The sequence below is a fragment of the Arabidopsis lyrata genome (genome assembly GCF_000004255.2).
Source record: "Arabidopsis lyrata subsp. lyrata unplaced genomic scaffold ARALYscaffold_1, whole genome shotgun sequence".
Classification (NCBI taxonomy): Eukaryota; Viridiplantae; Streptophyta; class Magnoliopsida; order Brassicales; family Brassicaceae; genus Arabidopsis; species Arabidopsis lyrata.
In genome coordinates this window covers 10,684,329-10,821,025 of record NW_003302555.1, presented here as the reverse complement: position 1 = coordinate 10,821,025, position 136,697 = coordinate 10,684,329, and the positions used below count along the sequence as shown (strand labels likewise).

At 35.3% G+C, this 136,697-nt stretch overlaps 22 protein-coding genes, 2 long non-coding RNA genes and 1 pseudogene across 34 annotated transcripts; 16 read left to right on the top strand and 9 right to left on the bottom strand.

The window, feature by feature from the left end:
- Positions 1-2,360: 2,360 nt before the first annotated feature.
- Positions 2,361-5,240, bottom strand: LOC9329409 (TORTIFOLIA1-like protein 4). Its single transcript, XM_002890568.2, has 5 exons — positions 4,155-5,240; positions 3,965-4,064; positions 3,347-3,882; positions 2,855-3,231; positions 2,361-2,757 (listed from the first exon to the last, which is right to left on the bottom strand). The coding sequence occupies exons 1-5, from the start codon at positions 5,013-5,015 to the stop codon at positions 2,745-2,747; spliced, it is 1,887 nt and encodes a 628-aa protein (XP_002890614.1). The 5' UTR covers positions 5,016-5,240; the 3' UTR covers positions 2,361-2,744.
- A 24,754-nt stretch (positions 5,241-29,994) lies between these two features.
- On the top strand, positions 29,995-31,834 carry LOC9326676 (paired amphipathic helix protein Sin3-like 3). 2 transcript variants are annotated; one of them, XM_002893298.2, is made up of 4 exons: positions 29,995-30,853; positions 30,937-31,207; positions 31,275-31,376; positions 31,515-31,834. In XM_002893298.2, the coding sequence occupies exons 1-4, from the start codon at positions 30,714-30,716 to the stop codon at positions 31,584-31,586; spliced, it is 585 nt and encodes a 194-aa protein (XP_002893344.1). In that variant the 5' UTR covers positions 29,995-30,713; the 3' UTR covers positions 31,587-31,834. The 2 variants fall into 2 exon arrangements, with proteins under 2 accessions (XP_002893344.1, XP_020870409.1); XM_021014750.1 differs by having other exon boundaries at positions 31,275-31,834.
- Positions 31,835-32,552: 718 nt separating this feature from the next.
- LOC110225269 (glucan endo-1,3-beta-glucosidase 7-like) lies at positions 32,553-33,489 on the bottom strand. Its single transcript, XM_021014574.1, has 3 exons — positions 33,476-33,489; positions 32,807-33,098; positions 32,553-32,657 (listed from the first exon to the last, which is right to left on the bottom strand). Exons 1-3 carry the CDS (start codon positions 33,487-33,489, stop codon positions 32,553-32,555), a joined length of 411 nt encoding a protein of 136 aa, XP_020870233.1.
- A 911-nt stretch (positions 33,490-34,400) lies between these two features.
- On the top strand, positions 34,401-35,154 carry LOC9329404 (paired amphipathic helix protein Sin3-like 3). Of its 2 annotated transcripts, XM_021010739.1 has the most exons (3): positions 34,401-34,437; positions 34,540-34,765; positions 34,895-35,154. In XM_021010739.1, the coding sequence occupies exons 2-3, from the start codon at positions 34,605-34,607 to the stop codon at positions 35,031-35,033; spliced, it is 300 nt and encodes a 99-aa protein (XP_020866398.1). In that variant the 5' UTR covers positions 34,401-34,437; positions 34,540-34,604; the 3' UTR covers positions 35,034-35,154. The 2 variants fall into 2 exon arrangements, with proteins under 2 accessions (XP_020866398.1, XP_020866399.1); XM_021010740.1 differs by having other exon boundaries at positions 34,414-34,765.
- Positions 35,155-42,100: 6,946 nt separating this feature from the next.
- LOC9326675 lies at positions 42,101-42,914 on the top strand. Its single transcript, XR_002329544.1, has 3 exons — positions 42,101-42,140; positions 42,279-42,373; positions 42,488-42,914. It is a non-coding gene; the product is annotated as an uncharacterized LOC9326675 (long non-coding RNA).
- Positions 42,915-43,732: 818 nt separating this feature from the next.
- On the bottom strand, positions 43,733-45,582 carry LOC9329403 (adagio protein 2). The gene is made up of 4 exons (XM_002890566.2): positions 45,193-45,582; positions 44,871-45,112; positions 43,907-44,022; positions 43,733-43,794 (listed from the first exon to the last, which is right to left on the bottom strand). The coding sequence occupies exons 2-4, from the start codon at positions 45,101-45,103 to the stop codon at positions 43,733-43,735; spliced, it is 411 nt and encodes a 136-aa protein (XP_002890612.2). The 5' UTR covers positions 45,104-45,112; positions 45,193-45,582.
- Positions 45,583-45,621: 39 nt separating this feature from the next.
- LOC9329402 (F-box/kelch-repeat protein At5g38670) lies at positions 45,622-47,473 on the top strand. The gene is made up of 2 exons (XM_002893295.2): positions 45,622-45,684; positions 45,907-47,473. Exon 2 carries the CDS (start codon positions 45,946-45,948, stop codon positions 47,185-47,187), a length of 1,242 nt encoding a protein of 413 aa, XP_002893341.1. The 5' UTR covers positions 45,622-45,684; positions 45,907-45,945; the 3' UTR covers positions 47,188-47,473.
- Positions 47,474-51,723: 4,250 nt separating this feature from the next.
- On the top strand, positions 51,724-59,660 carry LOC9329401 (DNA topoisomerase 2). Its single transcript, XM_021014558.1, has 15 exons — positions 51,724-52,491; positions 54,257-54,415; positions 55,555-56,037; positions 56,117-56,406; positions 56,500-56,566; positions 56,665-56,932; positions 57,046-57,215; positions 57,278-57,487; positions 57,577-57,693; positions 57,778-57,891; positions 58,111-58,272; positions 58,346-58,672; positions 58,748-58,884; positions 58,984-59,311; positions 59,430-59,660. The coding sequence occupies exons 1-15, from the start codon at positions 51,724-51,726 to the stop codon at positions 59,658-59,660; spliced, it is 3,831 nt and encodes a 1,276-aa protein (XP_020870217.1).
- An 8,672-nt stretch (positions 59,661-68,332) lies between these two features.
- LOC9329400 lies at positions 68,333-69,328 on the top strand (annotated as a pseudogene).
- Positions 69,329-71,904: 2,576 nt separating this feature from the next.
- On the top strand, positions 71,905-72,961 carry LOC9329398 (paired amphipathic helix protein Sin3-like 3). Its single transcript, XM_002893291.2, has 5 exons — positions 71,905-72,047; positions 72,134-72,412; positions 72,498-72,615; positions 72,701-72,802; positions 72,886-72,961. Exons 1-5 carry the CDS (start codon positions 71,905-71,907, stop codon positions 72,952-72,954), a joined length of 711 nt encoding a protein of 236 aa, XP_002893337.1. The 3' UTR covers positions 72,955-72,961.
- A 1,101-nt stretch (positions 72,962-74,062) lies between these two features.
- On the top strand, positions 74,063-75,796 carry LOC110225150 (paired amphipathic helix protein Sin3-like 6). Its single transcript, XM_021014091.1, has 6 exons — positions 74,063-74,543; positions 74,614-74,712; positions 74,776-74,898; positions 74,975-75,164; positions 75,267-75,368; positions 75,460-75,796. Exons 1-6 carry the CDS (start codon positions 74,401-74,403, stop codon positions 75,562-75,564), a joined length of 762 nt encoding a protein of 253 aa, XP_020869750.1. The 5' UTR covers positions 74,063-74,400; the 3' UTR covers positions 75,565-75,796.
- A 512-nt stretch (positions 75,797-76,308) lies between these two features.
- Positions 76,309-80,581, top strand: LOC9329397. Its single transcript, XM_021014550.1, is given in 15 exon segments — positions 76,309-76,425; positions 76,791-76,957; positions 77,067-77,256; positions 77,355-77,698; positions 77,810-78,157; positions 78,159-78,282; positions 78,364-78,421; positions 78,424-78,450; positions 78,933-78,956; positions 78,959-79,002; positions 79,397-79,653; positions 79,769-79,880; positions 79,985-80,083; positions 80,163-80,267; positions 80,348-80,581. Coding segments are annotated over 14 exon segments (1,962 nt in total). The 5' UTR covers positions 76,309-76,425; positions 76,791-76,817; the 3' UTR covers positions 80,438-80,581.
- Positions 80,582-81,411: 830 nt separating this feature from the next.
- On the top strand, positions 81,412-82,592 carry LOC9329396. Its single transcript, XR_002329559.1, has 3 exons — positions 81,412-81,580; positions 81,918-82,088; positions 82,189-82,592. It is a non-coding gene; the product is annotated as an uncharacterized LOC9329396 (long non-coding RNA).
- Positions 82,593-88,708: 6,116 nt separating this feature from the next.
- Positions 88,709-89,967, bottom strand: LOC9329395 (paired amphipathic helix protein Sin3-like 3). The gene is made up of 5 exons (XM_002890565.2): positions 89,822-89,967; positions 89,517-89,579; positions 89,270-89,364; positions 89,084-89,185; positions 88,709-88,968 (listed from the first exon to the last, which is right to left on the bottom strand). The coding sequence occupies exons 2-5, from the start codon at positions 89,554-89,556 to the stop codon at positions 88,879-88,881; spliced, it is 327 nt and encodes a 108-aa protein (XP_002890611.1). The 5' UTR covers positions 89,557-89,579; positions 89,822-89,967; the 3' UTR covers positions 88,709-88,878.
- A 1,172-nt stretch (positions 89,968-91,139) lies between these two features.
- LOC9329394 (paired amphipathic helix protein Sin3-like 1) lies at positions 91,140-92,748 on the top strand. Its single transcript, XM_021014089.1, has 5 exons — positions 91,140-91,285; positions 91,753-91,916; positions 91,998-92,157; positions 92,240-92,341; positions 92,433-92,748. Exons 2-5 carry the CDS (start codon positions 91,777-91,779, stop codon positions 92,532-92,534), a joined length of 504 nt encoding a protein of 167 aa, XP_020869748.1. The 5' UTR covers positions 91,140-91,285; positions 91,753-91,776; the 3' UTR covers positions 92,535-92,748.
- Positions 92,749-93,159: 411 nt separating this feature from the next.
- Positions 93,160-95,706, top strand: LOC9329393 (paired amphipathic helix protein Sin3-like 3). 2 transcript variants are annotated; one of them, XM_021013994.1, is made up of 6 exons: positions 93,160-93,346; positions 94,065-94,223; positions 94,316-94,502; positions 94,589-94,690; positions 94,772-94,836; positions 95,345-95,706. In XM_021013994.1, exons 2-6 carry the CDS (start codon positions 94,084-94,086, stop codon positions 95,439-95,441), a joined length of 591 nt encoding a protein of 196 aa, XP_020869653.1. In that variant the 5' UTR covers positions 93,160-93,346; positions 94,065-94,083; the 3' UTR covers positions 95,442-95,706. The 2 variants fall into 2 exon arrangements, 1 of the variants encoding a protein (XP_020869653.1); XR_002329523.1 differs by having other exon boundaries at positions 93,164-93,346; positions 94,772-94,944; positions 95,020-95,706.
- Positions 95,707-95,968: 262 nt separating this feature from the next.
- LOC9329392 (paired amphipathic helix protein Sin3-like 3) lies at positions 95,969-103,071 on the top strand. 4 transcript variants are annotated; one of them, XM_021011663.1, is made up of 22 exons: positions 95,969-96,169; positions 96,602-96,762; positions 96,851-97,037; positions 97,123-97,221; positions 97,289-97,423; positions 97,515-97,815; positions 97,916-98,046; positions 98,125-98,200; positions 98,290-98,319; positions 98,512-98,726; positions 98,827-98,981; positions 99,155-99,282; positions 99,393-99,647; positions 99,728-100,372; positions 100,464-100,549; positions 100,793-101,404; positions 101,507-101,607; positions 101,693-101,831; positions 101,920-102,072; positions 102,165-102,331; positions 102,425-102,527; positions 102,628-103,070. In XM_021011663.1, the coding sequence occupies exons 2-22, from the start codon at positions 96,623-96,625 to the stop codon at positions 102,754-102,756; spliced, it is 3,987 nt and encodes a 1,328-aa protein (XP_020867322.1). In that variant the 5' UTR covers positions 95,969-96,169; positions 96,602-96,622; the 3' UTR covers positions 102,757-103,070. The 4 variants fall into 4 exon arrangements, with proteins under 4 accessions (XP_020867322.1, XP_020867323.1, XP_020867324.1 ...); XM_021011664.1 differs by having other exon boundaries at positions 95,996-96,169; positions 97,515-97,803; positions 102,628-103,068; XM_021011665.1 differs by lacking the exon at positions 95,969-96,169 and having other exon boundaries at positions 96,596-96,762; positions 102,628-102,725; positions 102,842-103,071.
- Positions 103,072-103,113: 42 nt separating this feature from the next.
- On the top strand, positions 103,114-105,803 carry LOC9329391 (pyruvate dehydrogenase E1 component subunit alpha-2, mitochondrial). The gene is made up of 8 exons (XM_002893284.2): positions 103,114-103,930; positions 104,017-104,096; positions 104,468-104,545; positions 104,857-104,952; positions 105,049-105,120; positions 105,233-105,286; positions 105,371-105,436; positions 105,555-105,803. Exons 1-8 carry the CDS (start codon positions 103,240-103,242, stop codon positions 105,597-105,599), a joined length of 1,182 nt encoding a protein of 393 aa, XP_002893330.1. The 5' UTR covers positions 103,114-103,239; the 3' UTR covers positions 105,600-105,803.
- A 1,803-nt stretch (positions 105,804-107,606) lies between these two features.
- LOC9329390 (probable galacturonosyltransferase-like 8) lies at positions 107,607-109,191 on the top strand. Its single transcript, XM_002893283.2, has one exon. The coding sequence runs from the start codon at positions 107,775-107,777 to the stop codon at positions 108,942-108,944; it is 1,170 nt and encodes a 389-aa protein (XP_002893329.1). The 5' UTR covers positions 107,607-107,774; the 3' UTR covers positions 108,945-109,191.
- Positions 109,192-109,647: 456 nt separating this feature from the next.
- LOC9326673 (protein WVD2-like 7) lies at positions 109,648-113,003 on the top strand. 2 transcript variants are annotated; one of them, XM_021011667.1, is made up of 8 exons: positions 109,648-110,247; positions 110,551-110,611; positions 110,710-111,510; positions 111,608-112,042; positions 112,120-112,178; positions 112,283-112,388; positions 112,475-112,531; positions 112,605-113,003. In XM_021011667.1, exons 2-8 carry the CDS (start codon positions 110,570-110,572, stop codon positions 112,722-112,724), a joined length of 1,620 nt encoding a protein of 539 aa, XP_020867326.1. In that variant the 5' UTR covers positions 109,648-110,247; positions 110,551-110,569; the 3' UTR covers positions 112,725-113,003. The 2 variants fall into 2 exon arrangements, with proteins under 2 accessions (XP_020867326.1, XP_020867325.1); XM_021011666.1 differs by having other exon boundaries at positions 109,868-110,247; positions 112,280-112,388.
- Positions 113,001-113,735, bottom strand: LOC110225253 (L-type lectin-domain containing receptor kinase V.9). Its single transcript, XM_021014512.1, is given in 5 exon segments — positions 113,001-113,089; positions 113,092-113,293; positions 113,482-113,508; positions 113,510-113,555; positions 113,716-113,735. Coding segments are annotated over 5 exon segments (384 nt in total).
- Positions 113,736-114,196: 461 nt separating this feature from the next.
- LOC9326672 (formin-like protein 4) lies at positions 114,197-117,102 on the bottom strand. The gene is made up of 2 exons (XM_002890564.2): positions 115,776-117,102; positions 114,197-115,670 (listed from the first exon to the last, which is right to left on the bottom strand). The coding sequence occupies exons 1-2, from the start codon at positions 116,786-116,788 to the stop codon at positions 114,398-114,400; spliced, it is 2,286 nt and encodes a 761-aa protein (XP_002890610.1). The 5' UTR covers positions 116,789-117,102; the 3' UTR covers positions 114,197-114,397.
- Positions 117,103-122,505: 5,403 nt separating this feature from the next.
- LOC9326671 lies at positions 122,506-123,938 on the bottom strand. Of its 3 annotated transcripts, none has more exons than XM_002890563.2 (2): positions 123,568-123,938; positions 122,506-123,069 (listed from the first exon to the last, which is right to left on the bottom strand). In XM_002890563.2, exons 1-2 carry the CDS (start codon positions 123,674-123,676, stop codon positions 122,750-122,752), a joined length of 429 nt encoding a protein of 142 aa, XP_002890609.1. In that variant the 5' UTR covers positions 123,677-123,938; the 3' UTR covers positions 122,506-122,749. The 3 variants fall into 3 exon arrangements, with proteins under 3 accessions (XP_002890609.1, XP_020870926.1, XP_020870925.1); XM_021015267.1 differs by having other exon boundaries at positions 122,506-123,055; positions 123,568-123,934; XM_021015266.1 differs by having other exon boundaries at positions 122,506-123,039; positions 123,568-123,929.
- A 1,564-nt stretch (positions 123,939-125,502) lies between these two features.
- On the bottom strand, positions 125,503-126,503 carry LOC9326670. Its single transcript, XM_002890562.2, has 3 exons — positions 126,443-126,503; positions 125,678-125,978; positions 125,503-125,641 (listed from the first exon to the last, which is right to left on the bottom strand). The coding sequence occupies exons 1-2, from the start codon at positions 126,501-126,503 to the stop codon at positions 125,704-125,706; spliced, it is 336 nt and encodes a 111-aa protein (XP_002890608.1). The 3' UTR covers positions 125,503-125,641; positions 125,678-125,703.
- A 5,982-nt stretch (positions 126,504-132,485) lies between these two features.
- LOC9329389 lies at positions 132,486-133,643 on the bottom strand. Of its 2 annotated transcripts, XM_021015099.1 has the most exons (3): positions 133,365-133,640; positions 133,124-133,148; positions 132,486-132,994 (listed from the first exon to the last, which is right to left on the bottom strand). In XM_021015099.1, exons 1-3 carry the CDS (start codon positions 133,473-133,475, stop codon positions 132,708-132,710), a joined length of 423 nt encoding a protein of 140 aa, XP_020870758.1. In that variant the 5' UTR covers positions 133,476-133,640; the 3' UTR covers positions 132,486-132,707. The 2 variants fall into 2 exon arrangements, 1 of the variants encoding a protein (XP_020870758.1); XR_002329758.1 differs by lacking the exon at positions 133,124-133,148 and having other exon boundaries at positions 133,373-133,643.
- Positions 133,644-136,697: the final 3,054 nt, after the last annotated feature.

The following is a 136,697-nucleotide window of genomic DNA, read 5'->3' as shown; positions in this document are numbered from 1 at the left end:
ATGTTTTCGGTGGCTAGGACACAGAAAGCAGCGACGGAGTAATCGCCATCGGAGAGGAAGAAGTCGCCGTCACCATCGGTGAAGAAGACAAAGAACACACAAAAATTGAAAAAAAAATATCAAAAAACTAAATTTGGAGACTCGAATCCGGGTCCTATGGTTTACTTATCCCATGCGTTGCCACTAGACGAGGACAATATAACAGAAATGTCCTACAAAAGGATAGTATATAACAGTATAAAAACATAAAGTTATAATTTAACACCGTTAAATGATTTCGTAACGTCCGTTAATAAGTCGTGAGTTGGAGTCTACCAACAATTAAAAGATGATGTATTTTCTTAGCAACTATAAATATTTAAGGTATTTTCATTCCAAATAAATAAATCGAGGTATTAAACGGCCAAATAAAAAATAGATAAGGGTTTTTTCGGGTTTTTTCGGGTTTTTTCCCATTGTTTTAATGTTGTGGCCAAAGAATTTTTTTATAAAATATATTAATAAAGGATAAAACAGAAAATTTAATGTTTTTCTTAATTTGTGTGAAAAAACTTTAAACGACAACTAAAACGAAACGGAGAGAGTATTAATTAATAGATAAACATTTATGACAATAGCATTCTCTTGTAAATAAGTTTAAACTCTACGATTTATTTCATATTTGTACTTCAAAAATGTATATATAGATTTATGCATATAGTGAAAAAATACAATCAACTTTTGTGCTTTTTAAATAAAAATACCACTTGCTAGTTGCAACATACAAATCGACCAAATTACTTTCATAATTAGTTGAAAATTGAGAAAAAAATGAAATGCACAAATGGAACTTGAAGCTCCAAAAACTTAATCGCGCAAATTAAGAAAGCAAAGGAGAATGGGCTATTAAGAAGATGCAATCCACTAACTATAAAGAACTCATAATCGTAAACATTTGGAAAATGAACTTCTGATTTAAAACGATATGAAATCATCGGCAAAGGAGTTTCAATTTTTTTCTGTACCACATTGGCAAAACCCGATAAATGATTCTGGAATTCAAACGTCACAAAATTCAACAACGATTGGGTCACAGGTACAACCCAAGTCAATCTTCAACCTTGGGCCCAATGGGGCGGCCTAAAAAGTATCTACCGAGAGACAATCAAACCACGTGCGCAAACCACGATAGGATATTTTGCATACAAACCAAAAGAAATCCAGCTGACTCCTTAGTTTGTTGACTTATGCGGTTATGTACCCTTACGACGAATATACCAATAAATAGTGAAAAACTAAACTAATCAAACCGAGTGTAAAAGAAATAGAATTGAACCAAGTATTTTATTCAAGAACACTTTTAGTCTGATGTGGTCTACTTCACTTTCATATCCTAAGCACAAGCAAAGATGTAATATCAATACCAAGTTCATGAGCACTAGAAGGATACTAATTTTGCTTATTTGGGTCTCTGGTCCAAGGAGAATACTAGCCAAAAGTCCTTAATATGGGATGAATGTTCTTGTACATGATAATTATTCAAAACTAGTATTACGACCCGTGCTATAACACGGCATAGTTTTGTATTATCAAAACTATTTTTACTAAATTAAATTGTTACTTTTTTATTAAATTCTAATATGGACCTAACAAAAAATCCCAATATAATTTCTAAATATGTAAAACAATCAATCATTATATTATCATAAATTTGAGAAAAATCCAAAAAACTATTTATAAAAAAAAGGAAACAACAAAATCAAAGGAAGGTTAATGGACCTGATCGGTTTAGAGAGAAATAGTGAGGAAGTTAAAGAAGGATCATGGAAAGATTTTTCTTCATGATCGTGGGGGAGTTAAATTAGGAATCTTTTTTCTGTTTAAGGATTTATGGAATTACGTAGCTAATGTTAATTGGTAGTTACTTTTGTTAAAACATTCAATTCGATTTTTTTGTTCTCTTTTCCTTTTTTTTTAATCCTTTTAGCATTGAACATTAAAAAAATAAATTAATTAACCTATATTTGTGATGATATGTCACATTTTTATTGGTCAGGTGACTTGTGATTTATAATATAAAGGATTTGCGGCCACCGGATTTGCCAAGTGATTAAATGATCCCTTGAATGTTCTCTTGTATTTTGGTCTCTATTTTTTTGAAATTAGGTTCGTCCATTGAAACGCGGGCCCTAAACCTGAAACCAATGCAGGACTTTTGTGGTAGTCATGTTTTTTACCTACCTTATCTTATCACTATTTATTACTATGAAATTCGTTTTTTGTATCAGACCGTCATAAGGAATAGGACTATAGGAGTGGTAGGCAATAATTTCTGACACTGACTTATGGAGTCTAATGTAGTCGTATCTGTATTGTCCTCATTCTTCTTATATAGCAGCAACCAATAATTCTTTTCTTCCCAAAAGATTTACAATACAGATCAGAGTAACACAAAACAGTCATACAAATCTTTACATCATGGTTTTGTCATAACTCTCTAATGCTCACATTACCATAATTATCAGATCTATTCACATGCATTTTTATCTTTTGAAACTCTATTGGTTCACTCAGCTGATTAAATTATTGAAGCTTAACTTAAACATGTGCGAGAGATTTGAAAACTCAAACAAGCGGTGTGAAGCAAAACATCGAATCTGAGATTTTTCGCTTTTCATTTTCAGCTTCTTGAGTTAGTGTCTGGTCAGCTTCTATTTGTGCTTCAATCTTCTCAAAAATTTGAATCACTCTTTTCCTCTTTCGCTTCAAGTAGATAATCTGAAAAGTGAAAACGCAAAGCTAACCTATAGAACCATGTTTTATAAGCTAAAGGAAACAAAGATTGTTTTTTTTCTTTACTAAAAGATGGTTTTACCTGGTTGTTGGTTTCTGTAGTGTTGTGTGCATAGAGTCTTGGAACTGGTCTCTTGGTGATCTCTTTTGAAAAACTGAACCTCCTCTTTGACCATTGTTTGCATCTGTTGATTCTCGCATTCCCTGGTCGTACGCAGCCATTTCACTTGCTGTGTTTCTAATCCGTGGTCTCTCCTCGGTTTTCCTCCAGAACTTGGGACTTAAGAACTCTGTACCAGGTAGTTTGGAACAACTGTCTCCTGCACAGCTACTACTATTCCTAGGAACTCTCCCGTTTGAAACCCCCAGATCGCTTGATATTTCATCTAACGCCATCTCTAGACCGCTTACACGAGACTCCAGAGACTGGATGCCACTCTGTGAGGTTCCCATGAATTTCTACATCCAAAATAAAGAAATATCATTAAGGATTGAGCCATCTACAACATTCATAACCAAACAATTCATCTACTTTAAAAGACACTATGCTTATGAAGACCAACTGTATGTATACCTGTAGTAAGTCTAAGAGACTGGACTGTTGGTTCTCAATCAGAGCAAGCTGTTCCCGTATTAAAGACAGTTCCTCACTATCTTTCTTGCTCTCTTCAACATCATCTTTACAGTTCTTGACTACAGAATCACAAGAATCACCATCATCATTACAAGGTGCAACCCTTGAGCCAGACCTCAAACCACCAAAGCTCGATACTTTACTATCTTCCCGGCTTTTCTCAGAGATAGTATGTTTGATTATATCTGGTCCCCCTGAGTTATCCTTCTCTTCCGATTCTTCCGAAGATTTCTTTACCGGCGTAAATTGTGGTCCCTTGTTATCCACACTAGAGGCTTCTGCTAACATGGTCATATTCCCTTGATTTCTTTTTGGAAGATTTTCTTTTTGTCTAGTTGCTGCATATGATCTATTCACAGGCAAAGATGGGGACCTCTTCATTATAGGCGTTACTTTCTTTGGTCTAGCGGATTTTAAACCAACGTCAATGGTGGAACTTCTCGTGACTGAAGAGAAGCATCCAATGCTACCATCATCTAAAACCACATTTGTAGAATTCAAGATATCAAATTCAAGTTCAAATTGTATTGAGACTACAAAGTAATGACTACTACTTACCTGTTGAAGATCTTGATGGAGATAAAGAAGCTTCTTCATCATTTGAAACTTCCTTCCATAGATTCAATGCTCGATTCATAGTTTCTCTAACACTTTTCACCTACATTGTGAATCCACCAAATGTCAAAATCTGATTTAAGATTCTCATTGAACAACAAAAACAAAACTTTAGTCTCTCTTTTTTTGTTACCTTATCAAATCTTCTACTCTCAAGAGCCGTCGTGCAAGTCTTCTTATACTGTGACGCCAAATCTTCCGCCGTCGCAACTTTACTCAACGCCTCCGCCGCAGACTTCCTCGCCGCCCAATCCTCACTACTCAAAAACTCAATCAAAACCGGAACTAACCAATCCAAAACCGGTTTAGTTCCCGCACCACCGGCGTTAATAATACTCCCGACGGCGCTCAACAACGCAGCTTTAGCCTTGAAACCATCACTCTTAAGCAATTTCCCAATCTTAGGCAACGATTTCCTCAACTGCTCCGATTCCGGATCCGTCGCCGCATCAACAGACGCAGCTAAACACAACGCCGCTCCGATCTGCAAATTCGAATCACCTTCCTGAATCAACGTCTCAATCAACGGCTTCGCGACGGAAGCAAACGGCTGCCTCGTAACATGAGCCGACATATCCGCCGTCGCGACGGCGCAAGCAGAGCGAACTGAGGAATCCGGATCTCGGAGACGGCGGATTACAGTTGAAACCATCTTAGCAAGGTGAGGCGTGAGAGAATCGCCGTGGTAACGAGAAAGAACCGATAAGAGAGCAACGCACTGTTTCCTCACCGGAGATTTAACGGAAGAGTCAGTGTTATGGATACAGTTAAGAAACGAAGAGAAGGAATCGTGAGTTAGGTTTCTAGCGATTGAGTCAAGCTCGGCGGAAGCGAGAGCTAAAGTGTCACGATCAGCGAGCTTGTTGAGACAAGCGATGACTCGTTGCTTTAGATCAGGTGGTGTTGACGGAGACTGCGACGACGGAGATGTGGAAGAAGACGACGGAGATAATGAAATCGGTGGACTCGCCGGAAATCGTCCATGAACCGACATTTTTTTTTCCGATTAGAGATTTTTTTTTTTTTTGGTGTTAGTGATAAAACGTGTTCACATTAAATGTGTGAAAGAAACTGCTTTGAATATGGCGGCAGAGAGATTTCTCCGATTATATGTGTAGACGGTTGGGTTATTGAATTTTTAAATGCTTACAAAGAAGAGGGACTTGTGTTATAAAATTAAAATAATGTTACTATTTTCATAATCTTTCTTTTTGTTAATCTATAATAACAATATTTGAGAAGTGTTTTTGCTGACGTGTCGGCATGTGGTTAAAAGTTGGAATGATTTGTCCTAAACACCCTTAATGAATTGTTCTTCTCGAAATTTCATCTTTTTCGTAATTAGGGGTATATAAGTCTAATCGTGTGTTGATCTCTATACTAATGTCCTAAACACCCTCGATTTCGAAATTTTTTGTTCTTAATTGTTAGGGGTATATAAGTCTAATCGTGTTTTGAGATGATTAGTCTTAATCACCCTTAAATTTTTTTTTTTATATAGTGTAATCGTTGGGGATACGAATGTCATAATGTCTCGACTTTAAGGATTATGGAATCTTAGCTTTAATTTATTTGTTATTTTTTGGATAATTTCTATATCTTAGTAGTTAATATTCGTTTTTGTTAGTTTTCTGATTTAGTTTCTAATTAAAAAAGTTAAATTTCTTAAGATAATATCGGAGGTTTGCCCTAAGTTTGAGGCTATAAATACAGAGTTTCTGCCCCACAGTTACGAACCAGCTTTTTATGTTCAATAAATAGTTTTGCTATTAGGGTTTTTTATATTGCTTATCGAATTTCTTATCATGCGATTATGCTTTTTGTTATATGAATTTGTTGGTTGTTCTACGAATTATTTATTTATTTTTACTGATTTTGTATCTTTTGATTTCTGTTTTAGGTATACCGATCGTGAAGTTTCGATAAAAACGAGTTTAGACAAACGAGTTGCTGAAATAAAAAAGAAAGTATGATAAGGTATTATTAGTGTTTGTTTTAATTTCAGTGCGTTTGTATTTTTATTTTTTGGTTTGATCGATTATTGATGATCATTGTGAATTAATCTCTATTTCATGTATATACATGGTAGAGTTTACTAATATTTTTTTATTATATAAAATTTATATCATTAGTGTTATGGTCATGGATCTTAATTTATTCGATGTTCTGGAGTTTTTCTTGTATCTGTCGTATTCAACAATAGAACAACATAAGCACTTAGCCGTACTCAACATGTCAGGGTTGAGTATAAACGCTTCAAAATCCTCCATATTCACTGCGGGTAAAGATAAGCACTTAGCCGTAATGGCCGCGTCTGAGCATGGCATTGGTAGCAGCTCCCTTCCCATTCGGTATCTTGGTCTGCCCTTGACAACTAAATCCATGATGCGTCTTGATTATGCGCCTTTCATTGAAAAAATAAGAGGTCGTTTACTGTCCTGGACAAGTAAGTCTCTCTCTTATGCGGGTTGAGTTCAATTGATAAAATCAATGATTATGAGTATCTCCAATTTCTGGCTCTCGGTTTTCCGGCTCCCACAAAGATGTCTTGATAAAATAGAGAGCTTGTGTTGTGCTTTCTATGGTCTGGTTCCCCAAACATTCATAGCAAAGCAAAGGTTTCTTGGAAAGAAGTTTGTTTACCGGTGGAGGAAGGGGGTTTAGGCATCCGCCGACTTCTAGACGTGTCACAGGTTTTTTCTCTAAGTCTGATATGGAGATTATTAACCAGTTCTGGTTCACTGTGGGTCGCATGCACAAGAGAGTATCTCCTGAAGCAACGTCATTTTTGGGAAGATAAAAACAGTACAAAGGGCTCTTGGATTTTGCGAAAGCTTTTAAAGCTCAGAACTGTGGCGGATGATTTCTTCAAATGGGAGGTTCGAGATGGTAGAAGTACAAGCTTTTGGAGGGATAAATGGTTAGAATCAGGCCGTTTAATTTCCATCACAGGAGCTGCAGGGCCGGTTTCCCTTGGTGTGCTTAAGTGTAGCTCGGTTGCAGAAGCGGCAACTACCACTCATTGGACTGTTCGCATATGTCGCAACCAAGTCTTACGGAACATAGTCTCCACGCTGCAGTTAACACCAATCCCACACCCGGACAAGGGACTAGACATCCCGCTTTGTAGACATGATGCCACTGAATACAGGCCAAACTTCTCAACGCGTCAAACTTGGAATCAGATACGTCAATCAAGAAATAAGGTACTGTGGCACCAAACAGTTTGGTTCCCTCAGAGAGTTCCACGCTTCTCCTTCATCGTCTGGCTCGCAATAAAGGACAGGCTCTCTACAGGAGTACGCATGCGAGCTTGGGGAGTATTAAGACCGTGCGGGTTCTGTGGCGAAAGAGACGAGTCAAGAGACCACCTCTTTTTCCTTGCCCGTACACCTTCACCATATGGTCTGAACTCACCAATCGTTTACTACGGCGAAAGCTTAATCCAGACTGGTCTAGGACACTAGCTTCACTCCGTCCAACTCAGTTCAACCTCACAGACAAGACTTTGCTCATAATGCTCTTCCAAACAACTCTCTATATGATTTGGAGGGAGAGGAATAATAGGAGTCACAACCAAGGTTTCAACACATCAAGTGTTTTCTAAAAGTTCTTTCTCTCTGTTTTCAAATCGGGATTTCGCGGTCCTACATCAAGTGCGTTGATCAAACTGATTGATAAAGCCATTGGAGATCGGATAACATCATTGCGATTGCCGCCTACCTCGAAGATTTGCGACCTGCAGCTTCGTTGGGAGGAGCTACGAAGATGTTAGAGTGGCTCTGTTTTTATTTGATACTCACGTAGTTTACTCTGTTTTCTGGTGCTTTCTTAAACAACTCCCACGTTATGTATAGTCATTTTTCACATATATAAATTTCACATTTAAGCAAAAAAAAGAACAATAGAACAACATAAAAATATTTGATGATTTTGTTCGCCGTCTATTCCTCTGATTCATATCCTTTCCACAAATATAAAATCCAATTTTCTTCCACATATCGATATGTGTTTGTCTCTATCATCCTCAAATCTCTTATGTTATACAAACTGAAAAATAGCCTAGAAGATCTCATACATCATGCAACAAGTAAGTGTCTTCTTCTACGTAATCGGTGAATCTCTCTGTTTTTATTTTTAAGATCTATTATTTTCTATTTCATGTCACTTATGTTTCAGCATTGATGTGAGTCTTATAGGAAGGCAGCTGGGTTTAGAGAATGAAGGCAAATAAAAGCTAAAATCCTTTTTGGGTTATGTTTGCTTGCAAATTCAATCGGTAAAATCAATTGATCTTGCACAAGTTTAATTATTAATTGTTCTATTGGTTATTTCTTCCCTCAAACGTTTGTAAATGTGTTTTTCTATAGTTTGCTCAATTGATATTAAAACAAACAAGACATTATTGATGCAGACACATAGCTTATTTGGTGCAATGTTTTTTTTTGAGGTAGTTTTTTTTTTTTGTATGCTTCTGGTTTCACCTTCATCTTGACAGTTACGTTGGAACTTCGATCAACTTTATATGAAAAATAATCTTGAACTTGATCGAAAGCCAAGTTTGGTTCACGGTTTATCATTTTACTGTCCCATTCTATTTCTATTTGTTTTCTTTTTGAGAATGATGTATGCATTGTTCTTAACTATATATACCAATTAAATAGTTTTTGATTTATTCTCATCAGTTATGCTGTTTTAATTGGTGTAAGGACGAGACTCGAGAGTTGGAAAGATATTCGAAGTAGGATACACGAAAAAAGAAAAGCAGAACCACAAAAAACACGAAGCTTCAAGATAAAGCAATTGATGAAGACAATAGTGTAGACACAAGATGTAATATATTGAAAAGTAAAATTCACTATTACAGTCACTTGATTTTTTCAAATGAATATTTTGATATATTTAATCGTGTGTTCTATTGTTTTCAGTAAATCTTCGTCTATAACAATGAAAAAAAGAGAAACACAAGGAATAAGGTAATCTTTCACGTTCATTGTTTCTGAAATTCTATTAGTTTATCGATTTTACAGTTATTTGAAGAGACTCGGCCACGCCATTATCAATCGGATTGGTTAGCCTAAATAGATAGTTTTGATATAGTGATTTTTTTTTCTTTCTATTTCTTCGTTTTTTTTTATGAATCAAACTTTTTTATTATGTGTTATGCTTTCTTTCTTTTTTCTGTCGAGTTTGTATTTTTTCTTGTGATATAATTTTGCGTAAACTCTTATTATCTTATATGAATCAATATTAATATTGGTTAACTTATTTTGTATCTTTTAATTTGATTTATGTTTTGTGTTAGAGATCATGTGAGCTTTAATCCAAAACCATTGATGTTCGTGAATGAGATTGAATCTACTTATCGATGGATAGAACTACAAAAATCGAGATTGTATGAGGGGAGAATTGTCCAGAATGCCATTTTTGGGCCAAAACTTACACCCATGCCATTTTCCGTTTGGGCTTTTGCATTTGCCATTTTTAGTGTTGCGAAAAGTCTGCTTTGCCCTTAGGGCGACGAGCGGGATGTTTGTGATTTCAAATTTTTTTTCTTTCTTCAGCAACGATGGCTCTGTTCACGGAGGTGACCGATGGCACTGTAGACATGTCATTTGTGTGGCTGAGATTTCGTAGGGTTTTGCTTTTCTATGGATGTAGTGAAGAGGACTTAAGTACCAGGATATTATATAGTAGTTGCCCTCTTGTGGACATTGTTAACAAAATTTGGTGCCGTCGTTCTCCCGAGATCTATCGAAGGCCACTGTAAGAATAAAGACTACATCAGAGTTATGGATCCGCAGGTAATAGTTCTTGATTCATAGTTTAATTTCCGCTTACTTGTTAGTAGTCAGGTCCTGGTGTAAGTGTTTGAATGATATTTTAAGAATGATTCCCAAGTTTATGTGGAATTAGAAGATGAATTGTAAGTTATTAATTTAATCAAAATTAGATTTGTTATAGTTTAATTTGGGTAGTATGCTAAAAACTTAATTTTATAATAAATTTACGTCTATAATGTCGACTACATGGTGGATATTGTTGTAAATTTTTGAGAGAACGGATTAAACAATGTGATAATATCACCATATTTATCATGAGATTCACTAGAATAGAAGTCACTCGAGGTATTCGAATATTGTTGTTTTTCATGTATATATAATTTCTGAATATTTATTAGTCGATCACGTTTCTATGATATTGTTTCTTATGGTTTTGGCTACTATTGTTTGCAATGGCACCCGAATGATGCTAAAAAATATGTGTGCTGAAAGTTGCAGGAATGCAGAGTTGTTTTGTGCTAAGGATCACATAAATTTTTATTAGTTACTAAGCTTATCTATTTTTTTTGTTTCCATTTTTCCGAATTATTTTTTTCCTAAACATGTAAATATGATCTACAATGAAGTTTGAGGCTTTACAAAAGATAAATAATTACACAAAAGCAACCTTGGCAAAAAAAGAGATAAAAACAAGACTACAGTAGAGTAAAGAAAGATTTGGAAATAGATAACGAATCCAAATAAGCATAAGCTTTGTTCATCTCGAAGTGATGATGTTTCGTAGCTCCACTCCACCATCTTGAAAATGATTTGAGCAGCAAGCCGCAAGGAGTTATGGAGAATGTTATTACGCTGTCGCCAGAACTTATAAACCACCACTTGAGATGCTACTTTTCTAAGCAAAGAAGGCACATGACTGGAAGAGCGTCAGGTCCAAGAAAATAGCTCAATCCAAGAGCAAAACAACCTTTGTTGTGGAAAAATCCTAGAGAAGGAGCAGAAGGTGATCATGAGACTTCGTTACAAAAATGCAAAGACGACACTCATCAGATTGAATTTGTCCTCAAGAAGCCAGTCTTTGACGAGTGGGCAATTATTTAAGTGACTCTGGAGAGGAAGAGCGTTAGGACAAAGAAAGTAATCTGGAGAGGAAGAGCGTTAGGACAAAGAAAGTAACTCAGCCTAAGAGCAAAACAACTTTTGTCGAGAACAAAGCCTAGAGAAAACTAAATTCCACACCTGGGAAGAGCTCACAGAGGAGCATGAGGTGATACCGAGACTCTGTTGCAAAAGTGTAAAGACAACACTCATCAAATTGAATTTGTTCCCAAGAAGCCAGTCTTTGATGAGTGGGCAATTCTTTAAAAGTGTAAGGAGAGGAAGAGCGTTGGGTCCAATAAAGTAGCTCAGCCCAAGAGTATAACAACCTTTGTTGAGGATAAGGCCTAGAGAAAATCAAATTTCCCACCTCAGAAAAGCTCATAGAGGAGCAGGATGTGATCCTGAGACTCTGTAGCAAAAGTGCATAGACAACACTCATCGGATTGAATTTTTCCCTAGGAAACCAGTCTTTAACGACTGGAGAGGATGATTGGAGATTTATTTAAGTGTCTCAATAGAAGAAGAGCGTCAGGTGCCAGAAAGTAGCTCAACCCAAGAGCAAAACAACCTTTGTGGAGGATAAATCCTAGAGAAAACCAAATTCCACACCTTGAAAAAGCTCACAGAGGAACACGAGGTGATCCCGAGACTCCGTTGCAAAAGTGCAAATACAACACTTGCCCCCAAGAAGCCAGTCTTTGATGAGTGGACAATTATTTAAGTGACTCTCGACGGTTCAAGAAAGTAGCTCAAGCCAAGAGCAAAACAACCTTTGTCGAGGACGAAGCCTAGAGAAAACTAAATTACACACCTGGGAAGAGCTCACAGAGGAGCAAGAGGTGATCTCGAGACTCTGTTGCAAAAGTACAAAGACAACACTCATCGGATTGAATTTATCTCCAAGAAGCCAGTCTTTTACGAGTCGGCAATTATTTAAAAGTGTAAGGAGAGGAAGAGCGTTGGGTCCAATAAAGTAGCTCATCCCAAGATTAAAACAACCTTTGTTAAGGATAAGGCCTAGAGAAAATCAAATTTCCCACCTCGAAAGAGCTCACAGAGGAGCATGAGGTGATCCTGAGACTCCGTTGCAAAAGTGCGTAGACAACACTCCTCGAATTGAATTTGTCCCCAGGAAACCAGTCTTTAACGACTGAAGAGGACGATTGGAGCGAGATTTATTTAAGTGTCTCAACAGAAAAAGAGCGTCAGGTGCCAAAAAAGTAGCTCAACCCAAGAGCAAAACAACCTTTGTGGAGGATAAATCCTAGAGAAAACCAAATTCCACACCTTGAAAAATCTCACAGAAGAACACGAGGTGATCCCGAGACTCTGTTGCAAAAGTGAAAATACAGCACTTGGCCCCAAGAAGCCAGTCTTTGATGAGTGGACAATTATTTAAGTGACTCTCGACGGTCCATGAAAGTAGCTCAGGCCAAGAGCAAAACAACCTTTGTCGAGGAAAAAACCTATAGAAAACTAAATTTCACACCTGGGAAGAGCTCACAGAGGAGCAAGAGGTGATCTCGGGACTCCGTTACAAAAGTACAAAGACAACACTCATCGGATTAAATTTGTCCCCAAGAAGCCAGTCTTTTACGAGTCGGCAATTATTTAAGTGACTCTAGAGAGAAAGAGTGCCGGATCCAAGAAAGTAGCTTAGTCCAGGAGCACAACAACCTTTGTCGAGGATAAAGCCTAGCGAAATCTAAATTCCACACCTAGGAAGAGCTCACAGAGGAGCATGAGGTGATCCCGAGACTCCGCTGAAAAAGTGCATATACAACACTCATTTGATTGAATTTGCTCCCAAGAACCCAATCTTTGACGAGTTGACAATTATTTAAGTATCCCATGGGTAGAAGAGTGTCGGTCCAAGAAGTATCTCAGTCCAAAATCAAAACAATCTTTGTCGAGGATAAATCCTAGAGAAAACCAAATTCCATACCTCGAAAGATCTCACAGAGGAGCAGGAGGTGATCCCATACTCTGTTACAAAAGTACAAAAACAACACTCATCAGATTGAATTTGCTCCCAAGAAGCCAGTCATTGACGAGTGGGCAATTATTTAAAATAGTCTGGAGAGGAAGAGCATGATATCAAAATTAACGTAAGAGTTTTGACATCAATATCTTTAGGATAATGGAAGGAGTTTCCAAATGAACATAATCTTTAAACTTCAATGTCTTGTAAAAATTGAAGGATTTTGTAAGTTAACATAATATTGTCGATGTCACATTATTGTCATTGTCACATTATTAAATTCGAAGTCAAGAACTATTGGTACCTTCGAAATTTCTGTTGTTTGTAGTTGTGAGCGTCTCCGGTATCGACTACCGTGGTTTTATGTCAATAAATTTTTCGCTGAGTGGAGGCAATGTATTGATGACATTACCATATGTATATTCAGATTTACAAGAACTGAAATGAGTGAAAGTATTTTGTTTTGGTTTTGTTATTTAACATGTATTGTTGGGGTTTGAGACATTGATAACTATATTCCTTTGATATTCCTTCATACAAGTGTTCGCAGATTCTATTCAATCATTCTTGTCATGATGTAACGAGGATGCGAGATATCTTTTCCAACAAGAAGAAAGGACAAATGTCACACATCCAATTTTGATCTTTTGATTATCTTTGGTTGTTGATGAGCAAACCAAGACTACTAAATTTATACTTTCTGGTTCTAATGATTTTAGTTTTCCGTTTTGCATTTTACTATATTCAGAGGATAATAATCACTATTTTCTCGCAATAATATATCAAACGTTATGGCGTTTTACCATAATTCTATATTAATGTCGTTATAAAAATTATACTCTTGACAAAATTAAATCAATAATTGTCTAAAACTTATAACCCTAAATGACTAAATCTGGTTTTAATCAACATACAACCCCGCGCCGGGCGCGGGGACCTCCCCTAGTGTCTTTTATATAGACAACAAATAATAAATAAATAATTCACTACTTGACGAAATAAAAAAAAAATAATTTTCATGATAGTTCATTTGTGTCTACTTTGGGAAAAAAGAAAAGAAATCCTTTGTCGAAAGTATTCATATTTTTGGTCTTAAAGAGAACATTATTGCAATAGTTTCTTCAACAATCAAAGTAGATAAACTCTAACTAGTTTGTTCAATTATACTCTTTCGTTATTTACTCTATTTGTTTTATACCAAAATAATTCGAAATCTGTAAATTCCATTTAAGCGAGTTTTTTTTTTTTTTTGCATATTTTTCTAAGTTGCTGAATTAAATGTATGTTTGTGACTACATTTCTTTGTGTTTATTATTCGTCCCATTGCAAATTTAATTTTGTTAGATGAAAGAATTCTCTTTCAGCCAAAAAAGTTATATTTGTTTTTGATAAACCAAAAAAAATTAGCTATTTCGATGAGGATAACAAAAATCTTTATAAGAATCTAAATTGGATTTAGAGAAATAGTCATAGTCATTGGTGAGTTTTTCTTACAGATAATATAGTGTAGGTCAGAAAGATTCGGTCCTTTTTTGATGTCGTGTTAAATCTCACTGAACAAAAGCTATAATATATGATTTGAAAATTCAAATAAAATTAAAAACTGACAGGCAATGGAATATATCCCAACTGGCGAACCTTAGAACAGTTCCAAAAGTTACAGTTATATAATAATAAAGTGATTAAGACAAAAAAAAATGAAATAATATGTTGTGTTTTTGGTAATGATGCTGTATAATCTCTTTGACATTTGACTTGTTCAGAGTATCAATGATGCTTATCAGATTTAATCGTTTTTTCTCTCTTAAATATATTAATTTATGTGGGCAAAATGATTTGACTTAAGTTTACATGATGTAAGAAATGACAACAACCATATTTAATTTCGTATTATATAGTGGATGGAGATAGTATTTTTGTTAATTGATGAATATATGATATGATCTGAGTATTTACGTGATTATATGATTTTGAATAATCAAATTCGAGAGAAAATAATCATGGTAAAAAAAATAGAGTGGCATAGAAGTAAATATGAAGGAGAGACATTAAGTGAAAATGTGAAATAATGTGAAAGAACGTGAAGAGGGAATGGATTGAAGAGAGCAGGCAAATTGGGCAGACTAGCACGTGACTTGATTAACTCCCCTCCTTCTGCTAAATTTAATTCGTTAACTCTTTTTTGAAGTTTTCTTTTTTACATGCATTTGACATTCGAAAAAAGCTTCATATTTTATAAGAACTTTTTTTTTACAGATTTAATTAGTAATGAATAAAATAATATAAAAAGAATTGCAATAATGTTGTTGGTATATGAGTTGTAGAGGACATAAAACAACCTACAAGTTTCCTAAAAACATTGATCGTGTTACATTGACCTATTATTTCGCAAAATATGTTACATATTTGCATACATAAATCAAAAATATCTTTTGAACACAATCTCGTATTCAATTTTTTTTTTTGAGTAAAAATGATAAATCTTTTCTAAATATATGTTCTTTACATGATTTTTTACATTGATGAAAGAAGGTGAAAAATACGATGGACGGAACAGTTCAATATTACTATAGCCTAGAAAGTCTTACGTGCTCTCTCCTCTATCTAAGTAAGAGAAAGAGGAAGGTACAATCATGCTACTTTAGTTATATGCTTAAATCTTATCAATATTATTATATGAATCTGAACCGAATACTTTAACCTAATAAAATTCTTTTTGGTTTAAAGATTCTTTCTGAACGAACCGAAAATCGAAATCTTCAATTTGTAAGTCACCAATATAAAAAGTAGAGTATAATGTTACTATTCAAAGTCTAAAATTACTAAACAATATAATGACTAGTTTCACCTATAACAGTATGGCAGTATAACGTATAAGATATAATATTGTTCGGTTAGAGATTAAAAAAAAAAATTAATTCACGACTCATCCTTTTATCTCTAAACTTAAAATCTATCTGAATTAATAGAAAAAACTTTCTTAATCATGGGTAATAATTTAGGAGTTATGAAAAGAGAAATTGGCAAATATAACCTACAAAAATTTAATAATTAAGTAACTAACCAAAAAAAAAAATGCATGTGATATTCTCTGTATATTCTGTAATTTGGACCATTTTACCCTTTTATGTAAACAACCACATACAGTTCATCTCTCTCTTCTTTGTTTTCTACAACCTCTCTGTCACTTTCTTCTTTCTATCTCAGGATTTCTTTAGATTTCTTCTAACAAGGCCACCATCTATTCTCCTTGGCCAAACCCAAACTTTAATCCCGATTCTATATCTGATTCAGAGAGATCGACGGACCTAAACGATTTCAGCTCTTTATCACATCGCTCCCTTTACTACCCAACGATTCTCCACCAATTTACAATCGAAGAAATCGTCAATGGAGAAAAAAAAGTTCATCCTTCTCTCTCTCCCTCTCTCTGACTCACTGATTTTCAGCGGTGGAGATATCTCGAAGGACTTCACATCAACCACACGCCATTGTTCTCAATCTCGACGCCGACGAGAAATTGATTTACCAGTGAGACTTAAACACAAGGATTAGACATTTAGCTTTTGAAATTGCTCATGAAATGATTAACAAAATTCACAAAATTCTATGGGAGATTCTGGATTAGTTGAAATGGGAGATTTGTGAGAGATAGTTTTTTTTTATTATACTTGTAATTGTATACTATTCCATTTGATGCCATACTATTTACGTTTATGAGGTATAGAAGCATTCGTTTTGATTAAGTATTAATTATGATTGAAAGATTTAATGAAGAAAAATACTTGGGTTCACCCATGGGGTGAACCTTTATATTCACCCATTTTATTTCATCCAATCAGAATCTGCCACCTAATAATAATAATAAAAAATTTATTTAATTATAAAATCTAAAACATGTATCGGTTTGGGTTTATTAGAAAAAATTAGGGTTTAGATTTTATGATTAAACGAAGTTAAATATCGGTTTGGGTTTATAAACGGATTTAGATTTTACAATTAAACGAGGTTAAATATCGGTTTGGGTTTAGAAAATCCGATTAGGGTTTAGATTTTATAATTAAATGAGGTTAAATATCGGTTTGGGTTTATAAACGTATTTAGATTTTACAATTAAACGAGGTTAAATGTCGGTTTGGGTTTAGAAAGTACGATTAGGGTTTAGATTTTTTACGATTAAACGAGTTTAACTGGCGGATTGGGTCTACAAAGGAGAGTTAGGGTTTAGATTTTTTTATTAAACGAGATTATATATTGGTTTGGGTTAGAGTTGTTAGGGATTAGATTTAATAATTAAATGAGTTTAATTTTTTTTATTGGTTAAAATACAAGAGGGTGAATATTTTGGAAATGTTTAAATGTTAATTTTAGAAGTTCGTGCGTATATTTTGTGAATTCTATATTGTTTACACACTTTCATATAGTATAGTCAAACTCTAATTTTGAAATCAACTCAGACATTAATAAGCATCTGATTCTAGTTATGCCACGTCACACCCATTGCTTCAATTAGGCGTCTCAAACTCCGGAGGATAGCTTTGTCTTTTCACTGATCAATATGGTTACTTACTACATTATAAATATTATGGTGTTACTTTCTTAATATTTTATTGAAAAGGTGATATTCTTGCAATTGACCCTTTAAAAAATTCAAAACATATTACATTGAGAATTTTTTTTATGTTTCTTTAAATATAATCTGGAGTTTGAATCAATTTGTTTTATGAAATTACAGCAAAACAAAACTGAAGGAAAGTAAGTAAATAATTTATCCAATAAAATAGAAGAAACACCCTACGTGGCTCATAGTCTCTCTCCTGGCAGTTTTCACACCAAATGAGGGCATTTTCGTCCTAACCGAAACGAAATGGTTACTTATTTTGTTTCTCACTTCTTTTTTTTTTTTTTTTTTTTTTTTTTTTTTTTAAACCCAAACCGGGAATAAGAAAGTGGTTTACAGAAATTGAGATCAGATAAAACCCGGTTTGACCGGTACAACCTACACAACAAAGAAGAATCTAACCCTAACGAATGTGCTATATTCTTAATTTCTTTTGTCATTTTGGTTATACAGCTAATTCACCCTTATGAAAACTCGTTGAAAAAATAAAAGATTAGACTGTGTTATGTTTGAAAGCAAAGATCACTTTCATGAACATTATTGTTAAGACGGCGACGTTTGTAGCATGTTGGGAAATACCCTCCATGTGACTTTTGTTCGTCCGACCATTCTTTTATGGTTTCATTCTTTCTGGCATTTTCCCGCCCTCGTCTTGTTCTTTTCGTTTATAGTTTGATTGGTACTCCCCAGTGACTTAAACCGAACCGGTACAAGATCATCAAACCGGTTCTTGCGACAATAAGTTCGCTGGTGTTATAATATTAAACATCAAGATCATGTAAATAGTTCAACAATGAAGGCCCAGCTAATTAAGGTGGCATGGATTATATTAAACACTTTTGTTTCTATTACGACATATAATTAACTTCAAATCAATTGCCTCCATCAATGCTAGAATGTCTTTTTTCTTCTTCTTGGATTCTTGGATTCTTCTTCTTGGATTCTTAATGGAGATGCCGACCGTTCTAGCTAGCCTATTTACTTAGAAATAAATCAAACATTATTATATTACTTAAGAAAATTGAGCTATACTAATCATTACTTCGTTAGGACACCGCCTATTTGGTGGGATACATCATACATGCATACCAAAGTTCTCTTGGTGTCGTTTCTGAAAGAAATGAAGGAAACCATGGTTTTGTTGTAATATTACAACGCTTCATACATTTCCAAACACACAAAATTATAAAGCCATAATCCTCTATCCTCAAGAGGAATTAATCATGCAAGATAGATTAGATGCAAGAACTGAAAAATGAGCATAGGGGCAAAAGGGGAAACATTTGGATCGAGGACCAAATGGTGGATGTTGATGTTAGTAATGTTGTTTGACTAAGTGGCAAAGACGCAAAGCTAAACTACAAATATTAATACAAGTTGTGGAAAGATAAGAGAAGAACTTTCACATGGACATACTTCAAATAGTGACAACAAACTCCCACATTTTTTAGTTATTTCTCATATTTTTGCATCTATGTTTTTTTCCTTGCAAGGGAACACTTGCACATGTTCTTCTCTTGTTGTTGTTTTAATAGAATAAAATAAGTGTATTTATCTTTTTTTGGATGAGATAAGAGATGCATCTACCAATGGAATTGTATTGTGGCCTGTGGGCTATATATGTTAATAGAGTTAGGTTCATGTACAAGGAATCGTCCATGCATGTGTCCCATATTATGACCCCAAGACCAAATCTATATAGCTTGAATTCGCCCAAATAAACTTCATTTTTAATTGATATATAGATAGTGTGAGGTAACTACGTAAGAGGAATTACATATTATCGAAATTTCAATTTCTTTACTGTTTTTCATCAAATTTTCAACGTTTGATTGGAACTGGCCTCTAATAGAACCATTTTAGATTATTCAGAAGTAGTCGTAGAGAGACCAAGTAAATTTAGATATATTAGTATTATGAAGTAATAATGTAACCCTCATCCATTTCTTAATATGTAGAGAGATATAAAAAATTTAAGGGTAGGCGACACATTCAATTACTTTGTTTTGTGGTGGCTAAACCAATAATAAGGAGACTGACCACATATTACATTTGTTTAAAAATGACATGTTCGACTGTGTTCATATTTTATATTCTCAGGATTATTATTACCGTCAGATCACATGTTCAATCATTCCTTTGTGCAACATTCCAATTATTTGTTTTTCCACAACTTAAAATCTAATTATGTACGGTATACATTTCCTTTATTTATATCTTTTGGTGAAACAAAAACGGTGTCTTCTAACATCCTAGGCCCTAGCTAGGGAAAACTTAGAAGGCACCGTTCTAAGTCCTTTGTTGTATATACCATGCATAAACTTATAATCCATGTCGTTAAAAAAAAAACTTATAATTTGAAATATTGAAACCGCAATAGCATGATTTTTTTTTGTTTTTTTGGTCTAAAATTATATCAAACAAAAAAATCTCTACAAGAATTTCCTTAAGTTACCACCAAAGTGAACCATACTTAGGTTTACCGCTGGGGTGAACCTTTAAATTCACTCAACAGATTGTAGCCAATCGTTTTGCAATGTCATTACTAATACTAGAGAATTAAAACCAAAACACAATTAAAAAAAAGGAAATCAGAAAATAGATTTAGGGTTTAGGGTTTAGAGTTTAGGGTTTAGGGTTTAGATTTTACAATTAAAACGAAATTAGATGTCGGTTTGGGTTGCCAAATGAGTGGTTAGGGTTTAGATTTTATAATTAAAACGAAATTATAAACCCTAAACCTTAAACTCTAAACCCTAAACCTTAAACCCTAAATCTATTTTGTGATTTTTTTTTTAATTGTGTTTTTTTTTTTAATTCTCTAGTATTAATAATGACATGGCAAAACGATTGACTATAATCTGTTGGGTGAATTTAAAGGTTCACCCCAGGGGTAAACCTAAGTATGATTCCACCAAAGTGTTATGTTATTGACAAATTTGTTGGTTATAGAGAGTATTAAATTGGTAGAAATTGTAATGTGTGTGGTTTTGCAAATCACAAAGGACTGGGTCCAAGCGTTGCTTGGATTTTTGTTATTATCATTTGCAAACATTAGCACAAGAACCAATCATAAGCATTTTCCACATGGAAGCTGCTTCTCAATCATGGCTGATTTTTGGATTTATATGTACATATATACATTTGTTTTAATTACATGAAAATTCATTGATTTAACATCAGTGAAGTATATGAACACATCATATTTACGTAAACGCACATGCACAACTTTATTTCGTTAGTGCAGTTTTTGAAGTCTATTTTTGTCATGGCATTTTACTTATACCCAATATAATACATTGTATCAAACGGATGAATGGATTTTAGTACATTTCTTGATAAGGATCAGGTAAATTTACATAGACGTACGACATTCCCATGGTTAATTTGGTTGAAGATTATACATTAGAAATTCTGGCACTCAACTAAACATAGGATTAATTATGTATATATATTTGTATAAAATTTTACAACTTTTCCTTTCAATTCTTGTATTACTTTTTCAATTATTCTAACCCCATCAATAAAACATCTATCGTATTAATCATTGAATCATTAATTGATCATAATCATTACTAATCATAACATTGGGTTCAAAGAAAAGGAAAAAAAAGTTGGTAATGTAAAGAGAGGGCAATTAGGTAGGTCTTTATTGCAGACAATAACCAAGCTCACCAACTCAAGCTTCAAAAAAGGAAAAAGGAAGAGAAAAAGAGGATTGAGTTTGAATATTAATTCCCAAATGTTTTGGGTCAGAGATAATTAAAATCCCATTTGTATTTCAAATCTATTAAATTATTGGATTAAGCATCATCATATGAATGACTTGCTAAAGATTTCTAGGTCAGAGGCTTGCTCACATGATTGACACATTAACACTAATGGTTCGACCCTCCTCACATGTTAGCTAAAGTGGTCACAAATAGAAATAAATGTCACGAGGTTGATTTGTATAATATATACTTCTGAAGATGGGCTTGGGTACGTACACAAACTGTGTCACGACGATTTGCGTGGGTTCGTTGTGGGAAGAAAATAAATTTGGGCTGAGTCCAAAAACGTCAAACGACACCGGATCAGTCCTAGTATGTCTAGCTAGTAATGTGCATGTCTCAGGGCTTGACTGGTTTAAACGCAGCGGTTGCGGTTGCGGTTGCGGGAGTTTGCGGAAGCGGGCGGTTGCGGCTTCAAGCGTTACCAAACGTTTTGAACGACTGGTTTAGCGTTTGAAAATGGGTGCATTTGCGGGAGTTTTATGACTGGTAAACCAGCGGATGCGGTAGCAGTTAAATAAAAAATGACCAAAATAAATAAAAAATATTACCAAAAAAAGAAATAAAAACACCAATATATTATTATGATAATATTAGAAAATTTGAACATGCTTAATAATTAAAACTATAAATAAAGTACTAAATAATTATTCAAAAATAAAGAAATTTTGTAACAAGATAGTACTTTATGCATCTGGTTTAACATCAAAAATTGCATCAAGTAATGGGACAAACTGTAAATAACGTTGAATTCAATTAAAAAGCAAGTGAGTTTCTATTCGAGAAAACAAATCGAAACATATATTCAATCAAAAAGCAAAGCAATACGTAATGAAAAGAAAAAAACGATGCCATAAAAAATATTCAAAAAGTTACACATGAGGTGATAAATGAATAAAAGGATATATTATACTTACGTTTGGTTCTTGATTTTCATCAGTTTGGGTGGAAGACATTAAAGAGAATAGGGTTTCAGAATATTATTAGGGTTTCTGATGAAAACATGATAAAAAAATGAAAGATATATATAAGATTAACATATATTATAATAATTATAAGTAAACTTTTTTTTTTTTTTTTTATCCAACCGCTACCGCCCGCAACCGCAAACGCTTGCGGGAAGGAGCTTTTGAAATTCAGCGATTTCGAGCGCTTCGAAGCGGTATGGAGCGGTTTCTATGATTGGTACCAACCGCTAACAACCGCAACCGACCGCTAGCAACCGCTAACAACCGCAACCGACCGCTAGCAACCACTAGGAGGGTGCTAGCGGAAGAACCAATCAAGCCCTCAGTCGAGGTACGTGTATTAGTGTTCTAAACGATTAATACATGTACGTGCACAGTAATTGGTTTCATGAAATGTGAAATCATGTATGAATGAACAATAAAAGGCGGAAAAAATGACAGTGGTACCGCTGATTTATTAACAAATGCAGACTATCGACCAATAGTTGTTAATTATAAGATTTGACAGATACTTATTAAACTTTAAATCTAAATTGCTTTTACTAAATATACATAAAAATCTGTCAATTAATTTTCTCTTGGTTTTATTTATAGTGCGAAATTTTATTAACATTTAAAACTGATAGACATACGTCTTTAATTCATTAAATATTATTATACTTTATATCTCATTGCAACAAAAATGTTAAATTGAAAATGGAGTGATTTTGCCAATGTTTATATATATAAAGACACCCATACCTACGTACAACTCAAAGGCATTCGTGTAGGTGTTAAGCTTGTACTCGTAGTCCTAGCAAAAATTTCTGGTTCGTTACTTTAAACTCTTTTCACAATTTTGTCAATGTAAGGTTGACAAACATTGATTGTCAACACTAAAAGCCAAAGTAAAGTTGATTAGTATCATGTTCTCGTGCTCTGCATGGTTCAATGCATGCACGTTTTTTAAATTCTAGTAACTGGTTATTAAGATCCTTGATGCAAAATTATGTTTTTTTTAAAAAGAATTTAAGTTAATTTTAAAGAAAAGTTGTATAGTATTTGAGATAATTGAAATGTTGAGAAAATCCAAATCGTAATTATATTTTGAGATGCTATATTAAAACCAAAAAAAAAAAAAAAAATGAAAAATCAATAACTCATTTGCTTTAATGCAAAAAATAAGAAATATTCACACTTTAATTTTTTTTTGGAAAATGAAGGTTCAAATAACTTCAAACCATGGCTGGAGAAGGTAGTAAACCGAAGGCAACCATAGATGACGCATATGCATACCTTAGGACTGTTAAGAGTACATTTCATAATGATCGTGATAAATATGAAGACTTTATCGTGATCATGAACAATTTTAAAGCTCGGAAGTATGTATATGTATTGTTTTTGCAAGATAAAAAATATGTTTTTTTTTCTTAGTTTAATTCATATTACATACTCTAATTTTTTTTAGAACTAATTAGTTTTGATATATATTTTCATTGTAGACTTGATAGGAATGTTAATCAAGAAGGTGTTTAATACTAACTAAATCAATAGTTAGATATTAAACACAAGTTACTTATATTGAGAAACCGCCGGTCTGAGACACCCGCCTGGCTAGGCAAAGAGATCCAAACTGGCAGGGACAAGTATAAACCCGCCTGTCTGGGACACCCGCCTGGCTAAGACCGGCCAGTCGACTCTATGTCATTTTAACCTAATCTCTTTTATATATAAAGGTTGTAGCCACAATTGTAAAGTTCTTAACACTTGTTCTCTATCTATACAATTCTCTCTTTCTCTCTAAAACATGGATTACTCAATCTTTCCTTCCTAAATCTCTAATCTTTACATGGTATCAGAGCAGATTCTTAAATCTTCAATCTTCTTCTTCTAAATCTTTAGCCTTTCTCTCGGTTTGTGTTTCTTTTTCTCGCAACGTTACTCTTTATTTCTGGTTTGTTCTCGAAAGTCGAAAAGCTTGCAACTTTGAAGGTTCTTGTTCGGATTCTTTCTTGGAAAACATCATCACGGTGATACTCTTGGGTTTTTAGTGGTGTTCTGACGAAGGTTCTGAGGCATCTTTGGAGAGGTTTTGAAGGCGGTTCAGCTCAGTTTGGTCAGTTTATCGCTTAAAGCTTCGATCTTTATTCTTGTGGTGCATTGGTTTTGGATTCTAAACGGCAAAAGGTTACAAATTTCGTTTAAACTCTGAAAGCTTAGAAGGATACAATGTCAGTCACGGTCTATGATGGCACGATGAATGATACCTTCAAAGACTTGAAGTTTTCGGTAACTCTGAATGGGAATAACTTCCTATTGTGGAAGCGGACCACTCTAAATGTGTTAGGAGGAAGGAAACTCACAAAACACATCGAGTCCACCTATGAAGAGCTAAAGGCTACTGATGAGAGCTTGGTTGAAGAGACTTGGAAACAATATGATCTCAATGTGCTCAACGCTCTTCATTGCTCACTAGATGCCTCGATTCTCGAAGGTTACTCATATTGTGAGACGACTAAAGAGCTTTGGGACACTCTCACGAGTGTATTTGGCAATGAAACTAACTTGACTCGAGTCTATGGAATTAAGAAGGCTCTCGGAGGTCTGAACCAAGAAGAGAGTGACTTTAATACACACTTTGGGAAGTATAGGTCTCTCGTGGCTGAGTTAGAGATGCTAAGGCCGTTTACCACCGATGCTAAGGTGTTAAGGGAACGAAGAGAACAAGATCGCGTCTTTGGTCTATTGCTTTCACTCAACTCGAGCTACACGGATGTGATCCAACACATCCTAAGAGACGAGAAGACACCTACCTTAGAGCAAGTGTGTGCCAAGATTCAAAAGGAGTACAGCTCCCAAATGCTATTCGGTGCTAAAGGTGTAAGTCTACCTACGGCTAACAAAGTGGGAGTGGTTAGACAAGAGGATAAGAAGACATGGTTTTGTGACCATTGTAAGAAGAAGGGCCACCTAAAAGACAAATGCTGGTTGCTACATCCTCATCTAAAACCAGAGAAGTTCAAGAACTACAAGCCAAAGGCAAACGTGGCTAATGGAGGCGATGGCGGGTCAGAAAATGAAGAAAGGGCAATTTTGCAATATGAACAGCAAGAGAAGGCAATGCAAGCAGTCACACACAACCAGGGTGGTGCCTCCACTTCTCAAGCGCAAGAGACCATTGTCATGAACAAATCTGACCTCGAGAGCCTCCTTCAATCCATTGCATCCAAGTTACATCCCGGCGGTATCTCTCTCTTAACCTCTAACTCTCATGATTCAAATTCATTAGTGTTAGACTCAGGAGCTTCTCACCATATGATTAGCAATCCTAAGTTGTTAGAGAACATTAAACCGGCACTAGGGAATGTTAAGGTTGCAAATGGTCACAATGTTTCAATAGAAGGTATAGGATGCATTAATCTGTTTAACAAGAGATCTAGTGCTTTCTATATGCCTAAGTTTACCTCGAATTTACTCTCGGTTAAGAAAACGACTAAGGACTTAAATTGCTTAGCTATATTCAGTCCTAATGACGTTAAGCTGCAAGGTATTGAGAGTGGTAAGGTGTTCGGTCAAGGGAGCACCAAGGATGACTTATATGTGCTTGAACACTTATCTTTAAATTCTGTCTTGAATAATAATGTTTCCTCTTCTATCTTTGCAAACTCTGTTAAAACATCGGTTGTATTATGGCATGAGAGACTTGGCCATCCACATTCTCGGGCTTTGAATCTGTTATTACCTGGATTTTCATATGACTGTTCAAACTGTGAAGCATGCATTTTAGGTAAACATTGCAAAGTAGTTTTTCCCAAATCCAATACCATTTATGAAAAATGCTTTGACCTTGTGCATTCTGATGTTTGGACTTCACCTTGTGAATATAGAGATAATCATAAGTATTTTGTCACATTTATAGATGAGAAGTCTAAGTATACTTGGATAACTTTGCTTCCATCTAAGGATAGGGTTTATGATGTATTCTTAAACTTTCAAAATTATGTGACTAATCATTTTGATGCCAAGATTAAAATCCTAAGAACAGATAATGGAGGGGAATATACAAGCACCAAGTTCAAAGAACATTTAGAGAAATGTGGAATCCTACATCAAACAAGCTGCCCATACAACCCTCAACAAAATGGAGTTGCGGAGAGAAAGAATAGACATCTAATGGAGGTGTCAAGAGCTATGTTGTTCCAGAAGCATATGCCAAAACGGTTTTGGGGAGATGCGGTTATGACGGCGTGTTATCTCATCAACCGGACACCAACCCGTATCCTTAATGATCAATCTCCTTTTCAAATTTTGAATAGACAGAATCCTAACATTGATCATTTAAGGGTATTTGGAAGTCTTTGCTTTGTGTTTGTCCCAGGTGACTTGAGAAACAAGCTGGAACCCAAGAGCACTAAGTGTGTATTCATCGGATACTCAACAACTCAGAAAGGTTATAAGTGCTTTGATCCAGTCAACAATCGGTATCACGTGTCTAGGGACGTCAAATTCATGGAAGACAAGGCTTACTTTGGAGAAAAGAGTTGGGAAAGTGTGAAAGACTTGCCGAATTCAACTTCAGATCGAGCTAAGAGTCTCCGACATATTCTAGAACATTTGGGTAATGTTAGTCCCTCACAAGAAGATGCAGAAGCTACACCAAATGTGGATACCAATGAAGCTCAAGCTCAAGAAAGTGGTGGGAATGCAACACAAGAGCCGTTGGATATTGAACAAAAAAGTGGTAGAGACGCACTTTCGGGTAGAGAAGAAGGATCAAGTGAAGAAGTGGTAGAGAAAGATCCATCTAGTGAAGGTGAAATTGTTGAATCATCAAGCGAAGATGAGACTTATCAAGCTCCACAAGTCACACAAGATCCAATCTACACTCGGGAGAATCCAAGAAGGGGTACAAGAGAAAGGAAATCGAAGAAGTGCCTCTACAATTGTCAAGGTGTGGCTCATCCTATTCAAGCTACATGTTCGATTGACCTTCTTCCCGAAGAACATAAGGCGTTTCTTAGCAAGCTAGATGTGGAGTTTATCCCACAAAACTATGAGGAAGCCAAGGAAAGAAAGGAGTAGACGAATGCGGTAGATGATGAAGTACAAGCTATGATAAGGAACCATACATGGGATGAAGAAGAGCTACCAACAGGAAAGAAGTATGTTAGCTCAAAATGGGTATTCACCATTAAGTACAAGAGTGATGGTGAAATTGAAATATATAAGGCTAGGCTGGTTGCAAGAGGGTTCACACAAACCTATGGTGATGATTATAGGGAAACGTTTGCTCCGGTAGCTAAGCAACACACGGTGAAGGTTGTTCTATCTTTGGCGGTTAATTTGGATTGGAAGTTGTGGCAAATGGATGTCAAGAATGCTTTCCTTCAGGGGGAGTTGGAAGAAGAAGTCTACATGTCTCCTCCTCCGGGTTTAGAAGACATAGTGGCTCCGGGAAAGGTCTTAAGGCTTCGGAAAGCAATCTATGGTCTCAAACAGTCTCCAAGAGCTTGGTATCACAAGCTAAGCTCCACTCTATTGGCTAATGGCTTCAAGAAGTCACATTCGGATCATACTTTGTTTACTAAGCAAGATAATCAAGGCATAATAGTGGTATTGGTCTATGTTGATGACTTGATTATCTCGGGAAGTAACAAAGAAGGGATCCAAGCTATTAAGTCTTCTTTACACTCAGCCTTTGATATTAAAGATTTGGGTGTGTTGAAGTATTTCTTAGGGATTGAGGTGTGTAGATCCAAGGAGGGACTGTTTCTCTCACAAAGGAAATACGCCCTCGATCTACTAAAACTTACAGGGAAACTTGGAGCTAAACCGGTGGATACACCACTAGAGCAAGGATACAAGGTCAATCGAAAGGGGGAGAAGGATGATACTCCATATCATTGCCCGGAACAGTATAGAAGACTTGTAGGTAAGCTCATATATTTGACATATACTTGGCCTGATCTCTCTTTTGCCGTGAATCAGGTGGCTCAACATATGCAAGCCCCTACGGTGTACCATTGGAGTTTGGTGGAGAGGATTCTGAGATATCAAAGGGAGTCCCGGCAAAGGCATTTAGATGGGAAGAAACTCAAGCACGGAGATTGTTGGATATTGTGATGCGGATTATAATGGAGATCGCAATACAAGACAATCAACAACTGGATTTTGCACATTCATTGGTGGGAATCTCGTGACTTGGAAGACAAAGAAACAGAAGGTGGTGTCCTGTTCGAGTGCTGAAGCGGAGTATAGGGCTATGAAGAAGCTCACTAATGAGTTAACATGGCTAAAGGCTCTACTAAAAGACTTTGGGATCGAGCAAAAGACGCCAATCACTTTCAATTGTGACAATCAAGCAGCCATCCATATTGCTACTAACCCCATGTTCCACGAGAGGACCAAGCATATAGAGACGGACTGCCACAAGACAAGAGAGAAGATCGAAGACGGTACAATTCTCTCTTGTTACACTAAGAGTTTGGACCAACTGGCCGACATCTTTACCAAGGCAGCAAGCAACCAAGTTTGCCAATTCATTCATGGAAAACTTGGTCTTGTAGACCTCACAGATCCTTGAGATACCTCTCCACTTATGTCAGTAATACTCTTTTTCCCTAATATCGGTTTTGTCCCACGTGGTTTTCCGATCTTAGGTTTTTAATTAATGAGGTTACTAGCATAAGTGTCAAGTTTATACCAATGAATATTGTAGTATAAACTTGAGGGGGAGTGTTAATCAAGAAGGTGTTTAATACTAACTAAATCAATAGTTAGATATTAAACACAAGTTACTTATATTGAGAAACCGCCGGTCTGAGACACCCGCCTGGCTAGGCAAAGAGATCCAAACTGGCAGGGACAAGTATAAACCCGCCTGTCTGGGACACCCGCCTGGCTAAGACCGGCCAGTCGACTCTATGTCATTTTAACCTAATCTCTTTTATATATAAAGGTTGTAGCCACCATTGTAAAGTTCTTAACACTTGTTCTCTATCTATACAATTCTCTCTTTCTCTCTAAAACATGGATTACTCAATCTTTCCTTCCTAAATCTCTAATCTTTACAAGGAATGCTTGCATAGAAGAGGTAAAGGATCTGCTTAAAGGACATCGAGACTTGATCTCTGGTTTCAATGCATTTTTGCCAAAGTGTTTGGAGATCGCGGATTGGTACAACTTAGAGGGTAGGTGATGTCTCGTTCATCATACTCTTCTTAGTCAAATCTGCGTGTGATTTTGTTATTTTTCTTCATTTAGGAATCGTGTGTTGGATTTAGCCATTATAGGCTTATGAATATGGTTCTAAGATATTTGTTGTTTCTAACTTTTTTTTATATATAATATATCTACCTCCTCTCAACTCGTTACTCGTCTAATTCAACAAAGTTATCATAGCTACTACTCAAACAACAGCGTTTCCAACAAAAAGAAAATTAAGATAATAAACTACAACGAAGTATGAAATATATTGTTCAAAGGAGAAGAGAGTAGTGTATAGTTTCTATTTGTATAGGTTTGAGTTCTTTTCGATTCTTATGACATGCTCTGATGCACATATGCTTTCGTTCTGCTATTAGGTTCAATGATTAAAAATCGATGAACAGTATTACCCATGTTTTGATAGTTAAAAACCGTTTAAACGAACTTAAATTAGATAATTAGTTTTGTTTTGGGCTAAACCTGATGACCCATATGGTTACCATTTTCAGAAAATGTATACGGAAAACGTTAGAAAACTAACAAATAAAAAAATACAGAAATTAAGAAAAATACAGTGTGCATTAATCTTCTCAATTGGATTGGACTAAATATTAATCATAAAATATATTTTTCATTAAATAAATTATTATCCTCGTCATTTTTTTTAGTATACAAAAGCTTTTAAATTTTAGTTTTCCACACATTACCAAAACATTTTATGTTTGATACCCATAATAATAATATACACGTACGTGATCTTCGACGCGGGAAAATCTAAACTAAGAAAGATATGGATTGATACAAATATCAAATAATATCAACTACTATACTATATATAACAAACCCTTCGTCGCACGTTATAGTTTTATCTCTTGCTTCGTTATCGTGAGGTGCTAGGGAGACGATTGTTCAGGAAGCCTTCTTCTTCTTCTCCAAAATTTGGTAACTGTACGCATCTGATCTTCATTTTTCTTTTAGTTGAGAATGAGACTAAGACCTCTAATCTAGTGTTTACATTGGTTTGCTCTGTTTGAATTGAATGCTTCACATGTGTAGTTTATGTGCCATGTCATGTGGTCCTTTGGAAGAGCAAATTAATATGGCTTATGGATTTTTCAAGGATCCAAAATGTTGAGAAAATCCAAATCGTAATTATATTTTGAGATGCTATAAAACTTGAGGAATGAGATTTGTATCTAAAGTCATTTAAAAAGGAAAAGTAGTAATCAACAAAAATTCTCTTTCTTTAGATACCAAAGGGGTTTAGTCAATTTCAAACCATGGTTGAAAGAAGAGTTCAAGTGGAGCCAAGTCTTAGTGATGCGCATTCATATATCACTGCTGTGAAGGAAGCCTTTCATGATGAACCTACAAAATATGAAGAGTTTATTAAACTCATGATTGATATTCGTGATCATACGTAAGAATTGTTTTCTCCCTTCCATGTACACAACAAAACACACATTGTGAATTTGTTTTCTGATGTTATTATTCTCATTGTAGTGTTGATAAAGCTACTGGCCTTTCAAATATGACTGAACTCATTAAAGGGCACCCGAGGCTGCTTCGTGGTTTAAGTTTCTTCTTTCCACAGGTTAAGAGATCCATCTCTCCCAAGGCTAACAATACCATCCATCATGAGGCTAATAGAACCATCATTCTCAAGGCTGAGGCAACCAACCCTCCCGAGGCTGAGCATCGTGGTGCTAAGTCTAAATATACCATAAGAAAACGTATTGAGCATGATTGGGAAAATTTTATGAACATGCTTAAGGTATAGAATGCTAAAATGGTTAACTAATCCTAAAATAACTACCATTTTAATATATCCTCTTTTGCAGACAAGGTTTCGGAGCCTTGATACTCATGTAGTTGAGTCATTTCTCAAGATAATGATAATGCATAACGAAGGAAAAAAATCGGAAAAGGAGGTGCAAGAGGAGGTAGATTCTTTGTGGGCTATTTTGCGTTGTCCTTTCACTTGTTTTTTTTTGTTGGTCCAAGCAAGCGTAATAAGGGGAGAGGGAAATAGGGACATAATTTTCTCAATTCCAATCGACTGGTTATAATATATCTTGCAGGTCGTTGATCTTCTCTATTATCATGAAGATTTGATCGACAAGTTTTTCAGATACTTTAACATGAGAAAATAATCTTCTAGCATCAAGATCTCTAACACTTTTATAAGGAGAAGAAAATGTAAACAGAGCTACGAGGGTTGATCCAAAGGTGGTTTAGCTCAAGACCTACTCATTAGAAGCTTCCGCTCTGTTTTTTATTCCAATATTTGCTCACTTTCTTTGTTGGCTACTTGGCTTTAACCGTTCATTTTGTTGTAAATAACCCTTTTCTCATCAATTAATTTCACATTTCACCAAAAAAAAAGTATATGAACTTTCTTTAAATAGACGTTTGAGTGCATGCAGTTCGATTCTTTTGGCATGTACATATCACATATGTTTTTTAATTATATGTTTCCTTTTTACCAAGGCCGGCTCAATTAATTTAGAGTTCATGTACAAATTTTAAAAGTTGGTCCTTTTCTTCATACAAAAATAAAAAAATGGACCTTTTTCATGTTAAAAAAATCTTTAAAATTAGCTTTTTCATACTATAAAAAATATTTGGGCCTTTTTCATGTTAAAATTATTTTAAAGTTTTTAAAATTATCTTTTTTCTAATTTAAAAAAAAAAATTTGGACTCTTAAATTTATCCAAAATATTTTTGGTCCGGTACATTTGCTCCACAAGCACACCCCATACGCCCCTCCTGCTTTTTACCCAGAACATCGTGTCAATTAGATTCAGTGATTAAAAGTCAAAGTATTACAACTGAACTCGAAATCCTAAAAACTAAACAGTAATCCTAAAAGTTATGTGTCGATTTGTTTTTATTTGGGTGAACGACCTGTGTCCCCCCATGAAGTTTCATATAGTACCATAACAACACAGATTTCGGGTCTCGTCTCCAGTCCACACAAAACTAAATTTAAACTTCAGTTTTCCCCTAAATTGAAAATTCGAGACCTCAGTCTCCATAAATTCAAATTTCGTGGTTTATCTTCGGTTTACTGTGCCGAAAACCAAATTAACCGCTTAACATCGAAATTAAACCGGATTTACCCTGAAACCAACCCGATTAGTTGACCCATTAACCCCGATATTTCCCCAAATCGTGAAACCCCCAAATCTCGAAGATTCAAAGTAGAGATTTCAAACTTTATCTGAAATTTGTAAAATAATGACATCCAACTTTGTTTTAATTTTATTTATTTACCAATCCAAAACCAAACTGTTAATTTGTTATACTAATTCCTTAAAATAGAAAAATCTGGAAAAAAAGCAAAAAAAAAGAAGAAGAGAGAAAGCTGACCTTAACATCTCTGACACCAGCACGAACCAAAGCATTGTTAAGATTCCTCATCGCCGGTAAGAGATTGTTAATCATGTTATTATCTCCGGTGAGCAAAATCTCATTCCCGACAGAGATATACTTAATCTTCGTCTGAGGATGAAACGGCAAAATGTTAGCTGAAACCCACCGACGAGCTTGTCTTCCGTTAGTTAACGCCGGAATATCACCGTTAGGAACGGTAACGACGACGGAGATACCAGTTCCAGCAAAAGCACGGAGGATATCGGGATTCACATCGAAGATCTTGACGCTATCGATCGAAGTTTGAGTCTTGATGAAATTTGCCACTTGAGTAGGTGGTGGGAGGTTTCACGATTTGGGGAAATATCGGGGTTAATGGGTCAACTAATCGGGTTGGTTTCTGGGTAAATCCGGTTTAATTTCGATGTTAAGCGGTTAATTTGGTTTTTGGCACAGTAAACCGAAGATAAACCACGAAATTTGAATTTATGGAGACTGAGGTCTCGAACTTTCAATTTAGGGGGAAACTGGAATTTAACTTTAGTTTTGTGTGGACTAGAGACGAGACCCAAAATCTGTGTTGTTATGATACTATATGAAACTTCGTGGGGAGACACAGATCGTTCACCTTTTTTATTTCATTACGTAAGCAAAGAACGTAGAAACCAAGCTGTAACCATGTCATTTATCAAAACATTAGTATTTTTCTCTTTTAAGTCCCAAAATAATGTAAGTCTTTTAAGTTAACTTTGACATTTTGTTCAGAATAAAAAAAATGGGACCAAATTATAGGACATATTGATATAGTTATATTCGATTGAATTTAAAATCTGATGTAGGCTTATTGCCAAAGAATATCAATAAACTAAAATTATTTGAAACAAATAAGTATAAAAATTTCCGATTACAATTCTACTACTCCTTCCGTTATTTTTTTATTTGATGTTTTAGGAGTAAAATCTAAATCTCGACAAATCCTAAGAACTAAATATTGAAAATATTTACATCTTAATAACTAAAACTTTAACAGTTAAAACAAATGATAGTGTATTTTCTTTATTTTGAACAACATTATAAAGTAAATTTACGAGTATTTGTTGATGAAAAATAAAGAAAGTAAAATTTGACAAAAACTAAGAAAGTAAAATTTACTAGATATATATATCTGTTATTTTAAGATCTAGGACATTAATATTTTGACTTGTTGTCTAATTTTTTATATCAACCATATAACTTAAAGTCTTTTTTTTTTTAAAATTGTAATTATATACGCCACATTGTAACAAAAGTGATTTAAACTCTTGGAAAAGTTAAAGTAATAAATAACCTTTCACAGATGTTGGTAAAGTTTTACAATTTAAATTTTTTATTACTAAATTTACATAAAAATCTGTATAATTAAATTTACATATAAATCTGTAAATGATAATTAATGTGAAATTTTATTTACCACTAATATGTGTTTATTTCATTTAATATTATGATACAATTGTATCTCATTGCTACACTTATGTTAATTGCAACAGGTCTAATTTTGTCAAAGTTTTTTTTTATATATAAAGACACCCATACAACTCAAAACCATTCAAGTTCTAGTGGTGAAGCTTGTACCCGTAGTAAATTTTCTGGTTTGTTACTTTGAACTCTTTTTACAATTCTTATTTGATTGTTTTTTTTAATCAATCTAAAGTTTAGTGTTATCATGTTCTCATGCTTTGCAATATGCATAGTGCATGGTTCATTGCATGTACTTTTCAGTTCTAGTAATTGTGATTAATTTGACCAACTTTGAACCATGGTGGGAGGAGGAAGTAAACATGTTGGAGAAGGAAGTAAACCGAAGGCAAAAATAGATGATGCGTATGCATATCTTAGGGCTGTGAGGGCTAAATTTCATAATGATAGGAAAAAATATGATGACTTTGTTACTGTCATGAATAATTTTAAAGCTCGAAGGTATGTGTAAATATAGTTTTTACCAAATATGTGAAGAAAAATGTTTGGTTTTATTTTTAGTTCAATCTTTATTGGGTTAACACTATTGTTAAAAAAAAAGATAATTAAAGATTTATAATCTTATTGTAGAATTGATAGGGATGGTTGCATAAAAGAGGTGGAACAACTGCTTAAAGGACATCGAGATTTGATTTCTGGCTTTAATGCATTCTTACCAAAGTGTTTGGAGATCAAAAATTATTATATTGGGGCAGGAGAGGGTAGGTGAATATCTTGGGATTTTTTCGTTCGTCTAAACCAAGTTTGGTTTAGATATGTACTTAGTCGAAATAATTATTTGTGATCCGTTCTCTTTCTTCATCTAATTTCCGTAAGATTATAATGTTAGTTTTCCGTAATAACTAAATGAAATTGTAAAATTGTAATTTCATAATTTCATAATTCTAATTGATAAAATGCTTTAATAAAACGAATGATAAATTATTAAATTTATCCAAAAAAGAAAGGGAAAAAGAATAAGCCAAAATCATGCAAAGGAAAATTTATGGCTATTAAGACGGATATGAGTAAAGCTTACGATCGGGTTGAATGGAGTTTCATAGAAGAATTATTAAGGAAGATGGGTTTTTGCGAAAAATGGATTTCGTGGATGATGTGGTGTATCACAACAGTCCAATATAGGGTCTTACTTAATGGACAACCAAAAGGGCTAATAATTCCAGAGAGGGGACTTAGACAAGGAGATCTTTTATCTCCTTACTTATTCATCCTCTGTACGGAGGTACTCATTGCGAATATTAAGAAAGCGGAACGTGAAAACTTGATTACAGGTATCAAGGTATCCACAGCTAGCCCGTCGGTATCTCATCTCTTATTTGCTGATGATAGTTTGTTCTTTTGCAAAGCCAATAAAGCACAATGCGGGGTAATTTTGGGAATTATAAAACAATATGAAGCGGTTTCAGGGCAACAAATTAATTTTTCAAAATCATCTCTTCAGTTTGGCTACAAAGTTGATGAGTCTATTAAGGAAGAAATAAAAGCGGTTCTGGGTATCCACAATCTTGGTGGCATGGGATCTTATCTTGGTCTACCGGAAAGCCTGGGTGGATCTAAGACAAAGATTTTCTCCTTTGTTCGAGATAGACTTCAGGTTAGGATAAATGGTTGGTCGGCTAAGTTTTTATCGAAAGGCGGAAAAGAAGTTATGATTAAATCGGTAGCTGCGGCATTACCAACATATGTTATGTCATGCTTCAGACTACCAAAATCAATAACTTCTAAACTTACGAGTGCGGTCACAAAATTTTGGTGGAGCTCAAACGGTGAATCGAGGGGAATGCATTGGATGGCTTGGGATAAACTTTGTAGTAGTAAATCGGAAGGTGGGGTGGGATTTCGGAACGTGGATGATTTTAATTCAGCGTTACTGGCTAAACAATTATGGCGTTTGATTATGGTTCCTGAGTCACTATTTGCAAGGGTATTTAAAGGACGGTATTTCCGGAAATCCAATCCATTGGATAATATAAAATCGTACTCTCCTTCTTATGGTTGGAGAAGTATAATGTCAGCTAGATCTCTGGTTCTTAAAGGACTTATTAAAAGAGTTGATTCTGGGGCGTCCATCTCAGTATGGGAGGACTCATGGATACCAGCTCAATTCCCAAGACCAGCAAAAAGTAATGGTTCAATTACTGATCCATCTTTAAAAGTTAATCAACTTATCGACAGCCGGTCAAACTTTTGGAATATGAATCTCTTGGCGGAGCTTTTTGATCCAGAGGATGTCGCGCTGATTAGTGTTTTGCCTTTGGGTGTCTCAACTAAGGCGGATACCCTTGGTTGGCATTTCACAAAGTCAGGCAATTATACGGTTAAATCGGGTTACCATACCGCACGGATAGAGACTTCTGATGCTAACCTTAAATTTTTTGGCCCGGATATCAAATCTCTGAAAGCTTATGCATGGAAGGTGAAGTGTCCACCAAAGCTACGACATTTTTTGTGGCAAATATTATCAGGTTGCGTACCTGTTACAGAGAATCTGAGAAAGAGAGGTATAAATTGTGACACCGGATGTGTTAGATGTGGCGCTGCGGAGGAAACAATTAATCACACACTTTTTGAATGTCATCCTACAAGACAAATCTGGGCTCTTTCTCCCATCCCTTCGGTTACAGGGATTTTTCCCTCGGCTTCTATTTACGCGAACTTGGATCATCTTTTCTGGAGAATTCCATCAGAGATTGATTCATCTTAATTTTCATGGATAATTTGGTATATTTGGAAAGCGAGAAACGAGAAGATTTTTGATAATGTGGATAAAGACCCATTAGAGGTTCTACATTTAGCGGAGAAAGAGGCACAAGCTTGACAGGTTGCTCAATCTGAGCTACATATTGACAACCAAGGTTCTTTAGATACTGTAACTCGAAATCGCGTGAGAGAGATTTCATTGGATTCGAGTTACTCCGGACATCGGTGTTTCGTGGATGGATCATGGAAAAGGACAGATATTTTTTCAGGAACAGGGTGGTACTGTACATCGGCAAATGGAGAGATGCCAACCATGGGAGCTGCAAACATCCGGCGAAGTCTATCCCCCCTACATACAGAAGTCGAAGCTCTACTCTGGGCGATGAAGTGTATGATTGGTGCTGACAACCAAGATGTAGCTTTCTTTACAGACTGTTCAGATTTGGTGAAGATGGTGTCTTCCCCAACCGAATGGCCGGCCTTCTCAGTGTATTTGGAAGATTTGAAGAGTGACGAGGAAGAATTCTCTAATTTTTCTTTATCTTTAATTCCGCGTAGCGCAAATGTAAAAGCGGATAATTTGGCACAAAAAATTCGTACCGAACCGCATCATATCACTTATGTAAACAACATTCCCCAGTAATGGCTCTTTTGAGCATCCATTTTATTTAAGCTATTGACAAAAAAAAAAAAAAGAATAAGCCAAACGCCGGGATTTTTTTTTAAGCCGGACCGGACAAGCCACGGGCGACCCGGAAACGTCACGTAGACAGCTCGCACAGACAATCCAGCAGAGGTTCCAAACGAATTCAGACCCTTAGCCGGACCATCCGCGCGAACCATCCCTCACGACCGCGGTTTAGGCTTTTCAACCCTTACCGTGATCGCGAGTTGTGTTAGTCCGGACAAGACTAATATCGGATAAAACACACACTTTATATGAAAATACTCTTTTATATCATATAAATTTTGGTACAACAAATATCTAAAACAACATTAACAATTGGCGCCGTGAGCCTACATGCTCAAATCGACATAATAATAAAAATCACTAAGTTTTACAAAAGCAACAACTCTATACCGGCTTTCCTACGTCCTGAGCATCCCTCTAATGGTTCCCACTAAGGTTTCCTGCAAAACAAAATGGAGTCATAAGTAATTCTATGATTACTTAGTGAGCTCGGGTTCCCTGCAACAAAATACATTTCCAACCCAAACCCCAACAATAACATCAAGCATAAACAATAAACAAATCAGAGAATGCACGCGGAAGCAAACAACAAATAAAACAATCAAGATGCATGCTTACACGAAACAAGTCCGTGTAACGAGATAATAAAATTATGCATGCAACACCAACTATCTAGACGACTCCTATGGGCCCTGATATGCTGCCTTCCATTCCTGTGAACACCCGAGCTATAACCATTAAAGGCATATAACCGGAACATCACTTCGTCGTAAGTTGAACCCACAAAGGATGACAATAAGAGACACCATAAAAACTATGCATCGTCATGCAGTACCCGGCCATGGTCCCGAGTCTTATGTCAATTTTGTGTAAGTGACTAGCTAAGGATCAAGGCTTACTTGACATGCCGCCGAGGAAGGACAGACATACCCCTAATCTTAATATGCTTAAGGCACCGGACAATAAGTCATGAGTACCACATACTAAGAATGCAACACACAAGTACGGAATCATTTATGTAAGGACCACGAGGATCACAAGTACATGATTCGGTACCATATTTAATCAAACATAAGCATATAAATTCAAGTTAATCAACTAAGGATAAAACTAGAATCTAGCATGCAACCTCACACCTAGACGCACACAATCAAGCAATTGCTCGATGATACGCCTAAGCACATCACCGAGACTTAGCAATCAATCAACTAAACGAACTAATCAATCAACCTAACCTAACCTAACATGTGCCATAACACATGCTTCAAGACTCACCAATCAATAAACTAAACTACCAAATAAACCTATCATGTGCCATAAGGCCCATAACACATGCTTCAAGACTCACCAATCAATAAACTAAACTAATAAATAAACCTATCATGTTACAGAATGATCCGATGGTCGATAGGTTATCTCGCGGTACAGTCGCGGTACAGGGCTTCTTGATCATCTCTCACCCGGAGCAATATTTCCTCGTACCATCCTCATCCAAACGTCATGATATTCGATTTCGTTCGGCAAAGACTCAATTCAGTACGACAACTTTGATACAGAATCACACAAACGATCGATAGGTACCTTTCGGTACGTCCCGCGGTACGGTTGGCTGTCATGCGGGTACGTCCGGGTACGTGTGGATACGTACGGATCGATTTTCTCTGGACCCAACTTCCTTTTGTCTCGTCCAATCTTCTTTACTATTCTTTCTAAGTTCTTTGTGATCTTTCCTTGATCAATCCTTGCACGGCCATTTACCCTAGAATGAGGGTCACTACATTCTACATACCTTATAAGAATTCGTCCTCGAATTCTAATGCTTCTCAACGATCCACTTTGATAAACTTCCTCTTCTCCTTCTTCTCTTTTTCATCTTTTACACCTACTTCGTTTCCCATAAATAACGGCTTGATAAACCGTTGGTACTTCTCCATCCTCTGATTTTCGTTTGACCGCATTGCTTTTTGCAGTATATCGGCTGACGGCAACTTTCTTTCTCAATCTTGATGGTAATGGATTACTCCAAGGTGGAGGTAATCCTTCCACAATCATCTTACTTCTTCAACGCTTTACACCATGAAACTCCTCCATCCTTAGCGATCCTTGAATCAATGGCAACATGAAAGTTGGAGTGATTAGGAAAGCTTCTTCATCTCCGGCATTTCTTCATATCCATCGCACTTACATAAGTATACTAGGGCTGCTCCCAAAGTATACTACAACTACTACTTTGTCTCAAAAGACTCCTCTTGAACACTGAACCTTGACTAGCTGGACTTCACGCTTCTTGAGTATCATTTGCTGATCGGCTGAAGGTTTAAGGTTCGCTTCAACGATCTTCAACATCCCACGACTTCTCCATCTTGTTCTTGACTCCACTCAACTCCACGGATTCAACACCTCTTCGTAGTTCCCATCTTGATTCTTCAAGCTTAACTCATAATCAACCCTTAGAAATAGTATCAAGATGATAACTAGATCATGGGAATGATTCAGAGAAAAACGGATTCTCCGTCGGATCAGATTTCTCGATCACAGATAACGTTCTTCGATCACCCGCAGATATTTCTCGATCATCCGCAGAGATTTCTCGATCACCAGACAGATTTCTCGATCACCAGACGGATTCTCGATCACAGACGTGGATCGTCACGGATTTCTCGATCACAGCAGCATCCGGCGGATCAGATTTCTCGATAACGGATCTCGGTCATTTCTCTCGACTTCGCAGCAGCATCTCCGCATTTTTCTCCTCATTTCTCTCCAAATAACTCGAGGGTGGTCGAGCTTTTATAGGCATAAGGAACAGGCGAGTCAGCATGTCACGTGTCAGCCATACGGACAGACACGTACGTACTGCGGACGTGACGACGACACGTGTACGGAGAGACTTCGGCTCCAAGGGACTAAACTTCGGCTCCACTTCTTGAAAATTCGGCTCCAAGCTACGAGACTTGGGCTCCAAGTCAGCTTGGTCGCGAGTCTTGACTTGGTCAACGGGTCGCATGATAGAACTTCGGCGGGGCAAAGGATGATTAAAATGTTTAAGTCAGCATTCACCTGCCGACATTCCAAGTGCTTTGTGTTCTACCTTTCTTGCTCTGGGCCCTTGTTTGAAAAATCGCTAGGCGCTAGTCGGGCGTTCGGCATGGGCCTAGCGATTAATCGGAAAATCGGATTAAAATCGGGGATTAATCGGAGATTAGTTTTAGGGTTATTTTAATATTTTTAAAATATATTAATTCAATATTGTTTTCAAAATTACAGTAAAAACAAATTTTTATGATTTTTATTAAAATTTGAACACAAGTTATGTAAAACATCACAAACTCCCAATTCAAATGATTGAATAACAAAAATAAAATGTTTTTTTAATACTTGCAATCTAAAAAATAATCAACGTATGTAAGATTAGGCGGGAAATAATCGGATTAGGCGGAAAATAATCGGATTAGGCGGAGAATAATCGGGTTACTGATTTTTAGGGGATTAGTCATTAATCGAGGCGGAGAGGATGGACCTAGCGATTAAGCGGAGAGTAATCGGGAAGTAATCGGGGCTAGGCAGGGATTTTTAAAACAGGGCTCTGGGCTAGTGAAAGGTGGGCCCTGCAATTTGGACACAACCTAACTTTGGGTCTGATGCCTCTAAAAAAAAGAAAAAAAAAAAAAAAAAATGGTATCGTTGGAATGGAAAATCTCAACATTTTGGTAAACCGGACTCTCCTCCTTACCACTCAATCCGACGGCTAGAAATTAAAAAATAAATAGGGATTAGGTTTATCCTTTTGGCCGCACTGGGGGAGAGACAGAGGCTTGTTTGCCACCGAACCGGAAATATTAATCTGGCCTGCCATTTTGGAGTCTGTATGCCACTCTAGTATGTGTTATTTCCATTTTGTCCTTATGAATATTTTTATTTAATTAACTATTAAAAATTAAAATCAAAAAGAAATAGAAAAAGCAAAAAAAAATTTGCTCGCATCCTCTCCTCCCAACAAACCAGAGCTCACCTCGCCGATCTCGCCGCCCACCGTCTCCGGCGTCTCATCCTTGCAATTGGTTTGTTCTCATCTCTCCTCTGCCATTGATGAAACTAAGAGATTATTTCTTAGTTTCTCAATCTAACAAAGACTCTAACTTTTGCATTTCTTTTGGTCGTTCTTAGAATTTTTTTTTTATTATTCTTTGGATTTCTCTTCCGGGTTTCAATAATTGTCACTTCCCAAGTGTAAGTACGCGTGTATACTAGTCAGTTACACAAGTATCCCTATGTGTTTCTTTGTCTTTAATTGCATTTCTGAAAACTGAATTTATTGTTCTCTCAGATTCTGAGTTTTTGATCTACAGACAAAGGCTTCAAAAGTTTGGTTTTTTCTCCGAGTTTTTTTGTCCTTAAAAAAAAACTTTGGTTGCTCTCTAATATGTGAGTTCTATACATTCCAGTTAAAGCTCTGATTTTGTATTCATGTATCAATGTTTCTCCTAAAGCTCTGGTTTCAGATTAAAAGATGAATCTTAGGTTTAATTGAACAATATATACCTCTGTGATTTGTATTTGCAGATACGTTGAAAAGAAGAAACTAAGAAATGGGTAAAAGTTGGTTTTCAGCTGTGAAGAAAGCCTTAAGTCCAGAACCAAAACAAAAGAAAGATCAGGTTTTTTGATAGATTCTACACATTTTTTGGTTATTTATATCCATAAAGACAAATGCTTGTTTATGTCTTTGGTGTAATTAAAAAGCTGATACTGAAAATGGTATTGTTTTGAAGGATTTGAAGTTGAAGTGTTCAAGGCTCGAAGCTCATTTGGAGAAGGTGAAGCGAAAGTGTTCAGACCTCGAAGCTCAATTGTTGGAAGAAAAGGCAAAGGTTTTGGCTGCCATAGCTCCACTCTCGTCGTTTGATAACAGTGTTTTTGATGACTTTTTTGAGTTCTTATGCAAGTAGATCTAGGTTCTGCTAGTGCTAGAGTTGTTTGACATGCTCTCTTGCTTTCTCTTCTAAAATTAAGAAAATAATTTAAGTAGACTTCATGTTCGCACATTTATATAGAAGTTTTTTCTGTGGTTAAGGATTCTCAAGGTGTCTTTAGTTTATTGTTTTATTGTGCAACACTAACAGTGATTAATAGAACCAAATTCATTGCCCCTGTGGAAGATAAATGATATTAATTAAAAGAATATTTGATGACTAAAAATCATTTGTATTTGTCGTACAACCATGTTCGACCGGGTACAACTAGATTCGACTGGTACAACTAGGACCGACTAGTACAACTAAGACCATAAATATACTGGGTACAGCTAAAACTATAACTATAACCATATATGTATCAGTATATGTACTTGTCGTATTCATACAACTATGTTCAACTGGGTATAATTAGGTTTTGACAAGGTACAACTAAGACCATAAATGTATCCGTATGTGTATTCAACAAATAAGAAAAACGATAAATTAGAGTTAACAAGGATTCCAAAAACATGTTGAACTAAAAAAGAAACAATTTTAAATAAATAAAACTTGAATTTATCAATTTCCTAGTGCATACTATTGTTTTCATATGAAACACTCCTTATAGTACAAGGAACACTTTGTAGGTGATCACTTCTATTGATGCAAAATAGGTGAAAATTATGATTTCGTATGAATTGTATTATGAAAACTTCTTGGATGATAATTAATAGGGTAACAACATATGTCCAACTTAAAATTACTAATTTTTATTAAAGTCCAACTGAAAATACGCAAAAATCGCCAAAGTCCAACTATGAACATGTGAGTACAACTGGACAACTAGTACAACTATGTTTAAAACAAAACAATTTACCACACGTGTGATGATTTAAAAATAATATCGCGCCGCCAAAATGATGCTTACGTGGATTAAAAATAATATCCCGCCGCCAAAATGATGCTTACGTGGATAATTTTTTTTTTTTTACTTCTTTGAAATTTATTAAAAATTGTTTTTTAAAATGTTATTTTTAATTGTCTCAGTTGTACCAAAGTGATCTATTTGTACTTTCTTATAAGTAATCCATACACATAGTTGTACCTAAATAGACTAGTTGTACCTACAAAACCAATTGAACATAAATCTAATCTAAATATTTTTTTGGTTTACAAAAATACGAAGTCATATGTTCTTAATCCACAATACAAAAAAATACAAAAAAAATACAAAACATAAGTCATGTGCAATCTTAATCCACAAGTACGTGCAGACTTGACTTGTGCGCTTTCTTTCCAGTTCTTGATCAAGCTCTTCCTTCCACTTATCCTCTATCTTTGACAGAGCAACACTACAAAACCAAAATATACCAGTTGTACCTATACGTAGTTGTACCTAAATATACCAGTTGTACCTAAATAAACGATTGCATACAATATGATTCATAACCAAAAGATTCACGTTAAAAAATTTCATACTTTCTAAACAAATCAGAACCTATGAATCATTGACCTAGGGTATTTTTCTTTGATATCCTTAATCAAGTTTAAAGCATTTACAAGACCTAAACAAAAGCAACAAACATAGCTTAGAGCAAACAAACAAACAAAAAGTGTAAAAGATGCTAACACATATGGTATAAAGTGATATTACCAGCATTAGCAGCATGTATGGATGATACATGATTATCATGCTAGATACAAGAACCATGTTTCGATCCATTCCCCCTTAAGGACACAAGACTTTTACAAGGATAAGAATAAGTTCAACAGACATATAATATGACAGAACGCATTTCCAATAACATTTTGTGTGATGAAGCAAAGATATTAACAGTTTAACAATGCATGAGAGAAGAAAACACATCAGAAATACTAATTCAACAATGCATGAGAGAAGAAAACATATCACAAAGACGAAAGTTCCAAGTCTTATCACAAAGACTAACATCTAACTCTCACATTATAGCCTTGTTCCTCTATAACCAATTTCAAATCCTATGATTTCGACATTTCCCAACTAAGAATACCTAACAATATGCCAATATAATCAACAAGAACCATAAGCTTTCTGTCAAAATAGCTCTCAACAAGCTCTCTTAGTTACATCGTACCAATACCACAAAACAGACAAAGACTCGCTACAGTAACAAAATCATCACCACAAATTTAAGGTAAAAGTCAAGAAGAGAAAACTCACCAATTTCGACCAATAACTTCCTCAGCTCGATAACCAGTAACAATCTCAAAAACAGTGTTAACATAAATGATAGGGTTATCAGGTTCAAGAGCATCGCTGACCACAAAACCACACGGCGCCGTTCCAGGAAGACTACCTACCGGAAACGGAATCGCTCTGTTACCTCCGCCGAACCATCCATCCTCCGCCACTTCATCTCCCCCGCTGAGATCGGAATCACTATCCCACTCCATTTGATTTTGCTTACACACCCAAAAAAAAAGCTTAAGACTTTAAACTAACCCACAAATCTTCTTCTTCAGCAATAGCAGAAGAGACCCACAAGAATAAAGTTTGATTTTGAATCGAGGAATCTGATATATGTAGGTAATCGAAGTCTCCACAGAGAAAAAGCTCAAAACTTTAGACAAACCCAAGAATCGTCTTCTTGAGTAACAGGAGAAGAGAGAGACCCAGAAGAACAAATTTTGAAATGGAATCGAGCGAAGGAAAGAAGAATCTGATATTTGTAGGTAATGGAAGTCTCCACCGCCCAACTTCTAGAGGAGAAGAAGAAGAGAGATGATTTGGTCGGTCGATGACTCGGATCTTCTCAGTGCCTCTCTAGAGGAGAAGAGTAATTGTTAACCTTTTGAAAGGGTTTTTGGGTATTTCCTCTGATTTTGATTTAAAAAAAAATAGTAAAAGAAAATAAAAATACAAAGGTGGCATTCCAGCATTTTATTTCCCCAAAAGTGGCTTTCCAGCCATTGTTTCACTGGGGGAGAAGAAGTGAAATCAACAGGAACTTGATTCATCCTCGGACTCTCTTCTGGTGAGTATTATTTACCGATGCATCTCTGTGAGATTCTTCACTTACTGTGACATCCATCTTGAATTGGTCTGATTTGGGAGCTGTCTTATTGTTAATCAAAGATATATATATATATATATATAGGATTGATTGGGGTTGAATCCGCATTTGCTTGCTACGTCTTTAATTGTATATTGAACCTAAACTTCTTCCCTGAATTTTGTTTTCATTTCTCTGTGCAAGTTGGAGACCAAGTATAAGAAATCCAGACAAAAAAAGAGGATGACAAATGCTACGACGCCGCCGAAGCTGGCAAAGAAGAGGAAGACAACTGCTACGACGAAGAAGAAGAAGCCGCCGTCCCCAGCAAAGAAGAGGAAGACAACCGCTACTACGACTCCGCAGCAATCAAGCCCGATTCTGTCACTTCCCTATGATTTGCTATTCAACTGCCTAGCCCGGGTCTCAAGGTTGTACTATCCCACTCTCTCCCTCGTCTCCAAGAGCTTTCGATCTCTCCTTGCTTCACCCGAGCTTTACAGGGCCCGCTCACTCTTGGGCCGCACCGAGAGTTGTCTCTATGTGTGCATCCAGGGCTTTCCTGATTGTCGCTGGTTCACCCTCTGTCGGAAACCTCATGGGCTGCTAACCAGTGGTTATACCTGTACTAGGGCAACGTCAAGTGGGTATGTTTTGGCTGCAGTCCCAAGTCCCCAAGACCCGGATAAACGAGACCCAGTTTTTCCAGGTCTCGTGGTGATTGGTTCTAATATCTACAACATTGCCCCACGTAGCCCCTTAACCCATAACTTCTCCCATACCATCTCCATACTGGATTGCTGTTCTCACACATGGCACGATGCTCCTTGCTTGCAAATGAAGATGACGACATTTTCTGCTAGCGTACTTGATCAAAAGATATATGTAGCAGGATGCTGTAAGGATGGCTATTCGAATTCCTATAAGAACTTGATGGAGGTGTTCGACACAAAGACACAGACTTGGGATCCTAAGCCAATCCCTTGCAGCGAGACATTTGGCGGCCTTTTCTGCAACACTGCATGTCTTGACGGAAAGTTCCACGTAATGCGTGACGACGATGTGGTTGCTTACAATTCCAAGGAAGGTAGATGGGACAGAGTTGAAAAACAGATTGGTAGGTATATTTATTCAAAATCTTACTGCGAGATACATAATGTTTTGTACTCTTGCGATCACGGAAATATCGTTTGGTATGACACTGAGGCAAGAGATTGGAGAGAGTTGAAGGGTTTGGTAGGACTACCTGAGTTCCCTTCTGATAAAAAAGGGATAAGATTGGCTGATTATGGTGGAAAGATGGCGGTTTTGTGGCTCGAGGAGTGGCCTTTTAATTTTTACGGCCTTACGAAGATGATTTGGTGTGCAGAGATTACGCTTGAAAAGCGCAAAAGTGGTGAAATTTGGGGGAAAGTTGAGTGGTTTGATCATTTGCTTACTATCCCTACATGTGAGATACTCAAGGTTCTTGCTGCCACTGTTTGATGAATGCGTCACATGTGTGTTGTGTTCTTTTTGGTAATATATAATTTGTATTTGGAATGCGTGTGTGTTCCTTTTGGATCGAAGCTCGGGAAGAGCTTAACTCTTTAGATGGAACTGAATAAGTATAAGAGGTCACTGACTGAATAATCTGTGTTACTAGAATAATAGGATGGCTTCTGAGTCAACATTTGTTGTAATCCTCTCTGTTTCTCTGAATTGTTGTTGCAATTGCTATTGTTTTGTATTAATTGTCATCAGTATTTCTTGTAATTTTTTTTTGTTTCTATACGGTTTATATCTATGAATTATATATATCGTTCCTATTTTTTCTTAGTTTCTAATGTGTCAATAATGTGTTGAATTTAAGTAGGTTTATCATTTGAATTACTGAGTAGGAGATGTGTTATGACTTTATAACTCTCCCGATGGAAACTCCTGAATAAAGTTTGATGTAACCTAGAAGCCATTCTCTCTTTTTCACAGTCACCATATTTGTTGGAGCTGGAATCGGGTTTGCAGATTCCTCCCAATGCTTTGTTGGAGACTCGGAGTATATGTATAGTTGAGATTGATAGTCTCAGTTGCACCTTTTGCTTGAGTTGTACAGCTTTGCTTTCATTTCCAAATCCTTCAACTGGTTGTGTAAGATAAGAGACTACGAGAGGAATAGCGTATGATCCTTTTGAGGTTGATTAAACTGATCTAAACCGGATCAAAATCTTATTCTGAACTGAAAGAACCGACAATCTAAACCGAGTTGATATCTTTCTCGGTTTTCCTCTTTATTTAAAAAAAAAAAAAAAAAGAAATGATAAGGAGACAAACATGGTTGTTCTGTTTTTATGTTTAGTTTTTGAGCAACTTTTTTTTTTTTTTTTACGTCTAGATTTATTATTTATTACAAATTATGAGAACTGTTACATAGACGATTCTACAACGGACAATTCCTTCCGACCCTTATTAGATCCACGACAGACGACCCTTCCTTCTCCATGCTCTTGACGGACACCTTCAATGATCCACGACCTGACGACACTTCTCTCTCTGCGTAGAATCCTGGCGAACGGCTATAATTGTACTTCGCTGGAGATCTCATGCACACTTGCCTCTTTTAATCTGCAAATTTATTAATAAATCGCAATACCTGGGACTCGAACCCCAGACATCTTGGTGTAGAAGCATTAATTAACCCTTAGTCAACCAATGGGCCAAGAGGGCTTCCACAGTTTTTGAGCACCTTATACCGTAGAAAAATTCTATAACTTAAAGCAAGGCCAATATAAAAATTAACAAAATTCAATAAAATAATAAGTTAAGATTCTCTATGTAAATATATAGTTTCGTTAATATTATAAATAAATAATTATATTAATGTGTATATACATACATATATATATAAGTTAATATACTATTTTTTTTTTTAACCACATATTAATTAAAAAGTTACTCCGTGATTGGTGGTCCAATCTAAAAACAAATAGTTTACAAAAGAAATTTCAGAATATAAAGATTTAGAATAGCGAGCTAGACTATTTGCCTTAGCATTTCAAGTGCGAGGAATACTAGAAAGATATAAAGAAGAAAAATGTCACGAACTTAATATACTATTTTGTGATTTAAACTTTCTATAAAAGTTACAAAAATTGAAATTTGGCTAGAGTTCATTTCTAACTTTTATTTTATAAAACAATTGTTATTTTGTGTATTTAAACTATAGTGTTGTAATATATATAACTATGTAATAAAAGCGCTAAACTTTTTTGTAAGCTTTAAATTTTTGAATATACATCACTTACAATTTGATAGTCTTATAGCTGTTAAAATACGATCAATAGGGTCATTATTCATAAATTTGAATTTACGTATATCGTTTGTATAAGCGATCTATAGTTTTTTTTTTTTTTTTGTAATTTATCGCCTATTTTATTCTTGAAAGAGTTTTTCTAAATATTAAAATTCCAAGTCTAAAACTATAAAATTTATAACATCCAAAACATTAACTTTACTTAGATAAGATAGTCTCAAATTCATATTTTCTAAAATTTTAACAATTGAAATAAGTCTGTTTCTAAATTAATAAATATTAATTTATGTTATAAATAATAAATAATAATTATTTAATTATTTACTATATATTAATAAACTATTATGGTTTCATCATTATTAATTTATAGTGGTTTTACTGTATTAATTTTAAATTCTTGATCAATTATTTTAGTTCGATTTTTTGAAGAAAATATGACAAGGCTCGATGAAAAAGGTAACTAAATAAGGGAAAGGCGGTTTGTGGATTTTCTTATTTCGTTTAGTTTGTTTTGTTGTTTTTATTAGTTTTGTCTAGACTTTTCATTTCAGACAAGACGAGGTAGTTTCTGTTGGAATTCATTTTTGACAAAATGGTTTTGATCATTTTTCTGTGAAAGCACTAATCGGAAATTTAAAATTATTTGTCTTGTGTCGATTTTGTCCTTTTTTGCCGTTTGTAAATAGAAAAATGGATGTGAATCTTTTGGTAACGTTTCTTTTGTTCCGTGGGTAAAATTGTTACCGTTTCTGGCTTGTTTGATTAAAACAGTGAGTTGGACCAAACACATTCAGAAAAGAAAAGAGAATAAGGCCCAAACACATTCGGAGATGAACTTAAAAGCCCAAAGTAAAAGACACAAGAAACGTGTGCACTAAAAGAGGAGAATCGACCGTACAGCTTGGGCACAAAGCTTCTTAGCTACACGTGGCATCACCTAATCGTTGGATCTGGATAATCGATATATTGCCAGCAAAAACAAACTTTCTCCACTGTAGGATAAGTAAAATACAAAAAGAAGCATTGTTTCTATTTTTAATCTGTCTTTCTCCCAACTGTTTAAGTCTTCACCGTTTCTCTATTCTACTGCTTGTATTCAAAGGTATTGTGCTTCTTACTTACAGTTTTTGAGCTGGATAAACCAAATCAAAGCTTATTCTTCATTTTGTCTGTGCATTTCTGATATGTTGTGTTTTTATCGGTTTTGAGTCTTTGTTTTCTTTCCTAGATCATATATTTTATAGAGTCAAAGTTTTTTTTTAGAGTCTTTTAGTCCTTTATCGAGTCTTTACAGGTTTTAGGTTGCTTCGGAGGAAAACGAGATGTTTTGGGATAAAAACACACATTTGGAGATGCAGTGTCGGTTAGAAGTATCAAACGTTTGGCCTCCGATGGAAGACTTACCACCGTTAGATCTTTCTGAAATTTTGACAACAGCTATATGAAGATGTTAGCTTGAGGTTCCATGTGATTTGAAGGAAATCTAACGGTGCATTCAACAGTTATACCCGAATTAGTGAAGACAGGTCATTCTGGCGAGCATTTGAAGCAGTTGCAGAACTGAAGACCAGAAGCTCCAGATCGATCGATCCCATTGTGGATCGATCGATCCACTTCCCTGACGGATGAGAAACATTCCAGACACTGCTGGATCGATCGATCCTCCTTTGGATCGATCGATCCCTTCCCCAGACGTATTTTTGGCCCAGATTTGACCCGAGTCACTCCAGATCCGACCCGGCTCGTCTCCTATTGTTTTAAAACCCTAAGCTCGACTTTTGAGACATCATCTTTGACTTTTTTGAGTTCTAAACTTTGTTCTTTGGTTTGTAAACAACTTTGGGCAAAGGAATCCATCCTCTTGACACTTGGAGAAGATTTCTAAACCCTATTCCTTTTCTATTTTATTGAATCATGTTTTCTTTCATATCTATTTGTCTTTTCTCTTTCTCTATGTGTGAGTAGTTCTCTAATTGGGTTTTAGGGTTCCAATTAGGAGATTCAATGGATTAATGGATTGATTGTGTTAGGAATTCTCATTCTCTAGGTTCTTTGATTCACATGTTCTTAATGCTAGAATAGGATTGATCACCCTGTTGTAGATTCTAGGTTTTTCTATGCATCAAAAGTGTTCGATAGAATGCCTGAAAGAATGTGGATTGAGCAATGTATTTCTAGCCAACGAAAGTTGACGTTAGGACGCATTGTGAACTTAATGAACTTGTTTGGTAATGCGAATTTGACTAGGAAATTGCATGCGAAAGTTTAGTAATCGAATAGTCAAATTTAGTGATTAATGTCTTGAAAGAGAATTGGTTTAAATGTGTTCATGTTCGAGAACGGTTCTTAATTACTGAATTCCTGGTTTCATGTTTCCATTATTCGTTGATCTCTGAAATATCCTAACGCCCAATGTCTTTAAATCTTGAAGTTAAATCGTCTATTTTAATTGCATTTTTATTTACAATTCTGAAAACCCAAAACAAAACAATCTTTCCGCTTTAGCTAAGAACGAGTCTCGGAAGTCTTTAGTGTACCATTGGTTCTTGTGGATCGACCCCGTATATACTACCTTGCGGTTAAGTGTATCGGGTAATTACTCGAGCAATCAAGTTGGCGCCGTTGCCGGGGACCAATTGCGTTACCTAAGGATTTAGGATTAGTTTTTAGTCTAAAGCATTTTTTTTTTTTATTACTAACTATCACACTCGTTTTTCTTTTAGGTGTTGGCTATGGAATATAATGATTGGCTACAAGAAGAAGAGGATGAGCCATATGTGGAGCCACCATTTGATGAGAGTGTTCTTACACCGGAACAAAAAGTGAAGTTGGATGAACTTCACAACGAACATCCGACATTGGTAAGGAGTGATTTAGCGATTTTGATCCGGTTGAATCTCTTATCACACCGGGCAGCATGTGAAGGAAGAGAAGTCACATTCTATGAAGAACAAGAAGCTCATGCGCTTAAAAAGGTAATATATTGGGTTCCACCAAGCGAACTAGAAGGTACATGCGTTTCAACCCTTGAAATTCATGATGTTGAGGATATTCAAATGTCATGCATTGAATATGTGACTTCTAGTTTGCATACTTCCATGATCATTGATGAATGTTTTGATTTGATATGTGAGTCTCAACGACTAGATACTTTAAGAGCAGCAAAACTTGCTAGGGATTACCATGAAATATGTTTTGATATTGAATATCATTGTGCTTTGAATGTTCATGATCTCAAGTTTAAGTTTTCAATGCCTGAAATATCTAGATCTCTTCTTGATGAATCTTTCCTAGGAGTTGTGCTTGATATTGATAAGATTTTGCATGAGAATGAAGATCCTGAGGTTGATTATATGGATGGAGATATTGTGCTATACGAGATTAATGGCGATGAAGTTGATTATTTTGTTCAACCCTCGTGTAAACAGGAAATTGACTTTATTTTTCCTCCAAATGCATTTCATCCTCATGAGCATTCAACCATCAAGGAATATTTCAAAGTATATGCTACATTTGTAGTAATTTTTCTTGATGTGAATTTTATCTCTTTACCATGGATAATTGTGTGTTACTTGGCACATCTCATTTCTTTCACTAACAAGAGAAGGACAAAAGGTCCACTGGCACAACCTTTTGATTCTTATGATTAATATTTTGTGTTGAGCGGTCAAGCTTATGACCTAAAACAAGCGCTTGGTGGGAGGCAACCCATAATGTATCCCAAGTAAGTTTTCTCTTTTTCTTTTTCGCATTTTCATTTTTTTTTTCTTTTGAGTGTGTATGGCATCATTTCTTCGAATTGTTTTCACACCGAGTCGGTGTGAAGCAAGTCGGGGGGAGGTTGTCATTTGTCTACTAATCGAGTTTGCTTTGGTTGTTTCTTTTGATGTTTTCGTTTGAGTCAGTCAGTTCGTTTTTATCGAGTCAAAATCGTGTCTTTTATTGAGTCAAAATGTTGTCTGAGAACTATGATCTTTTCTTAGGGAATTGCACCATGTTTGATTTAATTACCTTGGTACCATTTTAGCTTTACTAGCTGATGACTTGGAAGTTCAGGAAAATCCATCACTTGATCGCTTTATAGTAGTCCCTATCTCTTTGAAATTTGGATGAATTGAGCTTAATCTTATATACTTGAACTTAATCTGGACTTAATTTATCTCACTTAGGGGCTTGAGAATCATGTAATGGATCATACATTCAGAGTTTTGTTCGCATCACTTTTACCACTATTTGCTAACTCTGAATGGCTAGACTCATTTTTAGTCTAGTACCACACCTGTTTCCCCACCCATTGTTTGAAACCTCATGCATTCTTATATGATCATCATGATATGCATCCATGTGCGAAAACTACGGAGTATACGGACCGACATAGCTTTCCTTTTGTTAGGATAGTGAGTCGTAGTTTACTGGTTGTCGATATGTGATGAGATTGAGCCATTGTGGTTTAGAGGTTATATTCATGGGTATATGCTGTTGTTTGCGATTGTTCTTGATGCAGATTTTTGTGAGACACCGGTTCCACTCCCCCGCTTCATCAAAAAAAAAAAAAAAAAAAAAAAAAAAAAAAAAAAAAAAAAAAGAAAACGAAAATAAAAAGAAAGAGCGGGAAAGGAGAGTGATTGGAACCGGAAATGTCGAGTTATTATTGGTTATATTGATAAGCATCAAGGGTACACTTTGATTTGATTGGGGGTAGTGTCTTGGTTGATTTGATCCGAGCTTAAGGGAAGCTATGTACCTCCTAGTTGGTCTGTGTCTCACTGTGATTTCGCATAATGTCATGCATCCGTTTATACTGTTCGAGAACCCGAAACACTTTGAGCCACCATATAGTAGCCCTTTTTACCAAGCCCATAGCGTGTTCGATATCCCCTTTGTGAGAATACACGCCACTGCTAATGAATGTTAAAAGGTTAAGTTATCTGACTCTGAAAGTTCTTTTAGATCTCGGGACTTAATTTTGTTGCTACGGTTATGGCGAAGTACAGTCTAGTACGGTTTGATGAGTTGTGTGATAGTGGTTTGCAGGCAATTGATAGAACATGATCCCGAAGAAAATGTGAGTTCTCGTGTTTTCAAACCTCTTCTCTTGATAAGGATTTCTGCTTTCCTTGAGGACAAGCAAAGATTTAAGTCGGGGGGAGTGATGTGTTGCGTTTTTAACGGTTTCGAGTCTTGGTTTAGTCCATGTTTTGAGTCATCTATCGTGTCAAAGTCCGTCTTTTGTGCCTTTTCGGTTGTGTCTTGAGTCCTTTGCAGGCTATAGGTGCTCGAGCTGGATTCGGAGCATCTTGTGCACGATTGAGCCTATTCGGAGCTAAAACAATGGAGAAACGGTACAAGAGATCACCAGGAGCTGGGGATCGATCGATCCAAGGCGTGGATCGATCGATCCCAATTGTGACGATGAAGCCAAAAGTTCCAGTCGCTCGAGATCGATCGATCCCAGGAGGGGATCGATCGATCCAACCCTCATTCGTCCAAGACAATTGATTCAGCATTTCTGGATCGATCGATCCACCCATGGGATCGATCGATCCAACCCTCATCCGTCCAAGACCGTGATTCAGCATATCTGGATCGATCGATCCACCCATGGGATCGATCGATCCGAGCCTCGACGCCCCGAGACGGTTTTCCTAAACCGGGTTTTGTCTTCCTTTTTTGTACTTGGGTATAAAAACCCCAGAGACCTAATTTTCTTTTCACGTTTTCTTTCTGCAATTTTTCTGAGACTTTTCTCTTGTAAGCAACCTTGGGATTCTAGAGATTCATCCTCTTTGACAATTTGGAGAAGATTTCTAAACCCTATTTCTTATTTTCATTGCAATTCAATTATGTCTTCTTCATCTATTTGTCTTGTTTCTGTTGCTATGTGTAAGTAGTCTTTTAATTAGGTGTTAGGGTTCTAATTAGGAGATTCGATAGATTAATGGATTAATTGTTGTTTGGAATTCTCATTCTCTAGGTTCTTTGATTCACATGTTCTTAATGCTAGAATAGGATTGATCACCCTGTTGTAGAACCTAGGTTTTTCTATGCATCAAAAGTGTTCGATAGAATGCCTGAAAGAATGTGAATTGAGCAATGTATTTCTAGCCAACGAAAGTTGAAGTTAGGACGCATTGTGAACTAAATGAACTTGTTTGATAATGCGAATTTGACTAGGAAATTACATGCGAAAGTTTAGTAATCGAGTAGTCAAATTTAGTGATTAATGTCTTGAAAGAGAATTAGTCTAAGTTGTGTTCATGTTCAAGAACGGTTCGTAATTGTTGAATTCCTTGTCCCATGTTTCCATTGTTTATTGATCTCTGAAATACCCTAATGCCTAATGTCTTTAAATCTTGAAACTTAAATCGTTTAATTTAATTGCATTTTTATTTTACAATTCGGAAAACTCAAACAAAACAACTTTTTAGTTTTAGCTAAGAACAAGTCTCGAAAATCCTTAGAGTATCTTTGGTCCTTGTGGATCGACCTCGAATATACTGCCTAACGGTTAAGTGTATTGAGTTAATTACTCGAGCAATCAATTTCCAGAAACTTGGTCGTAGCCCCCTACGATCGAAGAGATGTATCAGGAGAAGTCGCTGCATGAGCACATTTTGCTCCGTCCTGACGCGTACATAGGTTCGATTAAGGAGCACACCCAGCCGCTCTGGGTATTTGAAAAGGGCGAGATGGTTTACCGGCGAACGACTTATGTCCCTGGCCTTTGCAAAATCTTTGAGGAGATACTCATGAATGCGGTTGACAATAAACGTACAGATCCGTCTATGGATTCTATCATCGTGAAGATCGATGTTGACCAGAATACAATCAGCGTCCGTAACAACGGAAATGGAGTTCCCGTGGCGCAGCTTGAGGAGAAAAATGTTTATATCCCTGAATTGGTTTTTGGTTGTCTCTTGACCAGTAGTCACTTTGATGACAATACCACTGGTGGCAGAACCGGATATGGCGCCAAGCTCACCAACATATTCTCCACTAGATTCACCATTGAAACAAATTTAAACAGGTATGAACATGAAAAAATCGTCTGATTAATTAGATATTAACCTATTTTGTGGTATTTAGTATCAATGTTAGTATATTAAACTATCTGGTGGTATTCAGGTGTTCACACGAAACATGAAAGAAAAGTCAACTCCCGTTGTGACCACATGCGAATCCATTGATAAATGGACAGAGGTTACATTTGAACCTGACTTGGAGATGTTTCACATAAGTAAAATTGGTAAGGATACAGTAGCTCTAATGGAAAAACGAATAGTAGAGTGTGCTGCGTGTTTGGGAGAGACTGTGAAAGTAACCATTAACGACACACTACTTGAAGTAAACTCATTCAATGATTATGTTGATTTATACCTTGGAGCCAATAGTTCAAGGAATGATCCTCTACCAAGGTGAACTGTTCTATCATCCTTTTCATATATTGCTCATCATTATATTTATTGATTACATTTATGGTTCTCATATTCTGAGTTTGCTGTGATTAGGATGACTGTGAAAGTAAATGACAAATGGGAGATATGTGTGAGCTTAAGTAAGGACAAGTTTCAGCAGGTATGCTACATTTGACTGGAGATTACCTTCTTCATGAGAACAATTACTCATCTCATATCTCTGTTTTCTCATGATTCATCTCATATCTCTATTTTCAGATTAGCTTTGTCAACTCCATAGCCACAACCAAAGGTGGTCCACACGTCGATTATGTGACCACTCAAATCATAGATTTCATTACTAATTCTGTGAAGAAAAAGATGAACTATGCTAAAGTGGAGACGGATAATGTTAAGAAACACATGTGGGTGTTTGTCAATTGTGTTATTGATCATCCAGTCTTTGACTGGCTGAAGGAAACATTGATTTTTCCAGAGAGCAGTTTTGGGTCGAAATGCAAACTTTCAAAAGATATTCTCAAGAAAGGTATGCACATGTTTAATATGCCTTGTTGGACCAGTGAAATATGCACATCTTTAATTTGCCTTGTTGGATCAGATGTAACCTTTACTTCCTTTTGTGTTTTATGTTTCTTCTAGATGAGAATCCTGGGATGGTAAAGCAGTTGCTTTCATGGGCAACTTCCAAGCATGGCAAAGATCTTGACCTAGGCATCGAAAAATTAGTTGATGCTAACAAAGCAGGAGGGGAAGACTCCAAACTCTGCACATTGATTCTAACAGAGGGGGATTCTGCAAAGACTCTCGTTGTAAGTGTTCAATTTCTTTTGAATTAGGCTAACTATTTACTACTAACACTCATTATACTCAGATGACGGGGTTGTCTTTCCTGAGTGACGAGTCACGTGAACTCTACGGTGTGTTTCCCCTCCAAGGAAAGTTGATGAATGTGAGGGGTGCCAGTGAAGATAAAATAAATAAAAACAAGAAAATTCAACAGTTAAAGACTATTCTCGGATTAGAGAATGGAAAGGAGTATGGCAATCTAAGATATGGCCATGTCATGATCATGACCGATCAGGTATCTACTGAGTACTCTCTATCTTTCACCCTCAAGTTCAGCATATTACATATTGTGTGTCTTGACAAAAAAAAAAAATTCTATTTTAGGATCACGATGGATTTCATATTAAAGGTCTAATAATCAATTTATTCCATGTAATGTGGCCGGAGTTACTCGAAAGGGATCCATCCTTCCTATGTGAGTTTGTAACACCAATAGTGAAGGTAAAAGAATACGTTGATCATTTCATTGTAATATGTTATCTTATTGTGCTTGACATGAATATAAGGAATCCCTCAACCTATCAGGCTACGCACGAGGATGGAAAAAAAGAGACATTTTTCTCAATGCCTGAGTTAAAAAAATGGAAAAATAATCTCTTACCTAATGATATACCAAGATGGACCTACAAAACCTACAAGGTTCGTTTTCTGTTGTAACTTTTAAGAGAACACTTTATTGTCTGCGTACTAATTGTTATTATGTATTGATTATTAGAGATACTGTAATTGAGATGTGATTGCCTATATTTGTAAATATTGTCTTTCCTTAGTTTGTAGGGAATTACAATCTCTGTATAAATAGTGTACTTCATGTACAATGCAATATATCACTATTTAATTGCTCATTTTTTTTCCCAGGGTTTGGGTACAAGTTCGGATGAGGAAGCACAGACCTATTTTGAAAATATTAGTATTCACAAAAGGGATTTCCTCTGGCAGAATGAAGATGATGGAAAAGCTATCGATTTAGCATTCAATAGCGATAAGCCAGAAGATCGAAGAACTTGGCTCAAGAACTATACGGTATGCAAGATATATATTTGAGTTATCCTAAAGATATATCTTCCTGTACTGATGTCAACCATTTTCCATACGGTCTGACACACACCTTGACCGTTACTCTGAGTTTATCAACAAAGAACTCATCTTGTTCTCCAAAGAAGACAATCGAAGGTCCATTCCCGAGATGATTGATGGGCTTAAACCGGGCCAGAGAAAGACGCTCTTTTGTTCATTGGCTAGAGATTGGAAGACAGAATGCAAAGTCTCTGTATTAACGGCTCATGCAATAGATAGGTCGGATTACAACCATGGAGAACAAAGCCTTGCCAGTACCATCATCAAGATGGCACAAGATTATGTTGGCAGCAGCAATGTTAATCTCCTTTTACCAATGGGACAGTTTGGCTCGCAAATTTTTGTAAGTACATTGCTGATAGGAATACTGCAGTTCTCATATTTATCTAAGCTCTTACTCATCATAGTGTATATATAGGGGGGACAAGATGCAGCAAGTGCAAGATACCTTTACACTATGATCTCTCCAGCTACAAGAGCCTTGTTTCACAAAGATGATGATGTCCTTCTTGCCTGGATGGATGGAGACAATCAAAGAATGATAGAGCCGAAATGGTAACAAATTATTTCTTTTCCATCTCACTCAAGTTGAAGTAGACTACATTTGTTTTTGAAGACTAATTTCGTTAACTTAATATGCTAATGATGTCTTAGGTACATACCTATCATTCCAACTGTCCTTGTCAATGGATGTGAAGGGATTGGAACTGGGTGGAGTACATTCGTCCCAAAATATAGCACTAAAGACGTTATAAAAAACATAATGCGGCTAATGAGTGGTGAGGCTCTTGAGCCTATGGTTCCATCTTATAGAGGATTTAAAGGAACGATCACGGAAACAGAAGGTGGGTTCATTACAAAAGGTGTATTCGAGAAGAACATTCAAAACTCAACCATCCGCATCACCGAGCTACCTATCAAGCATCTGTCGAATTACAAGAAGTTCTTGCATGTCTTGAAGACAGAAGAAAAGTTTATCAAGGTATAATCATCAATGTATTACGATTAATACTTCCTCTCTCAGATGCCTTTAAACTGCCTTTTTTTCAAGTTATAATCGATTTTTTATTTGATCTGAGTTTTTTTTCTTCTGTAAACAGGAAATAAGGGACAATAGTAGTCGATCAAGTATAGATATTCTGCTGACATTGAGTAGAGAAAACATGGAGATTGCTGATGAAGACATTTATACAAAGCTCAAACTCAGGACAAAAATCCTCACAACAAATATGAACCTCTTCGATCCTACTTCCCAAGAAGAAATAAAGAAATATGGAAGTCCACTTGATAGTAAGATTAATTCTGTTTTTCTTCGCCTTGAAATTTACTAATTTTACTTATACCTTGAAATTTACTAATTTTAGACTCGCGGGGTCCGGAGACCTAGTAATAATAAAACAATGAAGTCAAATCTTGTTATAAACCACATGTTGGATGGACTCCATAACCGTGGACCTTATGCATATTCTAGAAGGCCCATGTCCATGTCCTAGAAGGCCCATGCCCATGTTCTTGAAGATTCTCCTTATGACGGCCTATATTGTACTTAGTGGGCTTTTGGGCTTTAGGGTTTACTAGCCCAATGGGGATTTGTCTCCCCTCATCATGTATATATATGTATCGAAATCTCATTCATTAATCAATAGAACAACACAGTTTACAACACGTTATCAGCACGACTTGCTCTTAACGAAAACCCTAAAACCCTAACCCTAAAAATCGCGGCACTGTTCATCGCCGACACTGTTCATCTCGGTACTGTTCATCGCCGTACTGTTCATCGCCGACACTGTTCATCGCGGCACTGTTCATCGCGGCACTGTTCATCGCGGTACTGTTCATCGTGGTACTGTTTGCGGTTCGTTGCAGCAGCGTGAGTTACCGAGGTCTTTAGCTCCCGGTTCTAGTCCATACAACCCCATAAGGTGAAAGGTAACATCAAAACCCTAAAGCTAAAGAACCAACAATTGAACTTGAAAGTTAAGCAAAGAGAAACCCTAAAACGAATGATGATTGATTAAGTGATTGCTTTGCTTGTATGATTTGATTGCTTGCTTGATCCGATTGCTTGTTTGCTCGATTGTTTGACTCGTTTAGGTTGCTAGAAAAAGTTGATTATCGCTTAAGCTAAACTCGCCTAAGTTGCTAGAGAAGTTTTAATTGTCTAAACCTAAAATCGCAAAACGAAAATACATAAGCTAATAACCGAAACTTTAAAGGTCTAAAAACCTAAAACCTAAAACGAATCTAATCCAAAAAATTCCATAAGTTTAAATCGGCTTGATTGAGATTGTTTAGGTTGTTAGATTGTTTGCTCCTTTGATTGATTACATGCTTAACACCCTAAAACTAAAATTGCATGAACCCTAGAAAACTTAGAAAAGATAATCCTAAAAGAAATCTCAAAACCCTAAAACCTAAAATCCTAAATAAAATAGGAAACCCTAGATAATAGGAAATCTTAAAACCCTAAAACCTAAAACCCTAAAATCTTAAAATAAAAATAGGAAACCTTAAAACCCTAAATCTTAGGGATAATAGGAAATCTTAACAACTCTAAATCCTAATTAAATTAGGAAATTCATAAATCCTATTCAAGATAGGAAAACTTTAAGAAATAGAAAATTTCCAAATCCTAATTAAAATAGGAAATCTTAAAATCTAAAATCATAAGTGAAATAGGAAAATTAATCCTAAAGTAAAGAGGAAAGTAAATCTTAAAAGGAAAAGGAAAAGTTAATCCTAATCAAAAGAGGAAATCTAATCATAAGCAAAAGAGGAAAGTCAAATCCCTAAGTAAATCGATTCATGGTTCGGTCTCAAATACCGCATGACACTAACGATTACATGATTTTGACTCAAAACTTTTCCTTGTAGATGTTGAATTACAACTTGTACTTTACTGCCCTAAATTTCTTAGGAGATAATTATTTTAAAATGGGCAATGGATACTAAGATTATCCTAAAGTCAAAAGGACTTGGTGAATGTATCTAATAAGGTAAGAATGCCAAGAGAGAAAGATAGATACAAGGCAATATTAGCCACCATCTTATTGAGAGTCTCATAATCCAGGACTATAAGTCCGTGAATGAGTCTATTGCTAGATGAAAATAAAAATAAAAATAATGACTTACAGATAAAAACAGTGAGTTACGACCTCATAGATTAACCCCATTACCTAATGCCAATAAGGCCGCAGAGGATAAGAAAGAATCCAAAGAATCTAACCACGTCTAAAGTGATAGACCACACGGCCGTGACCGTGGTGGATGGAAAGGACGTGGTTGTGGCCACTATAACTCATCCGGCCGTGGGAACCACTATAACCGTGGATGTAGACCCAATTCCGGCCGTGGTCGAGGGCGAGGACGATGTGGTATTTCCAAACCACAACACTCGACCAAATGAGTATGCCATAGATGTGGTATTGAAAGGACGTGGTTGTGGCCACTATAACTCATCCGGCCATAGGAACTACTATAACCGTGGATGTAGACCCAATTCCGGCCGTGGTCGAGGGCGAGGACGATGTGGTATTTCCAAACCACAACACTCGACCAAATGAGTATACCATAGATATGGAATGGGAAACCATTGGGCTAAGATATGTAGGACTTCCAAACATCGTTGTGACCTCTATCAAGAGAGTGTAAAAGGGAAGAATCCTAAAGCCCATTTGGTATATAAAGATGGTGAACATGATCAAGATGATCTAATAGAGTATGAAACTTTTGATTGCATAAAAGAATCAAGTTGATAAATCTTACTTCGACATCAGAACCTCTATGTTTTTCTTTGCATTTTATGTGTTCATTGATTGTTATTTGCTTGAATTTATTTTATATTATTTTATGTTTAGAACATGATTCTTGTCCATATAAGAAATGGCCGAGGACAAGAACATAATTGTGGTGGATAGTGGAGCCACACAAAAGATAAGAGATATTTTCCTAAATCTCATAATGAAAAATGCCAATATTAGCACCATAGCGGGTATAGCTAGTCTTATTGAGGGCCATGGTCAAGCCCATATACTTTTATCAAAGGGCACGCATCTTGAAATAAGCGATGCCCTATATTCACCCAGCTCGAAGAGGAGCTTGTCAAGTTTCAAAAAATATAAGATTGAATGGTTTCCATATTGAAACAAAGGGTGAAGGGAACAAAGAATTCCTAAATATAATTGAGATCACCCAAGGACATAAGAAAGTCCTAAGAGACTATACCCGCATTATCCACTGGTCTCTACTATGCTAAAATCGATATGATCGAAGCTAATATGGCAATGAACAAAGAGTTCATCAAGAAATTCACTTTATGGCATGACCGGCTTGGCCATCCGGGTCATAGTATGATGCGTAAACTAATAACTAATTCAAAGGGGCACACCCTAAGAGAGAAAAGAGTTATCCCTAAGAATCTCACGTGTGAAGCATGTTCACAAGGGAAACTCATTATAAGGCCATCACCGGCTAAGGTAAATAAAGAGACCTTAAAATTTCTGGAAAGGATACAAGGAGACATATGTATGGTCCTCATTGATGCATCGACAAGATGGTCGCATGTTTGTCTCCTATCTACTAGAAACCAAGTGTTTGCTAGGTTATTGGCCCAGATAATAAGACTGCGAGCCCACTTTCCAGATTTTCCGCTTAAGACTATACGTCTAGACAATGCCGGTGAATTCACGTCCCAAGCGTTTAATGACTACTGTATGTCCATGGGGGTAAGTGTGGAACATCCCGTAGCACATGTACATACACAGAATGGATTAGCGGAATCCTTCATTAAACGAATTCAATTGATAGCTCGACCATTACTCATGAGGTCGAAGCTCCCAGTAGCCGCTTGGGGACACGCTGTTTTACATGCATCAGAACTTATACGCATAAGGCCATCTAGTGAACATAGATATTCACCATCCCAATTACTTATGGGTCATGAGCCAGACATATCCCATCTAAAGACTTTCGGGTGTGCCATATATGTACCGATTGCTCCACCACATAGAAACAAAGATGGGACCTCAAAGGAGGATGGGAATATATGTTGGATTTGATTCTCCCACCATTATTAAGTATCTAGAGCCAACTACGGGTGATCTATTTAAGGCTAGATACGCGGATTGTCATTTTAATGAATCCGAGTTTCCTACTATAGGTGGAGAGACGAACAAGCTGGGTAAAGCAATAAAAGAAATATAATGAAATCAAACATCCTTAAATTGGCAAGATCCTCGGACTCTGGCATGAGAATCAGAGGTCCATAAGATTATACATTTGAAAAGCTAGCTAATCAATTGCCAGATTCCTTTGCTGACCCAAAGAAAGTTACAAAAACGTACATACCAGCTTGTAATGCACCAGTACGTATTGATATCCAAAAGCGAATCAATGAAATTGCTACCGAGTCTAACACACGAAAGAAACGTGGTAGACCAATAGGTTCCAAAGATAAAAATCCTCGAAAATCAAAGAAAGGTGCAATAGGAATCCGAGGTTACTAAGGAAACCATCCCAGACATGGAGATAAGGCCGGCCGGCTCTAAGGTACAGGTACCATATAATGTAGCTTGGGACGCCAAGCTGCAAAGTATTAAAGGTCCTGACCATAATAAATCTCAAATCGATTATATCATGTCTGGAACATAATGGAACATATAAGAAATGTCGACATAAGATGATTTTGCATGCAAGGTAGCACTTGAATTTATGAATATAAATGAGGATCAGGAGCCCACGTCTATACTAGAGTGCACTCAAAGACTTGATTGATTAAATGGTACAAGACCATAAAACGTGGAGCTAAGAATCATTAAGAAAAGGAATGAGTTTGGTCCGACCTTAAGGACACCATTCGATGTAAAAACCAGTAGGACACAAATGGGTCTTTGTGAAGAAGAGAAATGAGAATAATGAAATCGTGAGATATAAGGCACGGCTTGTAGCACAAGGATTCTCACAAAGACCGGGGATAGATTATGAAGAAACATACTCCCCTGTGGTGGATGCTAAGACATTTAAATTTTGCTAAGTCTGGCTATATAAAGAAAAAGACTTGATTTGCGGCTAATGGATGTAATGCCTGCATATTTATATAAGTCCACTGGATGATATATATGAGATTACCAGAGGGTATTGAGCTCAAAGATAAAGATAAGAAAGGGTCTCGAGACCAATACTGCATAAGGCTGAACAAATCGCTTTATGGACTGAAACAAAGTGGACGCATGTGGTACAATAGATTAAGCGAGTACCTAGTCAGAGAAGGTTATAAGAATGATCCCATCAGTCCATGTATCTTCATAAAGAAATTTGCAAACGAAGGGTTTGTGATAATAGCAGTATATGTGGATGATTTGAACATCCTTGGAACCTCTGGGGAAATCGCCCAAACAGTCAAATATCTAAAGAAAGAATTCGAGATGAAAGACCTAGGCAAGACAAAATTCTGTTTGGGATTGCAACTTGAGTACGTGAATAATGGAATCCTTGTGCATCAAAAGGCATATACTGAAAAAGTACTCAAGAGATTCAATATGGACCAGGCCCACCCATTGAGCAGCCCAATGGTGGTGAGAAGCCTCGGATTGGATAGTGATCCATTCGGTCCAAAGAAGGATGAGGAAGAAGTTCTCGATCCTGAAGTGCCATACCTTAGTGCCATAGGAGCGTTAATGTACTTGGCTAGCCACACTAGACCAGACATATGTTTTGCCGTGAACCTCCTTTGCCTAAATTTAGTTCATGATCAACCCAAAGGCACTAGAAAGGTTTGAAGGAAGGTTTGGTTAAATTTTAAATTCTATTCTTCCTATGTTTGTTTATTTGGGTTTTATTCTATACTGATCTAACCAAAGAAGGTCTAGTTTGCTTTGGTTTAGTTTGTTTTGCTGATGCAGGTAAAATCAGATTATGGCATGGTCAATAGATAGGAACTACGTGTGGCTTGATCCCTTCCAAGGGTACGTAGGCAGCCTTCTTCAAGGCGCAGCTACTACAACATCAAAGACCATCATATGAGGAGACAACACGCCTGTATCGCTCAGCTCAAGGACGGCTACATCAAGGGAGATCGGACGAAGCACATTCTAACAAAGTTCTTCTTCACGCATGACTTGCAAAGGGATGGAGAAGTTCGAGTGGTACAAGTTCGATCCAGCGACAACTCAGCCGATCTCTTTACCAAGGCATTACCAACATCGACATTGAGGAAGCTCACGCATCAAATTGGAATGCGGAGACTTAAGGACTTGCAGGGATGACCAAAACAGGGGGAGTAATACGTGCTGTACTCTTTTTCCTTAACCATGGTTTTGTCCCAATGGGTTTTCCTGGTAAGGTTTTAATGAGGCAGCATCCCCAAGCGTATTACTGAGATCCTTTGGCATCTACACGGTTATGTCATCCAAGGGGGAGTGTTATAAACCACATGTTGGATGGACTCCATAACCGTGGACCTTATGCATATTCTAGAAGGCCCATGTCCATGTCCTAGAAGGCCCATGCCCATGTTCTTGAAGATTCTCCTTATGACGGCCTATATTGTACTTAGTGGGCTTTTGGGCTTTAGGGTTTACTAGCCCAATGGGGATTTGTCTCCCCTCATCATGTATATATATGTATCGAAATCTCATTCATTAATCAATAGAACAACACAGTTTACAACAAATCTGATATATTTTTACTATATATATAGACTCGTGAATAAAACTTGAATCAGTCTCTGAGGTTTTGCTGGAAAAAAAAAAGAACTCAAAACAGAGTGCGTTTGTTTCTAGGAATCTTGAAGCCTCTCACTTGCGAAGAGTCTTCTTCTTCTTCTTCTTCTTCTTCTTCTTCTTCTTCTTCTTCATCATTTCAATTCCTTTTTCTTTCATGTGAAATGTGAAATCATGTGACGTGACGATCTTCATTTCAATTCCTTTTTCTTTCATGTGAAATGTGAAATCATGTGACGTGACGATTAGGGTAACGATCGAATTTCTTTATTTCGTATATGATTTTTCTTGATCAGCACTCCTTGTCGTTTTCTTTCTATCGAGACTGATTCTAGATGTTCTTAAGGATCTTGTTCGATGAAATTTACATGAATCTGTATTTCTAGAAGATGAACTTTGCATGAATCATCCATATCGACGAACTGATCTTGTTGTTGTTGTGGATTAAGTATCTCCGGATAGCTTCGAAATACAAGAAGGGGTTTCAATGACATATCTGTTTCGATCAACAAAAATCTTTTTATCTTTGAACACTGGATTAGGCCAATTTCACACCATGGTTGGGAGAGACTTATCCAGTGCCGGTCCGAGCATTTGTGAGGCCCTACACGAAAAATAAAATGAGGCCCAACATATTTATAAGTTTTAGGACTAAAATTTTTTTTGACCTATTTTTAGTAAATTATACAAAAATAATGATACTTTCAAAATCCTTCAAGAAACAGAACCAAATTCAGAACTATCAATCTCATTCCTCAACAACTTTAATCCAAAACGACTAGATAATACAATTGCATTTTATGGAACTTTTTACAAAAAAAAAAAAAATCCTTTAAAAAAAAAAAAAAATTGTGGTGCCCCAAGCCACCGCTTAGGTGGCCTGTCCTGCGGGCCGGCCCTGCGTAAACCCTAATTGTCCTGACTCCTGAATACAAATTTCAATTGAACGAAAATCGAAAGAGGAACCAAGTATAATTACCGAATTTGGCAAACGAGCAAGAAGGTTCTTCTTCCCAAGAAGCTACTTCAAGGTTCCCAGAAGCAAACCCACAGAGAGAGACTGATGATTTGAGGTTTTAAAGCTTTTTTTTTTTTTTTTTTAATGGTAAAACGAGTTTTTTAAAGCTTTCTACAATACTAAAATCAAGAGCAAATGAGAAAATTAATGGACACATTATAGTATAATTTATTTTAATTTTTACTCCAAATTACATACGAATTGAGAAAAGCCATGCACATATTTAATTAGGGATGTAATTAATAAAAAGAAGTCCAAATATAACATAAAATTTAGTCGCTATTTTACACAACATATTTAAATTAGATATATAAAATATTTTGAGTATATATGTGATTAAGTAAAAACGTGTTTCATAAAATCATATATGAATTTCATTAAACAAAATCACATAAGATTTACTAGAATTATCCGATTGATTTTAATTTTTACTCCAAATTACATACGAATTGAGAAAAGCCATGCACATATTTAATTAGGGATGTAATTAATAAAAAGAAGTCCAAATATAACATAAAATTTAGTCGCTATTTTACACAACATATTTAAATTAGATATATAAAATATTTTGAGTATATATGTGATTAAGTAAAAACGTGTTTCATAAAATCATATATGAATTTCATTAAACAAAATCACATAAGATTTACTAGAATTATCCGATTGACTACTAATTATATAAAATTTGTTGTCATTAGTTGATTTTTGTTTGGTTTTGCTCTGTACTTTTTGGCCACTTTATAGGTTTGAGGCTTTGAGCAAAGGCTCTGTATTGTTCCTCTCTGTTTTTGTTTGTACTTTGAACTAAGATGACCATGTCAGGAGAAACTATACACTCTCTTTAGTCTCTTATGCCCAATCATTGTACACCTCAAATATAGAAGCATATGTGCATATCATGATGTCATGTTCTTCTCTATAGTGTAAGAATCAAACTAGTCTCAAATGTCTACGAAAGAGAACTACACTCACTTGTCGTTAGAAAGAACAACTCTTTTTGTCTCTTTGAATATACCCCAAACATTATATTCAAAGCATCTTCAACTAAAGCAGAGACAGTCTTCTAATCTACTCATCTATCTCTAGCAGATTTTGACCCTGATGGATCAGTAGGTTTTTTTAAAACGTCTTCAAACTCCATGACTAAATCTTCATGACCCTGAAGAAGTGCAATCACCTGCAAGCAAAGATAACAAAGCAAATCAAACCAAAGAACTAAGAAATTGCAACACACACACAAAGACAAAGTGTCCCGGATTTATGTATGGAAGATGCGATGTCATACATCGAAGCTGTGAGGGACGCATTGGAGGATGCTGAACCTGAAAAATATGAAGAGTTTCTAAGAACCTTTCTTGATTTTGGAGCTGATAGGTATGTTTGGTTTGCTCTTAAACAGCTAGTCTAAAGAACAAAGACACATGTGAGAATTGATTCTGATGTTATTTTTCTCTTTGTAGAATCGGTATAGCTGCTTTCAGTGCAAGCATACAGGAACTCTTGAAAGATCACGTGAATCTGCTTCTTGGTTTCAATGTCTTCCTTCCACTTGAGTTTCAAATAACCATCCCTCTCGAGGCTAGTACAGAGTTTCATAAGGTGGTTGGAAGAAGCGTACCACCGAAGCCTGCCATGGAAGATGCGACTTCATATCTCATTGCTGTCAAGAAAGCATTTCACTTCAAAGTATGAGGAAATTCTTAAGCTCTCGAATGATCTTAAAGCTCGCAGGTATGTATGAGTTATTTAATTTTCTCCATGTTATATTTGATTTTCTCTGTCTATGTGAATTGATTCTGATGTTATTAAGTCTCTTTGTAGAATCGATGCTGCTATTGTCATTGCTAGGGTGGAGGAACTCATGAAAGATCACTTGAATCTTCTTCTTTGTTTCTGTGTCTTCCTTTCAGCTACAAGGAGTTTTATCACGAAGCTTAAGGTATAGAATGCTTAAATGCTTATAGATACTGAGTGTTTCCTATATGCTAACTTGTGATGTAAGTAATTGCAGACAAGGTTTCGGAGCCTTCATACTCATGTAGTTGAGTCATTTCTCAAGATAATGATAATGAAGGAAAGATGTCTGAAAAGGAGGTGAAAGAGGAGGTAGGTTCTTTGTGGGCTATTTTGCGTTGTCCTTTCACTTGTTTTTTTTCTTGGTTTGATTTGGTTATAATATACCTTGCAGGTCATTGATCTTCTCTATTATCATGAAGATTTGATTGACAAGTTCTTCAGATACTTTAACATGAGAAAATGATCTTTTCAAGCATCAAGATCTCTAACTCTTTTATTAGGAGATGAGAATGTATATGAAGTTTCTTTAAATAGACGTTTAAGTTCAGTTAGATTCTTTTGTCATGCACATATGTTTTTTAATTTTATCATTCCTTTTTACCAAGAAGATCGTGTCAATTAGATTCAGTGATTAAAAATCGAAGTATTACAACAGTAATACTAAAAGCTACATAAGCAATGAACGTAGAAACCAAGCTGTAACCATGCCATTTTGCCAAGACATTAGTATTTTTCTATTTTAAGTCCCAAATTAGTCTTTTAAGTTAACTTTGACATTTTGTTCAGAATAAAAAAAATGGGACAAAATTATAGGACATATATTCGATTCAATTTAAAATCTGATGTAGGCTTATTGCAAAAGAATATCAATAAACTAAAATTATTTGATAGAAGTCTTCAAAATAATAAATATAAAAAATTCTGATTACAATTCTACTACTCCCTCCATTCTTCTTTATATTTGATGTTTTAGGTGTAAAATCTAAATCTCGACAAATCCTAAGAACTAAATCTTGACAATATTTACATCTTAATAACTAAAACTTTAACAGTTATACCAAATGATAGTGTATTTTCTTTATTTTGAATAATATTATAAAGTAAATTTACGACTATTTGTTGACGAAAAAGAAGAAAGTAAAATTTGACAAAAAACTAAGAAAGTAAAATTTACTAGATATATATATATCTGTTATTTTAAGATCTATGACATTAATACTTTTGACTTGCAATTATATTAACCATATACCTTAAAGTGTTTTTTTTTTAATAAAAAAATTGCAATTATATATGCCACATTATAACAAGTGATTTAAATTCTCGGAAAAGTTAAAGTAATAAATAAGCTTTCACGGATGCTTGAAAAGTTTTACAATTTAAATTGTTTATTACTAAATTTACATAAAAATCTGTATAATTAAATTTACATATAAATCTGTAAATGATAATTAATGTGAAATTTTATTTGCAACTAATATGTGTTTATTTCATTTAATACTAGGATATATATAATTGTATCTCATTGCTACAAATATGTTAATTGCAAAAGGTCTAATTTTGTCAAAGTTTTTTTAATATATATAAAGACACCATACAACTTAAAATCATTCAAGTTCTAGTGCTGAAGCTTGTACCCCTAGTAAATTTTCTGGTTTGTTACTTTGAACTCTTTTCACAATTCTTATTTGATCGTTTTTTTTTTTTTTTATCAATCTAAAGTTTAGTATTATCATGTTCTCATGCTTTGCAATATGCATAGTGCATAATTCATTGCATGTACTTTTTCAATTATAGTAATTGTGAGTTAAGATCCCCTAATGCAAAAGTCTGGGTTCCCCCCTCCCCCCTACACCAAAAGTTTAAGTTACTTTGAAAGAAAGAGGTCATGTATTTGAGAGATGATATAAATTACATCTAAATAATTAATTACTTTAATGGAAAACAAATAACTTAAAAAACTCTCTTTGTTTGAAAAATAAAGCTTCAATTTGACCAACTTTGAACCATGGTGGGAGGAGGAAGTAAACATGTTGGAGAAGGAAGTAAACCGAAGGCAAATATAGATGATGCGTATGCATATCTTAGGGCTGTGAGGGCTAAATTTCATAATGATAATAAAAATATGATGAATTTGTTGCTGTCATGAATAATTTTAAAGTTCGAAGGTATGTGTAAATATAGTTTTTACAAAATATGAGAAGAAAAATGTTTGGTTTTACTTTTAGTTCAATCTTTATTGGGGTAACACTAATGTTAAAAGAAGATAATTAATGATTTATAATCTCACTGTAGAATTGCTAGGGATGGTTGCATAACAGAGGTGGAGCAATAGGGATGGTTGCATAACAGAGGTGGAGCAACGGCTTAAAGGACATCGAGATTTGATTTCGGGTTCTAATGCATTCTTTATCAAAGTGTTTGGAGATCAAAAATTATTATATTGGGGCATGAGAGGGTAGGTGAATATCTTGGGATTTTTTCGTTTGTCTAAACCAAGTTTGGTTTAGATATGTACTAAATCAAAAAATTTATTTGTGATCCGTTCTATTTCTTCATCTAGGAATCATGTTATGGTTCAGCCATTGTGTCTTAAAATTAAGGATGTATAATCTTTGTGATTTTCAACTTTTTAATATCAATCTCCATTCAACCCGAAATTATTTAAAAAATCAAAAATCCTCCTTTTAACTCTTTACTCTTATAATTCAACAAATATTAAAATATTAGAATATCAGATACTATGAGAATTCAAACCAATTTATAGTATACTAGGTGTTATTGTATTAGCAAATTTAAGTTACAATTATGTTTAGTTTTCCGTAATAACTAAATGAAATGATAAAATTTTAATTTCATAATTCTTGGTTTGTTTTAATCAACACATAACTTTCATTACTTAGAGGTTTAAAACATAAGAAGCTAAAGTTGCCTATAAATGGCCCCAAAAAAACAGAGCAAAGAAAACCAAAATCAAGTAAATCCATTAACAAACTTTATAATATTTTATCTTTGTACAATGGATTAGGCCAATTTCACACCATGGTTGGGAGAGACTTATCCCCGGATTTATGTATGGAAGATGCGATGTCGTACATCGATGCTGTGAGGGACGCATTGCAGGATGCTGAACCTGAAAAATATGAAGAGTTTCTAAGAACCTTTCTTGATTTTGGAGCTGATAGGTATGTTTGGTTTGCTCTTAAACAGCTAGTCTAAAGAACAAAGACACATGTGAGAATTGATTCTGATGTTATTTTTCTCTTTGTAGAATCGGTATAGCTGCTTTCAGTGCAAGCATGCAGGAACTCTTGAAAGATCACGTGAATCTGCTTCTTGGTTTCAATGTCTTCCTTCCACTTCAGTTTCAGATAAACATCCCTCCCGAGGCTAGCACAGAGTTTCATAAGGTGGTTAGAAGAAGCGTACCACCGAAGCCTACCATGGATGATGCGACTTCATATCTCATTGCTGTCAAGAAAGCATTTCATGATGAACCTACAAAATATGAGGAAATTATTAAGCTCTTGAATGATCTTAAAGCTCGCAGGTATGTATGAGTTATTTTCTCCATGTTACGTTTGATTTTCTCTGTCTATGTGAATTGATTCTGATGTTACTAAGTCTCTTTGTAGACTCGATGCTGCTAGTGTCATTGCTAGGGTGGAGGAACTCATGAAAGATCACTTGAATCTGCTTCTTGGTTTCTGTGTCTTCCTTTCAGCTAAAATGAGTTTTATCACGAAGCTTAAGGTATCGAATGCTTAAATGCTGATAGTTACTGGATGTTTCCTATATGTTAACTTGCGGTTTAAGTAACAAATTTGTTGATGTGCAGGTAAGGTTTCAGGGCGATGGTAGTCATGTCGTTGACTCAGTTCTTCAGATAATGAGAATGTACAGTGAGGGAAACAAGTCCAAAAATGATGTGTATCAGGAGGTAGGGTTCTTGGTGCGACACTTTGTGTTGTGTGTTTCACTTTCTTAGTTCTTTGGATTGATTTGCTTTGTTACCTTTTGCAGGTCGGTGCACTTATTCAGGGTCATGGAGATTTACTCATGGAGCTTTCAGAAATTTTCAGTGATTCATAGAGTCTAGATATAGCTAAAAACAGTAATGGAAGACAGTGTATAACTTCAGAGACAAAAAAAAGAGAGTAGAGCTTCTAACGAGAAGAGTGTTTTTAGTTTTGTTTTGTAAACATTTGAGTTTAGTTTGATTAACATGACATTCACAAATATGCTATGCTTCTTTTGTAGAGGTTTCTTTGATATCAAATGTTTTTTCACTAAATATTTCTTCGTTACCAAAGAGAACATACAAAACATGGTGGCTCTTTATCTCTGGAATGTCTCTAAGAGTTGTCACTTGCTCAACTGCTTCCTTGTCTACAATCTGCAGAGGATTGGTAATAAACACCTCGACGAATATGTTATGTTTTTGACAAACAAATTCCAAAGAACATGTTAAACACATAGAAGCCTAATGTAGATGGATATCATAACACTGTGACCCAAACATAGAGAAAACATATAAACTTTAGTGTCAAAGCTGAAAAATAAATAACAAGAGCACGAAGTTGGTTCCTCTAAATCTACACAGAGGAGAGGCACAAGTAAAACAGCAAAGAGCTTAAGAAGAAAAAGAAGCAACGAAGCTTTAGATCATTGTTTAAGTTCATTTATCTATCACCATTGTCTATTTAGTGATCTCTGAGCTAAATTTGATCAGTGGAATCTGAAGCTAGGAGAGTGACTAGACATCAGTATTCAGCAAGATTAACCGGTTCCTACTATCGATGATGCGGTCAATACTTCCTTTGCTTCTTGTTCATTGCCAAAACAGAGTTCAACGTAGAAAACAGAGAGGAACAGAGCCTAAACTCAAACCTATATATATGGCCAAAAATTACAGAGCAAACCAAACAAGAATGAAGTTAAATTTAATAACAACAAATGTGTTTTCTAGATTATATAAATTACGAATTGATATAAGATTTTATGAAGGATTAAAATTAATACAAATATCTGCATTCTAATAATAAAAAACATTATCATCGTCTTTGATAAATAGAAATCTTATTAAATTTCAGTTCCAAATATTTACAACTCCAAAAAAAAAATGAAGTCAAATATGATAAACCCTACTATAAATATAAGACTCGTGAATAAAAAAACTCAAATAAGTCTCTGAGGTTTTACGAAGCTTCTCGTTGTTCATTGTCGCTTTGGTCGGCCATACTTGGTTCCTCTTTCGATTTATCATTGTGAATTCACTAGACGATTAGGGTTACGATCACCTACTCCTTCCTTTTTAATTCCCTTTTCGTTTATGCGAAATCATCAGACGATTAGGTTAAAAGATCGACCTTTTTTGGTAAATGTGTTGTTTGGTCTCGTCAAAAAAAGCGCTCTAGGTTGGATTAAGTTTCTTGAGGAATAAGATTTGTATTTATGCACTCTTTGTCCTGTTTCTTCAATGATTTGATGAACAAAAATCTTTTATCTTTGGACAATGGATTAGGCTAATTTTACACCATGGTTGGAAGAAGCTTATCACCGGCGTTTACTCTTGATGATGCGAGGTCATTTGTCAATGATGTGAAGGAAGCATTTGGTGCTGATGAAACTGCAAAATATCGAGAGTTTCTCGACATCCTGCAGGGTTTAAGAGCTAATAGGTATGTTTGGTTTGCTCACAAACAATCTTCAATGTGAGAATTGATTCTGATGTTATTATTCTCTTTGTAGAATCGATTATCCTACTCTCGTTGCAACGGTGGAGGAACTCCTGAAAGATCATCAGGATCTGCTTCTTCGTTTCAATGCCTTCTTTGCAGTTGAGCCTAAGTAAACAATTCCTCCTGAGGCTAACAAAGAGTTAGGCCAATCTCAAGCCATGGTTGGAAGAAGCGAACCACCAAAGCCAGCTTTCGATGATGCAGTTTCATACATCGATACTGTGAGGGAAGCATTTCATGATGAACCTGCAAAATATCGAGAGTTTATCAAGATCTTAAATGATGCTAGGCGTGGGTATGAATTGTCGTTCTTCATGTTATATTTGATTTTCTCATGTGAACTTATTCTGATGTTACTTGTCTCTTTACAGAGATAGTAAAGGAAGAGTCTGTGAAAGGGTAAAGAGAGTCCTGAAAGGCCACCCGAATCTGCTTCGTGGTTTCAGGGTCTTCGTTCCAGCTAGGTCTACGATAACCATCGCTTCGACAAAATCTGAGCAACGGGCTGCGTCTGACAATAACAAAAGAATACGTGTAGCAAATTTCATCACCAAGCTTAAGGTATAGGATGCTAAAATGGTAAACCAATCTTAAGGAAAATACTATTTTGATGTTTTCTCTATACTAACTTGTGATTTAAGTAACAAATTCGTCGATGTACAGGCAAGGTTCCAGGGGAATGATCGTCATGTATATGAGTCATTTCTCGAGATATTGACAATGTACCAAGAAGGAAACAAGTCCGTGAATGACTTGTACCAGGAGGTAGGGTTCTTGGTGGGACACTTTGTCTTTGTGTGTGTGTTGCACTTTCTTAGTTCTTTGGTTTGATTTGCTTTGTTATCTTTGCTTGCAGGTGATTGCACTTCTTCAGGGTCATGAAGATTTAGTCATGGAGTTTGAAGACGTTTTAAAAAAACCTACTGATCCATCAGGGTCAAAATCTGCTAGAGATAGATGAGTAGATTAGAAGACTGTCTCTGCTTTAGTTGAAGATGCTTTGAATATAATGTTTGGGGTATATTCAAAGAGACAAAAAGAGTTGTTCTTTCTAACGACAAGTGAGTGTAGTTCTCTTTCGTAGACATTTGAGACTAGTTTGATTCTTACACTATAGAGAAGAACATGACATCATGATATGCACATATGCTTCTATATTTGAGGTGTACAATGATTGGGCATAAGAGACTAAAGAGAGTGTATAGTTTCTCCTGACATGGTCATCTTAGTTCAAAGTACAAACAAAAACAGAGAGGAACAATACAGAGCCTTTGCTCAAAGCCTCAAACCTATAAAGTGGCCAAAAAGTACAGAGCAAAACCAAACAAAAATCAACTAATGACAACAAATTTTATATAATTAGTAGTCAATCGGATAATTCTAGTAAATCTTATGTGATTTTGTTTAATGAAATTCATATATGATTTTATGAAACACGTTTTTACTTAATCACATATATACTCAAAATATTTTATATATCTAATTTAAATATGTTGTGTAAAATAGCGACTAAATTTTATGTTATATTTGGACTTCTTTTTATTAATTACATCCCTAATTAAATATGTGCATGGCTTTTCTCAATTCGTATGTAATTTGGAGTAAAAATTAAAATAAATTATACTATAATGTGTCCATTAATTTTCTCATTTGCTCTTGATTTTAGTATTGTAGAAAGCTTTAAAAAACTCGTTTTACCATTAAAAAAAAAAAAAAAAGCTTTAAAACCTCAAATCATCAGTCTCTCTCTGTGGGTTTGCTTCTGGGAACCTTGAAGTAGCTTCTTGGGAAGAAGAACCTTCTTGCTCGTTTGCCAAATTCGGTAATTATACTTGGTTCCTCTTTCGATTTTCGTTCAATTGAAATTTGTATTCAGGAGTCAGGACAATTAGGGTTTACGATCGAGTTCTTGGTTCGTTGCTGTACATGAAATTCTCTTGGCGTTCGCTTAATTTTGACATTGAGGCCTCGAATCCAATGTTGTATCTGATTAGGGTTTTGATAACATGCAATTGTATTATCTAGTCGTTTTGGATTAAAGTTGTTGAGGAATGAGATTGATAGTTCTGAATTTGGTTCTGTTTCTTGAAGGATTTTGAAAGTTTCTACTAAATAAAAACTGGTAATAGCTTTGTATTCAATGGTTTGATTCTGTTTTACTGAACAAATATTTCTTTTTTTTTGGAGGGTTTAGCTTCTTCACAGATTCAAACCATGATTGAAAGAAGAGTATCACCGGAACCTACTTTGGATGATGCAGTTTCATTCATTGATTCTGTTAAGGAAGCATTTCATGATGAACCTGCAAAATTTCACGAGTTTAAAGCGCTCCTGAATGATGTTCGAGATCATAGGTATGAATTGTTTTCTCATTGTTATGTTTGGTTTGGTCTTTGCGAGTCTACACTACAAAACAAGCATCTTGTGAATTTGTTTTTTCTGATGTTGTTATTCTTTTTGTAGAGTTGATAACGCTAGTGTCATTGCAAGAATGAATGAACTCATTAGAGGGTACCCGAAGCTGCTTCGTGGTTCAAGAGTCTTCTTGCCCGAGGCTGAGATAACCATCCCTCCCAAGGCTGAGCAACGCCCTGAGTCTGATGGTGATCAAAAGAAATGTGCTGATTTAGAGAATCATATGAACAAGCTTGAGGTATAGAATCGCTAAAATGATGAGTAAACCTATGGAAATACCATCTCCTCTTTTGCTAGCTTGTTGATTTATATTTTGACAAATTCATCGTTCTGCAGACAAGGCTTGATACTCTTGTATTTCCGACAATGACTGAAAAGACTTATGAGGGAAGGAAGTCGATAAAGGAGCTGCACGAGGAGGTAGTCTTTTTATCCGAGGATAAGATAACCATCCCACCCAAGGCTGATAGAACCATCCCCTCCGAGGCTAACAAAACCATCCCTCCTGAGGCGAACAAAGGGTTAAGCCAATTTCAAACCATGGTTGGAAAAAGTGTACGACCAAAGAAAACTATCAATGATGCACGTTCATACATCTACTCCGTGAAGGAAGCATTTCATGATGAACCTGCAAAATATGCCGAGTTTCTCAAGCTCTTGGATGCTTATAGAGCCCGTAGGTAAAGAATTATTTTCTCCATGTATATTTGAGTTTCTCTTAATTTCATGTCTCAATCTAGACAACAAATACACATGTGAATTGATTCTGATGTTACTAGTCTCTTTTGTAGAGTCGATAAAGACAGTGTCATTGCAAGGGTGGAGGAACTCACGAAAGATCACCGGGATCTGCTTCTTGGTTTAAGTGCCTTCCTGCCTGCGGCTACAAAAACAATTCCTCACAAGGCTGATGAGCTAACCAGCCTTCCTGAGGCTAACAGAGCCACCCCTCCCAAGGCTAGCAGAACCATCCCTCTGAAGTTTAAGATAACCATTCCACCAAAGGCTAGAAGAACCATCCCTTCTGAGGCTGAGAAACCTACACACTCTGATGAATTGAATTTTATGAACAAGCTTAAGGTACATAGAATGATGGTACCTTTCTTGATATTTCCTCTTTTGCTAACTTGTGAGATTAAATAACATATTCGTCGATCTGCAGACAAGGTTTCAGAGAATTGATAATCATGTAGTTGGGTCATTTCGCTCGATAATGAAAATGTATGAAGAAGGAAAGAAGTCAGTAAAGGAGGTGCACGAGGAGGTAGGTTCTTGTTGAGCTATTTTGTTTTGCAATTCTTTCTTTTATTCTCGGTTTGATTTGGTTATATAATACATCTTGCAGGTCTATGATCTTCTCTATTATCATGAAGATCTGATTGAGGACTTCTCCAGAATCTTTCCTGATCCTTTCGCATCAACATCTCTACTAGTACTACATCAGTAGATAGTATGAGACTAAAGTTTCATAATTCACTGTCCCTTTTATGATGTGTAGAACATAATATGTAGATAACGATAGTTAGAGAACACCATTCTCTAAAATGTTGTGTATAAAACGACGAGAAGAGAGTGTACAGCTTCTTTTTGTAGAGATTTGAGTTTAGTTTGATTCATACTCTATTTGAATATCATGACATGTATATTATATGCTTCTATTAACTAGGCATAGGATCGACCTGGCCCTTTAAATTCATTTCACTGATGAGATATTACCCAAAAGTTGGCATATTAAGCGACAAAAGTTGGCATATTAAGTCCTCTAAATACCCAAAAGTAAAACTAATTAAACAATCTAATCCAACTAACTATTAAATCATTTAATTACTATTTTTTCTGTTTTAAAAGTGATAAAAAAAAATGGGCTCGTAATATAACATATTTAGTTACACTGCGAATAAAAACTCAAACCAGTTTCACTGAATTTGTTTCTTGAAATCTTGAAGTCGTTTCCACTGCGAAGAGGAAGCATCTTGCTCGTTTGGTAACTATACGACCATCTTCTTCTTCTTCTTCCGTTCCTCTTTGAAATCATCTGACGATTAGGTTAATGATCTAGTTTTCTGGTTCATTGCTCTCGAATCCTCTCTCGATTTCTCATTTGAATGTTTTCTAGTTTCTTGTTGTTCTAAAGATTTCCTTGCATGAATCCTTAGTTTGGAAGATGAAACTTACATTACATAATCCTCCATTACGATATTTATCTTGTTTCTTCTAGAGAAGAGTTCGTGACATTGATGTGTTGAATCCAATGATTGGGTTGATTTGGTATTTGATTAGTCTTAGAATGTAATCTTGATTTGTCATGTTCTCGTTCAATGCAATTTTGCTTTCTTCTAGTCTCCTGTGAATTCAAAAGTCTTTATTTTAGATAGTAGAGGGATCGACTGATGATGATCTGCTCTGTTTTTAACGAACAGAGATCTCCAGTAATCGGAAGAAGAGTATCATTGAAGCTAACTATGGATGCTGATCGTTTAAATATCGCTTCTACGGAGAAAGCATTTCATGAAAGAGAACGAACAACTATGCGTGAAACGGTTACATACATCGCTCATGTGAAGGAAGCATTTCTTGATGAACCTGCAAAGTTTGACGAGTTTCTCAAGCTCATGAAAGATGTTTGTGATCATAAGTACGAATTTTTTACGTTTGGTTTGGTTCTTTGTTCCAAGTTTTACAACTGTGAATCTACACAACAACCACACACATTGTGAATTGTTTCCTGATGTTAGTATTCTCTTTTGTAGAATCGATGAAGCTAATGGCAGTGCAATGATGGCTGAAATCATTAAAGGGCACCCAAATCTGCTTCTTCGTTTAGGTGTCTTCTTTCCCAAGTATTCTGTGAACAAGCATAAGGTATAGAATTTGCTAAAATGATGAATGATTCTCTTTTGCTAGCTTGTGATATATGCATCTGTTATTATTATCAATCTGATAAATTACCCTTCTTTATTCCAAAGGGTAAGAGAACCATCCCTCCAGATGATGAGCATGGTGGTAGTGCTGAGTCTAGTAATAACAAAAAAAACCGTGCTGCCAATTTTATGGAGAATCTTGAGGTAAACTAATGGAAATACCATTTTGATGTTTCCTATATGTTAACTTGTGATTTAAGTAAACAAAATTTTCCATGTGCAGGCAAGGTTTCAGGGTGATGGTGGTCATGTAGTTAACTCAGTTCTCCAGATAATTAGGATGTACACTATTGAGGGAAACAAGTCCAAAAATGAGGCGTATCATGAGGTAGGGTTCTTGGTGCGACACTTTGTGTGTTTCACTTTCTTAGTTCTTTTGTTTGATCTGCTCTTTGTTATCTTTTGCAGGTCGTTGCACTTCTTCAGGGTCATGTAGATTTAATCATGGAGTTTGGCGAATATTTTAGTGATAAATTGTCTCAGCCTAAATATGCTTGAATATAATGTGACAGAAAAGAGTAGAGCTTCTAACGAGAAGAGAGTGTTATAGTTTTCTTTTGTAAGACATTTGAGTTAGGTTTGATTTCTTCGTCTAAAGAGAGAACAGAACATCATCAAAATGCTATATTGATATTTCTTTGTTACCTCAGAAGAATTTGGGTCTTGTCTATTATTTCTTTTTTTTTTAATGTGCAAAAAAAAGAGCACCTCTTTGCTCTGCTTAAATTACCTAAAACTAAATCTTGATAATCCTAAATTCGTAACACAAAAGAAATTAAATACCTATAACTTAAACCAAAAGATGTCGTATATTATTTATTACGAATCATTTTATAAAGTAAATTTACTAGTTTTTGTTGACCAGAAAAATAAATTAAATTTTTACAAAAACTAAGAACCTAAAATTTTTAGATAAATATGTCAATTAATTGCAGATCTATCAATACTTTTGAGTTTTATGTTGTCTCTTTTTTTAGAAAATGTATATCAACTAAATAATTTAAAGTGTTGTTTTATAAAAACAAAAATGTAATAGTAAATGCCACATTGTAACAAAAGTGATTTTAAACTCTCGAAAAAGTTCAAGTAAATAAGCTTTAACAGATGCTTATGAAGATTTACAATTGAAATTGTTTATCACTAAATTTACATAAAATCTGTAAATTATAATAAATGTGAAATTTTATTTACAACTGACTTGTCAGTTATTTTCAGATCTATCAATACTTTTGAGTTTTATGTTGTCTATTTTTTTAGAAAATGTATATCAACTAAATAATTTAAAGTGTTGTTTTATAAAAATAAAATTGTAATAGTAAATGCCACATTGTAGCAAAAGTGATTTTAAACTCTCGAAAAAGTTCAAGTAAATAAAATCTGTAAGATTTACAATTGAAATTGTTTATCACTAAATTTACATAAAATCTGTAAATTATAATAAATGTGAAATTTTAATTTTATTTACAACTGACATGTGTTTATCTCATTTAATATTAGTATAATACAATTATATCTCATTGCTACAAAGCTGTTAATTGCAAATAGACTGATTTCATTAAGGTTATTAATATATAAAGACACCTATACAACTCAAAACTATTCATTTCCTACTCGTGAAGTACCCGTAGAGTCAATTTTCTGGTTTGTTTCTTCTTAAATGATTTTTTTTCTGGTTTGTTACTTTGAAGTCTTTTAACAATTCTTCTTTGACTTAAATAATCTATAGTTGATTATTGTCATGTTCTCGTGCTTTGCAATCTGCATGGTTCATTGCATGTATTTTATTTTATTTTAATTCTAGTAATTTTTAATTAAGATCCGTGATGCAAAATTCTGTTTTTTTTTTTTTTTAATTTAAAGTAACTTTTAAAGAAAAGAAGTTAATGTGTTTGAAATGATAGAAATAAAAATTCAATTATTAATTTTTTTAGTGAAATCAAATAATTAAATAATCACTCTCTTTGTTTGGAAAATAAAGCTTCGATTACTTGTAAACCATGGATGGAGGACGTTTATTTGATCCAAACAAACCGAAGCCAACTAAAGAGGATGCATATGCATATGTTAGGGCTGTGAGGGATCATTTTCATAATGATAGAAAAAAATATGAAGACTTTCTTGCGATCATGAAAGATTTTAAAACTCGGAAGTAAGTGATATATATAGTTTTTGGAAAATATGATTAAACAATGTTTGGTTCAATTTTTTGTTAAACAAGTAATTAATTTTGATTTATAATCTCATTGTAGAATTAGTAGGAATGATTGCATAAGAGCGGTGCTGGAATTGCTTAACGGAGACCGAGACTTGATTTCTGGTTTCAATGCATTTTTACCATTTTGGATGGAGATCATGGAGATCAACTAATTATTACTTTTGGGCATGAGAGGGGAGGTGATGTTTTGGGATTTGGTTTAGATTTGTTTTAAATCGAAGAATTTATTTGTGGTTATTATTATTATTATTATTATTATTATTATTATTATTATTATTATTATTATTATTATTATTATTACTAGGACTCCGGACCCCCGCGATGTCGCGGGGGAAAATATTTCAAAAATCTTTAAAAAAATATCAAACAAAAATTAATAATAACGATGGTAGATGATTAAATGTTATAACGATTTATAAAATAAACTTAAAGTTTCAATTTTTCGTGAAATAAACTAAATGTTGCAATGGTTCTAAACGATTACAACCATTTTATGGAAAGTTACGATAAAAAAGATACAACCGTAAAAAAATATTTACTCGGATTGCAACTTTCTTAAAACACATAACGTAAAATGATTTTTTTAGTTTTAAAAAAAATGACATGTTGCGATATATCAAAAGTTGCAACGGTTCGTCAAGTTTGTCAAATAAACTAAAGATTACAACGGCTCGTAAAATAAAACCAAAAGTTGCAATGATTTGTCAGATAAACCAAATGTTTCAACAGTTCAATTAAACGATTATAATCTCATTTAAATAAATTTTGGTAATTAAAAATTAAAAATATTAATATATGAAAAGTTATACCGAGAGAATCGAGTAATCGACGGTAGATAATTAGATGTTATAGCAATTTATAAAATAAACCAAATGTTACAATTGTTCGTGAAATAAACTAAATATATAAATCAAAGGTTGCAATCGTTCGTGAAAAAAACAAAATATTGCAATAATTCAAATAGGAGGTTGCAATTGTTTATGAAGAGTTGCAATAAAAAGACGCAACTGATGAAGACATTCGGATTGCAATTTTCTAAAAAACATATCCGTAAAATATATATTTTAGTTTAAAATTTTTTTAACGAAAAGTTGCGATTTAAAGACACAACCGTTCAGATGTGCAAAAGGCATTTATTGAGATTGCTATTATATCTAGAAAACAACCATAAATATTTAAACAAAAGGTTACCATAAAAAGACACAACCGTTCAGATGTGCAAATGGTATTTATTCAAAACGATATAATCGTTAAAAAATAACCGATTAAAACGAAAATTACGATAAAAAGACGCAACTAAAATAACCATAAAAAAATAACCGATTTAAACGAAATGTTGCGATAAAAAGACGAAACCGTTCAGATGTGCAAATGGTATTTATTAGATTGCTATTATATATAGATTATTATAACTATTACTAGGATTAGGGTGGGTTATTCATAAAAAAAATTATTGTATTTATTAATTTTATCATAGAAAGTTTGAATAAGATATGGTTAACTTATTTTTTTTTTTAAATCCTATTAGGCTAATAATTACCAATTATAAGTAGATAATAATGAGTAAATAATTTAGGACCTTATCATTATTTGGTTGTCAATCTTATTTTTAAGAGGATTGGTGAACAAAAAACGGTCAAAGAAACTCAAAAGTTTAGCCTAGTAGACCTAGATACAAGAAAATATTCTTAAGATAACTAAAGTAAGTATAAAACCGTAGATAATAAAACTTGTATAACAAAAGTAATAAAAAAAAGGAGGGTGGATTAAATATAAATACACAGAAGAACGAAAAATTAATTATGTAGCATTCTTTATTAGATATTTTGTTCTCTCTCCTCTCCTACAATAATTAAAACGGAACTGCCCCTACAAAACATGAAGATAGTGGTGTAGCACGTGGAAAGATAAAGGTTCTGAGAAAAAATAAATTATTAACTACAGAGGATTTGTTTTGGGATGCAATATCAAGGTTAGGAGTATGAATTAGGCGGTCATTTCAGATAACTATTGGAATAACACGGATTTAAAAGTTATATGATATAGCGTGTTAACAAGAATGTTACTATGTAACACCAATGTTAGCTGCGACAATGCAAGTGGAGCTAACAATAAACGATGGTCAAAGATTAGAGATTTCATATTAATAATACACTTAATGTGATGAACATATTTTGGGTTATCAAAACAACACTGACTTATTATGTTAGCGTGATGAGCAAACGTTGACTTGCGGCTGAATAATCATATAGAGAATAATACATATATACATCATGATAGTTAGCAGATAACGTATTATCAGGGTAATATTGTTAGTGAAACATGGCGGGTAGTTTGATAAATGGAGTAAAAACATAGGTAAGCACCTATTTAACATGTTAATAATATACTTAACGAGATAAACATATTTTGTTATCGAACCAACGATTAGATTTCAAGGGTTGGATTATATATGTGAAGACGATAACATTAGTAATAACTGGTAAAAAAATATTTAGCGTGATAAAACAAACTTTGACTTGCGGCTGAATAATCATGTCATACACGTAATGGGAGAGTTAGAAGATAACATGGTATCAGGGTTATATCGCTAGCGAAACATGAATTATATTAACACGAGTATAGCATGAGTTAATGTTGATATAATACTAGGCTAATAATGATAATAGTGAGTAGAGAGATGATAACAAAAAAACATAACATTTTTTTTTTTTTGTGCACCAAGATTTTATATCATAGCTAATCATCCTCAAAGGAGGGAAGAGTTACAAAGGGAGGAGCCAACGCAGTCAAACTCCCTGAACCAAATGCAAAAACAATACAAAGAAAAGCAGATAGAAGGATAGATCAAAGCAATCATAACCCCTAAGCAATAAACGTCATCGCAGCGTCCTTGAACCTTGATAACATTATGGCGAAGAAAAGAGATGACTCCTTGGACAACACAAAACACATAAAGTGCTATGTTGTGCAAGATTGAATCTGCCACTAGGGCAACCAAATCAATCCTAAAATTGGCTTTCAAGAAAGAGGTGACAAAGCACCAAACTGAATAGCCGTTGAGACGCGAACCAACAACCGTGGTTCTAGGTTGAGAACAACCAGGATCTGCCATAGAGGCAGGTAGGAGGACGCCGGAGAAGTATCCGGTGATCAATCTTCGCCGAATTTGGGCGGAATCCAAACCAACAAAGGTGGTTCTAAACCAGAAGCAAACTGGACCTACCGGAGAAGTATCCGGTGTAGGCAGAAGGAACCCAGAGAAGTATCCGGTGAACCGGTGAGTGAAAAAGTCGGAGATGGTGAAGCGGTGGCAAAGGGTGAGACGGGGGAAGACCAAAAAAACTTGTTTGCATAACAAAACAAGCTTGTAGCCCAAATAGCTTAAAAGGCCACAACAGACTCTAGAAGGCCCAAAGATGGGCCAAGCCCAATTGATACACTTCCACCGAGATTGTATTGTGGAGATTTGACCTAATCCGAGCGAGGAGGAAGACAAGCGGCGGCGGCGGCGGTTGACGGAGGCGAAAACATCATCGAACATGGAGAACGGGAGAGGGCAAAGCTCTCTGTGGAGGGAGCTCGAGGAACCAACATCCAGATCAGCAGATCTGCAGACATCAAGACGCGTCGGAGAGATGAAGGAAGGAAGGAGAAGGAGTGCCCGAAGAAATCTTCGAGAATGGACCGAGAAAGGATCAGGACCACCGAAGAGCGAAGCTTCACCAGGGAGTTTGCCGTAGAGGCAGGTTCGCCGAAACTGAGACTTTTCCCAAAGCACGAAAAACTTGAAGTGAAAACCGATTGGATTCGTAGGGAGAGAAGCAAAGCAGCAAAGAGAAGACAAAGTCCGACGCCGGCGAGCCATAGCTACACCGGCGTCGGCAAACGGTGGCTCTTGAGTCGTCTCGGGAATATCGCCTGGGAGAAAAGAAATAGACTACTTTGTTTTAAGTTTTGAAATGTCTTTAAAAAAAAAAAAATAAAAAATAAAAAAAATAAAAAAAATAACATTTAAGGTCTCAATGTAAGCGTGTATAAATTCTATTAACATGATTACTAAAACGTTGCTCACTAAGTCTGTTATAATGCTTTTTATAACTCACCGACCTTTTCGCATTTAAATCTTTCGCGTTGCCAAACTTATCGACCAAAGAAAAAAAAATTATAAATCGTGATCAAGTTAACACTAGCCTTATCGAGTAGAGAAAGTCTTCCAAGAACCATAAACTGTTACATCTAAAAAAAATTCACATAAACCAAGTAGTGTTTAAACTCCGAACCAATCGAGAACATATAAAATGAAAAACGCTAGGTCTGAAATTTAAGACAATTACCTTCACCGTTTTAGACTTCAAAAGAGGCGATTATTAGATTTTCCAGAAACAATACGCTTGCTTTTAAACAAAAAAATTCAATCTCTCTGATTCTCCAAACAACAATAATTCGAGTTTTTGATATAACCGCCAAAGAAGGTGGCCATTGGAAATTCTGAGACATAAAATAATTTAAATTTAAATTATATTGGATTTCCCTAAAAAAATCAAACCAAAAGATCTTATTCATGTCATCTCACACAATTCAGCTATATCCTAAAATCACTCTTTGGCAGATATATAGGGGTGCAATCGTCAATTGTACATATACAGTGTTTGTCAGACATTGTCTTTTTGTGTCAGTTAATTTCCGATTCCTCTGTGTACATATCTTCATCTATATATACATTTTTGGATCACAATTAGCAAATAAATCCTGAAGTTGAGAAGTATTTACAATGGCATGCCATTAGCATTAATTATTTAGATTTATTTTATTTAAGTAAAGATTTTTAAATGAAATTCATTTTTCATATATTTAGCAAAAGTCTCTACAAAATCTTTCTTTATCTATTTAAGTAAAGATTTTGAAATCAAATATGTTCTCAACAATTTACCAAAAATTTCTACACAATCTTTTTAAAAATCTCGACTTAGTTAACTTCTGATTTTTATCTGCAAAAAAAAAAAATTAATAGTAACGAGTGATGTAAAAATCGGGAATGTTGATATTACAATTTCTTCGACTTTTTTTTTTTCATATAATGAAAATTATTTTTAGGGATATTTTCTCAAAACCTCTAAATAAAACAAAAGGTTTCAAAAGATAGCTTCTCTTTTGGCGGGTCGACACGCAAACCCGCAACTCTCTACGGGCTTATCCGCATGAACCTGCGACCCGTAGTGGATAAAAATATTATTCAAAAAAAATAACAAATGATGTTTAATTTTACGGGACGGGGTTATATGGTGCAACGGGTTTAGATCGATATTAATATTAAGCAATATACTATAGATGAAACTTTAGAATTAAAAATCAAAATTTAATTATAAAATCAGAAACACTAAACAAAATAAACAATATTAACAAAACAAATACAACTTAAAATTTTGCTAAATAATTTTTTACTTATAAAAAAATCGACCCGCGGTGTACCGCGGGGTAAAATCTAGTAATATCCAAAAAAGGAAGGAAAACACCTATAAAACCTGTTACACAAAGCCCTTGCATATATGTTTGCCAAAAACAAAACAAAAAGCCCTTGCATATATAATATTTTTTAGAAATCTCTCTAAATTTTGGTGAATCTCGTTCTAAAAATTGTTGTAGTTTCGTCATCTAACAACTAGACTACGATAGACTTTTTTTTCTTTTTCGGTTAGTTGCTTTCAAATCCTTAGTCTTATAAGTGATATGTACATGATTCTAAAAGTGATTCTAAAAAGTGATTCATCATTAGCGTTCTAAATAATTAATTCTTTGGGAGCAAATAATTAATTCTTTGGGAGCAAATAATTGTTTTTTAAAGATAAGCTTTTCATAGCTTATGGCTTTTTCAAGAGGAAAATTTGTATACAGTATAACCTCTATAAATTAATACTCGATAAATTAATAAACACGATAAATTAATAAATTTGGCTGGTCCCGAGTCGGACCAGTGTAAAAATTAACCAAATTCGATAAGATAATAAGATAATAAGTTTTTTGAAATTTCTATGTAAAAATATAGTCCCAATAATATCATAAATTAATAATCATGTAAATTTGCACATATATATATATATAATAGTTTTAGTCTTTTTCATAAAAATAGCCAAAAGTTTTTTTAAGTTTTCAAATTTTGAATATGCATAATTTTTGTTTTAATAGTCGTATAGGTTTTTAAAATACAACAATGGATGTCACTATTTGTGAATTTTAATTTATGTATATCATTGGTATATGTGAATTCTATAATCGTTGTTATTCATTGTCAAAATATATTATTTTCTCTACGAAATATTAAGTGTTTAAGGGTAAAACTATAAAATTTATAACATCTAGAACATTAATTTTATTTAGATCACATTGCTTTACCTCCTATTTTTTTTTTTAAAGTTTTCACAATACAAACAAAATTTTCTATAAATTAATAAATATTAATTTACGCTATAAATTAATATCACTATAAATTAATAAAATATCATGGTCCCAACATTATTAATTTATAGAGGTTTTACTAATGTTGTAAGACTTTCAATTAAATGTCGCTAATGAAAACGTAACCCTATTTTTTTTTTTTAAGAAGCTAGCTCTAGCCAAACTTCAAACCATGTCTGGAGGAGAAGAAGATATACAAAACCTAACAACAGGTAACATTTTTACAGGATAAGCCTATTAATATTATATAGACATAGACATCCCTGCGTCACGAACTAGGCCTTTCTTGAGAAAAGCCAGCCAAAAATGGAGCAAACTCCAAAAGCAAATCAGGATGCTCCCGAAATTGTATCGTAGTCTGAGATAATAAACATGTTTATAAGACAAAATGGCTAAGAAAAGAGTATAGTAAACAAATATATAAACTTTAGAATATAAATAATAGGAATGGAAATAGTAACAATGAACCTTACCTCATGGCAAACCTCATTCATCGACTTGCTCCCACTTTTCAACTTCAATAAATTGTCGATAAAAGAACTGAATACATCGTTAGTATCGTCCTTAAACCTTTCCTGAAGTAATGTGAAGTATTTTAGAAGAGAATAAGTAAGGAAAGAACACAAAAATAGTCATAGGGCCGGGACATAAATATTTACCTTAACGTTAAAAAGAAATCTACATGCATCATCTACCTTTGTATTCTTTGTATCTCCTCCTCCTCCTTCAGATGTAGTTTGAAGTTTATGTAGACCTTCATTAAAAAGTAGGTATAAGTTTTCATTGGCATCAAATAGAATTGAAAGTCTTAAAACATTACAATCAAAAAAAATTTGCGTCAATAAATCTTTGAAAAAGCCATAAGATATATATAATATTAATAGGCTCATCCTTTAAAAGTGTTACGTGTTGTTAGGTTTTGTACATCTTCTTCTCCTCCAGACATGGTTTGAAGTTTGGTTAGAGCTTCTTTAAAAAAAAAAAAAAATAGGGTTACGTTTTCATTAGCGAAATTTAATTGAAAGTCTTACAACATTACTATTCAAATTTTCCTCTTGAAAAAGCCATAAGCTATGAAAAGCTTATCCTCAAAAAGCAATTATTTGCTCCCAAAGAAATCTAATTAGAAAGCTAATGATGAACTACTTATGAATCACTTTTAGAATCATGTACATATCACTTATAAGAGAAAGGATTTGAAAGCAACTAACCGAAGAGAAAAAAAAAAGTCGATCGTCGTAGTCTAGTTGTTAGATGACGAAAGTACAATAATTTGTAGAACGAGATTTTCACCAAAATTTAGAGAGATTTCTCAAAGATTTTATATATGCAAGGGCTTTCTGTAACAGGTTTTATAGGTGTTTTCCTTCCTTCTTTTTTTATTACTTTTGTTATACAGGTTTAGGTGTCTTTATATATTAAAAACCTTAGTGAAATCAGTCTATTTGCAATTAACATCTTTTTAGCAATGAGATATAATTGTATCTAATATTAAATGAAATAAACACATGTCAGTTGTAAAATAAAATTTCACATTTATTATAATTTACAGATTTTATGTTAATTTAGTAAAAAACAATTTAAATTGTAAATCTTCATAAGCATCTGTCAAAGCTTATTTATTACTTCAACTTTTTCGAGAGTTTAAAATCACATTTGTTACAATGTGGCATTTACTATATTACACTTTTTTGTTTTTTATAAAACAACACTTTAAATTATTTAGTTGATATAAAAAAATAGACAACATAAAACTCAAAAGTATTGATAGATCTGAAAATAACTGAGATATTTATCTAAAATTTTTACTTTCTTAGTTTTTGTAAAAATTAATTTATTTTTCTGGTCAACAAAAAAACTAATAAATTTACTTTATAAGATGATTTGTAATAAATAAAATACGCCATCTTTTGGTTTAAGTTATAGGTATTTTAATCTGTAAATTTTATTTTCTTTTGTGTTACGACATTTAACCAGTTGCTTAATTATTAAAACTATATTATAATTTTCTTATAATAAGTTAATAACTCTTTTTTTGGGGTGATAAATTGTTGTAAATTTGGTCTTATCATAACTATATTCCTCATTGTATTTCTGATTATCTGTTCACTAATTACATTTGTTCCGCTTAATAAAAATGCAGTTTGTGTTAAAAAAACAAAAATTGTTGTAAATTTCGTGTTACATATAAAAAAAATCTGAAGTTGTTGAATAAAAAATTACAAAACCCACAAATCTGATGGTGTATTATAATATAAGACATACTGAAGTTGCTAAACATTAATCATATCAAATTAATTTATACATATATATATTGTTATGTTATGTCAAAGTCAATGTTGCTAAACATAAATCTCTATTTTTTCATTAGATCATCCCTTATACTTAAATTTACATTTCACTTTTTTTTATACTTTTCCCCTTTTCTCAAAATTTTAGTTAATTTAACTTTTCTCATAAAAAAAAGTTTAATCTTATTAAATTTTTAATCAAAAAAAAAATCCCTTTTCTCCTTTTTAACTGTACTTTTGATGTACTCCACTAATCCTCAATTATATAATCCAACGTAAGTGTCGGAAACTAAAACCCTAGAGAGAGATTTCTTCTCCTGCTTCGTAATCGTGTGTCGTAAGCGAGGGAAGCTTGTTCTCGAAGCTCTTCGTCTTCGAATTTCGGTAACTATACGCTCATTTTCTTCTCTTATTGTTTTTCACTTTTGTTTTGTGCGAATTTTGTTTCGGGTTAGAGAATTACTTTCAGGCTCCTATTTGCTTGATTTTATAGTTTCTGGGATGATTTCGAATTTAATTTCGTAATTCATCACAGATTAGAGATGACAAACTCTAAATTAGTGGATTAAGTTTTTGTTTTATTTTTGTTTAAGACTGAGATTCTAAGACCTCTAAGTGTTGAATTAGTTGTTGTTGATTTTGGTTGAGACAGTTATTTGGATTTTGAGAATTAGGTTATGTCTTGTTCAAATTCTGTGTTGAGGCAAATCATAAAAGAGATTAAGATTTCTGCACTCTAGGTTCTGTTTCTTCAGGTGGTAATAATAACTTTGAGATAGTTGAGGAGGTATGCAATGATGTGATCTGTTTTACTGAACAATGTTCTCTTTCTTTCTTTTTGATACCAAAAGGTTTAGTTAGTTAGATTCAAAACCATGGTTGCAAGAAGAGTATCACCAGCTCTAACTGTGGAAGATGCGCATTCATACATAAATACTGTGAAGGAAACATTTCATGATCAACCTACAAAATATGTCGAGTTTGTCAAGCTCTTGAATGGTGTTCGCGAGCTTAGGTATGGATTCTTTACTTTTGGTTTTATTTTCATAACAAAACACTGTCTGAATTGAGTCTGATGTTACTTGTCTTTTTGTAGAGTGGATAAAGATAGTGTCGTTGCAAGGGTGGAGGAACTCATGAAAGGTCATCAAGATCTGCTTCTTGGTTTCAATGTCTTCCTTTCACCTGAGGCTAAGAAAGCTGCTCGTACTAAAAAGAAACTTGATGCTGCAAAGGATTTTATGAACAATCTTAAGGTACACAAATGACAAATAGAAACACCAAATCTTTTTTTATTCCTCCTCTTTTGCTAACTAGAACAAATTTGTCCATCTGCAGACAAGGTTTCAGAGACTTGATACTCATGTAGTGGGGGCGTTTCAAGGGATAATGAAGATGTTTAAAGAGGGAAAGATGTCGGTAAAGGAGGTGCGCGAGGAGGTATGTTCGTTCTTGGTGGGCTATTTTTTGTACTTGTGTTTTTTTTTTTTTTTTTTTCTTGGTTTGATTTGGTTATAATATTGTCTTGCAGGTCATTGATGTTCTCTTCTATCATGAAGATTTGATTGAGGACTTTCTCAAATTTTTAAAAAAGAAACCTGTAGCATCAGCATCACTACTACTACAATTATAACGAGAGATGTATTTATAAACGAGAATGGAGTGTATAGTTTCTTTTGTAGAGAGAGGTTTTAGTTTAGGTCGATGCTTCTGACATGCACTTGTGTTTTGTTATTAAATCTTTGCTTTTCAGTTTCACCAAGATGAGATAGAATGAGATTTGAATTTGATCGTGTCAATTATATTCAATTTTAAAAATCCAAGTCTCACAGAACTCGAAAAAAAAACTTCTCAGAGCCTTATTTTGTTTATGACGAATTTAACAGATCAGTCGAATTTTTAACCTTCTTTTACCTTTTTTTATAACTAAACTAGATGTTGATCCACACCATTCACGAAATTGGTTTGTTTTTAATATATATCAAATAAATAAATAAAAGTTATTTTGTATACGTAGTTGAAAGTTGCTGATAGTAGTAGTATATATCTCCGTAGAAGTCGCCAAAAAAAATAGTATATATCTCAGTAGTATATATTTGTTGACAAAAAAAAAAGTAGTAGTATATATCTCTAATTAAGAAAATTAGTGTTGAAAAACATATAAAAGATCAACAGCTAAAATTCATTTTTAGTTTTGTTTAGTAAATTGTTGTTAAAAAAAGAAGAAGTACTTAAATAATTAAAATGCCCCAAATCGAAAAAAAAAAACGAAGAAAAGAAAAAAGAAAAAGAAATTATAAATATAAATAGAAAATCTTACCTAACCTGAGGAATCATAATTCATAAACAAAACCCTATCGAGAGATTTCTCCTAGAAACTCTTCTCTCCTGCTTCGTGACCGTGATCGTGATCGTGAAGCCTTCTTCATTCGTCTCCGAAACTCGGTAACTATTCACTAATACACATGTGATCTTCTTCTTTTTTAACTTGTGTGATTTTCGTTACGTCCACTACAAGTTTTTATTCTCTGGTTCATTGCTTTTGTAGTTGCTAGATCTGTTGCCTTGTTTTGTTCGTGAGATGATATCCAAATTGAGTTCGTTGAATATATTTTTCGTATATGTGATGAATTATCAAATCCGACTGATGAAGTTTAATCAACTTGAACCCTCAAAACTAGAGTCGATGATTTTTGTTTTGTTCGGAAGAAAAGTGTTAAGCTAGTCTCTAAATCCCATCAGATTTAATACTATGACTAGCTCTTAATTGATATATCTTTGGTTAAAAATGATAATAAGACATATCTAAATCCAGTATTTGATTGATTTGCCCATGTGTTTGAATTGACTGATTCACATGTGTACTAGTTTATGTGTCATGTGGTCCATAAATAGAGGAATGATATTAATATTATCTCTTAATCCTATCAGTTTGATGCTGAATTTTTCCTCGAGTAAACTTGGGTCATAACTAATAATGGTATCTTTTGAGGAATGAATTATTTTGTTGTTAAGACTTTTGGGGTTTATTCAAGGATCTAACATTTTTTGAAGAAACCTTGTACCATCTTTTGAGATGTTAAAAGACTTTATATAATAATTTAGTTTGATTCTAATAATGCCTCACCTTTATTTTTTGGCTGCCTCTCTTTGGACAATAAAGCTTTCCTAAACTTCAAACCATGGTTGGAGATGGAGGTGCACACAAGCCTACTACAAATGTCGCGTTTGAATACCTTAAAGCCGTGAAGGCTAAATTTCAGGATCAACATGAAAAATATGACGAATTTCTTGAGATCATGAATGATTTTAAATGTCGGAGGTAAAGTTCATTCTACTTTTATGTTTGCTTTTCGTCTTGGTCTGGATAATACTCCATGGTTTCTGAGAACTGATTACCGAATTGTGTTGTAGAGTTGATAGACTTGATGTCATAATAAGGATGAAAGAACTCTTGAAAGAGCACAAAGAGTTACTTTTGGGTTTCAATACCTTCTTGCCAAAGGGTTTTAGGATCACACTCCTACCCGATGATCATGAACAACCTTCACATAAGGAACCCGATTTTAAGGATGCTCTTACTTTTATTACAAAGGTTCAGGTAGATATCTTCTGTGCTAAACTGTCTAAGGAAAATACTGATTTTCCCTTTCCTATACTCCCCTTAACATTCTCATTCATTCGCAGACGAGGTTTCAAGGCGGTCGTGCATACAAATCATTTTTAGACATTTTAAGCATCTACAGAAATGAGAGAAATTTAAAGTCCCTCACCCAGGTCTACGATGAGGTAGACTCAATATCATTGACTGATACTAATTTTTTTTCTTAGTCCTAATATTTTACTTAGTTTTTTACACGTTTATTTCAGGTTTCCATCTTATTTCGGGATCATACGGATTTGCTTGCGGAGTTTAATCGCTTTCTGCCTGCAACTTCACCAACAACCTCTCTTCATTCTGCTACAGACTCAAGTTCGTGACAGAGAGATTTCTGAGTCTATGATGCATCAAATGAACTATAACAGGACAAAAAGTGTCTACTGTATGTCTACTATTTTGCTGATGTGATGCTCTTATTAGTTTATTTTTAATATGTTTTTTTTGTGTACAATCACAGTTTGGCATAGATCATCCTCATTTGCTTGAGGAGTCGAATTTCTTTCTGCCAACTACTTCTCAGAGTTCAGTTTGTGACCAAAGGATTGCTATGTTACTTCATTCGCTTCACATATACGTAGTTTTTTTCTTTCAAGTCAGAGATACTAATAGAGGTTTTTTTCTTCTTTAAATGATTAGTACAGCTTTTTTACCTTATTAATTATAGTCTGTATCAAAATTCAAATTTATTATCATTTAGTTATTTACATGCTTACCTATGAATCGACTATGTGTATGAAGAAGGTTAGGGGGTTTATTTTCTGCCTATCAATCCGGCGGCAACATGAGGATAAGTTTTATCGGAATTGTTCTACAAACAAAACGACAAAGTTTTCGGTCTACCGGAAATATCATTACGCCGATAAAAAATATTTAAATTAAATTTGAAAAGCGATAAATATGTTCCGTGTTATGGTTTTTAGATAAGTTAGAGTTAAATCCTTCTTCTATTAGTAATGCTAGCGAAACAGATTTTAAGTTTTAAGCAAAATCTAACCGTATCAATTTAGATTCAATTTACACCAATTATTTTAGTTATATTTTTTTTTGCCATCCCTAAAATTAATAGTTATGATAATCTTGCATTAAGGAATTATTAAAAATAAAAAAATATTTAATATGATTAATCATTTTTAAGTTACAAAATTATTTCCAACAAACATAATTAATTTATTTTCCTTTATTTTATATCAAATATTTTAAAATTAAGTCTGTCTCTCACATAAACAAAGGAGGTCAAAAATTTCCAAAACTAAAATTATTAGAAATAATAAAAGAAGAAGATAAATTATAACTCTCCAAAAATGATATAACAAAAAAAGGAAGTAATATAAACAAGAAAATACGACTTAATAAAAAAACATTTAAAAAAAAGAAATGTATTTTTTCGTCAAATTTAATTTACTTAAGAAGACGTAAAACTCCTTAGAGAAATCTCAATCTTCTTCATAAAACATAAAAACTCTCTTGTTTGCTCAGTGAGTCTTTCTGTCTGAAAATTGTTGAATAGTTTTTGTCTTCTCAGCTGTTTCGTCTTCGTCTTCGTCTTGTAGGAGGAACCTTGTTCTTCTAGACTTCTTCTTTTTCTTCTTCTTCTCTGAAATTCTTCGGTAAACTCTCTAACATATTAACGATGATGATCTTCTTTCGTTTTTATCCTTTGTGTTTGATTTTTGGGCATTACAATTTTAATCGTTTAGTGAATGTGAAATAATCTGAGGATTAAGTTAAGATCGAATTTTTCTGGTCCGTCTCCTTTCGTTTTTTCTTCAAAAATTGTTTTTTTTTTGTAGCTGCTAGATCTGCAGGTGTTCTTGTTGGGATGAATTCAAGTTCGATTCTTTGAATTTCCTTGTTTATTTGACTGATTACTAGTTTCAATTAGGTTGTGATTTGTGGATTAAGATGAAGGAATTTGTTGTTCTTTTGCTGTTTTTGTTGAATCTAAATTTACTAGAATTCTCAATTTTTGAAGAAACGTTCTTTGGTATATTGAGAGATGTTGAATGGCTTTGATATGATCTGTTTTGATGGTAATGAAGCTCTGTTCAACTTCAAACACCATGGTTGGAGGAGGAAGTGCTCAGAAGCTAACTACAAATGACGCGCTTGCATACCTTAAAGCTGTGAAGGATAAATTTCAGGATCAACGTGAAAAATACGACGAGTTTCTTGAGGTCATGAAGAATTTTAAGTCTCAGCGGTATAGTTCTTTCTCCTTTTATGTTTGGTTTTGGTCTTGGTCCGGATAATACTGAGAACTGATCTTTGAATTGCTTTTTGCGTTGTAGAGTTGATACAGCTGGTGTGATAACAAGGGTAAAAGAACTTTTCAAAGGGCACCAAGAGTTAATATTGGGTTTCAATACCTTCTTGCCAAAGGGTTTTGAGATCACACTCCAACCTGAAGATGGACAACCTCCACTAAAGAAACGCGTTGAGTTTGAGGAAGCAATTAGTTTTGTTAACAAGATTAAGGTAGTTTTACGTTATGTGCTAAAACTGTCCAATGAAAGTACCGCTTTTCCCTTTCCTACTCACTTAGATATTCACTCATTTGCAGACAAGGTTTCAGGGCGACGATCGTGTATACAAATCATTTTTAGACATTTTAAACATGTACAGAAAGGATAGCAAGTCCATAACTGAAGTCTACCAGGAGGTAGGCTCATTGATTGATACTCTTTTGTTTTGGTTATTCTGTACTTAGTTTAACATGTCTATCTCAGGTTGCCGTCCTATTTCGGGATCATACGGATTTGCTTGTAGAGTTTACTCACTTTCTGCCTGATACTTCAGCAACACCCTCTATTCATTCTGTGAAAACTTCAGCTCGCGACAGAGGGATGTCTCTGCCTGATAAGGTTCTTCTCAGACGTCTGTTTAATCCTAGAAATACTCATGTCTTTATGTTTGCTCTATTATCCGAGATCATTTGTTTGAGCATTGTTGCAGAAGGACCGGATCATTACTCCACATCCTGACCATGACTATGGTACTGAACATATGGACCGGGAGAGACCTATGAAGAAAGAAAATAAAGAACACATGAGAGGTAATAACAACGAAAATGAGCAGAGGGATGCCAGAGATTTGGAACCTGATAGCAAAAAAGAGCAGTTTCTCAACAAGAGGCAGAAAATACACATCAGAGGCGATGATTCTGCTGAAATTTCCAATCAAGTCAGGGAAGGGAATAAATTTTTTGGAGCGGTTCCTAGTTCATCTACTTATGATGAAAAAGGTGCCATGAAAAGTGGGTTCTCGTTTTTTGACAACTTATTTGAAAGATGATAAGGAGTGAGTTTGTTGTTTGCTATTCCGTATGTACTTAAAATTGTCTTATGTGATGTCAGGTTACAGTCAAGATCTAGCTATTGTCGATAGAGTAAAGGGAAAGCTTAATGCATCCGAGTACCAGGAGTTTCTACGTTGCCTTAATCTCTTTTCGAAAGAAATAATCAGCCGACCAGAATTGCAATCTTTGGTATGCATAAATAAAATGATTAAATTCTCACTGTGGCATTTGTTTGCAATAATTCATGAACATTTGTGCTTGTATCAGGTAGGAAATTTAATTGGAGTATATCCTGACCTCATGGATTCCTTTATAGAGTTTTTGGTGCAATGCGAAAAGACTGGTAACGCGGCAAAACTATGATTTTTCTCTTCCTACCTTCTTTGATTTTAGAAAAAAGACAGATTCTTAACCTTTTCAATCTTCTTGCAGAAGGACTGCTCTCTGGTATTCTGACTAAGAGTAAGTCTACTTATCTTTTGCAAGTTTACATGAATCTGATACTGAGTGACCGAGCCCTTTTCTGTATATTAAGTATTCATGAGTAGTGAACTACACAACTCCACTATTATGTTTGATCTTCTTTCCAGATATATATATATATATATTTCTAGTGCTGAAAAGAAAACAAATCCATTCTAAACTATACTGCAGAATCCTTGTGGAGTGAAGGCAAATATCCTCAACCATCACTGGACAATGATAGAGACCAAGAACATAAGAGAGATGACGGGTTTAGAGACAGAGATCATGATAAGGAAAGGCTTGAAAAAGCAGCTGCAAATCTGAAATGGGCAAAGCCAATCAGTGAACTAGATCTCTCGAACTGTGAACAATGCACTCCTAGTTATCGGTTACTTCCAAAGAATGTATGTGGCTGCAGCTTGTTATATGTGGATCTGCTATTCTTGAGTTCATCTTTTGTTTCATTAGTCTAATCACTAATGTAAGAGATTTTACTTTCTGTAGTACCCAATCTCTATTGCAAGCCAGAAGACAGAGCTCGGTAAACTGGTTCTTAACGATCACTGGGTCTCCGTCACATCAGGAAGTGAAGATTATTCATTTAGCCACATGCGCAAGAACCAGTATGAAGAGAGCCTCTTTAAATGTGAAGATGACAGGTTAGTTTGTTAACTTCTAATGGTGGACAGTTACGGATAGGAAACCCTGTATTTCATACTTTTTATAAAAAATGATTATTATCCTGTTATGGTGAGCTATTTTTATGGTCAAATTGTGAGTCATTATCTTGTTTTTTTTTTTTTGAATAGATATCTCTCTCTTTTTGCTTTAGGTTTGAGCTAGATATGCTATTAGAGTCTGTGAATTCAACTACAAAGCATGTGGAAGAATTACTGGCAAAGATTAACAGTAATGAACTGAAAACCAACAGCCCCATCCGTGTCGAGGATCACCTCACAGGTAATATAAGCTAGTGTAAAACAAAAAGCAGCATGAATGTTAAAACACTAGTAGCTGAGCTATTTTTGTTTATACATTTTTGATGGATTCCTTTGTTACTGTCTTTGTAGCTCTAAACCTAAGATGCATAGAACGTTTATATGGTGATCACGGGCTCGATGTGATGGATGTGTTAAAGAAGAACGTGTCTCTTGCATTACCTGTTATCCTAACACGTTTGAAACAGAAGCAAGAAGAGTGGGCAAGGTGTCGTTCTGATTTTGACAAAGTCTGGGCTGACATATATGCTAAGAATTACTACAAATCGCTTGATCATCGAAGTTTCTACTTCAAACAGCAGGATTCGAAGAGTCTCAGCATGAAAGGTTTGTCCATAACCTATTTCACACATTATTCTATTATATCAGGCTATGAAGTGACTTTGTGTAGTATATTTTCTCTGCAGCTTTGTTGGCAGAGATAAAAGAGATTACTGAAAAGAAGCGAGAGGATGATTCACTTCTTGCTTTTGCAGCGGGAAATAGACTATCCATTTCCCCAAATTTGGAGTTTGATTATCCGGATCCTGACCTGCATGAAGATCTCTACCAGCTGATCAAATATTCTTGTGCAGAAATGTGCTCTACTGAACAGTTAGATAAGGTAATGAAGATTTGGACAACCTTCGTGGAACAAATATTTGGTGTTCCTTCTCGCCCTCAAGGTGCTGAAGACCAAGAAGACGTTGTCAAGTCCATAAACCAGAATGTAAAAAGCGGTAGTTTAAGTGCTGGAGAGAGCGAGGGAAGTCCTCACAATTACGCTAGTGTTGCCGACTCTAGACGCTCAAATACATCTCAAAAAGCTAATGAACATAATCAGTTGGGGCAACCTAGTAATTCGGTGAGGAATGGCGCTGCTGTTAGGACTTCAGATGCCTTATGTGAGACTGCTCAGCATGAGAAAATGCTGAAGAATGTAGTTACGTCTGGTGAAAGGCCTGAAAGCAAACAAGCTGTTTCTATTGAGCATGTACAAGATTCAACTGCTCTCGCTGTGGATGGATTATTAGACCAAAGTAATGGAGGAAGCAGTATAGTACACATGACCGGTAACACCTCGAAATCTTGCTTACAAGTTCTCTTGGAATTTTTTATTTTCTTTGTCCAGTTAATGAAATTGTTTCCTCATTACTTGGTCAGGACATAACAATAATAATCTGAAGCCTGTGACCTGTGGAACAGAGTTGGAGTTGAAGATGGATGATGGAAATGGGCCAAAATTAGAGGTATAGTGTCAGTGAAGCACTTTTTAGTCCCATCATCTTATATATGTTGATTTGATACTGTCTGAGTAGATGATTCCATTTCAAATTTATGACCGGATATTGTTGATATGGAAAAATATCTCCCATTGTTTACACTTGTGCTTAGGTCCTTCATATGAAACTTAGGTAGCTTTAAAATTTTAAGTTACACACCCTTAGTTCTGTGTTAACCAAGATGTGGTACTGATAAACTTTGTCCCACAGGTTGGTAACAAGAGATTATTGTCAAATGGGATCTCAGTAGAAATAACAAGTACCCAAGAGTTGGTAGGGAATTCCAAAGTTGAAAGAGAAGAAGGTGAACTTTCTCCCAATGGAGACTTTGAGGAAGATAATTTTGCAGTTTATGAAAAAACTGGTTTGGAGACCACCAGCAAAGCGAATGATAATACTGGAAATAACATTAGCGGAGATAGAAGTAGAGAAGGGGAACCATCTTGTCTGGAGACAGGGGCTGAGAATGATGCTGAAGGTGACGAAAACGTCGCAAAATCATCAGAGGACAGCAGAAATGCATATGAGAACGGTGATGTTTCTGGAACGGAGTCTGGTGGTGGTGAAGGTCCGGAGGATGATTTGGATCGCAATAGTAAGGGAGAAAGCGAATGCGAGGCTGAAGGTATGGCTGATGCACATGATGCTGAAGAAGATGGGTCTGCCTTGCCCTTTTCAGCACGATTCTTACTGCATGTAAAGCCCTTAGCAAAGTATGTTCCTTCAACTATAGCTTTGCATGACAAGGAGAAAGACTCTTTGAAGAACTCCCAAGTCTTCTATGCAAATGATTCGTTTTACGTGCTTTTCAGGCTGCACCGGGTAAGAGCTAAGAATCATATACAGTTTGAAAAAAATATAAACAGTAAAATCTAAAGTACAAAGAGTTTTCACTAGCTAACTTTACGCAATTACTCTTGACAGATATTGTACGAGAGAATACTATCAGCAAAAGTTAACTCATCATCCCCGGAGGGAAAGTGGAGGACCTCAAATACCAAAAATCCTACTGATTCCTATGCCAGGTGAAGTTTGCTTTTTGTTGCAGAGGTTGTTTTTGTTTCTGGCATTCATGTGTTCCTTCTTATAAATTTCTTTTATGTGGAACAGATTCATGACTGCTCTCTACAACTTACTTGATGGTACATCTGATAATGCCAAGTTTGAAGATGACTGCCGAGCGATAATCGGGACTCAGTCGTATATTCTCTTCACATTGGACAAACTGATCCATAAATTCATCAAGCATGTGAGTTTTGGTCTTTGGTGTTTACTCTATGTATTCGCCTCTCTATCTTTACTTGCTTTTTACTAACCTATGTGTGGCCATTCTTCAGCTCCAAGGAGTAGCAGCTGATGAGATGGACAACAAACTTCTGCAGCTTTATGCATATGAGAAATCCAGAAGGCCTGAAACGATTTTTGATGCTGTTTATTACGATAATGCCCGTGTCCTTCTCCCTGATGAGAATATTTACCGTATTGAATGTGTAAGCTTTTGCACCATCTTACATAAACTACTTATATTCTGCAATGCACTGCTGATCAAGCTTTTGGACTCTGAAACTTCATGTGTATGCAGAGATTATCAACCCCAGCCAAACTCTCTATTCAGCTTATGTGCAACGGCCTTGATAAGCCCGATGTGACATCTGTATCCATTGACCCGACCTTTGCAGCTTATCTCCACAATGACTTCCTTTCCATACAATCGAATGCAAGGGAGGATCGCAGAATCTATTTAAATAGGTAACTGGAGAACATGAACAAATGACTGCCCCTTGATCTCTGAAACCTAGTGGGTCACTCATCAGATGCAATGCCATTTTTCGTTTTCTCCAGGAACAAGCGCAAAGTTTGTGGTAAAGATGAACAGTTATACAGCACAGATGGAGTTAAGATTAAAAATGGGTTGGAGTGTAAGATAGCCTGCGGTTCTTCAAAGGTAACACTTTTATCTCCTTCCCCTTTTCATGCTTACCGCTTATATGAGTATATCCATGAGAGACCAGCAGTTGAAAGCGCGTTTCTGAAATCTCTTACAGGTCTCGTATGTATTAGAAACAGAAGATTTGTTGGTGCGAGTTAAAAAGAGAAGAAAAACTGTGTGCTACAATGAGCATTCTTGGGTATGGCAAATGAGGTTACAATGTTACCAAACGAACTTCTTGTGACCAGACTGTAACAATCTGGAAGAAGGATACAGAAAAATACCAAATCAACTCAACTTGTTCATTCATTCATTCTCCAACTTAACAGAGACAAAAGTGGCAATTCTCCATTGTTGACTTCACCGGATAAAGCCAAATTGCATTCTCTTTGTTCATGAGAAGAAAGCAACAAAGGATTTGGCTTTTTGTTGTCTGTGACAGAAAAGAAACAAACCCCAAAAGGATGTTGTTACATATGTAAAGCTTGTCTTTTTCACTCACTTTGTGTAAAGTTTTGTATGTTGTAACATTTATCAAAAATTTCATTTTTTTTTTTTGGTATGTTATGTAGAAATGAGTCAAATGACCATAAAAGGTTTGACCTTTTCCATAAACGACGCTTCGGCCTCTTATAACTCTTTCCCTCACTTTAAAAAGATTCGATTTTTGACTGCAAATTTTGCCTAAAAAGAGAAATTCTTAAAGCAAATCGGAGAGACTCCGGCGATGGCGTTATCACGACTTTCTTCGCGATCCAACACTTTCTTAAAGCCGGCGATCACCGCTTTGCCCTCCTCCATCCGCCGTCATGTTTCCACAGACTCATCACCGATCACAATCGAAACCGCCGTCCCTTTCACATCGCATCTATGTGAATCGCCGTCACGCTCCGTCGAGACTTCATCGGAGGAGATCTTAGCCTTTTTCCGTGACATGGCTCGGATGAGGAGGATGGAGATCGCAGCAGATTCTCTTTACAAGGCTAAGCTGATCCGTGGATTCTGCCATTTGTACGATGGTCAAGAGGCTTTAGCGGTGGGAATGGAAGCTGCGATTACCAGAAAAGATGCGATTATTACATCGTATCGTGATCACTGTACTTTCATTGGTCGTGGTGGGAAGCTTGTTGATGCTTTCTCTGAGCTTATGGGAAGAAAAACTGGTTGTTCTCATGGTAAAGGAGGATCTATGCATTTCTATAAGAAAGATGCTTCCTTTTATGGTGGACATGGGATTGTTGGTGCTCAGATTCCATTGGGATGTGGTTTGGCTTTTGCTCAGAAGTATAATAAGGATGAGGCTGTGACTTTTGCCTTGTATGGTGATGGTGCTGCTAATCAGGGACAGTTGTTTGAGGCCTTGAATATTTCGGCTTTGTGGGATTTGCCTGCGATTCTTGTTTGCGAGAATAACCATTGTGAGTCTTTTTTGTTTTGTTAATTGTGTTTGTTTGGTGGAACTACTTGGATTATTTTGTGTTGATTTGGATTGTGTGATGTTTAGATGGAATGGGAACGGCTACATGGAGGTCCGCTAAGTCGCCAGCTTATTTCAAGCGTGGAGATTATGTTCCTGGCTTGAAGGTGAGACTTAGTTGTCTATTGGCATGATCTTGAGCGTTACAATGCTTTTGCTTTGATTATAGTTGATTGTCTCTGTTAATAGCTATATCATGCTTTAGTTGGTATAGAGGTTCCTTGTGTGCTTTAGACCGCTGGGTCGACTATGGAACAGTTTGGTAGTGAGGATAGGACAAACCTTAACAGTTATGTGTTCGGAAGTTATCAGCTGTAACTCTCTGAGAACTGCCAATGGAATTGCCTCCAAAGTGTCTATCTTTGTTGTTTGACAGAAGTTGTTTCATTGTTTTTATTACTTTACCCAATAGAATTGTATCCGTTGTTTTTCTGATTTGTGAGAGTGTGACCATGTTCTGCTTTGTTTTGTTTTCTAGGTGGATGGTATGGATGCACTGGCTGTGAAACAGGCGTGCAAGTTTGCCAAGGAGCATGCTCTCAAGAATGGACCTATTGTAAGTTTGCACAATGCTTTTATCTGTCAACAAACCTAATCAAGATTGACTCTGAGCATTTTATGTGAATTAAGAATTCAAAGAATCATTTATTGCTTGTATGTGTGATGCTACTTTGGTTGGGTCGAATGTTACATGTTGACTTCAGCTTCCAACTAATTTGCCTTCATTGCATTTTTGTCACCAACACATATGGGACAAGCATTTTGGATCTTGTGAATTCAATCACATAGCGTTGACATTTATTGGATTTTTAATCCATTCTCTACCTAGTGATTATGACCAACATACCATTGCCATTATTTGCACAGATACTTGAGATGGACACTTACAGATACCACGGTCACTCTATGTCTGACCCAGGAAGCACCTACCGTACTCGTGATGAAATCTCTGGCGTGAGACAGGTTAGTTCTTTGTTCATTTGTAAGACTACTGCTCCAACCATTGGCAATTTGAAACTCTTTTAATCTGTAAAATTTTCATCGGTGTGTTACCTTTAGGTGCGTGATCCAATTGAAAGGGTGAGAAAGTTGCTCTTATCTCATGACATAGCTACAGAAAAAGAGCTTAAGGTACTCTGTTCACCCCCTTCCCATTGCAGACAAAAGGCTTGAAAAATTTATACATACAAATACAATCATCATACTTGCCTATGCAAATGACAATATCCTCTTGACTTTAAAGGACATGGAGAAAGAGATAAGGAAAGAAGTAGATGACGCCGTAGCTCAGGCTAAGGTAATAATCTTAATTGTCTCCAGCTTTGTCTTTGATATATTTATCAAAGCATTTACTAATTCCTTGTCGTCTAACTTGTTTCAGGAGAGCCCTGTACCAGATGCATCTGAGCTATTCACAAATATGTACGTGAAAGACTGCGGAGTTGAGGTACTATTACATCCTTTTAACATAACATGTATTAGTTCTTTTGTAACCTTGTAGTATTAGTAGTTCTTTGCATATGAATCTAGAGATTTACGCATTTTCTACTGGTTGAAATTTGCAGTCATTTGGAGCAGACAGAAAAGAACTCAAAGTAACACTTCCATAAATCATTGCTTCCCAAGGAGATGATGGTTCAATAAATCGAAAGGCAAGGCTACACAAATCTTTTTAACTTCTACCAAAATATTTCTGGTTTTTTTCAAATTTTCATTTCAAGTGTAAAGCCATTGCTTCATCAGTTTGCCAACTTTTTTGTTCTCACGCTTTAACATTGTTATTGACACCACCAAGCAAGAAGCTTCAAACATCACTCTCTGTGAGAAAAGATCGAGAAATAACAAGAGAGTTGTTAAGAAAAAGATCATCAGCTTCTTTGTCTCAAGTAAAAAATGTCGACATGTGAGATTACAAAATCATCAAGAACCCGTGCTAAATTCGTTATCTAATAAAAAAATAAAATAAAAAAGGCAAAACCAACTTCTGCGTCGGTACCAATAAAAAACACATGAATAGTTATGTCTCCACCACCTAACTTGAATAATCTTTGCTTCTACTCTACAAGTCCCTTTCTCATCATCCCCCACATAAACACCAAATCCTATTGAATAGGTAAACTCTATGACGCCACTCACTCTCTTTTTCTAATACTTAAATTAGATTTCTTGTAACAACTAATCACTACTAGAGAACATTGATGGTTGATTCCTTTTTCCTTCGTTAACCAAACATTTGGTTCTCTCCATAAGCCAAAAGAAACCAATCTAACTTTTGCTTAGTTTAACTCTCTGTAAATTATTAGTTTGACAAGTCTATATCATCAAAATCGAATATGTTCAACGGAAATCTTCATCGTGTTCTCTTCTGATCTCCGAGAAAAAGTCCTTAAGAAAAATCGAGAAAGTGATACATAAATGAATATTATTGAAAAATGTTAATTTATATAATAAGATGCTACGTCTGACCATGAGCTGCACTACTCAACGGGAATATTCGGATTTAATTGGCTTGGTAGTCGCTACCAGCAGCCCAATAATATATACTAACACTAACAAGAGAACAAAAATTCAACTTTAATATCCTAATAAAATGTGCCGACAACAAAAACATACATATTTTCTAATGAAATTTCTGAGAAAACAGATTATGAATGATAGTCACGAGTTTTATTCGTCGGTGAAACCATAGTGTCATTTGTTTAAAAACTATCGTAACATTTTGATATTGATTTCTCTTAAAAAAAATTAGTACTAGTTTCTACACGATGCATTTAACTTTATACAGTAAATCATTGTTAAATGATTGAGACATGTGAGTGAATCTATAGTTTCCTTGTTTGGTTGTACAAAATCCAGTGCTTTTCTCTACCGTTTTGTTATGTAAAAGGAATTATTTCATTTTCCTTAACATTCTTTGGGAAAATATATATTCTTTATGACATATATACCTTGCTTGCCTGTAAAAAAATCTGATATTTATAGAATTATAGCAAAAATGATAGTATTACTTTATTTCTTTTCCAAAATAAACATTCCTGTGAAATATGTTACATCATTTGCTTATGCTTGCCAGTACGAAAATCTCTCATATCTTTTTTTTACAAAAATAAAACATTTTTCCACTGGCAAACAAACATTTATTAGCAAACATTTTCTGATTTTTCTTTCTTTCCAATGCCATATTTCATAAGCCATTACTACATTACAAAGCAAATAGGTGTGCAGAGCACGTGACAAATTGAGTTCTCATCGTTTAATCTCAACCGTCCAATCACCAAAAAGCGAATCATCCAGCTGTTTCCCTTGACCTTCACAGCTGGCACCGCCTTAATGGGTCAAGACAACTTCCAAAACCTTACCCTACACGTTACCACAGACGAACATTAACCCTCTTAAACTCACCTAAAATCTTGTAATTACCTTTTTGTTAATTACAGGTAATTAAGCTCTTAGGATTTGTTCTTGCAACACTTTCCCTTAACGACTAAGCCTTAATACCGTCTCACGCGTTTTTAATACGCGCGTGATACGCAATCTCCTAAATGAGGAAAACAAAATCATCAAGAATCAAAAAGTTAAAGGCAATAGACAATGAACAAAAAAAAAAAACATCTCTTTTATAACCAATCTTTCTTCTTCTTCTTCCTCTTTCCTTATCTCTCCATCTCTGTGGAGAGACACAAAACTTCAAAAAAGGAACATTCTTTTAGTTCTTTACTTAATCTTTCACAATGCTATATCATTAGCTTTAATCTTTTCTTTGATTCAAACGCGTTTTTTTAGTAATGTCGTCGCGTTTTTCTTTAACGGTGGTGTGTTTGATTGTTCTGTTACCGTTTGCCGTTGGAATACGGTTGATTCCGGCGAGGATCACGAGTGTCGGTGGCGGAGGAGGAGGAGGTAATGGGTTTAGTAAACTTGGTCCGTTCATGGAAGCTCCGGATTACAGAAACGGCAAGGAGTGTGTGTCGTCATCAGTGAACAGAGACAATTTCGTGTCGTCTTCTTCTAATGATCCTTCGCTTGTTCACATAGCTATGACTTTGGATTCAGAGTATCTCCGTGGATCAATCGCAGCTGTTCATTCTGTTCTCCGCCACGCGTCGTGTCCAGAGAACGTCTTCTTCCATTTCATTGCTGCTGAGTTTGACTCGGCGAGTCCTCGTGTTCTGAGTCAACTCGTGAGGTCGACTTTTCCGTCGTTGAACTTTAAAGTCTACATTTTTAGGGAAGATACGGTGATCAATCTCATATCGTCGTCGATTAGACAAGCTTTGGAGAATCCGTTGAACTATGCTCGGAACTATCTCGGAGATATTCTTGATCGAAGCGTGGAACGAGTCATTTATCTTGACTCGGATGTTATAACTGTTGATGATATCACAAAGCTTTGGAACACGGTTTTGACCGGGTCACGGGTCATTGGAGCTCCGGAGTATTGTCACGCGAACTTCACTCAGTATTTCACTTCCGGGTTCTGGTCAGACCCGGCTTTACCGGGTCTAATCTCGGGTCAAAAGCCTTGCTATTTCAACACAGGAGTGATGGTAATGGATCTTGTTAGATGGAGAGAAGGGAATTACAGAGAGAAGCTAGAGCAATGGATGCAATTGCAGAAGAAGAAGAGAATCTACGATCTTGGATCATTACCACCGTTTCTTTTGGTGTTTGCCGGTAATGTTGAAGCTATTGATCATAGATGGAATCAACATGGTTTAGGAGGAGACAATATACGAGGAAGTTGTCGGTCATTGCATCCTGGTCCTGTGAGTTTGTTGCATTGGAGTGGTAAAGGTAAGCCATGGGTTAGACTTGATGAGAAGAGACCTTGTCCGTTGGATCATCTTTGGGAGCCATATGATTTGTATAAACATAAGATTGAGAGAGCTAAAGATCAGTCTCTGCTTGGGTTTGCTTCTCTGTCGGAGTTGACTGATGATTCAAGCTTTTTGTGAGAGTTTTAAAAAAGTTTCATTCTTTTTTCATAAATCTTCTGTTGTATTACAGAGTTTACAAATATCATTGTTCAGGTGAGTGATTCTTTGATTGTCTGGTGTACAAAATCGATTTTAGAGAGGGAAGAGATATAGAGGCTGTGGAAAAGCCATTGATGACCCTTATTTTTGTTGAGAATTCTTTTGTCATTTTGGTGCTCTTGTTTCCAATCTTTTGTTCTGAATAAAACTCATCTTGAAGTGCCTATTGAAGTGGTTTAATCTAGTTTACTAGTTTGTTACTTGTACATACTCTGTTTTCTCATTATAAAACAATTTGATAGAGAATATTCACAACAAACTCTATCAATCTCCCATTCGTAATATGGTAACAGAGCCAATGCGTAATGTTGAGATACTTTCCATTCAAACCATTCAAGATTATGATCAATGGCAAGGTTTGTGATGACATTGATGACTTTTGACTCTTTGGGAATCTAAGCTTTTGGTATTGGAGAAGCAATTATAGTTGTTCATTTAACTCTTCCTAGTCTCCTCGCAATGTTATCAAACCTGGTCAACAAGGATAATAAATGTTTTCGTTTTCAAAACCATGAGTTACATGTCAAAGCACCGTCGTTTGAAAACTACTAATGGGCTAATTGTTAAGGCCCATGTACGGTTTTTTGTGGTTATCAAATCGGGTTCAGATTCAAGATCATTGGTTCATAACTATTTTCCGTGTGTAGTTGAGTTTCACCGCTGAGAAGAATCTATAGGGACCCTCACATCCACAGGTGTCCTGAGAAGAGGAGGCATAACATTTATTACACCAATTTTATATTCTTTTTAATTTACTACAATTAGTGTTTTTTTAATCAAATATTTTACTCATAAACAAGTACTTAGTACGCAAGTAGTAACAGTGTTATTTGTCTCTTGATCTCTCTCTTTGATTGCTTTGAAGTTATCACTTCCATATTACTACACTACTAATGGTCCCACCGACTCTTGTCTTCATTTCCGATCTGAGTCGGATCTAATCTCTTCTTCTTCTTCCTCGTGTTCATCTTTCTCTCTCTCTCTCACTCTTGTTAAATCTGCATTTAAGATTTTTTTCTGCTGAGTGAACCAAAATTATTTATTAGTTTTCATTATTGACAAGTCTTCCCCTTTTTTGTTCAAAGTCTTCAACTTTGAAAAGATATTGGTTTTTTTACTTTAGAGAACTGTTTGTCCACTGGAAGCAGCAAGCTTGAAAAAGGTGGATCATCATTGGGAATTTAACAACAATTTTGTGTTGTGGGTTATCTTCACTTTTCTGGTAAGATTTTAGATCCTCATTTTCACTTTCTCTTAGATTCTCTCTCTTCTTCAAAGTGAAGTTTGGTACTTTTTTTAATCATTGATGGAAGATTTGGGTCTTTCTTTTTCTTTCTTCAATTATTTGAAAGCTTGTTCATTTTTAAGTACACACTAGTACTGTCCATAAGAATCTGAGTTTGCTCACTAAGAGGGTTTAGAGAATTACAAAAGGAGAAAGTGAAAGTAGCTGCTAGATCTTTCTTTAGTTCAAATATAAATGGCTTTGGTTGATTCAAATTTCCTTGACTTTGTGTGAATTAAGGTTCTTGTACTGAACATTAATGGGGGATATGCAAGTTGGTGTTGCCACTATTGACGATAAGGTAATTTCACTGTTCATCCATCTGACTAGTCTCTGTGTTTGTGAGATCTTCCAAGTTCTGGACTTGATTTGGGGGGTATTGATTTTTCCATGGTTTAGGGATTTTATGGCTTGATGGAGGATAATCCGGTAAACGCGGTGGCTTCATCGAATCCGAGCCTGCAAGTGTCGGTTTCATTTGGTAGGTTTGAGAATGATTCACTTTCATGGGAGAAGTTCTCAGCTTTCTCTCCAAACAAGTACTTGGAGGAAGTTGGAAAGTGTGCTACTCCAGGATCAGTTGCTCAAAAGAAGGCTTATTTTGAAGCTCATTATAAGAAGATTGCTGAGAGGAAAGCTGAGATCATTGATCAGGAGAAACAAATGGATAAAAATGCATCTTTTAGATCTATTGTTTCAGATCAAGGGAGTGTGGAACGCGAAAATGGCGGGTTGGTGGTAGATTCTGAGGTTGATGATGGATCTAATGGGCAATTTACTTGTGATGAAGATAAACATGTGACTGACATTGCTGCTGAAGTGAATGAACTGAGTTTTGATGAGAGTAATGAAGAAACAATCGTTGTCAAGGAATGTCAAAGCTCGGTTGATCAGGTGAAAGAAGAAGTCAAGGATACTGTGGATAGTCCAGTGTTGGAGAAATCAGCAGAGATTGGTCTTATGGATAAGAAATCAGAAGTGGTCGTCCATACACAGGAGAAACCAGAAGAGGTTTTACAAGTGGATGAGAAAGAAGAGACAGAAGTAAGAGAAGAAGTGAGAGACAACATTTCATTACCAAATGATACTGAGGATACAAATGAAACGCCAATGAAGGTGGTGAAGAAAGAGAAAAAGCCTAATCTAATCAAGAAGAATGATGGAAATGTGCGGATTAATCCTACGAGAGGCTCTCCTAAGGTAAAGTTTTCAAGTTCTTCGGATGTGTTTAGTTCTTGTGTGTGATTGTGTCTTCATTTTGGTTTTCTGAAACGCTCTATCACTTTCTTGTCTACAGCCTAATCAGGTGACGAAGAAACCGGAAACTAACAAGATTGTAAGGAAAACTCCACCGAGCAAGGAAATCAGAAACATGATGAAGGCAACAAAGAAACCAGCTACACCAATCTCAAAAGCCCCACAAGGGTTTTCAGCTCCAAGAGTGTACAAGCCAGCTCCACAAAAAACTTCATTGTCTACATCTCACTCTTCGATGAAGAAGGAAAAGGTCTCGCCTTTACTGAGTAAAAAACAAACCGCTCCAAAGTCATTGCATATCTCTATGAATCTGGATCCACCTGCTTCCGATCCTACTGCTCTTACAAGCACTAGAAAATCATTGATTATGGAGCGAATGGGAGATAAAGACATTGTCAAACGTGCATTTAAATCATTTCAAAAGAGTTTCGACTTCAAGTCTTCTGACGATGTGATAAACACAGCAGTAAAGCAGGTACAGTAGTATCAAGTAATGTTTTGTAGTTCACCAATTGTGAAAGATTATCCACTGATCATCTACTTAAAAACCAGAATCCTGCAAAGCCAACTAGTATTCCATCAGTAGCTACTCGTCAGAAGGAAAATGGCAGGTATATATATACTCATGGGACATGTGGTCCTTTGCTTGGTTTACTGATACGCAGCATCTCATGTTTTGAGTCCTAAAAGTTTGGTTCTTGTCCTAAAAAAGCAGGCCTACAAAAGCAAGTAGCATGGAGAAGAGAAGTGGTACTACCGCCTATCGTTCTCCATCTCATGGACTCAAAAGCAATGAGACCACTGAGAAACAAAAGAAGGAGGTAATATCTCATGACCAAACCAAACATGGAGGTTTACTCTAACATTCTCTGCGTACTCACGCTAATACTTTCTTTACGGTGTTCAGCTTTCCAAGTCTGGTGCAAGACCTGTAGAGAAGACAGGCTTGCAGAAGAACCCAAAGGTTTACAAAGTTTTTCACTTTTTGAGTCCCGGAAGAGATGTTCTGGTCTCATTTCCTTTCTTTTGTTCAACAGGCAGGCGGAGTGATTGATGTCAAAACCCGGAGGGACTCTCTTAATCCGAAAGCAAAACCTGTGCAGGGTTCTCTTCCAATGCGGACCTTACCGAAAAGCAGTTTAGACAAGGTTTTATGATAGTTATATCGATCCGGTTTTTAGTCTAATCTTCTGGCAAAGATCGCCACCAATGTTGTTTCATCAGTCTTGAGGTAAAGAGCCAATGATCTTGTTGTTATATAGAAAAGTCTCTAGTTGCCAGTATTTAGTTGTGGAAGGAGTAATAAGAGTAAGAAGAGATGGTTAGATTTTTCAGTTTCCTATGTATGTGTATAGAACCCAATGATTATGTTGTTCTGATAATAGACGTGTATTGATTCAATCTTGTTAATGTTCAGCAGATAATTTACACAGTTATTCTACAACCCCATTAGATAGAATTGTAGGTTCTGCAGTTTCTTCTGATGATGTTTTAGTGTTACCATTATGGGATTGATCTTTTATCTTGAGTTGGCTCCACTGATTTCTGGAGCTTTCACTATGCCAAGCAAATTGTGAGAAAGCTGAGCTACATTTTCCAAGAACTGAATGATGCTGGACATGTTTGGTCTGATAGCTGCAACCAGATGCGAACAAAGGAAGCCGAGCAAAACTACTGCCAGTTGCTCCTCTGGGACCTGGGTAGGCTTGAGTCTCTCATCAAGCACCTGCAGTATATCTCCTTTCAATCAATAAGACCCGTTTCGCTCGGCAATGATGTTCGTGGCAATATCTTCGTGGCAATATCAGTCTTCCGACTTAGTCTCCAGAATGAACACTCCAAATGCGAATTCATCAGAGCTTGTGCTTTCTTTCTCTGTTTTTGAGAGCTTTGGTGAAATATATCCAAATGTACCTTAACGAGAAAAGTAAGTAGAGGAGGGTTTAGACACACGAATAGGATGTAGTAGCATTAAGCTGTTCTTGGAGCTATCATAGTCAATCCAAACATACGTAAAATTTCACCTGACTAGATCAAGGTTCTTGATAGTAGCATCATCTTTGAGGTAACCAAAGCGTATTGATGTTTCTCAGATATTAAGCTATTGATGTTAATAGCAACATGGTTGAAATCTGTGTCATCAGTTACTTGATTTTGGAATGCGTCATCAGTTACCAATAAGTGTGGTCTTAGGGAAAAGTAAAGGAGAAAGAGAAGTCAGTTCCATCTGGTGAGTCCTTGAACCGTAAGGTGAAGTTGTAGAACACTTGACCAGCAGGGAATGTGGCGAAACTCGTCAAGCAGAACAAGCAATCGCATTTAAGATCCTCGCCATCACCTGAGTACTAATGTTGTTCAACATGAGAAAAATCAGTAGACACATGGTGGATCTTTTTTGCTTTTCAACAACCTTTCATTGACTTCTTCGTTTGTCTTTATCAACTCTAAACCTAAAAATTCCAGAATTTAAGACATGGCAAGAAATGAAAAAGAATAGAATATTCATGAATCTTGACCTTACTGCTCCTGAGAAATTTGTACAAGGTCTTAATTTGTTTCCTCCACAGATTTTAGGTTTGGTGAAAAAAACTGAAAATGTAACCAAAGTTTGATACTGAAGAAAATATCCTAGAAACAATACTGGTTCATAATATGAAGTTAGTGTCAAACTGCAAAACAAAACTCGGACTATCAATCTTATCAACACTTCAAAAAGTTTTTTAGGCAAAAAAATATAATCAATACCCAAACGATTCTATTATTTACAACCAAGCAAATCATTTCTCCTCTAACAATATGATCATCAAGATTCAAAATGGTCTTTGCAAACTCACATATCGGAATCTGATCCACCAGAATCACTTCTTGATCTATCCGACATGAAATTCGGAGGCAAGACCGGAAACTTCACTGCATTCCTCTGCTGAGGACTCCCCATTGATGCCCTCCTCTGCAAATTCCTTGCGATCTCAACGCATACTTTATCAACCATTGCAAGAAAATCTCTAACAATAACAAACAAATGAAGTGGATTCTTTCCTTTCACAGCTCCTGCTTGGTAATACTCTGTTGTTCTCTTCACAAGCTCCAACACTTTCTTCTCTTCTTCTTTCGCTAACTTCACTTCTTCCTCAACCGAATCAAGAAACTCATTCATCTTCTTCACAAACCTCTCTCCTTCTTTGTTATCTCCTTCGCTCTGCGCTAACACTCGTCTAGCATCTTTCGCTCTAGCCGCAAGAGCCAAGCACGTTGCAGCAACGGTGTCATAGTCTATAGCTGCAGCGTTCTTAACATTGGTGAACTCAGAACTTAACCCTCCAACAACAGGTAAACCGAGTCTAAGATACTCCTTCTCTTGTTCTTCCTTCGATATAACCTCGGAGATCGAACTGCTGCTGCTACGGCTAAAGCTACGGTTAGTCCTTCGGTTAAGCACACATCGCTTCCCCTCTGATCTAACCACTTCTTCCACAACAAAGTTAAGCAAAGTAGTCTTCCCATCAACACTCTTCACATCGGAAAGCTTCAAAAGCGCGGTGAGATTAAAAGCTTGAGCATCTCCTCTAGCTGTTCCTGCATTCATTCTGTTTCCAGATTTCAGAATCGCTTCCAATAGCTTCACGAACAAGCCACGTGATCTAAGCTCTGTACAAGCTAAGTCCAACGTCTGGAGAGATTTGTTATGGTTTGAGATCTCTGGATAGTAATTAGCTCTAAAGAGTAACGCGTTAAGACGAGTGAACGCACAAGGCACTGCCTTTAGAAGATGAAACAAGAACGATTCAGCGTCTGCGAGCATTTTCGTGTCACCGTCAAATTGGAGAATCGCTGATTGTTCTTCTTTCGTTGGAGCTATTCTAGAGAGCCTCTCTAGTGTATCTGGATGAAAATCGTGACCTTCCATTAACGATTCCACAAGCTCGTCACGAGTCATTCCTAAGGATTTGAGCACAATTGCTGTGTTCTGAGACTTTCTCGGGTCAAGTATAAAAATCTGGGTCGGTGAGGCTGAGCTAGGCTTTTTATCACCGCCGTCGTCTGGAGATTTCTTTCCGACCGCCACGTAGCCGAAGAGAGCCTCCATTAGATCGCCATCGAAACTAAAGGAAGAAGAAGAAACCAAAATTTGTAAAGTTTTGATTTTTATCTGACTAAACCCTAAAATTGAAAGATTTGAGTCCTTATGGATCTAAAGATGTCTGTACCTGAATGAGCCACGATCGATTTTGTCCCAAACCATGGAATGATCAGAATCAGGATTGACTTTATCCCAATGTAAAGGCTTGAGCTTTACCTGACCATTTGAACCTTCCCCTGAAGATGATCCTCTAGGAGCCGGTGGTGGTTTTTTTGAAGCCGATGATGACAAAGCCGCTGTCTTTTTCAACGGTGGAGGTGGCGGCGGAGATGGACCATTCTTAGGCTTAGGAGGAGGAGGAGGAGGAGGTGTTGCACTCTGCTTCACCGGAATTGGCGGTGGAGGTGGCTGTGGCGGAGACGGATCTGATTTGACGAATTCAAAAGAATCAGTCTTGACAAGAGGAGGATGAGTGGTGGTGGTGGTGGCATTTCGGTCATTATCGTTGTGAATTACACTATGAGAAGTCGATGATCTTCCTCTGAGAAGAGGAGTCTCCGTCACCGGTCCAGATTTCTTCTTATTCTTTGAGTAAATCACATTCTTCTCTTCGTCGTCTCCGTAAACGATCTCTTTCTTAAAGCTTCCACTTTTATTGTCTCTCTGACTCTGTAACTTTCTCCAATACAACACATCGAGACCATTCTCATCTAGAATCAAACCCTTTACGTTTCCGCCGAATCTAGTGAACCCTTCGCGAGCTAAAGCCGCTTCCGCCAACGGAGGAACCGGTGGTGGGAGGGTGTTCTCAAAACCGCCGACTCTGTTTCTCCTTCGCCGCCACTTATGAACGAGGAAGAAGAACACGGCAGCTACAAGTAAAGTGCTTGCTGCTGTTATAAGCACAGCCCTCAAGATCTTTCCTCTGTCCGATGAAGAAGATGGTGGGTTTTCCGGCGGTGATAGAACCGGAGGTGGAACTGGAGCGGTGATTGTGTCATTTGGGAAAAATGTTTCGATGTTTCGAGGAGAATCGGATTGAGAAAATGATTGATTAGGGAAAAAGAGGATTAGGGATAAGAAAATTAGGGTTAGATGAGGAAGAAACGGTGGCCATGGCTGCATCAACATGGCAGCCATGGAAGATTAACTCATTTGCAGAAAATTGAGGATTCAATGAAAAAGGTAACGTCTTTTGGTTTTGTTTGTTTCAATTTCGGTTTTTTAGAAAATCTGTAAAAGGAAGTAAATCTTGAATCATTGAAATGTTGTTTCTTTAATTGTGGGTTTTGAGTTTTCTTTGGGGGTTTTTGGTATTTTGGGTTGTTGACGTCGTCGTCGCCTGTAAGAGCAGAGTAGTTGTTGATCTGTTGATCTGTTCTATAAGAAATTGCGTATGTGTTTGAAACTACGGAAATACCCTTCGTAGTGGAGTTAAAGAATAGATAGTAGAGAAGGATGTTTTAGTCTTTTCACGAGATTTTCAAAATCTTCCTCTCAAAGACTGGGTGCTTGTTGTGCCGTGAACTAAGTTTTGGCTGGTGGGGTTGACCTTATCTTTGACTTTGGTTCTTTTTTATTTTATTCAATAAATGAGTTTTAGCTTATAAAATGGCGTTTGGGGATTAAAGTAAAAATGTAGAATAAATTCGTGAATAGTGTGTTTCGGTTTCTCTAATACTCCCTCCGTTTCATAAAGAGTGTCGTTTTAAGGTTTTATTTCTGTTTCACTAAGAGTGTCGTTTTAGGTTTTCAATGCAAAATTTAATGATTTTTTATGTTTTATGACTATTAGTATTCTGCAGATTGTTTTACTATTGGGCAGATTATGTTTAGGTATATAGTTAATGATGTTTTTGTTTAGAAAAAACAAAAAATTTAATGTTTTCTTAATCTGTGTACAAAACTTTAAAATGACACTCTTTGTGAAACAGAGGGAGTAATATACTTATCTTAAAAATGCATTATTTTGTCAGACAGACTCAAATGCTACCGGATCTTTCGAGCAATATATAAATATGATGGTGTATTACGAATTCAAAACTTTAAAACAAAAGTTGAAAATACTACCACAAAACGTATGAATTAGAAGAATATGAACGAAGGTTTTCTGGGGATGTGCCTTTAGTCAAGTGGTTAAGTCCACTTGACTCCGCCTTCCCCACCGGAGTTCGACTCCACTAAATCGTATTACGGATTGGCTATGGATCGGATCTTATCGATCCAAAGATTTAAAAAAAAAAAAAAAAAAAAAAAAAAAAAAACGAAGGTTTTCTTGGAAAATGGGAAGATGTGAACGTGTGTGAGTGTGTAACTAAAGGTAAGTCAGAGAATTTAGAAAGTTTCTTTTAATTTGGTAAGCTATAATGAAGGAAACAACCCCTAAAATTCGTAATTAATAGTAAGTAATTTAATACTTAATGGCCCCTCGTTAACTTTAATACTCGACGCGGTATTATTACACTCATTTAATTTAAGGAAAAAAGATACCTAGCTACATGAAGTATGCGACAATACATGGCGACACATCCGAAGTTTAAAAATGTATCCCTAACTACACAAACTATATGTATCACATGCCCACATATACGAACTATATATAGTCATGTCGCCAATATCACGAACATTTTTTTCCGGTACACTTTTCGCCGGAATCCGGCATTGACCAGTTTGACCGGCGTTGACCAACATAAATATTTAAAAAAAAAAATTTAGTTTTTTAATATTTAGAAAATTATGCTATTGAATCATTTATAATATTGTATAATTAAAAATATATATACAATATTCAATATAAAAATATTTTGTATATATATTCAATGCATTGATTTTTATAATTAGTTAGTTTCAATAATTTCAAAACTAAACTAAAAATAAAACAAAAACCAATTAGGTAAAATAATTATAAATAGAAAATTTTAAATACTCTCTAGTCTAAAGTTTTTTTAATAATATGTCGTTAATTTTACAAAAATTTTCTAAAAACTAATTTTTTTTTTTTTGAATATTTATTTTCGTGATGTTGGCGACATGATACATATAGTTCGTATATGTGGGCATGCGATACATATAGTTTATGTAGTTAGGGATACATTTTTAAACTTCGGATGTGTGGCCATGTATTGTAGCATACTTCGTGTAGTTAAGTTTCTTTCAAAATAAAAATTTACCTATTCTAACTATTACACATGTCTTTTTAAATGTAAAAATTATCTTTTGATCACTGTAACCAGTTTTAGTTTTTTCAAACAAACACATACAAATATTTAAAATAAACAATTACTCTAAAATTGTAATGAATCAGACAGATAATAAATGTCAGTTGCAAATTTTCTATAAAAAACCAACAAAATAATCTCACTTAATATATATATATATTATAATTTTTACAAACACAAAAGTAAATACATAATATATTTTAAAACCCATTATTTAAAAAAAATATTTTCCTAAAATATGAAACCCCGCACGTACGTGCGGTTGAGGATCTAGGTTTAATACTTTAATACTCGACGCGGTATTATTACACTCATTTAATTTAACAAGTCTTCTATTAAAGCGAAGCAAAATAAATCCGATTTTGTGTTTTTTTTTTTTCTTCTTCCACGAAACTTGTCTACCGGTCAACTCCATCATTCCCAACCAAACCGTTTTCTCCGTCAAAGCGGATGTGCCTGCTTCTTCTTAGTCAAACTTGTAGACTTTTTGTTCCCTCTCGATTCTCAGAAACTCTCTATCAACTTTAGAGTCTAGACTTGTAATATGATGAATTGTGACTATAGACTATAATTTATTAGTATGTTTTTCTATAAGCAAGATAACGTATCTTTTCCGTCAATATAATTATATTAGACTAGGCTTACCAACTATATACTCAATCGGAAATTCTTAAAGCAATTCTCTCTACTTTCCTTTTCTTTTTAACAATTTTCTCTATGAAAAAATAATGTTTATGGAAAAAAAATTTGGAAACGGGTTGTATCTTTTCCTCGAACGTTCAAGAATTTTAAAAGGCCGTTTGAATGGTTTTGACTTGATTCGTCAAGAACTAGAAACGGTATTGATATAACTGGAGTCCTGCATGAGAGACCAAAAGTTTCAGAACCCTAATTGGAGTCACGGAAGGTTCCACATTGACAGTTTTGTTTCCTCAATTTCATTTGCAATCAATTTCTTTCTAACACGTCTTCTTCTTGACTTCTTGTATTGATACGGACCAAACATGGCCATTTAAATTTACACGGCAAGTAAGAAGAGTGTAAGACTACTCGCCCCACGTTTACATGTTTTTGGAGGAGCAAGTAAAAAATATATTTAAATTGTCTTTTTGACATATGAATGGGCCACTATAATAAGCTCATATAAAATTTGAGTTTAAGCCCAAATTAGTTCTACGCACTTCATGACAAAACGTTCCTAATTCCAAAATCATTTATTCTTTAAATTTGACTATCCTTTATTAATTTCCAACTTACGAGATATCATTTATGCATGGTTCAAGTAATTGTTCAACTATAAAATGAAGCATTTCACCCCCACCTAAAAGTCTAAACCAAGAAAGCTATTTTGTGATAATTTTGATATTTGAAGCTGAGTTTATAAATATCGTTAATATGTTGAAATGGGGATGTCTTTTGGTGATCGTATCTTGTTTTTCAATGATGGCTCAGGCTGCCATTGCTATGGCTACTGCTTTAGGATATTTAGGAGGTTAATAATGTTTACCTCTTAATTCCTATATGGATTTATGAGTTATTATATGCTAGAATTGTAATCGATTTGTCTACTAAATAAACCTTGCTGAATTCTTATTTCCTATCTATTTAGTATTTACTCATTTTCATATATTACTCTTTGTGATTGACGTCTGATGCTACATTCCAAATTACGTACGTTTTGTGTAATGTTAAGTGTTTAGATCTTACGCTCTGTTTACACATAATAATGAAATTGTAAAAATCATGGGACCAGTTTCAACAATTGTTCTTAATCTCATTGGCCATTGTATGTGTATACTGACCACTACAAATTGTAGTGAGCAATCACATTTCGTACTCAATCTCTCAATTCCATTTGCTTAAGCATCTTAAAAGCTTCATTTAGCAAATCTAGTATGCTATCTGGTTTGTAATTACGAAAATTAATTATCAAAACAAACAACTTATGTCATCTTCCTATAGTCTTTGTCGCCAGATTTTTTCTCTAAGTTCCAGTGACATATATACTAAAAATTTCTAAATTAAAATGATTATTTTGGACCGGGTATTAATTAATTACTATATAGAGACTCTCCAAACCTGAATATAAACCCACAAAATGATATGACGTTTTACATGTTTTTGTGAAATATCTTATAGAACTTTGAGATTATTGTTATACAATCATATTTTCAGAATAAGTGTTCTTAACATGGTGATCCCGAACCAGAACTCAAACTAAACTTCCGGAGCAAGTGAAGAGCCATGAGTCGTTAAGAACTAGAACTTGTCCAATTGGAGTCATGAGAGGCCAAAAGTTCTAGAACCGTAGTTGGAGTCATGACTCATGAGAAACCAAAAGTTCTGTCATGGAAGGGTCCAACACCGACAAATTATGTTCCCTCAATATAATTTTCAATCAGTTTATTTAGTAACGTCTTCTTCTTGTATTGATACGGATCAAATTTACTCGGCAAGTAAGAGTACTCGTCCACGTTCATAATTAAATTTTTTAAGAGTAATTAACTAAAAATTGTCTGTTCACTACACATGAATGATTGGGCCACAACAATAAGTTCATATACAATAATACTCCATGAGTTTAAAGCCCAGATTGGTTCTACGCACAAATATGACAAAACGTTCCAAATTCCAAATCATTTAATCTTTAAATTTGACTGCCCATTACTACTTTCCGACTTACGAGAAGAGAAAGAATTTCAACAGTCTGATTTCATTTATGCATGGTTGTTCAACTATAAATTGATTACCCATGCTACCATTTCACCTTCATCAAAAATACGAAAGCTAATTTGTCATAATTTTTAGTTGAAGCTGATTTCATAAGTATCGTGAAGATGTGGGGATTGCCATCGTAATGCTAGTTCAGACTGGCATTGCCATCGCTTCTGCTCTAAGATATATGTAGGAGGTAACTAATGTTTACCTCTTAATTCCGATTTGAATTTATGAATAATTTGTAACTGAGCAGGCTTATAAGTCAGATCTCACAATGGATTATTAAATAAAAATCTTGCTTCTTATTTCGCTATTTTTTTTTACTCATTTTCATATATTTCTCTTTGACGCCTGATTCTACGTACATTCCGAATTATTTACATTTTGTGTAATGTTGTTTCTTACGTTCTTCCATACTTTAAAAGTTCAAACTATACATCTGGATATTCCTCAATGCGTTATAGTTTCTCACTTTCTCTGTTGCACATAGTCTGAGTCTCTGAGATTTCAAAATTTATGAGACCAGTTTTAAACAACTACTGTCATTGCCATACCGACTTCACATATATTGTAGTGAGTAATCTCGTTCCGTACGCAATCTCTCAATACCATTTGCGTAAGCACCCTCAAGAGTTTCATTTAGCTCCCACAATATATAAAAAAATTCTGCTAATCTCGTGCGTGCATGTTTTCTGGTTTGTAATTACGAAAACAAATTACCAAAACATACCACTTATGTAATTCCCACAAGGCCAGCGTCGCCATTACTATGCAAGTCTTTGTCGCCAGATCATTGCTAAATTTCAATTATGGTCCTGTGGCATCTGGAAAAGTGCCATTTCTTTCTCTGGATTCCTTCTTATACAGTTTGAACTGTGCTTAACATTAGCCTTTAAACCACAGAGAATCTGGCAATGTATATGTCCGTGGATAAAACTGTTACAGTATATTATAATCATTGTTCCTACTTCCTACTCACTATGTTCAACAGATACATAGTATTTATCATATACATGTATTAATTTTACATTGGATAAATCTATAAAAAATATATTGCAACCCCCAATCATATGAAACGAAGAAAGATAGAAAAAGCAAACCAACTACGACTTTAGTACATACATTCATATATATAGATAGATGTGTATTCAAAGTTATGACCTGATCAATGGCCAGGTATATTTTCACACTGTTTCGAGATGATAGTGCACGTGTACGTCGAGGGTGGGGCGCCTACGGCCCCTACACAACGTTGGGTGGTAACGCACCTTATACAGAGGGAGGACGAGTCGCCTCCTGGAAGTGGACTGAACTGATCATCATGACGATCAATGGTCGCCATGTTCTCAAAACGTTTACCTCCCCCGCAATGTCTCGATGCGCTTGGTGGAGCATCTATTTTGGAAGTTACGAAGCCATTGCCTTCCAAGTTCCACCTCATCACCATCGTCTCTTCTGCATTACTTGAACGCTGTAATTTATAGCCTCAAGCCATTGGAAATTTCAATGATATGTAACTCTTTAGTTTATCTATATATGCTGAACTAATTACGAAAGCTAAATAGTAACAAAGCATATATACTTCACCAGATCCTATTTTTAAAATAACAAAGATACTTTTATATTCTTAATAAATAATGTTCTCTATGAATCTGGTACATAAATTGCTAGTAAAATTAATATGATTTGTTGTTTTTAAAATAGATGTAGAAAGATATGATTTTCATAAATGATATATGTAAAATAAAACTATGTGAAACATGTAATTGGATCAAATCTATTAATATTATCAACATATCTTTCTTCTTTTTTTTTTGTCTAACATAATATCAACATATCTTTCTTCTTCTTTTTTTGTCTAACATAATATCAACCTATCTTTCTTCTTCTTTTTTTGTCTAACATAATATCAACATATCTCTTACTCGTAATTAAACATATGAATACATGGATAAGTAAAAGATTTTTGAAAAAAAAACTCACCGAGTTTGCGGATTTCAATTTGAGCACCAAGAGCTTCATTCATATGAATCGATAACACAAGGAGAAGAAAAAATAGCATGAAAGAAACTGTAGACGACAACAACAACATCTTAATAATTCTCTCTTGGAGTACTTATCACTGATCACTGAATCTGACCTAATTTAGGACGTTACATGAGCTGAATCTGAGCTAATCAAACTTAATGACTGTTAGTCTGCTACTCACGTTTATTGCATTTATATGGAATATAGAGTTAGAGATAAGAGAGAGTTTAAACTTATGGTAGAGATAAGAAAGAGAGAAATGACTTAGTTTGTCACTTGTGGATCTTGGGATTTAGTGGTCTCTGCACTGCACACCATCTATACTAGTATAATCGCAGCACTTTTTGTGACGGGTGGATAAAAAAGCTTTCGGGTATATCGGATATTCGACCCATTTTAAAAAATCATTCACAAAAAATTTGTTGGGTCGGGTTATATTTAACCCAACTCATACACCGGATATTCCATATTTAATAATTTAGATTTTTAGAAGATTTGATTAAGATTTATAATTATGATTCTCCTATCATCTTTGTTTGATTTGTTTTTAACTGTTTTGAATCATCATATAATACATAAAGTAAAAAAAAAAAATCAATTTTTTTTCTGCATATACTATGATTCGAAATTTTAAAAACGGACATATATTATCCAATTGACGAAAATGTGTGTTCAACGTTCTACATCGATTAAAATATTTAGACAATGATTCAGAATCATATCATAAATAAGAACATTAATAAAATAAATGAGTTTTTTTGCGGGATGGGTTTGGAGGGACGGGTTTTTGAATCAACAATAATAAAAAGATTAAAATATCATTAATCCGCCGCTTCAATACGGATTTAATCCTTTTTTTTTTTAATACAAATCATAGGACGGGTTAAGAAATTACGGAACGGGTTATATTTCGGAAATGATTTATATGGCGGACGAATTTGAATCAATATTTATATACCGCTTTAATACGGGTTAAATCCTCAGTTTATTAATAATTATCTCGTGGACTCGTGGTATACCGTTACTTAATAACAATTGTAAACTATAATATAAATAAATATGTTATAAGGAGATACAATTTACAAAATATTTTTATACTAACTTTAAAATTAAATCATCCCGCGGTGTACCGCGGATTAAATTCTAGTGTTTTATTATAATCTGTCAAGTGGTTTTAATTCATTGCATTATTTTCCCGGGGCAGCTTTGCAGACATTCCTTTTTCCATGGTTTTTTAATTAAAAAGAAAAAATTGAACAACCAAAAACAGAAACACAAAATGAAGGAGTTGACATTGACTTTAGAATAAACGTATAGTTATAACTTATAAACATGCATATTCGTGTTTCTTTTATTCCAATAAAGAGATAGGTCTTTATATGATTTAAAAAAAAAAAAAGAGATTAGTCTTTCGAGAGAGAGAGAGGGGGAATTTTCTGCCAAATACAAATTGTTTCAATTGAAAAATAGTAGTTTAAAAGTTGAAACTAACAATCGAGATTTTCTGCCAAACTGCAAAATTAGATTTTGATACAAAAATTATGGAATTAAAATTTGGTGCAAAAGTGGTAGAATCCAAATATGGGGCCACAAAACTTCATTTTCTGGGTAACAGGACTATAGTGAAAAACTTCATGAAAGAGATTTTTATATAACTGCTCTGCCTAAAAATAGCCTTTACTTTTGCATCACATTCCTCATTTCTTTGATAACAGAAACAACTGGGTCATAGATTTTCTTCAAAGGTACGTTTCTTAAGCTCTTTGTGATATCTTATGATAAAGTTCTAATAAGTCTTGTGCATTGATTTGGTCTCTAAGATCTGAAGATCAAGCCAATATATAGCTAGACGTACGACTCACCTTGTTACTTACAAAATAAGATTGGACATTGTCATCGATAAAAAGTGTTATAACGTTATACATATTGTTTTTTTTTTTTTTTTGATAAAAGCAATAGTATACATATTACTCCAACTCACAAATATAAGATATATAGAAATGTTGAAAAGATTATCATATATATATATATATATATATATATATATATATATATATATATATATTGATTTTGCCTCCGATAAATCTATAGCTATGAATACACTATAAGGCAACACACCTCGTTGACTGTGCACCTCCGGGGTGAGCCAGTGGACCATCTGCACTTTCTCGTCTTGGTGCAACTATAACAAGAGTCGTGGTTACACTGTATACAGGGGGAGGACGAATCATCAGGAAGATAAGTGGTGACGATCTCGATATAACTTTTGCTGTGGCATTGATTCGATACACTCCCTCCAGTCCGCATATTAGAGCTTTTGTAGTCAATATTTCCTTCCAAATTCCTCCGCATCGTGATCATCTCTTCTGCATCACGTACCCATACAATTCAGACTTCAATTTATAAGTCAAGCAGGTAGTTTTGAAGATATATAACTAATGTATATATGTATATATTAAACTAATTAATGACGTAAGTAACATTATAGCATTTTTCACCAAATCCGAATTTATTTTAAAACGGTTGATATTTATTATACTCTCTAAAGATAATTTTTTTTAAAAAAAAGATAATTTTTCTTTATTATTCTTGTAATAAATGACTAATAAAATGAATATGAAAAAGAGACGAAGAAATATATGATGTTCTCAAATAATAGAATAAACAGACTAAAAAAACTATGTGAAAACATGTAATTGGGTCAAATCACTTAATATTACAAACATATCTTTTTTTTTTTTTTTGGGGCAAATATATTACCAACATATCTTTTACTAGTAATTCAACATGAATATTGATATGTAAAAGATATTTAAGAAAAAAATCTTACTGAGTTTGCTGATTTTAGTTTGAGCACCAAGAGCTTCATCCACATGAAGCGAAAACAACATCTATTTATATGAAAACATAAACTCAAAACCCTAATAGAACTTTAACCGACATATTAGATATATTAGATAACTCCTAATACAATCTAATCTTTATCTCAAAATATCTAAACTCTCTTTTAAAACTAGAGACTTCCATCTCAAGTTATCTTCACAACTTCAAGCTTATACAACAATCTCCCCCTTAAGCTTGAAGTTTATTTTCTTCACATCTTGAACTCCTATGAGATCTCTCATCTCTTTAAATCTGATTCTTCCGAGGGCTTTCGTAAGTATGTCTGCTTTCTGAATTTCTCCGGGAACATGCTCTACTTCAACCAAATCATTTTGAATGCACTCCCGAATGAAATGATACCTTTTGTGGATGTGTTTGCTACGGCCATGAAACACTGGGTTCCTAGTTAGAGCTATTGCTGACTTATTGTCAATAAGAATCAAAACCTTTTCACTATATTTCTCTGTAACTTCTTGTAAGAGTTCTTGGAGCCAAATAGCCTGTTTAGCAGCTTCAGTAGCAGCCATAAATTCAGCTTCACATGATGAAAGTGCAACAGTTTCTTGTTTTTGTGAACACCATGTAATGGGACAGTCATTAAGATAGAAAATGTGACCAGTAGTGCTTCTGCCATCATCTTCATCTACATTATGACTGCTGTCACTAAATCCTATTAGTTCTATCTTGTTTCCTCTGTTAAAGCAAAGTCCATAAGATTGAGTTCCCTGTAAGTATCTGAGAACTTGTTTCAGAGCGGCTCCATGAGACTCTTTTGGCTCGTGCATGTACCTGCTTAAAACTCCAACGCAATAAGATAGGTCTGGTCTTGTATGGAGTAGATATCTAAGACATCCAATACTTCTTCTATATTCTTTCTCATCAATTCTCTTTTCTTCTGGAGCTTTACTTAACTTCAGATTTGCACACATTGGTACCTGTACTGCATTACATTCTCCAAAACCAGTTTCTTCAAGAATTTTCTTTGCATACCTTTCTTGATTCAATAGAATACCATTCTCAGTTTGAGTAACTTCAATTCCAAGATAATAGGTGAGCTTTCCTAGATCACTCATTTCAAACTTTCCTGCCATTCCCTTCTTGAACTCTAGTATCATCTCTAAGTTGGATCCTGTGACAAGTAAGTCATCAACATAGACTGCTATAACAAGGAGCTCTTCTTGTTCCCTTTTCTGATAAATGGATGGCTCTTTTGAACATTTAACAAAACCCAATTCTATGAGAATTGTATTCAGTTTTGTGTTCCAGGCTCTAGGAGCTTGTTTAAGGCCATATAGTGCTTTGTTCAATTTGTACACCTTGTTCTGACTTCCTTCTACTACAAAACCTTCTGGTTGTGTGACGTAGACTACCTCTTTCAATTCTCCATGAAGAAATGCCGTTTTCACATCAAGATGATGTACTTCCCAGCCATAGGAAGCAGCTAGAGCAACAATGAAACGTATGGTTTCAAGACGTGCTACAGGTGCGAAGACTTCATCAAAGTCAATGCCATGTCTCTGCACATATCCCTTAGCTACTAGTCTTGCTTTATACTTATTTATGCTTCCATCAGCGTTTCTCTTGATCTTGAAAACCCATTTTAGGCCTATTGGCTTTGCATCTATAGGAAGATCTACTAGATCCCATGTTCTGTTTTTTTTCTATAGAGGTGATCTCTTCTACACATGCATCTATCCATTCTTTAGATTCTTTTGCTTCACTGTAATCCCATGGCTCTTCATTAATAACCAGTAGCAGTCTTTCACTTTCATATTCTGCTAATAAGACATAGTCTTCTAGATAGCCTGGTTTCTTTGTTTCTCTTCCTGACCTTCTGAGTGTTGGTCCTGGTTGTTGTTGTTCTCTTGCTTCATCATCTTCAGAGTTTCCAATAGTTGAGACATGTTCTTCTTCTGGTTCATTATTCTTATCAACTTCATCATTCTCTGTTTCTGTTTCAGTAGTATTTTCTCTTATGCCATTGTTCCCAAATTCTCCAAAGCTTATCTCAAAGTTTGTATCCTTCTCAACATTATTCCACTTCCAGCTTGTTTCCTCATCGAATATAACATCTCTGCTTACTATTATCTTTTGCTTTGTTGGATCAAACAATCGATACGCTTTTGATCCTGGCTCAGTTCCTAAATGCACTAGCATTCTTGATCGATCATCAAGCTTCTTCAGATGAGCCGGTTCTGTTTTTGCATAGCCTATACAGCCAAAGACTCGTATATGTTCTATATTTGGTTTTTTTCCTTTGAATGCTTCGTAGGGAGTCTGGTGTATCAGTGTTCTTGTTGATACTCTGTTTATGATGTATGTTGCATGTCTGACTGCTTCCCCCCACAAGTAATTTGGGACATTCATGTGTTTTAAAATGCTTCTGGTCATTCCCATTAATGTTCTGTTTCTCCTCTCGACGACTCCGTTTTGTTGGGGAGAATATGGTGCAGTTAGGTGTCTTTGTATACCAGAGTCATTACAAAATGCTTGAAATTCAGCCGAAAGAAATTCACCACCTCTATCAGTTCGAAATGTCTTGATAGTGGTCTTGGTTTCTTGTTCAACAGATGCTTTAAAACTTTTGAATTTTCTGAAGGCTTCACCTTTTTCTCTCAGTAGAAGTGTCCACATGTATCGTGAGTAATCATCAATTAAAACAAAGATGTATCGATTCTTTGATGGTGTAGGAGGTGTGATGGGTCCACAGAGATCCCCATGAATGAGATCCAAAACACTTTCTGCTCTGAAAGAAGTTGCTTTGGGAAAAGATTTTCTTGTTTGCTTTCCAAGTAGACAAGAGGAACATATTTCTTTCTCTACTTTGATTTGTGGGATCCCAAAGACAAGTTCTTTCTCCACCATTGTCTTTAAGGTCTCTGTTCCAATATGTCCTAGCCTGGCATGCCACTTGCATTTTGATATCCCAATTTGTAGGCACTTATTGTTTTCAACTTCTAAACTTACCTTGTAGAGTTGATTTCTAGACCTTAGTGCTTTAACCAAAAGCTTGCCATCTTTGTCATAAAGAGTAAGATTATCGCCTTTCATTCTGACATCACAGCCTGACTCAGTGGCTTGACCTAAACTCACAATGTTACTTCTTAAGTCTGGGATGTAGTAGACATCATGTAGAATTCTTCTTTCTCCATTCTTTGCAATGAATGTGATTGATCCCTTTCCTTTGATATCTATTCGAGAATCATCACCAAATCTGACTTTACCCGTAATTGACTCATCAATTTTAGAGAAGTAAGCTAAAATCCCTGTCATGTGATTGCTAGCACCATTATCCAAATACCAAATATTCTCCTTGTCTGTATTAGTTTCAAATTTGTTTGGTACACAATTCTTTTCATTCAGGTATACGACCTCATGCATCATCAAAGCATCAGCTTCCTGTGTATCATTGTTCTTTGTAGCATTTGTTTCTTGTGTTTCCTGAAGTTTAAGAAGCCTATCAGGGCAGTCTGATGCAAAGTGTCCTAGCTTATCACACCTGTAACATGTTATTTTGCTTGTATCTCTGTTTTGTTGGTAACCATTGTTTTGGGAATAACCAAACCGTCCTCTTCCTCTTCCTCGTCTACCACCTTGTCCTCTTCCTCTGTTTGTGTACCATGGTTGTGTCTCAGAATTAACATACATTAGTTTTCCTTGATCTTCTTGATTATCTTCTTCATCGCAGATTCTTTCCTCATAAGCTTTTAGCCTTCCAACTATATCTTCAAACGTAGTGTTGTTTAAATCAAGAACTTGTTCAAGTGCGGCTATTATATGTATGTACCTTTTCCTAGGTAATCCGTTTAGAAACTTCTTTACAAGTTTTGGTTCTTCGATGTCATGTCCAAGAGATGCTGATTTTGTAGATAATTCTGAGATTCTACCAGCAAAATCATCAATCTTCTCACTTTCTTTCATCTTTATTCTCTCAAACTCACCCATTAGGGTTTGTAATCTTGCATCTTTAACCCTATCAGCTCCTAGATTTCTAGATTCAATGGCATCCCATATCTTCTTGGCAGTGTTTAGTTTCCCGACTTGCAGTGTTAACGCCTCAGGGATAGACTGCAGAAGAAGAGCACTCGCCATGTTGTTCTTGTCAACATCCTCTGATCCCGGTTCTATAGCCTCCCAAACTTTATGAACTTTGAGTGCCATAGTCATACGTATAGTCCAAAACGTATAGTTTATAGGATTTAACATCGGACACTTAATAGAAGAGGAACCTCCTCCTTCTTTGGTAGTCGCGGGAATCAAGTCTCACATGTTTCCTTATGGATCACCTTCTCGTGATCGTTCTCTGTTATCAACTCTGTTTTCTCGTGATCGTGATCTCAAGCTCTGATACCAATTCTTGTATCAAAACTTTAAAGAGCAAAACAAACAAAGGCTATGAAGATGTAAAAGACTCTCTCTTTTATTAGTATGGAAACTGACTCAAAACCATACATTCATAACCCTAAACACACAAAGCTCTCATATCACCTAATGCCATAACTCGACATCTATTTATATGAAAACATAAACTCAAAACCCTAATAGAACTTTAACCGACATATTAGATATATTAGATAACTCCTAATACAATCTAATCTTTATCTCAAAATATCTAAACTCTCTTTTAAAACTAGAGACTTCCATCTCAAGTTATCTTCACAACTTCAAGCTTATACAACAGAGGACAAGAAGAAATAGCATGGAATAGAATGTCGAAGATGCCATCTTAATAATTCACTCTGTTACTTAATGATCACTTATCACAAATTTGACCTAACTACTTTGAATATGTGTCTGAATCCGACTCACGTTTATGCATTTATATAGAATAGAGAGGCGTGGTCGAGATGAGGACTTAGTTTGTCACTTGTGGGTTTTGGGTTATGGTCTCCGCAGACCGTGTTTCCGTACACTCCGATCAAGTGGATTTCATTCCATATTTACGCAGGGTAGCTTTAGTACATGTGTACAATCCTTTTTCCATGGAATGGTTTTATTTTTTAAACAACAAAATAAAGGAGTTGACACTTGACTTGAGAGCTATTGTACAAAAAAAAAAAAAATCACAATTAGATTGGTGTTTCTTTTTATTTCAATAAAGAGATCAGTCTTTAAGGAGAGGGATTTCTACAAGGTTTAAAAAATGTATAAATGTATACGTAGTATTTTTCATTTTATATGAGTTTCAACGTATATATAACATATCTAATGATGTTAATTTTAAACCGATTGATTAAATTATTTTGGTACAAAATTAAATATCAATGCGATCTTACAGATGTTTTAATCAATTTTTGTTGTTATAAAAATAATAGTTTTGAAAGTAATCTATGAAGTATTGATAAACTTTTTATAGAACAAAATAATTGATGAAAATGGAAACGTATTGGGGAATAAAAAAGGTTATAGCTTTTACAAATTAAAATATATTTCAGAAGGAAAAAAAAAGTGACACACAATGTGAGAAAAGAATAGTCAGACGTTCAAAATGATAAGATATATTAATAATTGTAAGATAGAGACAAAGGACCAAGACCTGAACACAGCCATCTATAAAAAAGAGTGAACCATATGAACGTGCGAAATTTCATAGAAAATCCCAATATTTTTGGCTTCATGCTCAAGCATGGCAATGTCTTTTGGTCTTTTAGTTTTTAGTGGTCTCCGGACTCCTGTCGCCATGTTTTAGTTTACTCGATCGGTCACGTGGGGACTTAGCATTGTTTATCATATGTCTTCCTCGAACCCCTAGCCTCGAAAGGGATTCATTTGTTGTTTTTTGTACGTGGAATAGTTTCATTAGCTTTAGCCAAACAGATGCATCGAGCTTCTCTTTATCTTAAAGTAAATAGTTAAGCATTCCAATAATGCAACATATGTCACGCCAAAGTTATATAAACTTCCATGTATCAATACATTATACATATATTCATATCGAGAAAACAATACTAGAAAATATATATTGTTTTATCGATCGAGAATTGGCCATGTTTGGTCCATAGATAGAAAGTGTTATAGCTAGCTAACATTGTACATATTGTTCCAACTCACAAAGGTTATACAACTGTTCCATACACATATCATTTGGAGATTACAATTTGATCAAGAAGATGAGAATAGAGAAAGGCAATAAAAGTAGAATACGAAACACATTTGAAACAGCATTGGAGTATTATTTGTATTAATTTTGCACCCGATAGATGATAAATCTATTAATCTGAGGAACAGTTCTCGCTGATGCTGCACCTCGGGGGTGCGCCATAAACTGCGTGGCAGTATTTGGTGTAGGTGCAACTTTGACTGCCGGGACCCCAGCCATTAAAACAGGTGAAGGGGAAACATGGGTCGTCCAAACCATGGTCATCATCACCATTAGTGGTCACCATGTTTTTAAACCTTTCATATTGTTGGCACTGTGGTGAATAGCTCCGTCTCATCCACATTTTAGAGTTTTTGTAGTCATTGCCTTCCAAATTCCTCCTCATCCTAATTGTCTCTTCTGCATCACCCATACAATTCAGACTTCAATTTAAGACTAGTCACGCGTTTGGTAACAATTAATTAGAATGAATGAAAGAGAAATAGTAATTAACAGAATGACTAGAATTAGAATGAATATGATTTTTACCTTCCAAATTCCTCCTCATCCTAATATTTCACTAAATCGGAATTCAATAATAACGTAGATACTTATACGGTTATATACCATAATAAAGACATTTTCTTTATTTATTTGGTAAAGATATGATTAGAATGAATATGATTTTTATAATTAAAAATAATATATATGTAGAAAGACTCAACTAATAGAATAAATATAAAATATGAATATTGGTACTTGAAAGAATTAAAAAAAAAATAAAAAAAATTGTCTCACTGATTTTGCGGATTTCAGTTTGAGCACCAAGAGCTTCACCCATATGAAACGAAAACAGGAGGAGGAGAAGGAATAGCATGGAAGTAAATGTCGAAGATACCATTTTAATAATTCTTTCTGTTACTTATATATGACTAATCACAAATGTGACCTAATTTACTCTTTGCATGGGACTGAATCTGATATAATAACTGTAGCTGACCCAATCAACTATCTCTGCGTAATCACTGTGACTCACGTTTATGTGTTTATATAGAATAGAGAGATAAGAGAGAGTTGAAACATATGGTAGAGATTTAAGCCACACCAAAAACAAAAAACAGAAGAAGATATGGTTGAGGTAAGAAAGAGAGAGCTGAAACTATGGACGACTTAGTTTGTCACTTTTGGGTTTTGGGTTTTAGTGGTCTTCGCACTACACACCATGTTTCAGTTTACTCGGTCAAGTGGATTTCTTTCCATTATTATACGCCGGTGAGTATACTCGGTCAATAAAGGAAAATAAAACTTTATATAACAAAACATTTTTTTCTGAATTATATATTAACAAAACATAAAAGAACTCAAATGGGAAAGTTATAATTACTTATTAGGAAAGTAAACAAATTTAACAAACAAAAAAAGAAAGTAATTAAAACAAATTCTAGCTTTTTACACAAATGTAAATTAAAAAGTTTCAAAAGAAAAAGAAAGTGACACTAAGAAACAATATGGGAAAAACAAATAGAGAGACGTTCAAAATGATACGATACGTTAATAATAATAGTAAGAGAGATACAAAAGACCAAGACTCGAACGTACTGCCATATATCTAAAAATTAGTGAACCATATGAAAGTTGAATATTCCATAGAAAAGTTCCAATATTTTTGGCTTCGGCCCAAGGCTGGCACTATCTCTAGATAAAAGGACGCTTTTGTTATTATCTTCGTTATTCGTGAATAACTCAAAAGAAGAAAGTAGAATTACGCAGATTGTCTTTAAGTGAAGTACCTACCATCCTCGATTAGGCCACATAACGATGATAAATTAACCATTTACTTTTGTCTTTACAATTTAGTGATTTACACATACACGCTGCAAATGTCATAAAAGAAATTGTTATAAAACTTGGTTTACTTACATTTTTAATATCATTTTTAGAATATATTTATATTTTGTTAGTTAGTTACCAAAATTTTAGAAATTCAAGTTAAATTTCAGTATTTTTAAATTTATCTAACAAATAAAATTATGTGTAAGACAATAGACCACGACATCTTGATACTTATTGTCAAGATAGCCATAAAGTCTATGTCGTTAAAACTTGGAGATTGTGACGACAGAAATTGCAGGGGAGGTGAAGAAGGTGCAGCAACAGTAAGTGGAAACTCTGATTCCCGAAAGATTACGTCACGAGACACTGATACTTTACCGGTTTCAAGATCGTAGACACGCCATCCCTTTTTACCGAATGGATATCCAATAAAAATTGATTTGGAGCTTCTTGTTGCAAATTTATCGCCTCGGTGTTTTTGGTTATGAACATAGCATAAGCAACCAAATACTCGCATGTGATTCATTGGCGGAGGTCGATTATATATGAGTTCAAACGGAGTTTTCCCATCGAGAATCTGTGTAGGAGTTCGATTTATGAGATATCCAGCCGTTAACGCACAATAGCTCCAAAATTCAACGGGTAAATTTGCATGAAAAAGCAAAGCTCTAGCAACATTGAGAATATGACGATGTTTTCTTTCAACACGACCGTTTTGCTGCGGAGTGCCAACACACGAAGTCTCATGAATAATCCCTTTTTGAGCAAAGAAGTCTCTCAAACATATGAATTCGGATCCATTATCACTGCGTATAGTCTTAACTTGAGCTGAAAATTGACGTTCAACAAGAGCTAAGAAATTTTTGAGATGTGTGGGAGCTTCTTGCTTTGATGGTAACAAGTATATACAAACTGCTCTTGAATAATCATCGAGTATGGTGAGAAAGTAACGAGAGCTACAGATAGATGTAGTGCGGTATGGTCCCCAAAGATCGCAATGAATCAATTCAAAAGCAACATTCGTCTTATTATAACTTAAAGGAAAAGATTCTCGTGTTTGTTTTGCACGAATACAAACGTCACACGCCTTTGAATCAAATTTAGTACTAAAATCCAAAAACTTCAACATATTCAAAGCCTTAGAAGAGGGATGTCCCAAGCGAGAATGCCAAACTTCAAGAGATGATGAATCCACATGATTTGCAGCTGCTGCTACTTCCACTCCTCTAAAAAAATAAAGTCCATTCTGTTGCTCACCCGCGCCAATCAGGATCTTGGTGATGCGATCTTGAACAATACAAAGCCTATCAGTAATCTGAAACACACAACTCCGCTCTCTAGTCAACTGCGAAACTGATATAAGATGACACTTCAATCCATCGACAAAAAACACGTCTTGAAGACACAAAGATGAACCAAGTGACACACGACCCATTTTGGTGGATGTAGTGAGTCTTCCATCGGGCAGCTTAATAAGAATAGGTGCCATTTCCCGAATATCCATCAAAAAATTTAGAGTCCCTGTCATCTGGTTAGAAGCCCCTGTATCAATTATCCAAGATTCAATAAAGAACATACCCGATTTAAGATCATTGGAGCGAGATTTTCTTTCTTCAAGAATGTTCACCAAAGTGTTCCATTGATCATTACTCAAGCCGCTAATTCCAACACGGTCAGCTGGCGTTAAAGGAGAATTCTGTGAAGAACTTGTTGTGAGACCGAAATGTGTTGAAACGTTATTCACGTGAGCTGAGTTGAAATTCTTTCCTGTCATGGAGCCCACGGATGTTGTTGTTGTACCACGACCAGCTCCTCCTTTGCCCGCATTGTTTCCCGTTTTACCTCGGTAATTGGAACTGGATTTAGTGTTCTCTCCCCACCATTCAGGATAACCGATTTTGCGAAAGCAGTTATCGGCAATATGACCAGTACGCCCACAGATACTACACACGGCTCTGTTGTCATACGGCTTGCGAGGAGGATTTGTTTGAACAGCAAAACTGACTCCATCGACTCGCCCATCGTTATCTCTGCTCAGATTCTTTGCTTCTTCGTCGAGAGTTAAAACATTGTATGCTTCTTCGAGGCTAGGAAGAGGAACCCGAGAGAGCAAATTTGATTTAACAGCACCGTACAAAGTCTCATCAAGACCCATGAGGAATTGATGTAGTTTATCTTCCTCACGTTCTTTTCTAACTTCTTCCATAGTCTTGGCTCGTTGGTAGTCAGCCAAGCTTCCCCATAATTGTGTAAGTTTGCCATAGTATGCCTCAATTGCAAGCCCTTTTTG

Excerpts from the sequence above, each read along its gene's own strand:
- LOC9329409 (XM_002890568.2), bottom strand. The coding sequence starts at position 5,015 with ATGTCGGTTCATGGACGATTTCCGGCGAGTCCACCGATTTCATTATCT. Across the intron at positions 4,065-4,154 it reads AGAGTAGAAGATTTGATAAG|GTGAAAAGTGTTAGAGAAAC; the intron begins GTAACAAAAAAA and ends TTCACAATGTAG. Across the intron at positions 3,883-3,964 it reads TCCATCAAGATCTTCAACAG|ATGATGGTAGCATTGGATGC; the intron begins GTAAGTAGTAGT and ends ATGTGGTTTTAG.
- LOC9326676 (XM_021014750.1), top strand. The coding sequence starts at position 30,714 with ATGGTTGAAAGAAGAGTTCAAGTGGAGCCAAGTCTTAGTGATGCGCAT. Across the intron at positions 30,854-30,936 it reads ATTGATATTCGTGATCATAC|TGTTGATAAAGCTACTGGCC; the intron begins GTAAGAATTGTT and ends TTCTCATTGTAG. Across the intron at positions 31,208-31,274 it reads ATTTTATGAACATGCTTAAG|ACAAGGTTTCGGAGCCTTGA; the intron begins GTATAGAATGCT and ends CCTCTTTTGCAG.
- LOC110225269 (XM_021014574.1), bottom strand. Across the intron at positions 32,658-32,806 it reads CTGGTGTCAGAGATGTTAAG|ATAAAGTTTGAAATCTCTAC; the intron begins GTCAGCTTTCTC and ends TACAAATTTCAG.
- LOC9329404 (XM_021010739.1), top strand. The coding sequence starts at position 34,605 with ATGGTGGGAGGAGGAAGTAAACATGTTGGAGAAGGAAGTAAACCGAAG. Across the intron at positions 34,766-34,894 it reads AATAATTTTAAAGCTCGAAG|AATTGATAGGGATGGTTGCA; the intron begins GTATGTGTAAAT and ends ATCTTATTGTAG.
- LOC9329403 (XM_002890566.2), bottom strand. The coding sequence starts at position 45,103 with ATGGAGTGGGATAGTGATTCCGATCTCAGCGGGGGAGATGAAGTGGCG. Across the intron at positions 44,023-44,870 it reads GAAGTTATTGGTCGAAATTG|TGTTGCTCTGTCAAAGATAG; the intron begins GTGAGTTTTCTC and ends TTGGTTTTGTAG. Across the intron at positions 43,795-43,906 it reads TAAGATTGCACATGACTTAT|GTACAACTAGTCTATTTAGG; the intron begins GTTTTGTATTTT and ends TTGGTTTTGTAG.
- LOC9329402 (XM_002893295.2), top strand. The coding sequence starts at position 45,946 with ATGACAAATGCTACGACGCCGCCGAAGCTGGCAAAGAAGAGGAAGACA.
- LOC9329401 (XM_021014558.1), top strand. The coding sequence starts at position 51,724 with ATGGAATATAATGATTGGCTACAAGAAGAAGAGGATGAGCCATATGTG. Across the intron at positions 52,492-54,256 it reads CCATCAAGGAATATTTCAAA|GCTATAGGTGCTCGAGCTGG; the intron begins GTATATGCTACA and ends AGTCCTTTGCAG. Across the intron at positions 58,273-58,345 it reads GAACTTGGCTCAAGAACTAT|CGGTCTGACACACACCTTGA; the intron begins ACGGTATGCAAG and ends CCATTTTCCATA.
- LOC9329398 (XM_002893291.2), top strand. The coding sequence starts at position 71,905 with ATGGTTGGGAGAGACTTATCCCCGGATTTATGTATGGAAGATGCGATG. Across the intron at positions 72,048-72,133 it reads CTTGATTTTGGAGCTGATAG|AATCGGTATAGCTGCTTTCA; the intron begins GTATGTTTGGTT and ends TTCTCTTTGTAG. Across the intron at positions 72,616-72,700 it reads GTTTTATCACGAAGCTTAAG|GTAAGGTTTCAGGGCGATGG; the intron begins GTATCGAATGCT and ends GTTGATGTGCAG.
- LOC110225150 (XM_021014091.1), top strand. The coding sequence starts at position 74,401 with ATGGTTGGAAGAAGCTTATCACCGGCGTTTACTCTTGATGATGCGAGG. Across the intron at positions 74,544-74,613 it reads CAGGGTTTAAGAGCTAATAG|AATCGATTATCCTACTCTCG; the intron begins GTATGTTTGGTT and ends TTCTCTTTGTAG. Across the intron at positions 74,899-74,974 it reads TTAAATGATGCTAGGCGTGG|AGATAGTAAAGGAAGAGTCT; the intron begins GTATGAATTGTC and ends GTCTCTTTACAG.
- LOC9329395 (XM_002890565.2), bottom strand. The coding sequence starts at position 89,556 with ATGTCTGGAGGAGAAGAAGATGTACAAAACCTAACAACAC. Across the intron at positions 89,365-89,516 it reads TGTACAAAACCTAACAACAC|GTCTACATAAACTTCAAACT; the intron begins GTAACACTTTTA and ends TTTTTAATGAAG. Across the intron at positions 88,969-89,083 it reads TGAATGAGGTTTGCCATGAG|ACTACGATACAATTTCGGGA; the intron begins GTAAGGTTCATT and ends TTATTATCTCAG.
- LOC9329394 (XM_021014089.1), top strand. The coding sequence starts at position 91,777 with ATGGTTGCAAGAAGAGTATCACCAGCTCTAACTGTGGAAGATGCGCAT. Across the intron at positions 91,917-91,997 it reads AATGGTGTTCGCGAGCTTAG|AGTGGATAAAGATAGTGTCG; the intron begins GTATGGATTCTT and ends GTCTTTTTGTAG. Across the intron at positions 92,342-92,432 it reads TAAAGGAGGTGCGCGAGGAG|GTCATTGATGTTCTCTTCTA; the intron begins GTATGTTCGTTC and ends ATTGTCTTGCAG.
- LOC9329393 (XM_021013994.1), top strand. The coding sequence starts at position 94,084 with ATGGTTGGAGATGGAGGTGCACACAAGCCTACTACAAATGTCGCGTTT. Across the intron at positions 94,503-94,588 it reads CTTTTATTACAAAGGTTCAG|ACGAGGTTTCAAGGCGGTCG; the intron begins GTAGATATCTTC and ends ATTCATTCGCAG. Across the intron at positions 94,837-95,344 it reads AATCGCTTTCTGCCTGCAAC|TGAGGATAAGTTTTATCGGA; the intron begins TTCACCAACAAC and ends CCGGCGGCAACA.
- LOC9329392 (XM_021011665.1), top strand. The coding sequence starts at position 96,596 with ATGAAGCTCTGTTCAACTTCAAACACCATGGTTGGAGGAGGAAGTGCT. Across the intron at positions 99,648-99,727 it reads GAAGAGTCTCAGCATGAAAG|CTTTGTTGGCAGAGATAAAA; the intron begins GTTTGTCCATAA and ends TTTTCTCTGCAG. Across the intron at positions 100,373-100,463 it reads CAGTATAGTACACATGACCG|GACATAACAATAATAATCTG; the intron begins GTAACACCTCGA and ends TTACTTGGTCAG.
- LOC9329391 (XM_002893284.2), top strand. The coding sequence starts at position 103,240 with ATGGCGTTATCACGACTTTCTTCGCGATCCAACACTTTCTTAAAGCCG. Across the intron at positions 103,931-104,016 it reads TGTTTGCGAGAATAACCATT|ATGGAATGGGAACGGCTACA; the intron begins GTGAGTCTTTTT and ends TGTGATGTTTAG. Across the intron at positions 105,437-105,554 it reads TGAAAGACTGCGGAGTTGAG|TCATTTGGAGCAGACAGAAA; the intron begins GTACTATTACAT and ends TGAAATTTGCAG.
- LOC9329390 (XM_002893283.2), top strand. The coding sequence starts at position 107,775 with ATGTCGTCGCGTTTTTCTTTAACGGTGGTGTGTTTGATTGTTCTGTTA.
- LOC9326673 (XM_021011666.1), top strand. The coding sequence starts at position 110,570 with ATGGGGGATATGCAAGTTGGTGTTGCCACTATTGACGATAAG. Across the intron at positions 112,043-112,119 it reads TAAACACAGCAGTAAAGCAG|AATCCTGCAAAGCCAACTAG; the intron begins GTACAGTAGTAT and ends CTTAAAAACCAG. Across the intron at positions 112,179-112,279 it reads CGTCAGAAGGAAAATGGCAG|CAGGCCTACAAAAGCAAGTA; the intron begins GTATATATATAC and ends GTCCTAAAAAAG.
- LOC9326672 (XM_002890564.2), bottom strand. The coding sequence starts at position 116,788 with ATGGCTGCCATGTTGATGCAGCCATGGCCACCGTTTCTTCCTCATCTA. Across the intron at positions 115,671-115,775 it reads ATCGATCGTGGCTCATTCAG|TTTCGATGGCGATCTAATGG; the intron begins GTACAGACATCT and ends TTCTTCCTTTAG.
- LOC9326671 (XM_002890563.2), bottom strand. The coding sequence starts at position 123,676 with ATGTTGTTGTTGTCGTCTACAGTTTCTTTCATGCTATTTTTTCTTCTC. Across the intron at positions 123,070-123,567 it reads AATTGAAATCCGCAAACTCG|GCTATAAATTACAGCGTTCA; the intron begins GTGAGTTTTTTT and ends CAATGGCTTGAG.
- LOC9326670 (XM_002890562.2), bottom strand. The coding sequence starts at position 126,503 with ATGTTGTTTTCGCTTCATGTGGATGAAGCTCTTGGTGCTCAAACTAAA. Across the intron at positions 125,979-126,442 it reads AACTAAAATCAGCAAACTCA|AAGAGATGATCACGATGCGG; the intron begins GTAAGATTTTTT and ends TACGTGATGCAG.
- LOC9329389 (XM_021015099.1), bottom strand. The coding sequence starts at position 133,475 with ATGGTATCTTCGACATTTACTTCCATGCTATTCCTTCTCCTCCTCCTG. Across the intron at positions 133,149-133,364 it reads TCCGCAAAATCAGTGAGACA|ATTAGGATGAGGAGGAATTT; the intron begins ATTTTTTTTATT and ends ATTTAGTGAAAT. Across the intron at positions 132,995-133,123 it reads GATGAGGAGGAATTTGGAAG|AAGAGACAATTAGGATGAGG; the intron begins GTAAAAATCATA and ends TGGGTGATGCAG.